Source organism: Canis aureus, chromosome 26 (genome assembly GCF_053574225.1).
Source record: "Canis aureus isolate CA01 chromosome 26, VMU_Caureus_v.1.0, whole genome shotgun sequence".
Classification (NCBI taxonomy): domain Eukaryota; kingdom Metazoa; phylum Chordata; class Mammalia; order Carnivora; family Canidae; genus Canis; species Canis aureus.
In genome coordinates, this window is record NC_135636.1 from 39278660 (window position 1) to 39399684 (window position 121025).

Here is a 121025-nt window from a genome sequence, read left to right on the forward strand (position 1 = left end):
GAAAACTTTGACCAATAACTTGAATATGTTCCTTTCAAGGATTCTTCTGCTTCCCCAATCAAATTCTAGGAAGAAGTTTCGATTCGGGAGTATCTTCTTCCAGGTGTGAGGACTGCTGCTTTTTTACTTCAGTGGAATGGTTTCGTTTCAACCTGGGCCTTGGAGCCACATTTCCATTAGCTGGAACCTGCACTTGGGAGTCCCCAGGGTCAAGTGCCTGGTGAGCCGGACCTTTTCTAAAATCTAACGAGGGCTGCTGAAAAGTGAGACAATGCTGCAGCAGCAGGAAGAGCCTAGAAGCCTCAATCATGCCTTGTGACATAAGGAAAATGAGTCTATCAAAATATATAGCATAATTGCTTCCAGAGGCACACACGGGACAAGTCATCGCGCCAGAGAAAGCCCTATGGGTGTAGGTAGAGGGAACCACATTGCAAAGGTCATGAGACCAGGAGTAAAATAGACCTAGTTTTAAAACTCAATTCAAAAAAAAAATAAATAAATAAAAATTCATTCGCCTTAGCATTCTGCAAACGAGGTCTTTAAATGTGCTCCAACAGGGGGAGCAATGCAGACCCCACAGCCTGGTTAGAAGGATTGAGCTGAAACGTCTAAAAATCTTTGTAACAATGATAGCAGGGGATACTTATCCAGGACATACTATATTTTCTGCTTGATCTTTGGATCATTTTACTTCGGAATAACCTTTGTGAGGCAAATATGGTCTTTATGCTTATTTTACAGGTGAGGAAACAGGATCAGTCTAAGTAACATGCCCAGGGATGCAGTGCTGTTTTGGTGACAGGACCTGATCGGAACCCAAACGTCACGCTCTTAAAACCTAACGCAACGCTGCCACCACCTCCGCTCTGACCCTCCAGTCCCTCACTGAAGTGTCTTGTCCGGGCAGTTCTGCACCCTGGCCATTCCCTTCAACTGCAGCTCGCATCTTTCTCCTACCAAATACTTAGTGTAAAACAGCTAACATAACATAGTGGTATGGATTCCTCATAAAGAGTATTTGTTCCCTTCCCTGCTGCCCTCTAGCACTTCTCAACCTGGCCCGGTAGGCTGCGGATCCAAGTGCATCAGCGAAACTTCCGGAACGATACCTGGCCATGTGGATGCGCAAATCTCTCACCCTCTCAAAGCACCTTCTTCAGGCACACGGGGCTGCAGAGAGTGCCCGCCCTGAGGCCTGCGGCTCAGGGGCCGGCCGGGCTCTCGCTACCCTTCCCCTGGACCAGCGGAAACGCGCTTGGGGCCTCCCTCCCGAGGGATGCGGGGAGCGCGCGTGTCCATCCTCCGCGGACCCCGGCCAGGTCCGCCCCGCCCTTCCCTCCGACGCCCCGAGGGCCCGGAGCCCCCCCCTACACCCCCGGCCAGTCGTTCTCTAACTCGCCAGTCCTTCCTCTAACACCGGCTTCGCTTCCACTTTGCACCAAGTACAGGTGAGCACGGAGCAACTCGAGCGCAACGATAGAGCACCGGGAAGAGCGCATGCGCAGAAGCGGCCTTCCCTGGGCTCCCCAAGGGGCGGTCCGCGCCTTTCCGAACTACATTCCCCATAAGGCCCCGCGGCCCCCACCTCCTGCTGAGGAATTCTTCGAGGAATGTCTGCATGGATTGCACGGTTTGATGGATTGCTATGAATCATTAATATAAGAAGAGGAGTTGCCTGCTAACTTCATCGAAGACTAGAGCTGAGAAGCGAAGATGACAGATTATGAGATTTCCACCCAAATGTTAATGATTCCAAACTCTTTATCTTGCTCCTAAACTTCTCTTATGAACACCATAAGAATAAGTTTATCAAGAAGAAGAAGAAGAAGAAGAAGAAGAAGAAGAAGAAGAAGAAAAGAAGTTTATCTTGTTTTTTCTACTGTTTTTCCCAAGAAGAAGAAGAAAAGAAGAAGAGGAAGAAGAAGAAAAGAAGAAGTTTATCATGTTCTTTCTACTGTTTTTCCGAAGAAGAAGAAGAAAAGAAGAAGAAGAAGAAGAAGAAGAAAAGAAGAGAAGAAGAAAAGAAGAAGAAAAGAAGTTTATCTTGTTCTTTCTACTGTTTTTCAGAAGAAGAAGAAGAAGAAGAAGAAGAAGAAGAAGAAGAAGAAGAAGAAGTTTATTTTGCTCTTTCTACTGTTTTTCCCCATTGAGCTTCAGAAAACACACTGGGGAATAACCCTGTGAACGTTCTAAATGTGAGAAAGCCTTCTTTATATCTAAGATCTCATAGGGGGGAGCATTCAGAAGATTGTAACCAATACAGTAAAGCCTCCACCTGTTTTGGTGGGTCCATCTAAACATGTTGAATGTGTGAAAGCATTGTGAGGCATTCAAACTTTAACTATTCAAGAATTCACGCCAAAAGAAAATCTATCAGTGGGAAGTGTAGTAATTTTAAAAAAGCATGATGTACTCTTTTAAATAAAACAATACACAAACAAATATATAAAGCATAATTTTATCTTTTACATACACATGCTTGGATCAAGTTATGCACATTTAAGTAGATATTTTTTCATTTAAGTAGATATTAATTTAAATATTTATTTATTCATGAGAAACACATAGAGAGAGGCAGAGACATAGGCAGAAGGAGAAGTAGGCTCCCTGTGGAGCCCGATGTGGGGCTTGATGTGGGGCTCAATCCCAGGACCCCAGGATCATGCCCTGAGCCAAAGGCAGACACTCAACCACTGAGCCACCCAGGTATCTCTAAATAGATATTAATTTAGATAAGATTTAGGAACGTGTGCTCCAAAATTAAGAATGTTAATCCATGGGATATGGGATTATTTAGGAGGAAGAGGGACTTTCCCTTGTGCGTGTATATAATTTTTCTATGAATACGTAAAATGGATGATTTTTCCATTTTGTGTATGAAAGATATACAAAATGAAAGGGAAATATGAAGGCATTCTTGGCCTATTAATTTGTCTGTCAAATGTGTGTGTGAGGGTAAAGAGAGGCAATAGAATACACATAGGCATACAAATAGATCCTCACTGAGATAAGCGCTGAACTTGAAAATATTAAATGCTCATCACATAAAGGGAATTTTTATTTTATTTTGATTTTTGATGTTTTGATTTTGATTTATTTTTGATGTTTTATTTTTGATGTTTTTATTTTTGATATTTGAAAATATTAAATGTTCATCACATGTAGGGAATTTTTTTTAACATATAGGGAATTTTTATTTTTGATGTTCTCTTTTTAAAAACTTCCTTAAGGGATCCCTGGGTGGCGCAGCGGTTTGGCGCCTGCCTTTGGCCCAGGGCGCGATCCTGGAGACCCAGGATCGAATCCCACGTCGGGCTCCCGGTGCATGGAGCCTGCTTCTCCCTCTGCCTATGTCTCTGCCTCTCTCTCTCTCTCTCTCTCTCTGTGTGTGTGTGTGACTATCATAAATAAATAAAAAAAAAAAAAAAAAAAAAAACTTCCTTAAGGGATGCCTGGGTGGATCAGTGGTTAACTGTCTGCCTTTGGCTCAGGGCTCACGTTGTGATCCGGGTCCTGGGATCGAGCCCTACATCGGACTCCCCGTGGGGAGCCTGCTTCTCCCTCTGCCTATGTCTCTGCCTCTCTCTCTGTGTTTCTCATGAATAAATAAAGAAAATCTTTTTTAAAAGAGGGGGGATTGTAAATATTGCAAGAAGGAGGAGGAAAACAGGGAAAGTGATGAGAGGGGAATACGGTCTGAGTTCTACAGCTTCTCAGGTCCCCAACTCTGAAGCTCAGTCTGGCCAGCACAGAGCTCAGGGACTGGTCTCCAGAGATGATGAATTAGTCAAGATAGTTGAGGGGGAGGAGGAGTGGAGAAGGAAAAGGGAGCCAAGGGGTGGGGGGGGAAAGCTGAGAGATTGGGAGGGTAGTGAAGGGGGGAGGAAGAAAGTGTGATGGAGGGAGGGAGGCTAGGGAAGAAAGAGGAAGAAAGTAAGTCAAAAAGGAGGCCAGCAAGGCAGATATTGGATAATGCAGTTTCCTCTATGGCCACCAGGTGACAGTATTAGCACGATCAGCTGTCCTTGACCACCAGGATGAACTTTTGTCCGGACACAGGCTCCTTGCTGTTGTTCCCCTGGTCATCTCATCCATGGTAGACATCTGTTGGTTTTCTCGGTCCTCCTCACATCCATACAACCTTTTTCTGATAACATCACTTCAATTTCCCTCGGGGAACTACCACACTTCTATTAAGGCCTGCCACATACACATACATAGGCACACTGCACAACTCCAGAGGATTCATCCGTTTAGATGGCTGAGAAGTACCTGCAGTGCCCAACCTATGCAACTGTCAATGGCAGCCATTGAATGATGGTCCAGTAAGTTGCCTGTCCCACACCTGGCCTAGGTGGAGCTGAGTCATTTTGATATAGATGCCTTGAAGCAACTGAGTTGATTCCTGTCATGTAGATCTCTGGAGTTATCCTGGTCTGGTTCTCTAACTTAATTTAATTTAATTATTTTATTTATTTTAAAGATTTTATTTATTTGAGAGCGAGAGTGTGAGTGTGAAAGAGAAGGAGCAGGGAGAGGGAGAGAGGGAGAAGTAGACTCCCCACTGAGCAGGGAGCCAGGCATGGGGCTCAATCCTGGGATTCTGGGATCATGACCTGGGCTGAAGGTGGATGTTCAGCCAACTGAGCCACCCAGGTGCCCCTGGTTCTGGTTCTTACCAACTCCAACAAATTCCATTTATTTATTTATTTATTTATTTATTTATTTATTTATTATTAATAGTTAAGAGATTTTATTCTAGTAGCTATAATTACAGTGCTCGTTTGTCGAAATGAAAACTGAAAACAAGTATACAAAACAGTTGATTACTAATCGTGTATTGAAAGCAGTAAGAGGGTCCACGACACCAAATGAACCAGTTCTGAGGACTTCCCAAGATAAAGTTGAACAGCTCCAGCTTCGTCAGTGTTTATCAAAATACAAAAGAAAACAGTAGAGGTCATCGTTTCGGTGGCAAATCTGACCCTTGCAGGCTGAGGGAGTGAAAGCATATGTAGACAGGGGCTCCCAGGGCTCCGGGGGCTGAGGCGCTGGGATGACTGGCCTGCCTGCCTGCACTCCTGCTGGTGAGACCCCAGGCGGCCCAGAGCAAGCCAGAGTGCCCCCCACCACCCCCAGGGAGGCCGGAGTCCCTCCAAGGGGCCCACGAGCCGAGATGCAGCCCCCAGCCCATCTCCTGGGCAGCCGTGTAAGCACAAGCACAAACGCTAGGGGATGCAGGATGACCCGAGACAGAGCGATCACAGGGACCCTATCGTGACCATGCAGAATGGACTGTGGCTGGTTCTGGCCCGTCTCACGTTCCCGACGAGAAATGACCCACTGGTGGACTGGACTCTGGCCACCACTGCAGAACCTACACTAGGCATGTTTCTCCCTTCTGTGTGTTCAAGTGTTCTCCTTTTCTTGTATTGGTAATGATTTTAAAAATGCACTGAGTTTGGGTTAAAAACCAACCACCAAAATGGATCTCAACATAGATTTAATGCCCAGAGGAGGCATGCCAGGCTGGTCTGACACAGCAACTCCTGGAGGCCCCATGTGCCTAAATCCCTTCTCAGTATTGAACAGTGGGTTAATTCTCTTTGTACAATAAAAAAAAAAAAAAAGCTGAATAATATTGCATAGGAGTACCAGAAACTGCCTCGTTGGGAACACAAACTATTTACATTAAATAAAAACCCGGCTGCAGGCTGCACCTGCACATTTACAGCGTGGTGAAGCACACTGTGACCGACCATGGAGACAGCTTCTGGCACTCACACCACATGAGAGCAAAGTAGGGTGGAAGGAGGGAATGAGGGGAGGGGGGCGCGGCTCACTTCTGGTTCCAGAGCTGATTAGACAGCCAGTCCAGTCCCTCACAGAGCCCAACCCCGCTGGTGGCACAGGTGGCCTGAATGTACCAGTTCCTGTGGCGCAGGGAGTGCAGCCCCAGCTTGTCTGTGATCTGAGCAGCATTTGTGGCGTTCGGGAGGTCCTGCTTGTTGGCAAACACCAGCAGGACGGCATCCCTGAGCTCATTCTCCGCCAGCATCCTCATGAGCTCCTCACAGGCCTCGTTCACAGGCTCTCGGTCATTGCTTCAACCACAGATGAGACCTTGTGTATTCTGGAAGTAGTGGCGCCACAGAGGCTGGATCTTGCCCTGGCTGCCCACGTCCCACCCGGTGAGGCTGATGTTCTTGTACTCCACGGTCTCCACGTTGAAGCCACGGTCTCCACGTTGAATGGTGGTCATGATCTCACCCAGCTTTAGTTTGTACAGGATGGTGGTCTTCCCCACAGCATCCAAGCCCACCATGAGAATGTGCATTTCTTTTTTGCCAAAAAGGCCCTTGAAGAGGTTTGCAAAGGTATTTCCCATGCTGTAGGCTGGTGGAAGCAACACTGGCCAGAGAAACTCTTGGCAGCCGTGGCGAGGCTACTCAAATTCCTTTTTAATGTAGCTATTGAGAGACACTTTGTGTTGCCAACATAGAACCCCAATAAGTCACAATCCCCACCTCAAGCCTTTCTCAAACTGGAAGCCAAATCGCAGCAAATGGTCTTGAGTACTTAAATTAAAGTTAGTCTTTATTCATTATCCATCCTTTATTCTACCCAACAATTATTTCTGGATACCTGCTATGTGCCAGGCACTGTTCTAGGCTCTGGGAAACAAGAGTGAAAAAGCCAGACACGGTCCCTGCCTTCATGGGATCTGCCTTTCAGAATCTGGTGAGGAAGACCACAGTATTTATTAGCTACAACTAGCTATAGCATTTCAAATAGCATAGAATTCCAAATTGTAAAGAGCTCTGTGAGGGCAAAGAATGGAATGCTATGTGGAAGATATTTTTAAGTAGATAGTATTTTTTCTAGGCTTACTAAGTGCAAACACTTTTTATGGCTCCTAACGATGAGCAGAACAATGCTGCAGCCTAAATCCGACTGTACATCCCATTTTACAGATTCGAAAAACAAAACTTACATTACAAAGAAAGGTAGTATTATTAATAATTTATAAATATAAATAGGGTTTTTGCCAGGACCCGGGACTTGAAATACTAAAACTGGGGCAGTCCTGGGCAAACACAGACAAATTGTCATTCTAATAAATAACTAGGCTTAGGTCACACTTAGGGTAGTGGTGGGGTGAATATTGACTCCAGATCTAGTTTGATCCCAAAGCTCACGTACACAGTGACCACTCCATGGGCGTCCTCGAATGTGAACAGTCTGTGGAGAAATGGAGGCAAGCAGGAGATGCTGAAGGCAGGTCAGCAAGAGGTGGAGGCAATGGTCCAGCAAGAGATGGGAGTGGAGATGAAAGGAGGCTTTCAGTCATCAATAACTATTTAGATATGAAGGAAGAAGGGGGCAAAAGTGGGATGACTCAAGAGTTTTGGCTGAGGAATGGAGTGGAAGTTATCTGGGGTGGGGAGGGAGGATGATGATTCAGATTGGCCACAGTGGGTTTATCATCCAGGTAGAAATGCTAGTACACAACTGGAGGGGAATCGCAGCATTAGGGAATCTTTGTGGCTTAGCTTGTTAGAGACCAGAGATGAGCTTGAGATTAAAGCCTCAGATCAGCCAGGCTTTCTGGTTGCAATCAACAGACATTGACCCAGACTAGCATAAGCGAAAATGGGTTTTTTTAATGAGGTTGGGAGACTCCTGCAACCAAGGTAGAATATAGGTGGGAATTGGAGCAGACTGGGTAGCAGGAATCAAATACATCCTGTGGGGATGCCACTGCCACCACTGCCCCCAGACAGCGGAGGTCATGCTGCTGTGGTTGCTCCCACTGCCAGTGAAAAATGGATACCACCGTTGCTATCACTAGCGTGAATAAAATACTCCCCTCTCCCCTCTCCCCGCCTCATACATTTGTATCAGTTGCTGAAGATTCAAATCCTGGGCATCTGATTAGCTGAACCCAAGTCACATGGCCTACGCCCCAGGTGCCAGGGGAAAGGAAAGCAAGTGTCTGGCTTTTCAGGTGTCCTTGGTGGGAGAAGGTAACCTGCCTTCTAGAAGATTTACACATGGGTGATGTCCCATGTGTAGAAAGGATGTTCAGAAGTCAAGGAACCAAAATGAATGAATGATAATAAAATGTCTAATACAACTTCTGCAGCTGTCATATGCACCTAGGCCATTGTATATATGATGCTCAAAGAAAAGTCCTGCAATGTACAGAGTTGTCCAAAAGTGGCCCTCCCAAAGTTCTCAAGGGTTGCCTGGGCATTAAGCCAGCTGGGTTATGAAGGGGAAGTGTCTCCTTCTTAGTTTCCATGAGATCAGGGGCCCTTTCCTCAGCACAAGAGACTGTACCTTTCCATGGTTCCCAGTGTCCCTAAAGGTAGGTTCAGTCCCCAGACGACTCCTGAGAACCATGGTCACCCCCAATCCCTTCTGCTTGGTATCCAGGCAGTTTGTTGCTTCCCTTCATTGATGAGGCTGCTTTCACATGATCCCCATAAGAAGGGAGAGTAGTAGGTGTGGGAACCCTCCCCTGGAACACAGCCTACACTATGAGTCCAGTAAATCACCTGTGCCCTCATTCCTTTCCGTGGGAAAATGGTGGGATGGGGAACCTGCACATTTTCTTTTCTCTCCGACCCTCAAAGAACTTTACTACCTACACAATAAATCTTACCTTAACCTGTTCCATGAGAATGTCTCTGAATTTCTACTGAGCCCAACAAGTGGAGACCCCACAGGGGTCTCCCTAACAGTGGTCTCTTGCCCTAACAATGCTTTGCCAAGATCCTAGGGTGGGTGGGGCTACCCAGAAAACCCCCTGTCTGTCCCACCTCATTTCTCTCTCTGCCCTGTCTCCCTACCTGTCAATGCTACCTTGTTCTAGATCCTTTGGTACCTTAAATCCTTTTTAGAGGGAAAGCTTTTAAGAACTTGCCATCCACATTGAAGTTTCAGGGACTCAGTTAACTCCTTCTCCCAAGGAAATGTGCATATCCAGGAAAGACAATGCTTAACAAACTTCAAATAAACACCAACAGAGGGTGGGTGGGGGGATTTTTTTTAGGAGGGGGATGTTTCAGATTCCCTTCAATGAAAACATGGAGACCCTGCCTCTAGGTAAGGCTGGTTCCAGCAGTCATTTTATATTCCTCCTTCCCTGCACTATGAGGTTTGGTGGTCCTAGAAACCTGGATTCAGGCGACAGGTCCAGAGGGCTCAGGCCCTGTTTAGACAAGGCAGGTGTCTCCAGCACCCACCTGGCTGCCTCCCCAGGCACATCAGCCAGGATTCCAGTGCCATGCTGGACGTGTTCTCACTTCCCTCCCCTATTAGACTGGGAGCTCCTAAGAACAGGAGCCCAGTTGGCATCATCTCTGTAGTATCTGTACTGCCCAGCAGGCTTGCCCTGTATGTAGCAGCATCTCAATAAAGTCATATGTCACTATGCAGAGGGAGGCAGCATTTGATGTTTATTCTGCAGGATTTAAAATAAAAGGTTCCCTGAATTTTCATGAAGAGTGTGCACAGATTCCCAAGAGACCCTGATGCTAGCTCCTACCCTACTCAATCTGCAAATGTTCATCCACCAGGCTGCCATTAGGCCATAGAGTGCTTTTGTGTAAATTATAAAGAGGTGCCTCCCTCTCAGATTGTATACTTATTAAATCTGGAAATTGTTTTACTAAATATACAAATCTCGACTGTGATGTGAATGGTGACCCCCCTAGGGCTGTGTGCAGTGCACAACCTGTGCACCTGTACCAAACAGTCCTGGGCACTACTCCCTCCTCCACCACTCCCCCCTCAGTAGAGATGAAGTAGTGAGTCTTGCCCTCAGGTGCCAGGATCTCCTTCCTGTCTGGACATCATGCTCCCTGGTTGCTTCTAGGAGCTCAATCTGATCTGGGAGGAGTCTTTGATGACACTGTAGTACACAGAGGCGGCCTCCTGAGGCGGGAGCTGGGGTGGGGCCCGCCGACACTGAAATAGTCCGTGGAAGGCCTCCCGGAAGCGCTGGGACATCAGGGCGTAGATGACCGGGTTGACCGCGCTGTTCAGGTAGACGCAAAGGCGGCAGAAGAGAAGGAAGCCAAGGTTGAGGTAAGGCGGGCTCAGAAAGGAATTCACCACCACTAGGGTGCGGTAGGGCAGCCAGAGCAGAGCAAAAACCAGCACCACCACAGCCAGCATCTTGGTGACCTGCCAGGTAAGACAGGAAAAAGGGGACGCGTGGGTGCCGAATGCAGAGGGAGAATCCGAGGTCCGGGCCTCTCTGTGGGCTTGCAAGAGGAGGAAGCCAACAGAGCACAGGCCTTCGCCAAAGGTGCCCTCAAGCATGTCCCCGCTCCCCTTCAACCCCATTCCCAGCTAGAAAGCTGCTGTGCATCCTCCCAGGCCTTGCTCAACTCATTTTCCCGGGGTACAGAGGGAGGGACACCCCCATCCCACCTCCTACCCCCACCCACCCCCCAGCCACCTCCAAAGCCCTTGGACAGGCCATCATTCTTGCTGGCAGCAAATTCACGAATCCACTGCCTCATCACAGGAAGACTTGAGGATTGAAGCAGTGAATGATGGTGAGGAACGCAGAACAGTGCCAAGCCGGCCCTAAATGCCCCACATGGGCTGCCGCTAACAGGACCTCTGCGACTACTACTGCAAGTGCTCGGAGCTCAGAGCCAGGCACAACGGGGTTAGGATCCTGGTTGCACCACTAACCAGCTGTTTAGCTTGGATGCACCTCTCAACTTCTCCCCCAACATCCCTGGCCACCCACTTGCTCACCTGTGCTGCTGTCATTGCACCCCACCCCCAATTCGATCTCCAGACTCTTCCTCCCGTCTTCTCTGGACAGCCAGTCTTGCCCCAGCCCCCTTCCCTCCCATCCCTCCCCTCCTCCCACTTCATCCTAGGCCAGCACTTCCCTAACGGCTAAGACTAAAGCCTCCTAGAGGTGGTACACACTGGAAGGTGTTTCAAAAGATGCTTCGTTTTTAAGTTCCAGAATGAAAAGCCCACAAGGGGCATCGGTCAATGGGAGACAGAGACATCACTAATACGGAGGACAGCAGCACACTCAGGCTGCTGGAGTCCTGGGTGACTCCTTTGGAGACCAGATCTAGGGTGGCAAAAGTGCACTTGCTAGAGCTTGCATTGAGACAACTTGCCCATCAAGGAGGAAGCTAGCCTGGAATGTTCCTGTGTAAGATTGCTTCCCAGAGTCCAGGACTTTATTTTTTTTATTTTATTTTTTTTTTTTTGAGTCCAGGACTTTAGTGCTAGAAGTGATCTCTCCAAAGAGGCCTGACCCTGACTACATCAATAAACTTCAGTGCTGTAATATTCTCCAGGCACCAGAAATCTCAGGAATTCCCTAGTCAGTCTTGACTCCTGATTTTATCAAATTCAGATTTAATTCTACTCCATTTTAAGTAACTTTGGGTGATAAATACTGGATACCAGTGTGTGGGCTGTGGAGCCAGTTTGCCTGGGTTCAAATCTTGGCTCTGCTCTTACCAGTCCTGTAACCTGGGGTAGCCCCTCTGTGACTCAGTTTCCTCATCTGTCAAACAGAGATGGTAGCAGTACATAGATCACGGAGTTATTAGAAAAACTCAATATGCTAACTTTTGTAAAAGACTTGGGCCAGTGCCTGGCACATAGAAAATCCCCAATAATTGTTAACTATTATTAGTAGCAGTAATATTCTCTACCTTGCTCTCCTAGACATGCGGCTTTCATTCAATGCCTCTTCCCTGTTGCTGTTGTACACGGCATTCTGCAAGGGCTCTCTTGGACATCAAAGAATGCTTAGTCCTTAGACTGCCCACTGTCAAAAAGACACTGATGCTCCAACAAAACAGTAATAATAGGTACCCTATACTGAACACTTACTATGTGCCAGATTCATAATATTCACTATCATCCACTGAGGTAGAGGGCACTATAGTTATAATGACTTTACTGAGTTGAAAATCAAGGTTCAGAGAGGTGAGGTGACCTACCCAAGGCCACACAGCAAGACATTAACAAAGCTGGAGGCTGGATAGATCCAGGTCTGGAATACAATTTTCACCAGCAGAAGTTGCACCCAAAACATAGGCCAGGTGGGAGCTTGAACCCAGCCCTTTTAGACTGAGCAGGAAAGTGGTAAACAGAGAAGTAAATAAGTAGTGGTTGGGAAGGAGGGACATTTGTCTGGAGCCTAAGGTGGTGTGGGGCCTACAGCCAGAGTTAATGCTCCGCACCTGCTCAGCCTACGTCCTGCCCCCTTTCCTCTAAGAACCATTCTTGAGCTAACATGCCTGCAAGCAGGGGCTGTTTGAGGCGGCTGGAAGGGCCCCCCAACAGTGCACCCACCCCGGGAGGCAGGGAGATGGCACAGATGGTCCTCACGCCCAGGGCTCAGGAGTGACTCAGCAGGGGCTAGGTGTCCTCCCCCCTCCCCCGCCAGCTGAGGGTGTGGGTGGAAGGCTGAAGATAAAGACCAGTTGGGTTTGGGGAGCTCTCCTCCCACCTGTATTCCTTGAATACCCTTGGGAAGCCACACTGCCTGCTGGAGTGTGGGTGGAGGATATAAGGAGTCTGGACACTTGGGTTCTCGTCCCACTTCCCTCCATGTGTCACCTTCTCACTCCCTTTGTCCACTCTGAGCCTATTTCTTTATCCATGAAAATAGGTGTTCAACCTCCCAAAAGAGTAATGTCAGGAATGTCAGGCACACAGTAAGTGCTCTGTAAGTGCTGGGTCTCTCCTGACCTCACCACAACCCATCCCCCCCTAGGCTGACTGGCTCTGGAGTCCATGCTGGCAGCTTTAGTGTCAGATGTGGTAAGGACTTGAGAAAGTCACTTCTCCTCTCTGGGTCTTAGTCTCCCCATCATTAGGAGAATACCACCATGGGTGTAGCACTGGTTGGGAAAGTTTAATAATAACCAATCTTAGGGGACCTGGATGGCTCAGTGGTTGAGCACCTCCCTTCTACAGGTGGTGATCCTGGGATCCTGGGATGGAGTTCTGCATCAGGCTCCCTACAGGGAACCTGCTTCTCCCTCTGCCTATGTCTCTCTCTCTCTCTCTCCCTCTCTCTCTGTGTCTCTCATTAATAAATAAATAATCTTTAAAAAATAACCAATCTTAATTGAATATTTAGTTTGTGACATGCTTCACATGGGCTAAAGGCTTCCCATGGGTAATCCCATTTCTCAGGACACTCCAATGTGGAAGGTGCTGTCATTATCCCATATGACAGAAGAGGAAACTGAGGCTCAGAAAGACAGAAGTGATAGCTCCAAAATCAAGCCTACTAAATGGCACGACAGGGCTTGACACTGAGGAGTTTGACTCCAAAAGGGCCCAAGCTTCCATCCATCCATCTGCTGGCTCTGCACAGGGATCCCAAGGAAGACCGAGGTCCCCACCTGCTTCCGGGAGCTGAGGGCACCTCTCTTGCCTCTGGAGGAGAAGCGCTGGTGGCCAGCAAGGTGGCCCTGGGGCGCAGAGCCGGAGTGCCCTGGGTCCTCAGGAGACAGCGGCCCCACAAAGAGGACGCGCGCTATGAGCACGTAGAACACGGTGGCCAGGCCCAGGGGCAGCGCATAGAAGAGCGCGAAGTCCAGGAAATAGATGGGCAGGTAGAGGGAGCGCGACACGCGGTAGCCGCACTGCACCTGCACGCCGTCGGCGTACGCGGTCTCGCGTGTGTCCACCAGGAAGAGCCAGAGCACGCAGTAGGCGCCGGTGCCCAGCCACACGGATGCCGCGATGCGCTTGGCCCGCGCCACGGTGCACAGAGTTTGGGCGCGCAGCGGGTGGCAGATGGCGAGGTAGCGCTCCACCGTGAACGCGGTGATGGAGCCCGTGGACGCGTTGATGCCCACGTACTGCAGGTAGGTGATGCCCAGGCAGCCCGCGTGGCCGAAGACCCAAACCCGGGCGGACGCCGCCTCGGCCACGGTGGGGACTCCGGCCGCCAGGAGCACCAGCAGGTCCGCGGCGGCCAGGCTCACCAGGTAACAGTTGGTGGGTGTGACCATGTGGCGGCTCCGGAGCACCACCAGCACCACCATGGCGTTGCCCGCCACGCCCATGGCGCAGACGAAGGGCACGAGGGTCAAGGTCACCGCTTGTACAGCCAGCGGGGACCGCGGCATGGTGCCCAGGCCCGACGCGTTGGCGCGCTGGGGGTGCTCGGTGTGGTTCTCCATGCGCTCGGGGCCGCACTGCACGGCGAAGGCGAGCTGGGGCGAGCTGGGGCGAGCTGGGGCGATTACCCGGCCGGGCGGCCGCACCAGTGCCCTCGGGGGTCTGGAGACGCTCGCTCTCGCTCTCGGGGCGGGAGGTGGGGTGCCGGCCGCTGCCTCCTGCGGAACAGGTTTCTCCAGCTCCGGGCAGGGTCCCACTGTCCCCCGCAGGGCGCTGGGGACTCCCAGGAATCGGGACCAGGAGCCGGTTTCCAAGACGCCTCTGAAGCGCGCAATCTTCCCGGGGCCGCGGTTCCCCGCAGGGGCGCGTTGCGGGCTGCTGGCGGGGCGCTCCCGGAGCGCACTGGGCGCCCAGAGGCCGCCCCCGACAGACCTGCTGCTGGAGCCGGCGTCAGGTCTTACCTCCGCTCCGTAGGCTCGGGGCGCTCGGGACTCCGATCTGGGGTGTCCGCTGCAGGAGGCACGGGGCGTGGGGCCGGGTCTCCGCCTCGCTAGTCTCCTTGCTCCGCTTTCCGCGACCAGAGTTCGTTTCCTCGGCCGGAGTTCGCGTGGTCTCTCCTCTGATACCGCTTGGCTGATTCTGGTTGACCCGGTGCAGCGCGCGTTCTTTGCCACGGGCTCCTGGCACCGCACCCCGGGCCCTTGGGGTCGAGTGGGGGATGCAGGGTGCGGGGTGGGGGGAACGCATGCCAAGGGCGGCCGTGGTATGGGGCGCCCTGCTCGCAGGCCTCTTTCCCCAGTCTATGGGGGCGGCTCCGCGGGGCCGTGGGGGAGGAGTCGGCCCCTCGCAGGCTCCTGGACTCAATCCAGAAATCCTATCTTGTTTTACTGGCAGAAACCTCAGCCCTGCTGTTGGCGAGGCCCAGAGCTGCGGAGAAAGGGAGGGTATTTGCCCATCTAGACTTGGGTCGGTCCTGTCTCCTAAACTCGCACCTCCTTGTTACTTTTTCCTTTTCTCCTGCTAACCTTTCCCAGTTTTCCTTTCTTCCTCCTGCAGAAGATCTGGAAATTCTTGGCAGGTGTGCCCCGCCTCCAGAAGGATCTCTCCCATCTCAAAGACCCTGCCGTTCACAGGGCACAAGCCAGTTAGGCATCTTTAGCTTTGTGTTTGCCTCGGAGAAGGAGAAGACGCATCATGGTAGTTGAAGAAAGGAAAAAACTTTTTTCTCCACTTAGAGAAAGCTTCCTGAAGGTGGGACCCACTGAGCTTCATAAAAAGCATAAAGGCTGCTTTCCAGGGACTCCAACTCTGTACCTGCATAGAGTAGAAGCTGTACAATCGTTTGCTGCTTGCGGTCAGTTATGCTCTCTAAAAATTATTTCTTCATCTGTGAGATGGGATAATAATGATGGAACTCATCTCGGAGTGTCCTTGGAAGGCTTACACGAGGGACATAGGAAAAATCCATGCAAAGTGCTTAGCTATGCTCGGCCTTGGCAAGGGGTTAATGTTTATCCCTCCCTCCCCTCATGTATGACCCCAAACTCTGATAAATGGATAAGAAATGCATGATGGGGAACTTGGTAGGGTAGTATCTTGGGGGCACAGCCAGGGTTCAGGACATCCCCCGTTGTCAGCCTTTGTAATGAATGATGACAGCGTATATGAAGCACCTGCTATTGCCTGGTGATATTCTGAGTGCTTTACATGTATTTATTCATTCTGTGCTCACAACATCCAAAGGGGAAGTTATTTCCAGATCCCCCACTTTACAGACAAAGAAACTGAGGTCTAGAGCAGTTAAATTTCTCGCTCAAAGATACATGGGTTAGTAGGGTGGGGAGGGGGACTACTAGCATTTTAGCTCAGTATTGTGTCCATGGAGTCCTCATTCGTATACCCCACACACACATACTATGCTACTTCTCTGCCCTATACTCTTCTCTGGGATCTTCAGCAATAACAATAGCAAAGCATCCTACTCAGAGCCAAACACCATGCTGTGTTTATTATCTTTATTTCCCCCAGCCCTGGCGAGGCAGGTACTGTCAGTCCCATTTTATAGGTGAGGAAACGGAGGTCCAGAGAGGAATGATTTCCAATGTCATGAGTCAGGGGCCAGGCAGGAAGCAGAACCCCAACACTCTCTGTGTCCCCACCCCAACCCCAGCCATCCCTTACTCAGCTCTTTCCAAGGTATCAAATGCCAGTTAAGCCCAGGGTTCCTCCTCCCCAGTCCAGAGGGTGGCAGTCCTCCCTGAGTGTGGTCCAGAGCAATCCTTTTAGCCATATTAAATGCAAGTGGCTCCTTGGGCTTCTTTCCCTCTAAGCTTGCCGGCTCAGCTCTCTCTCCTGCCTAATTGAGCTGTTCAGTTGCCAGCAGCAAAGGGCAGTACTTGGCAATGAGCTAAGTACATCTCAAGTGGCATTCTCTATTTTCCCAGGCCCTCACTCATCTCGTCTTCCTCATTTAGCAAAGACATCTTAGTAATGGCACTGGTTGCTAAAACCTCCACCCTGTTGTTAAAACCAAACATTTGGGAATTATTTATCTCTCCCTCACTGCTGACATCCAATACTTAAGGAAGTCCCTCAATTCTACCTCCAAAATATACATCAAATTAATGCACCTTTCACCACCATGTCCTGAACTAGCACTTTCCTCCATCCAGATCCTCTTGATAGGACAACTGTGATTGTTTCCCAGTGGGTCTTTAGCTATGTTCTTGCTCCTAACTCAACAGCTCATTCTTCATGCAGTACCAAGTAATCTCTTTTAAAAAAGTAAGCCACTCAATGGCATCCTTTTGCACTTAAAAGGAATCCAAACCCTTTCCACAAGGGCATTCCCTAGAATGCCCTGCATGATGTGGCCCCTCCCCACCTCTCCCTCTTACTCATGATGCCTCAGCCAGAGCCTCCATCTATCTGGCTTACACGGTGCGATGGTTGGATAGTGTCCCCCCAGAGTTCACATCTACCCCAAACCCCAGAAAGTGACCTTATTTGGAAATAGGGTCTTCGCATGTATAATTAATTAAGATGAGGTCATCCTGGATTAGAGTGGCCGAAAATTCAATGTCTGGTGTCTTCATAAGAGAAAGGAGAGGGAGATTCAGACAGAGGAGACATTCACGTGGAAAAAGCCATGCAAAGACAGAGGCAGAGGTTGGAATGCTACAGTTATAAGCCAATGAAGAAGTTGGGAGAGGCGAGGCCTTGAGCCTTCCCTTGAGCCTCAGAAGAGCATGGCCTTGCTGACACGTAGGCTGTAAACTTCCAGCCTCCAGAAACTGTGAGAGAATAAACTTGTGTAAAGCTATTGCACATGGCAAGCACCTGCCTGCTTTGGAGCCTTTGTACTTTGTACACAATTTCCTTATCTCAGTGCCCAGCCCAGGTGACCCCAATTGTGGGCATGTGATTCCTGAAACATTCGTTCTTGGATGCTTGTTTTGGGGATGCTTCTTCTCGGTACCAGACACTACAAGAAGTCCAAGCCACATAAGCAGCCACATAGAGGCACTTCGATCAACAGTCCAGATGCGATGTCCCAGCTCAGACATCACACGGGGCAGTGAGGAAGCTCCCAGATTCCAGCCCCCAATCATTTGAATCACTCCCAGCTGGAATCCCAAGACATCACAGAGGAAGGCAAGCCATCTCCACTGTCCCATTCAACGTCCTAACACAATCCATGAGCATTAAGACATGGGTTGTTGCTTTATGTCACCAAGTTCAGGGTAGTCATTACATAACAATAGATAATAGCGGACTCATGTGAATCAGACTGTCAGCAATTGTCAGGAAGCAAAGTCTATCAAAGTGGGAAGCGAAACCCATTCAATAATTTAACCCATGTTCACCGATTTTGTTGTAGGGACTGATTTGGGTCGTCAGAATGAATAGCCAGGTCTGTGAATTAGGCAGAGGGAGCATGACGATTCCCATTTGACAGGTGAATAAACTGAGGTAGAGTGACAAAGAGAGCTGAAGTGATCTACGGTGCCCCATGGACAGCAAGGGATAAAGTAGGCATGGGAACCATATCTGTGCAGTACTAAGCCCTCCGCCAGACCCTGTCCCATGGAAGGCATTTCAGCTAGGAGGCAGCTGTGAACACAGAAGACTTGGTGCCTCGCCTCCCAGCACTTACGGTCCAGTAAGGGCAGCGAACAAATAGATCATTATACGTGCCGTAAGAGTTTTGGAGGTGTTACAGCAGTGTGTATTGGAGAGCCGTACGTCGTCTGCGGTGAGGGCGGGGTAGAGAATTCAGGGGATGCCTCCCCAAGAAAGTGATATGTCAGCAGAGCTGCTGGAATGGTCATCCTGTTGGCTCATTATGAATTCCCAAACAATTGACTTAAGCTACCAGTTTTCTTTTTTGCCCAGTACCCACAAAAAATACATTTCAGATAGCACCCCTGGACACACACACAGCCAAAACAAGGTCTACAAAATTATGCTTATGCTCACTAAGAGCGAATGTATGCTGGTTTTTTTTCTCTATTCTATTGTTTTTTTGTTTTTTGTTTTTAAAGAAATACTGGTTACAATCTGTTAATTTGGTTCCTGATCTACAGTGGTGACCCACCGTTTGAAAAACATCTTGCCCAGCATTCACAATCCCAACCCCTTTACCCGTGATATGGCTGGAATAGGCAAGTGACTAATTCTAGTTAATGAGTCATGAATGGCTGTTGCCGGGGGGCTTCTGGGAAGGTTATATTCTTATATAACCAGTCCTAGAGGGAGAGGAAGAGAGGGAAAGAGACAGAGAGATCCTACATGCACATGACCCTGAATGAGTGCCTCCTGAAAGTTTGTGCTCTAGCTGCTTTCTTGCCTCATCTGCCCCGCGACCTAGGGTGGAAGAGGTGGGGAGCACAGATCCATGCCACTCTCAGGGAAGGGCTTCCAGGTGAAGTCTGCTCCCCACACCTCAGGTGAAGCTCCAGAGGGAGCAGGTTGGGTGACTTGGGCCCCAGGTGCCTGGGACCTGGTGCTGGATGCCCACCTCCATAGCTGCCTCCTGAGGTGTCATTCAGGGGTACACCGAAGCCCTCTGTAGCCAGATGGTAGCAATGCTGTCCCCAGGAGGACACTCTTTCCCTCTCCTGGTTCTCACTGCATGAGGAAGCCCCCCTGAGGACTGGCCATGGGTCCATGGGCATTCAGTTTCACAGACGGCTTCCACCCCCTTGACTTCCTTCAGATGGAGAGTGAAGAGACCAAGTCTCAGAGAGGTGATAAGAGGTGCCACCAAGCCACCCAGTCCTCAGTGAGAGAGCTGAGATTTGAATGCAGCTCTGGATGGCTCAAAGTAACATTGGCATGCTATAGAGATTATTCCCATTTCTCCTTCCCCTTCTTCCTGGAGTAGCATCTGGAGAATGCAAGTGTATAGACAGCGTCTTCTACAAGGTTCTTCCCAGCTGAAGTCAGAATGTCTCTTGCTCTTTGAAAGTCAAAGGCTTCACCTGGCTTCTCCTGCTTCACAGCAGCAGATTGTGTTTTCCAAGGGTATTCCAGGGATATGTCCCAAGTGATCTTTGGAAACATGACCTTAAAAGAGAAAGAAAGAAAGAAAGAAAGAAAGAAAGAAAGAAAGAAAGAAAGAAAGAAAGAAAGACCTTGCCACTCCCAGTCAAGAGGTGGGCTCCCTTGAGTCTGGGTGGGTTCTGTGATTCTTTTGGTGGAAGTGATGCTGCCCAGTTCCAGGGACAGCCCCTAACTGTCCTGGCAGCTTCTGCTTCCCACCTCTCAGAATCCCAAGGTGCTGGTAAGATGGGCTGTTCTGTCCAAACCACATAATGAGCACTGTGGCCACAGACACTGAGTGGAGGGGCCAGTCAAGCCTTCAAACGACCCCAGCCCGTCCCTCTCCACCTGTACCAGTACAAGAGACTGCATGCAAGAACCACCCGGCTGAGCCCAGTCAACTCACAGAACTGTGTGAGATAGTAGTAAATCTTTGTTTCCGGTCCCTAAATTTGGGGGCGGTTTCCTCCCCAGCAATAGATAATCAAGAACACCCACCCTACAACAAGGTGAGTGTAATAGAAGAGATTAGAACTCAGGGACTCTCGTCTTGCAATTTAGACATATTTTGTTTTGGAGCCAGCAAGTGCTAGAGTGGGGATTGGAACTCAGGACTTGAACTCCTTTCCAGGGTCATATTGGCATTTCCAGGTGGGCAGCAGGGAATGTGGCCTTTTCCATACTTGGAAGCTTCCTCTTCCGGCGCTCATCCCCCAGGCTGGGCCTGTGGCAGCCAGCAGAGGGCGTTCGATACCGCCAAGTTTCCAAGGCCTTTGACAGCCCTGACCCCGGGGTCAAGGGAAGTTAGCACTCCTCTTTCCCCATCTCTCTTCTTTGAAGTTGTGGAATCTTCCTTGGGTAGGAGAAAGGCCAACATTAATATTTATGACTCAGGGAAAATCCGATAATCCTCTCTGAACTTCAGGTTTCTCATCTGTAAAATGGCCATAATAATGATCCTTTTGCCTGCCTCAGAGAGCTCTTGGGATAGAAGGGGGGAGCAGCACCACCACACAGAGGTTCCAGCCATGTGTTTTTCAATCTCTAGACCAAAGAGTAAAAGGATCCCAAGGCCAAATGTGGGATTGTCAACAGGGCTGGAATTAATCTTCAGTTTTTTCTGTCCTTTTAGACCTGGCACCCAACAGGTAATCTGGTGATGGATTCCAGAAAAGAGCCACGGCCTCAGAGAAATGGTCTAACGACCTCTCCATCCTCTTTTCTGTCCCTCAAAAATATCAAATTTGTCCCTTCCTCAGTGCCTTTGCACTTGTAATTTCTCTGGCCTGGAATGTTCCTTCTCTTTCTCTTTGTATGCTTGGCTCCTGCTCATCCTTCAGGTCTCAAATCAAATCACATCTCCTCAGAGAGATCTCCCGTGACCACCCCATCTCTACATGAAATTATCTTGTTTATTCATTAACTCATTTTTAGAATGTCAGCTCCATGAGCAGCTCATATGTCCCTTTCACCACTGTACAGACCAGAGCCTAGCACAGGGCTTGGCATGTAGTACGTGCTCAATAAATACTGGTTGAGTACGTGAATGAAATGTTGAAAACCAAGTACGTGTAAAAATGGAGCTAGATGCTTCTTACCATGCTTCTCTCACATGGAAAGTTCTGTTATCCCCATTGAAAGGCAAAGAAAAATGAGGTTGAGGGAGGCTTAGTGATTTGTTTAGTGTCACACAGCTACAAAGTGGTGGAATCAGAATGGAAACCTAGATTTTCCTGACCTCCAGTTGTCTGTTCTTTCCAGTATATCTGGAGGAGAAGATGCTGTCCCCCCCACTTGTATCCCCTCCACACTAGGACTTCCCATACAGGTGGCTGGTGTCTCACTGTGAACACCTGTGACAGTTCCTGAAGGAGTTTCCCCTCAGCCCAAGAATAAGGCAGGCTGGAGGCGCCGAGGCAAGGAGCAGCCCTCAGCCCGTGAGAGCTGACAGCAGAGGATAAATACCCAGACTTCCTCAGGGTGAGGGTGGAGGGGACTCTGAGGCACGTTCTTCACCAACTTCCAGAAGTTCCACAGCAACGATAATCTGTTTACTGATGCACCCGAATCAGCTTCTTTCCCTGTCTTCTCTAGCTTCTCCACATCCCTACTGGTGCTCCCTAGGATCACCTCCCAAGTAAATCATACTTAAAACCTTATCTCAGGCTTGGCTTCTTCCCAGCAGGATTGCTGTGTAACAAATTGCCACAAATGAAGTGGCTTAAAACAACACACATTTCTTATCTCACAGTTTTTGTGGAGCAGGAGTCTGGATATGGAGCCTCTGGGTCCTCTGCTTCAGTGTCTCTGAAGTTCAGGGCTGCGGTCAAGGTATGGGCCGTGGCTGTAGCCTCACCTGAAGACCCAAGGCTCTTCTCACTTAGAAGGCTGTTGTCAGAATTGAGGCCCTTGGGCTGAAGACCTCAGTTCCAAGCTGGCTATTGCCAGAGGGGACCTTCAGATCCTTCTCTGTGGGCCTCTCCAGCATGGCAGCTTGCTTTATCAAAGCATGCAAGCCGAGAAGATGGCAAGATAGTGAGCCCACTAGCAAGATGGATGTCGCAGTCTTGGGAAACCTGATCACAGAAATGATACCCCACCATTTGTACCATATTCTCTTAGCTGGAAGCAAGTTCAAGGGGAAGAATCACACAAGGGTATGAATTCCACAATGTGAGGTCATTGGGGGACCATCTTGGATGTCTGTCTGTCATACCAGCTAACATGCACCTAAAAAGCTACAACCTCATAGATAAGTTAATAAGTAAGTTCCCATGTAATTTGGAAAGTTCTACATCTAGTCAAGGAAGCTCTCTGATGTACACAAGGAGGGACAGCCAAGGATGTCCATTGCAGCGTTGTTTACAATAACAAAAGTTGGAAACTACCTAAACATCAACCAAAGGGAAATGCTAAACAACTCATGACATATCAATGCCATCCAATAATTAGAAAGAATGAGGTAGAGCGGAGATGTACTGCTGAGTGTAAAGACAGGCTGTAGAACTACACATATCACATCGTGCCATCGAGAACGACACACAACGGTATGCATTCCTATGTTCTATCTGCATATACCTACACGTGTAGAAAAATATCCGAATGGTACCCACCCAACTGGTAATGGCGGTTGTGCCTGTGGGGTAGGGAGACAGAAATGTGTGTGGTGGTCAAAGGAGACGTCATCACTCTTATTTGTTAAGGTCATAGGTTCTGAAAGCCAGACCACCTGGATTAAAGTTCTGACTCTGTAGCTTATTAGCTGTATGACTTTGGGCAAAACACTTAACCTCTCTGAACCTCAATTTATTCGCCTCTAAAAGGAGAAGAATAATACCACCATCTATTTAGTTTTAAGATGGTATACATAAAGCTTTTTACAGAGTTTTGGACATATCTAATGGTGTGCTAGAGCCAGCCCCCACCAGCTCCCGAGACCAATTGTGGGCATCTCAGTCCCACTCCCAGCACACCCCCAGTGCATCATAAGCACCCAACAAACACCAGCTATTATTATCTGTACTGCTCTAATTTTCATAAGGACAAGGATTCACGTGTTACTTGTGCAATTTAAAAAAACGTGTGGGTGAGTCACTGCCTATACAACCCACAAGGCAGCTTTGTGGGAAAGGAAGCTGGGATGGAACTGGGTTTCGGGTGAGGTCAAAGATGGCCCTCAGGGATGAGCACAAACACCTTCGAGGAGGGGGTGAAGTGCCTGGAGTGTGGCTCAGGTCTGAGCAGCTGGTGACTCACACTGCACTGGCTGTGTAAGTTGAAACACTTGACTGGGAATATATCTCTTCCTGCTTTGTATCTTTCCCTTTGGCCACTTATTTGGCCCAAAGCAAGCTGCTTCCAGTACCTAACCATTCCTTTCTGCAAGCCCCAAATCTTCAGGAAGGAGCAGAGAAAGGAGAGCGCACAATCCTACCTCCAGATACCTGGCCATTGAACTGATTTTTACTGAGTGTTTATTCTGTACCAGGCACTGCCTCAGGAACTGGAAATAGCAGGGAGGACCAGACACATAGTCTGGAGTTTACATTCTTGCGAGGATGATATGAAACACACGGCAGGTAACAAAGAGCTAAATCTATGAATACATACGCAAGCTAATATCAAATAAAGGATACTGATAAGGGTGTTTATAGAGGTGAGAAAACAATTTGATATGATAGATCAGGGGTCAGCAAACATTTTAGTTAAAGATCCAGAAGGTCAATATTTCAGATTTTTGTGGGCCACGCAGTCCCTGTCTCCACTACTCAAATCTGCCATGAGAACAGAAGCAGCCAGAAACAATACTTAAACTAATGGGTGTGGCAGTGTTCCAGTACAATCCTGTTCACAAAACCAGCCAGCAGGCCAGATTTGGCTCACAGATTGTAGCTTGTCCACTCCTGTGATGGAGTGAAACTGGCTGGGATGGGACAATATTAGGTGGAGTGGTCAGGGAAGGCTTCTCTGAGAAGGTGACGTTTGAGCTAATCCCCGAAGGATGCAAAGAAGCTTCTCCATGCCAAGACTTGAAGGAAGTGTGTTCCAGGATGTGGGAACAGCAAGCGCATTGCCCCGAGGTGCAAACCACCCTAGTGTGTCTGAGGAGTTTGAGCCCATGCAGCCGGGTAGAGTAAGAGAGGGAGAGGTTGGCTTGAGCAGGGCTTTGTGACCCAGGCCACATCATCAGTCAGGGTCCTGGCAGGAAAGAGATGATAGTCTTAAATGGGAAAGGAAAGAGAGTTTAATGAAGGGACAGAGGTGGGAACTTGGTAAAAGGAAGGATGGTGAGGCTCTCAGAGACCAGCACCTGTGGAAGCCGTACCCTTCCAGAACCCAGGGGCATCTATGCCACCATGAGGGGCCGCCCAGCCAGAGAGGAGCTGTGGCTGCCAGTGATGGAATCTGGCATCTGCCAAGTAGCCCAGAGGGCCGCAGGAACACCAAACCCAACATCTCTCTCCTCTCCTGCTTTGGATCACCTGCTAGCATCTCCCACTGGCCAAGCCCAATTAGAAGTCATCGGCCAGAGGGGCCAGGGTGATTCAATGCACGGAGGTACAAATTTCTGGAATAGAAAAGGGCAGAGAATGATCTAGAGGGAACAGAGAATACCAAGCCCACAGAGGAGAGAACTGGGGTTTTCCTAGAATTTTTTTTTTTTTAAGATTTTATTTATTTATTCATGAGAGACACAGAGAGAGAGGTAGAGACACAGGCAGAGGGAGAAGCAGGCACCTTGCAGGGAGCCCGATGAAAGGGGGTCCCAGGACCCTCTTACCAGGGTCCTTACCTCTTACCCAGGCTGGCAGGCCCAGGCGTTGGGAGCAGGAAGGAGTCCCCGGGGGCAGCCGCTGGCCTCCGTGCCTGTCGATCCCAGGACTCCAGGATCACGCCCTGGACCAAAGGGAGGCACTAAACCACTTAGCCACCCAGGGATCCCCCTTTTCCTAGAATTTCAATGAGGATGCAGTTGCCAGATAAAATATGGGTTACTCAGTCCCATTTGAATTTCAGATAAGCTACAAATACAGGTTTGGTATCAGTATGTTTAGGAATAAGAATGCCCCAAGAAGGTACTTATACTAAAGCCATATTTGTTATTTATCTGAAATTCAAATGGAACCGGGTGTCGTGTATTTATATTTGCTCAACCCTGGCAACCCCGGATGAAATCCCCAAAGGAATTTGAAACAAAAAGTGTTAACATACCTTAATTTAGGATTTAATAAATACCTTGTTTATAAAATCAAGAAAATTTTAGATCGCTAAATCTAAGGAGGATTCGGGGGACATATAAATAAGTTGTAGGAGCGTTTAGAGGCATTCGCCATGTGAAGTTTCCGTCTACCAGGGAAAGCAGTGGATACAGAGGAGAGCCTTGGTTGACCCCCCAACTGGCTGGGAGGAACCTCGAGCTGTCTCCACACTTTCTGGTCTTCACTGTGCAGAGGGTTTTACTGCTTCTTGAAGTCTTTTATGCCCAATATCGAATTCCTTCTCTCCCACATCCCCAGGTGGAAAGTAGGTCACATGGGTTATTATTATGCAGTCGTGGAAACTGAGGCTCAGAGAGGTGAAGCAATCTACCCAAGGTCACACAGCAGGGCAGCAGGAGGACCAAGGTCTGTGCGGCTCCCAGGCGCCTCCCCTCGGCCCTCGCACCCTCTGTTCTTCGCAGCATCCAGCACGCGTAGGCCTGGCTATCCGTGCTGGGTGGGTGCTGGCAGGCCTGGCAGGCCCGGGGGTCGGGAGCAGGAGGGGGGCCCCGGGGGCGGCCGCTGGCCTCCGTGCCCGTCGTATCTGCGCTGGAGCCGGGCATGAAGGTGGCGGACCCTCCTGGCCTCCTGGGCCGAGAAGAAGGAAGCGGCGATGGTGTGCCGCAGGCGCCGGGCGTAGGTCTCCAGCAGGACCGTGGCACAAGCCGCCAGCTGCAGGGCCCCGGCCACCAGGGGGGCGGCGGTGCGGGGGCGCCGGGCGGGCAGCAGCGGGCAGCCCGGGGAGGTGAAGCGGAGCTCCCACTGCAAGGAGTTGTGAGTGGAGAGGAAGGGGCTCTCCGGAGGGGGCTGGTTGAAGAGGAAGGGGACGAAGCCCAGGACCGTGTACATGGCCTTCAAAGAGGAATAAAAAGCGCATCAACAGACACCCAGCCATTCCTGGACACCCACCACTTGGCGGCGGCTTGCCCTCCTCTGCAAGATGGGCCCAGAAGTAACACAGCCTCCTGCCTGGGGACTGAGGAGCATCAGATGATGAGATCAGGAGTCTGAAGCAGGCTTTCTGACCAACAAAAAGCGCTGTACAAATGCTATCTTTATTACTAGGTTCTGAACGGAATGCTTTAGAGAAAACAAATGGGTACTATGGGCATTTATTCTTTGCTAAGCCCTTCGTGAATACTTTAGATGTCTTTTCCAACAAATACTCATGATCCTATGAGGTTGAGTCCAGAATGAGCCTCTCTGAAGAGATGGGAAGCCTGAGGTCACATAATGAGGTTGCCAACCCAGGGGGTCAGTCCCAGCCAAGGCGGGTCCCAACATCCTAAGAATTAGGCTCTACATTTCCCTTGCGGTATGTTGGAGCAGGTGTAGGAAGGCAGTGAGGTCAGAGGTTAACCATTTGACTCTGGAGTCAGACTTTTTGAATTGGATCCTGGTTCTGCCCAGGGCTGACTTCTCTGCTGGGCTCAGTGCAGGGGGCTAACGGAGGTATTTTATTCTCATTCTCTCTCTCTCTTTTTTTTTTTTTTTAAGATTTTATTGATTTATTCATGAGAGACACACAGAGAGAGAGAGAGGCAGAGACAAAGGCAGAGGGAGAAGCAGGCTCCATGCAGGGAGCCCGACGTGGGACTTGATCCGGAGACTCCAGGATCAGGCCCTGGGCCGAAGGCAGGCGCTAAATCGCTAAGCCACCCAGGGATCCCCTTATTCTCTTTTAACATCAGAATAATTCACCAGGTACTTATACAGATGACCACATGTTAAGACTCACAATAACCAAGCAGGGTGAGGAGGATTGATCCAGCTTGTACAAGTGAGGAAAATGAAGCTTGGACACCTTGCCACTCAGGAAAAGAGTAACTTGCGGGGGGGGGGGGAGGGGGTCCAATTATTTTCAAGTCGTTGGGTATCTATATCCTCATCTGCCCCAGGAGTGAGGATTGAACCCACTGTTTTGGGCTGGGGTGGAAATCAAAGGAGTCTCTCTGCAAATGCCCCAGGGTCCCATAGCTTTTCTAAGGGCTGGGACCTGAAGGCTAATGAAATTCAATTGCAAATCAAGTGGTTAACACACCCCGCCTCTTCCTACCAGGAAGCCACTCCAGTCCCCTCTTCCCGTCACCGCACTTACATCGTACTTGACCGTGAGCGTGATGGGCACTGTGGGCAGCTTCTGGGCCCAGTCCACGGCGGCCTGAGCCAGGAGAAAGGCCACGTGGTCTGTGGCCACCGTCACAGCTGTGGCCATCAGGAGCAGGGTGAGCAGCCCCAGCCTCAGGAGACAACACAGCAGCTCCCCCGGGGACAGCTTCGGCCGGGCTGCCCAGAGCAGCCAGGCTGGCGGGGAGGCCACCAGGTGCATGGCCTGGGCCTCTTGCAGCTGCCAAAGCAGCTGCCGTGTGGCGTAGATATTGTCAAACTGCAGGTCAGTCAGGTAGCGATGGAGGTACCGGCCCGAGTCCACCAGGAGGCCCAGCGTAAAGAGCCCTGTGACCACCTGCTGGGCCCCGAGCACTGCCCCCTGGGCCAGGGACTCCAGGCCAGAGAAGTCCTCCAGCACCTGCTGAGTGGCCCTGAGCACGTGGAGCCGGAACGCAGAACCGTTGCCCGGGGCCTGCAGCGTCAAGGCCCGGCTGCCCGCTTGGCCGGTGGGGCCCAGGGCCCTGGACGCCGCGTGCAGCTGCTGAGTGGTGTTGAGCAGACTTTCCAGGGAGCCCTCTGTGACACATCTCAGCACCTGCCCGGCCGCGCCCACGTTGGCCAAGACGTTGGGCACCACGGCGGCACCCAGGGTGGCAGCACTCCAGGACAGGAGCAGGCGGCGGCCCTGCTCCGTGCCCAGGCTGGGGACGCTGAGTGCGAACAGACAGCGGGCGGGGGGCACCGAGCCCAGCACCAGGAAGACCAGGAGGCCACACACAGTGGCCACCGTGGCTGAGGGTCCCGGGGGATAAAGCAGCGAGGACACCAGCCAGTGGCGCGTCAGACCGGCAGCGGCGACAGCCAGGGAACCGCACAGGAGGAGCTGGGTCAGCAGCTGGCTGCAGCTGGTTGGGACAGGCTGAGAGAAGGCGACCCAGGCAGCTTGCAGTGGGCCAAGGGCCTTGGAGAGCCCTAGCTGCCAGAAACTCCACCTGCACCAAGGACACAGGGGAGGGGGGCACTCTCAGGAGGATGAGGGGTTGGATGTCAACCCAATGCCCCTGATCCTTGAAACCTTCCATTGCTGACAGGCTCCCCCCCTTTGGCCACAGTGTTGGGCAGTCTTCCCCTGTGGGCCAATTCCAGCAACTCACCCCAAACCCACAGGACCCCAGCTGACCCCTAGTCAGAGCTGCCCTAGGATTATCCTCACTGGACTTGTCGGGGAAGAGTCCAGATCCTGGGGATGTGAGGATGGATGCCTGGGCTGCCTGCGTCCATACTTCCAGTTTTGCCGGGACACCTCGCCCTGGGGAATGAAAGAGTCGTGGAGAGAGAAGCACAGATGAGAGAGAAGAAGAAAGAGACAAAAATGGGGAGAGAGAGAGAGATACAGTTTCACTTGAATTCACCATCTTGGTTAGCTTGGACCAACCAAGGACAACTCTTGGACATTCCTTCGGGGTCTCTTCTACTATTCAGTAGCTTTTCTACTCTGTTATCCTTGTATTTATGAAACAACCACTTTAGGCTCAGCACTGGAGAAACAGGGATGAATGGAACAGACAAGAGTCCCTGCCCTCCTAGAGCCTGTATTAAAGAATGATGGCAGAGGAATTAGTGAGAAGAGGTTGGGTTCTGGGTATGTTCTATTGGAGAAGCCAACACAACTGGCAGTCTGATTGGCTGTGGGAGTGAGAGGAAGAGGGAGGTTAGGGATGACAATGGGGTTTGGTGCCTGAGGAACTGAGAACACCCAGGTGTCGTCCAAGATGGGAAATAAGTGACCTGTAAAGTCATTGATTTACACATGATACTTAAAGCCATGTGGCAGGAGGAGACTCCTCAGGAGCATGTGTTGGCAGCTGGGGGGTCAAGAAAGAGGCTGAGGAACTAGGTGATGTGGTGCTGGGGAACCAAGCGAGTCAAGTGTTCCAAGAAGAGGGGAGTGACCACATATGTCAAGTGCTGCGGATCAGTCAGTAAGGCTGAGCACTGAGCAATGGCCTTTGGATTTAGCCACGTGGAGGTCCCTGGTGAGTGCCCAAAAGGGTAGTAGCTTGGTGGCATCTTGGGCCAAAACCTGACTAACTAGAGGGAGCCCAGAAGAGACCAGAAGAAGTAGGACGTGAGACACGAGCACGCCGAGGCCTGTTTGCAGGAAAGGTGTGCAGAAAGGTGCCAAAGCTGATGGTGGGAATGGGACCAAGATGTGAGAGACTCTAACAGGTTTGCAGATGGCCGAGCCAATCAAGAGGGGGGTGTGGATGAAGCGGAGGCCCTCTGGAGCGATCTTTTCTGCAGTGATGGTGGTGGGGACAGCCCTGGGTAAGGTTGACAGCACAAAGGCTGGGACGGGTGACAGGTAGAGGATGGGCGCCGATCTCTCAGTTCCTCTGACACACAACAGAGCAGTGGTTAAGGGCCTGGGTTCAAATCCCCACTTCACCATCCACCACCATCCGTGTGACTTTGGTTGAGTTTCTTTTCTCCTCCTCCTCCTCCTCCTCCTCCTCCTCCTCCTCCTCCTCCTCCTCCTTCCTTCTCCTCCTCCTCCTCCTCCTCCTCCTCTTCTTCTTCTTCTTCTTCTTCTTCTTCTTCTTCTTCTTCTTCCTCCTTCTTCTTCTTTTTAGATTATTTATTTGTGAGAGACACAGAGGGGGGGGGAAACATAGGCAGAGGGATAACCTGTTTGGATCCTGATGTGGGACTCGATCCTAGGACCCCAGGATCACACCCTGAGCCAAAGGCAGAGGCTCAATCACTGAGCCACCCAAGTGCCCTTGGTCCAAGGGCCTAGAATACTGTCTGGCATAGAGCCGGTGCTCCCTAAATATTTGTCGTATGATTGCTTCTATCTGCCCAGGGTGGCAGGAAAGCCAGGTCAGCGTTGATGGAAGGCACGCTGGAGGAGGCAGCAGGAGCTCGAAGAGGAAAGAGAGGGTGGAAGAGTCAACGAATCAGAGAAATGCTACACAAGCCGGCAGCACTAAGGACCCACTTGCAGTGCTCACCAGTGGAAGATGATGAATTATGGCCTTTCTGGCCCCTCCCGCCAGGGCATTTTAATTTAGGACTAAGCCTCCTCCTATTGTGTGATGAGTATTCAGAACGTGGTAACTGTTGAAAAAATAGCGAATAATGCAGATGGTATGGGAAGGGAAGCCAGCTCTAAGTCGTTCTGGAGGCCAAGGCCCGAGGGAGTGTTGGGAATGATGAGGAAAGCACTTGCCATCTGTCCAGAGCCCCACCCCACCCCCCCAGCCCAGCAGGACAGCAGGCCCTGGGCGTGCATTTTCTCATTTATTTCTTTCAGCTCCCTGTAGACATTGTTACTATGCTCCTTGACAGATATGGAAACTGAGGCTCAAAGAGGTGGAGTTCACCCAAGGTCCCACAGCCAGGGAATGCCAGAGCTTGAGACCTAAGCTCATACCCATCGTGCCTGAGCACTGACTGTTTCCTCACCTGTAGTCCCAGTGTCCAGGGTCCCCAGACCTACCCGGTCCTGGCAAGGTACTCAGCTGTCTCCCAGAGGGCCCTCATGCTTCCTGAATAGCCGTGGGTCCAGATCAGGGCAGGCAAGGCTGAGGCGGTGGCAGCAGGTGGAGAGGAAGCGGGAGGAATTATATTCTCTAGAACTCAGAACTCGGGAACTCCTGTTGCTTCTGCTTTTTGGTTTTTAATTAAGCCCTCCTGGTCGCTTGGGCCCACCTCCCAGGGGGTTGGGCAAGCTTCCTCCTCCTCTTCCTGGAGGCAGGGGTGGGTGGAAGGTGTGGGAGGAAGGAGCCTATTCCCAGCAGTTATCTGTGATCCTTATAGCAGGAAGGTAAAACTGCTCCCATTTCACAGAGGAAGGAACTGAGGCTCATTAGTGGTAGTGCCAGGACTAGAAGTCGGCTGGGCTTCCCCTTGCTCGGAGAGGAGCCTGATTCCCAGCTCCGAGTGGGGGGAACCCGCTTTCCTGCTACTCTGGGAGACAATTGGACCTCTGCCGAGACTCTTTCAAGCATAGTGGCTCTGGTCTCCTCTCCAGCTGGCTTTCTGTCTTTAGCCTGATGCGGACCTGGCTTCTAATCACAGCTCTGTCCCTCCTTCTCTGTGTGACCTTGAGCAGATGAGCCCATCAGTTTCCTCCTCTTAAAAGAGAGGAAGGATGAAAAAAAATAAAATAAAAGAGGAAGGATGATAACAATTAACATTTATTGATCACGGGCTAAGTATCAGGCACTTCTCAAGAGTTCTATTTGAATTCCCTAAATCCTGGGGGCACCCCGGGGGGCTCAGTGGTTGAGCATCTGCCTTGGGCTCAGGCCATGATCCCAGGATCTTGGGATTAGGTCCTGTATTGGGCTCCCTGCAGGGAGCCTGCTTCTCCCTCTGCCTGTCTCTGTCTCGCTCTGTGTCTCTCATGAATAAATAAATAAAATCTTAAAAAAAAAAAAAAAGAATTCCCGGGAAGCCTGCGTGGTTCAGCAGCTGGGTGGCTGTCTTAGGCTCAGGTAGTGATTCCGGGATCCGGGATTAAGTCCTGCATTGGGCTCCTGCGAAGAGTCTGCTTCTCCCTCTGCCTATGTCTCTGTCTCTGTCTCTCTCTGTCTCTCATGAATAAGTAAATAAATCTTTAAAAAAATTAAGAAATAAAAGAAAAAATGAATCCCCTGAATCCTTATTTCCAACAACCCTTTGTGGTAGGTATTGTTATTTCCATTCCTCAGTTCAGAAAACCGAGACCCAGAGAACTAAGTCCTTTAACCAAGCCACTCAGCTAGTAAGAGGTAGAGCCATCATTTATAGCCAATGGTCCTGCTCCAGAGTCTACTGTCAGCCACTGTGCTCTACTGGTGTGGAGGGAAGTGTTCACAAGACTCCTGCTACCTTCAGATGCATCTAGCACTGAAAACAGTAGTCACTTAATAAGTGCGAGGTCCCTGCGTGCGCACTCAGGTGCAGTCATTGCCTGGCAGGTACACTTCTGGGCTGGTTGGAAAGCCAACCCCCATCTGGAAGCAGACACCTTGCCCCCCGCATGTCTGTGCTCTATCACTGCCAGTAGGCTGCCTCGTTGGGAAGCCTTCCTCTGTGCCCCCAGGTCTCCACCCTGTAGGATGTGCCAGTAAGGAAGGACACACCTAGGTGGTGTTCCAGACTCCCCATCCTTTTCCCTTGTAAGGACGTGTTGCTTGGGTCACTTGCTCAGGCCTGAAGGAGGGTATTCTATGGCCCAGTTAGAGGAAGTGACATTCTCATGGTCACACAATTGAATGGGACACCTGTGGCCCTTGGAGGGCCTGACCCCCTACCCAGATCACAAGCCCCTCCAGGAAACCAGGCCAGGTACCAAGTCTGCAGAGAACTGAGGACCCCAAGTAGATGGGGAGCAGGAAACCCCAGCACCAGCAGGGGCAAGCCAGCCAAGGTAAGAAGCAAAGCAGACCAGATGGAAACAGTGTGAACTGCCGGGAGGGCATAGGCCTTTTCAGAAAGAACAGCTTCAACTCTGCTCCAGTTGAGGGGTGAAGTCCTTTGAAAAGAGGTCCAATATTATTAGATTTTCCAATTTTTCCAAAGATGCCAGTCATTCCCATTTTTATGTAAAAGTCTCCAAGTTTTTAAAGCCAGCATTAAAAAAAAAAAAAAAAAAAAAAAAGGACTATTGTTTAGGCCCATCTTAACAGGTCTGTGGGCCAAAGCCAGCATGAGGGCCGCCTACTAACAACCCCTGCAGGAAGCCTCAGAAGGGCTGGTGCAGGGAGCTGTCTTTGTCTAGCTGTCCCTCTGAACTGCAGGGGCTCTGGGCTGGGGATAGTAGATCTGTATTTGAACGCCAACTTTGTCACTTACTGTGCTGTGTGACCTTGGACAAGACACTGTCCTGAGAACTTGTACGGACTCTGCTCTCATGGGAATGCTAGTACCTACTTCTCAGGATTGTTTGATTCTATGGAGTAACGTATGTAGAGTTCCCAGTAAATAGATAAATGCTCCTGCCCTACTTTCTCCAACCTGGGCTGACAGCTCTGCCTAAGTGAGCCCCATGTCTCTCGGACCTGATTATACAGGCTTTTGTGATGCCCGCTGGGCCAGAATCCCTGGCCAGGGTCCCCAACGCATGGGGAACTTCAGGGCTTTGTGCCCGTCAGAGGGGAGTGCTCCTGGCAGACACCAGCATTTGCCCGGTTTCTGGACTGACACCAGGTAGCTATTGTTTAAGGACCATTTTGGTTATTTCCTGAAGGCCTCGGTGAATGTGTAAGACTTAGGGGTTTGGTGGCAGAGGGAAGGAAGGGGCAAAAGATATTTTTGACTTCTCTCAGCACATGTAGGCAGTCACTTCTGCCTACATAAAGCTGGCCTGGCTCCAAATCCCACAGCATCCGGAAGGGTCTTCTGAATCATCCAAAATAGAATCAGCGTTGTTGAGGGGAATTTCTGGGTGAAGGATTCAGAACCATAAGACAGAATAGGAAGAGGAAGTGGTAAGCCTTCAGATCTAGAATCAGCATCAGAGGTCCATAGAACATTGGAGTCACTGCATTGTTGGGACACCTGTGGGCATGGAATATTGCCACCACCCACTCAGTCTGAGAATACGGACAGGTGGCTAAAATCTTACCTAATAGCCAATGCTATCCAATAGAAACAGAGCGCGAGCCGCGTGTATAATTAAACATTTTCTAGTAGCCGCATAAAAAAGTGAAATTTATTTTAATAACATTTTTATTCAACTTTTATTTTAATTTTTTAAAATTTTATTTATTTATTCACGAGAGCCAGAGAGAGCCAGAGACATAGGCAGAGGGAGAAGCAGGCTCCCTGTGGGGAACCTGATGTGGGCCTCAATCCCAGGACCCCGGGATTACAATCTGACCCGAAGGCAGACGTTCAACCACTGAGCCACTCGAGTGCCCCACAAATCTAGGTTTTAAGGTGAGGTTTTCTGAATTTAAAAATATTAGCAGTCAGTTAATAATTTAAAACTCATGAAAGGCGGCCAAAAAAACCTGACTGTGGGCTGGATGCAGACCTGGGGACCACTAAATTATAAATTCTGATTTGGTCTAAACCTTCCCTGCCGTGTTTTCTCAGTTTGCCCCTCCAGACCAGTCTCCACTCTTCTCCTCCCCACCCTAAGCCCAGGGGTTAGACCTGGATGGGCTGCATCAAGGGACTCTCCTGCATTTTGGCTTCTGTGGGAGCGACGGTTACTTAGCTTTCTGTGTCAACATGGCTGGGCCGCAGCATCCAGCTCTTTGGTCAAACATTATTCTGGAAGTTCCTGTGAAGGTGTCTTTGGATGAGATGTACATTTAGATTAATGGAGTTTGAGTAAATCAGATTGCTGCCTCATAATGTGGTGGGCCTCATCCAATCAGGTGAAGGTCTGAATAGACCAAAAGACTGACTTCCCCTGAGCAAGAGGGAGCTCTGCTAACAGATTGCCTTTGGACTCTTTCCTGGGAATACATATATTCTCTATCCTGTTGGTTCTGTTTCTCTGGAGAACCCTGACCCATACAGTTGGGTTTGGTCGTGGGGAGTGCCAGCAGGCCTGCAGAGGGAAGGTGTAGAGAAATATCCAGGGCAGCGCCCCCCTTTCAGAGTCATCAAGTGTTGAATGTGTCCCAGGAATAGAGGTGCCAGCCCCACTTAGGCCTCTGTCCCTCAGAACTTTTGCTGGGAGGTTCACCCTCCCACTATTGAGGACTTTCACTTTCCCTCCTGGTTTTCCTCACCCTCTGCCCACACCTTGGAACTAGGTTCCAAGCTTCGTTACTAGGCTGTCCTCAAATTAGTTAGTCCCTGTGCTTACTATTTCCTTTGGAGACCGTGCCTATGACATCTTACCTCTCAGATCAAGAAACCAAAGTCCAAAACATAAAGGACCTGCTTAACGTCACACGGCATGGGAAGACCAGGAGTCCCAAGTGGCCACTGAACCCCCACTCAGTGGCTTTTATTCATCTTGGTTTTCATTTACCATCACTGGTTCCATTCCTGTCCACCTGCCTGTACTTTGATATATGCGCCAGAATATGTATGTGTGTGTCCGAACCTTCCACCGACCTGTTGCTCATCACTTCTGTGTATTGTGGTGTTTTCCAGAGTGTGTTCCCGTGTTTCACTTAAATGCCACCCCCCCTGGAGGTCACCTAGATGGCATCCAGCTCCTGGGTACCCCTGGCAACAGTGGCCTGAATATCTTCCTACATCGTCTCCATAGTGACCGTGGGACAATTTTGCTGGGATGTGAACCCAGAAGTTGGAAAAGTGGGCCACCGGGCATGCAGGTTATAAATTCCCCTAATTACTTCCATGCTGCTTGCCAGCCTGGCTGTAGAAGGTCGTAGTCTCCCCAGGAGTACAGGAGGGGGTCAGTTCTCTCCCGTTCCACCATCACTTATTGTCCTCTTGCCTCACTGCTGCTGGTCAGATCAGCGTGTTGTTGGTGGAACTTGCGTTTAGCTGAGTTCCCTTGAACCAGGCCAACTTTGGACTTGAGTTGACCAATAGAATGTGGCGGAGTTGAATTCCCAGACTCCCAAGGCCAGTCCTTAAGGGGCCACATAGCTTTTGCTTTTGCCTTCTGAGAAGCCCACTGTCAGGTTCAGAAGTCTGGCCTAGACTCCTCAGAGGCTTCACAGTCATCGTGTTCATTCAAGCTCCAGCTAAGCTCCCAGCTGCGTGGCCCTGGCCACATCACGTAGAGCAGAGACAAAACCATCCCTGCAGAGCCCGGTCTATATGCAGAAACATGGGATGCCTGGATGGTTCAGTGGATAAAATGTCTGATTTCAGCTCAGGTCATGATCTCAAGGTCATGAGATGGAGATCCGTGTTGGGCTCTGCGCTGGATGTGGAGTCTGCTTCAGACTCTCTCTCTCCCTCTCCCTCTGCACCCCTCCCCCTCCAGCTCATAGTCTCTCTCTCAAAAAAAAAAAAAAAAAAAAAAAAAAAGGCAGAAACTAAAGCCAATAAGTTGCTGTGTTCTAGGGCCTTTTGGGGTGGTTTGTTATGTAGCCACAGACTGAAATAGGTATTTTGCCTTGTGTTTGTTCTTTCTGACTTCTGGATGTTCCTCTTGTATTCCAGAGATGAGTCTCACGTATGTTTCCAATGATCCTGTGCCACCCCTGCCACCCACCTCTCTCCCATGCTGCCATAAGCACATGGCTGACTCCTCTGGGTCTCAGTCCAGTGCCACCTCCTCAGAAAAGTCCTCCCTGACCACCCTGGCTGAAGTCTCTGCTGAGTCAGTTTCATTGTCCAGTTTCATCTTCTTCTTAGCCCATATCCTGACCCAGAGTCATTTATTGATTAGTTTACCGGCTCACTGCCTGTCTCCTCAGCTAGAAGGTAAGTTCCACGTGGATGGAGACAGTGAATGGGCACATAACCAGGTTTTAAGTAAATGTTGTTGACTGAATAAGTGGAAGAAGGCATGAGCAAAGAAATTAATAGGACAGACCCCAGATCAGAGGGCAACATTACTTTCTCATAAATTCTGGTATAGATCCACTGGTCAAATATTTACCGAGCACCTGCTATGTATCAGAAACCATTCCAGGTACCAGAGTTAGGGCCCTCGACAAAATAAAGTTCGTGTTCTGGTAAGTTGGTATTCTAGAGGGAGACAAAGTTAATAAACAAGAAAATACATAATACAGTGGCCTGACTAAATACTAAGAAGAAAAATACAGGGCAGCCCCGGTGGTGCAGCTGTTTAGCGCCATCTGCAGCCCAGGGCCTGATCCTGGAGACCCGGGATCGAGTCCCACGTCAGGCTCCTGCATGGAGCCTGCTTCTCCCTCCTCCAGTGTCTCTGCCTCTCTCTCTCTCTCTCTCTCTGTCTATCATAAATAAATAAATAAATCTTAAAAAAAAAAAAAAAGAAGAAGAAGAAGAAAAATACAGCAGAGTGAGTAGATGGAGAGTGAGGAGGGCAAGATTTTACACCACATGGTCCGGGAAGCTTCTCTGGGGAGGTAACATCTGAGCAGAGACCTGAATAAAGTGAGGAAACAAGCACATATTTGGAAGTGAAGTATTCTTGCCAATGGGAACAGCATGTGCAAAGGCCCAGAGGCAGGACAGTATAGGCACGTGGCTAGAGCGGAGAGGAGAGAGCGGTAAGGAAGTGAAGTCGGGGAAGTCAATTCCATGGAATCTCTAGCTCAGGCATTCAGGGCTTTAAAGTTCTCTTATGTTCAGAAAGCAAATAAGCTGTAGGCCCAGTGTTGATTACCATTCTTTATTTTATAGTGTTTTCAATCAGAAGGATTTGAAATCACGATTCATCTGGTTACAAGTCCCTCAGGTTTCTCTGTGAATGGACTTCTTTGTCCCCTGTTTTCCAGAAGGACAACTCCCAACCCCCACGGGCTGTAACTGTGACTGAATACTAAGGTAGTCATATGGGAAGAGGTGGAGCCCAGCCTCCATCTCGGGGGACCTCTCCTGTCTCTTCCCTGCTGCTCCCAGGGAAGCATCCATGACTCACTTGTGCCGTACCGGGGACCAAGGATGAGTTCAGTCTCTGGGTGCCACCGTCCCAGCCCATGCTGCTCGGGGAACTTCATCCCTCAGAGATGTAGGAAGGGGGTGGGGCGACAGGAGGCTTCCGGACCTCCTGCTGGCACCTTTTCTGGTGCCAGGCTAATGGTGGGCCGTTCATTGCACTTCTGGGAGTGCCCGCTGGGCCTCATACTGTGCTGTTCACTGGGGCTGCCCAGCTGCTTCTGCTGAAAACAGGGAGGGATCAAATCTTCTAGCACAGCCCCCTACCAGCCACTAGCTCAGGGGAAGTCTCAGTTGGCCCCCTCTGTAGAAGGTGGCTATGATATTTTCCCTGCCTGAGAAATTTTATCCTGGCCTTTTATGAGGCCCCAATTTATCTTCCGACTTTTTTTTCCCCTTATTCCTGAAAAATGGTGGCCTTTGCTAATTAAACATGCTTACCCCGTGGGGATGGGTAGGGAGGTAAAGACTGGCTTCTGGAACAGGTAGCAGCTGGCAGCCACAACGGCCCCTGTGGGCCACATGTAGGAGAGTCCTCCCTGTTGGGACCTTGGGTCACTTGTAAGACAGTGGGGCCGGGGCTTGGCCTGACCCCAGAATTATGGTCAAACTAAATCAGATTAAACAGGAAAATCTTAAAGGGCTCGGGTAGAGATGTTGGCTGGGGTTTCTAGAACTCCCCTGGTGTGCTCAGCACCCAGAAGAGCAGCAAGGAGGATTTGCACAGCCTCCATGTCCTCAGGAAGTCATCGATCCCTTCCCTGTTTCCAGGGATTGAAAATAACCCTGGCTGCTGGGTATCAGCAGGGGTAATATTCAAACAACGGGCACAGAATGGGCATCAACCAAGCAAAACCTACACTGGCTGTGAACAGCTGGAAAAACCATACTGGAACATTGCAGCCCCAAAAGCCTCTCTGAGGAAGGTGGTATCTAAGGGCACGATGATCTCTCCAGAGTGTAACCTCAAGTAGGCCATGGGGGATGTTAGCTGTGTCCAAAGGAATTGATAGCCCCCCCATTCCAACCGTTTAAGACAAATGCCATTCTGGATTAGCTTCCTATTGATGAAATTGGGTTCTCTTGCATCCTAGCCATAAAACAGCTCAGAGACAAAGGAGCTTGTTTCCCTGGCAGCAGATCTGGGAGATATCTGGGCCCTGACCTCCATGAAAGAGAAGGAGAGGATGTCCTAGATGATGAGCCTGTGGGCCCAAGTGGACCACGGGAGGTCACCCTTGCTTCCTGCATACTGGATCACAGAAAAGAACTGCTTGATCGTCCCATAGAGTCCTAGCAGCAGGTGATGGCAAAAGCCTTCTGGGAGGGCCCAGCCCAAAGAGAGTCCCGGGAGTGGGACTCAAAGGGTCCGAAAGGTGTTGTTGGCCAAGGCGGATGGCAGAGCTGTGATGTTGGCTGAGTGGATGTCGGCCCAGTCCGGGAAGGTGCCCAGCTGGAAGATGCTCTGTGCCCAAGTGTTCATGGCTAAGCTGAGCAGCAGGACGCCCATCAGGTTCATTGGGAGGCCTGTCCGCACCTGAAAGGGAGCCCAGACGAAGGGAGGGGTCAGCTCAGGGCCCATCCTACAGATGGGAAAACGCATGCCCAGAGTCAGGAAAGCATTCATTCAAGATCTCCGTGCCAGGACACGAATCCAGGCTGGCGGAGGCTCAAGACCCTTCCATCTTTACACTACCCTAGGCTGCCTCTCAAAGACCTGCAAATGCCTCTCCGCTCGCTCCCAACCCTGTCCACCAGGTGGTTTCTAGGTGCCAGGGTCTGTGCCATGGAGTTGTCATGGGGATGTGTCATTCAACCCATCCCTAGGACACCCTCGAAGGGTCATTATTACTTACTTCCACTTTACGGAAGATGAAAACGAGGCTCAGAGAAGTTGCTTACCCCCATCACACAGCTTGAACATAATCTGGTTTGATCCATAACACACATGCACGCTCACACTCACACACACGCTCATACACACACCTATCCACGCTACTTGTCTACTTAAGGTTATATGTATTTGTTGTGAGAATTGGTCTCATGGAAATTTCAACCTTTTTAAGTAGCTAGAATAGGTCTGTCCGTTTGCTTCCTGCCCCCCCCGCCCCCCTCTCCGGCTAACCAATTGTGCCATTCAGTCCAACCTTGGGCTGAAAATCCCAGTTTTGCATCTGGGTTTCCCCATTGGTCTACTTTAGCATCGCAAACTGCACAGTGAGAAAAGTCACTCTCTTTTCAATCCCTTTTTTGGATCACTCACAGAGACAGTCTCCCTTAGGTGCTATCATGCCCTTAACACTTCTCTCTCTTCCTTGCCGATTGCCCTCTGAACCTCTTGAACAGGGGTCCAGAACCTTCTCCAGGCCACCGTTATCAGGGCGAAGGTAATCATTTTGCCTTTTTTTTTTTGGTCTTTGCATTAATTTTTCGACTTACCTCCTATGGCGTACAATACCAGTTTTCCTTGTACAGATACGTCAGAAACTCATCTCTTTAAATACTCTTATTTAAGTACTTTTAAAATGTCAGTAGATGTAGGAAAATTGTTAAGTCCAAATGGCCACGGATGGCTCATGGAAAGGGCATCAGTCGTGGAAGGGAGCATGCCGTCCTGCCTCTGCTCTGGGGTGGGGATGGGGGTTCTCCAAGCCCTGGTAGCTTTGGAGGATTGGAAGGGGACTGGCCAAATCTTTGGGGTGGCTGGGAGGAGGGCTGGGCTCCCGGGGGCCTGGCTCCGAATGCCTGGTGAGTCCCACATTGGTCACTTCAGTTACCAATGTCATCGCTCTCAGGAGCGGGCCCGCAGGTGGGCACGCGGGCTCCGGACTGGCTGGCAGCGGGCGACTCTGAAACACCTGCCCCTGCTCCCCGCCCGCCCCCCTGCCCCGTGACCTCCAGCTTCCTCCTGTTCTCAGGACAGGCGTTATGTCTGCATCTCCGGCCTCTTGCTTCCTCCCTAAGCGGCCACCCTGCCCCACACCCACCACCAGCCCCCAACAATCCAATCCACCCCGCCTCTGCTGTTTTTCTGCTCTGCCCCATTTACTCATGTTCCCTACTTTGCCTCTGAATAAGCCCAAGATGTTCCCACTTCAAGGGGGAAGCATGAAGTTAATCATTCTCAGAGTTCTGTCCTCAGCCCCAAACACCTGACCACCCCTAAGATGAGCCAGATCCTAACATGTTCCAGGACATCGGCTTCGAATGAACCCCGGCTGACGCTGGCATCAGTCCCCCCACCTTCAGTGATTTATGCAAGAGCATCTAGTGTTCACCTGACTCCTTTGAACGGACCCTGCCGTGGATTGCTAAAGGAACACGGACGTTCCCTTTTCCAATGTAAACCCCGCCTTCCCTTCCCAGTTTATCCTGGCCGGAGTCTCTGCACCTGGAGATTCTGGACCAGGAATTGGTTTAAGCACATCCTCCTCCTCTGTGATGCCAGCTTAGGATTTGCATTCCCTGAGTGCCCCGGGCAGCCAGTGGAGGGGAAGTGGCAGCGAGGCAGGAGGAGGGAGGGAGAGGTGGGTTCAGCAGGGGATGGAGGGGAGAGAGAAGACACTGGTGGGTCTCCCCCCGCTGCCGCTGCCACCCTGGTTTCTGCCTCGCCCCCAGGGTGCAGCCTGCTGCCTGCCTCTCCTGAAGATTCCAGGCACGGAGCAGTTGGCTGACCCAGTAAGAAAAAGAAAGCAGTGCCCGGAGAGAGGAGGAAGTCCCTGTTCCCTGAGGCAGACTCTGGAAAGTCATCACTAAGGCAGTGTTTCCTGAAATTGTCTGAGCATAAGAATCGTCCCAGAGTATTTACTAAAACTAAAATGGATATTCCTGGTCCCATTCCAATTCTCTCTCTCTTTTAAGATTTTTTAAAATTTATTTATTCATGAGGGACACAGAGAGAGGTAGAGATATAGGCAGATGGATAAGCAGACTCCCTATGGGGAGCCTGATGTGGGACTTGATCCCAGGACCCCAGGATCATGACCTGAGCCAAAGGCAGACAGTCAGCCACGAAGCCACCCAGGTGCCCCTCCAATTGATTTAGTTAGAAACTGGGTGGGGGGCTGGTGAAGCAGGAGCAGGGGTCCTGCCCAGATGTCTGGCCCAGCACCTGCCGTCCACCCCACCCATGGCCTCTGCTAGGACGTGCCCCCACTCACCATGTCTTTCACCAGCAAGTGTCCAGAGGCGAAGGCAATGGAGTTGGGGGGCGTCGAGACCGGGAGCATGAAGGCGTAGGAGCAGCCGACTGTGCCAGGAACCATTAAGTAGAGCGGGTGCACTCTCAGGCGGATGGCCTGGTCCGGACGCCACGACAGGGAAACAGAGAGAGGCCACAGTGACAGATGGAGGTGGTTGCAGGCCACAACAACAGACAGAGACAGAAAGAGACGCGATGACAGAGACGTGTAGACAGAGATTGGCAGAGGGGCGGAGAACAACCGCAGCCGACCAGAAGACAGGTTTAGAGGCACAGAGAGACATGCAGATCCACAGGCGAAAGCAGAGACAGACAAGAAGAGAACCAAAATCAAGGGACACACAGAGAAGACATTCCCAAGGTTAGTGACATTCCCCAGGGCCACATTGCATGTTCACCTGCAAGGATGGGCCGGGGAGATTCATCTAGGACACACCTTCTCCAGCCTGCGAGAGCATCTTCATACCTGGAGGACTTGCTAAAACACAGCCTGCCGGCCCCGCTTCACCCAGGGTTCTGACCCAGCAGGTCTGGGGCGGCCCCGAGAGCCCGCCTTCCTAACAAGCTCCCAGCTGATGCTGGTGCAGAGAGCCACGGCCCCGAAAACCAAGTCACCTTCCTGGTCCTTCCCTCACCAAACGGTCCCCACAGCCCGTCCCTGGGCACCTTTCGTTGGGGTCTCACTAGATTTTGGAGACACAGAGAGCTCGAGGTAGCATCTCTTAATAAACATTTCCGAATTTTTAAGACTGCGTGAATCAAACGTGTCTGTGTGTTGGCCTTGGGTTCGTCACCTCTCCCAAATAACGGCTTCATCTACAATTCATGTTGGCCTCCACTCTACTAGTGTGTTTAAGATAGGATATTTTTGGCTCCTCTAGGGAATTTTTATGACCTAAAGCATATACATCTTCTCAGAAAGTGCTAAATTCACCCCCTTACATCTAAAACGTTTTAGTGTTGGTGATAAGCAACATTTAGAACCCTGTGTCATTCCCTAGTGTCCTCTCCAGTAAGAGTTGCCTCAACAGACCCGGCTGGGTCCACACTTCCCCTACCCCGTCACCCCTCAGGGACCCCATCTTGCTCAATCGTTGGCTCCCTCAGATCCCCGGAGAAGGGTGTGATTAAGTCATATCATAGTTGGCAAGGTTTGGGGACCCCCCATCCCAGACTACTGGTGGGGATGTAAAATGGTGTGCCCACTTTGGAGGACTATTTTCCTACATGGAGCAAAATTATAAATGCACGTGCTCTTCAGTTCTGGGATCTCAGCTGGGCATGTATGTAGATGGAATCAAAGGTGCACAGCCACGGAAAGGTGCAGGCAGCGTTGCTGGATCACAGCAAAGGCTGGACGCAGCCTACGTGTCCCTCGTAGAGATCTTAAATAGACCCACTGCTATCCACTCATAACAATATCCTCTAGTCCCTGGAAAAGGGTAAATTCATCTCTGTGTGCTAACACAGTGTGATCTCCATTACAAATTCATGCAAAAATAAGCCAGCTAAAACCCAAACCAAAGTGGCTCAGATAAGTGTGCCCGCCATATCACCGTTGGCATACAAAGCACGTAGTTGCAACACTGGCTTAATGTGACCAATTCTGGATTCTACTGAGATGATCATGTGGCTTGGTCTTCTTTAATCTATTTAAATATAGGACAATGCTGATCGGTCCCAGTGTTGATCTGTTTTGAAATTCCTCCTACAACCTCTATTTGAGCGTGATATATTCGTGATCCTGGATTTATTTTGCTATTTGCATCTTTGTTTACCTGTGAGATTGAGTTGTGACTTTTTCTCCCCTCCCTTTGCTGTCCTTCTTTGCTTTTGGTTTCTGGGTTCTGCTAACCTTATTCCTGGATTGAATGGCTTTCTCCATCTTTCTCTGAAATCGTGTGAGTGAGGTGGGAGCTAGCTGTTATTTGAAGGTTTGCTAGTTCTCACCTCACCGACCCTCTGAGGACTGGCTGGTGATTTTTAGGGTGGTGGTTCTCAACTGCGGATGATTTTGTCCCCCTCCCTGCCCAGGGGATATTTGGCAATGTCTGCAGACATTTTTGAATTAGGGTGGTGCTACTGGCATCTAGTGGATATTGGCCAGGGATGCTGATGACTGTCCTGCAATGTACAGGACAGCCCCTCCACACAACAGACAATTGTCCCAAAATGCCAACAGTGCTGAGAAACTCTTCTTTAGAGGGAACTTAGAACTTTGCCCACCATTATAATTTCTTCTGTGGCTATTTGTCTACTCAAATTTTCTACTTTGTCTTAATCTGCATTTGAAAATTTATATTTTCCTAGAAAAGTCTCCAAAGGAAGGAAATTTGGTGCACTTTGAAAATGTTTACTCTGCATTCTTTCATAAAGAAAAAAAAAATAGTATTTTTTTTTTTTTTTTTAAATTGGGGTCTGACACTTTCACGCCTTTCGGAAGAGGGCAAAGGCACCTGTAGCCCCTGGTGCTCCTTGGGGTAGGGGAGAGATTTCTGAAGTACCCTTCACCTCCTGCCCCAGGACTCTCACCAGCTCTGCCAGGACAGGCAGGAAGATGATGATAGTGGCTGTGTTGCTGGCAAACTCGGTGAAGAAGGCGATGACAACAGTGATGAGCAGCACAGCCAGCACGGGTGGCACGTTCTCCAGGGGGTGCAGTTGGCCACCGATCCAGGCTGACAGCCCCGACTCCTATGGGGGTGAGGGGGGCATCTGGTCATACCCCCCACCCAGCGCCAGCCATGCTCCACAAGGGCTGGGGCTAGGAAGGAGGTTAGGATGGATCACATTATGACAGCAGTGACAACTATGCTTCTTCACAGACAGGGAGACTGGGGTTCAGAGAGGGTAAGTGACAGGTCCAAGGCCACACATTTGAGCTGACTGGCATCAGCTTCTCTGCTTGTTGAACTACAGTCTACTCCAACTCTGTAGGCCCAGGACCCAAACCCCTGGATCCCCAGATAATCCATTTGCTCTAAGAGCACCCCTAAGCTCCAACTTGAGTGGGAGAGGGTAACTGGACCCTCTGTGGATCATGATTAATTGTAAAATATTAACACAATTTTGTATACAAAATATTCATTGTTAATCTTATCATTACATAATAATATATACAAGATATACTATATATCATCTGTAAAACAAATATCAAGGAGCACCTGGGTGGCTCAGTGGTGGAGCGTCTGCTTTCGGCTCAGGGCATGATCCCAGAGTCCTGGGATCGAGTCCCACATCGGGGTCCCTGCAGGGAGCCTGCTTCTCCCTCTCCCTATGTCTCTGCCTCTCTCTCTCTCTGTGTCTCTCATGAACAAATGAATAAAATCTTTAAAAAACAAAACAAAACAACATGTATCAGATATACATTAAATACAACACTATCATCATGATTATCAATAATAAAGATATTTGTGAGTAATGCTAAGGTTGATTATTACAATGATAACACAATATTGTATTATAAGAATCATCATTGCTGAGGCTTTACAGGTTGCTTGGCACTTGCATGAATTACCTCCTCAAGCTCTCTCAGCCTTCCCTATGTTACAGAGGAAGACACTGAGCCTGGCAAAGTTTTCTGACTTGCCTGCAATCCCCAAAAGTAATAACTTGAGATGTATTTCACACTCAGGGCCACATGCTTCCTTTTCTTCTTCTTTTTTTAAGATTGTATTTATTTATTTGAGAGAGGATGAGCAAGCATGGGCAGGGGAGGGGCAGAGGGAGAAGCAGACTCCCTGCTGAGTGCAGAGCCTGCTGTGGGGCTCCAGCCCAGGACTCCGGGATCGTGACCTGAACTGAAGACAGACGCTTAACTGACTGAGCCACCCAGGCACCGCCCCGGTGCCATGTACTTCTGTAAGCAAACACAGTCCTGCAAAGTTCCCTGTCACTTGGGCACCGTCCTCTGGACACAGCAGTTTGCCCCCCTTAATGTAGGGCAATGCCCAGAGGTGCTGACAGCCCTCCAGGACAGAGAAAGGACAGGTTAGATGGTCCCCTCTCTGGCTCCAGACTCCACCCCCACATCAGTGGTGAATTATCTCTCTGCTCTCTCTACTGACTTCTCCAGGAGTTACTCTACCGAGGAGTATTTAAATAATCACCTGTATCCTTATTATCTTATTTAATCCCCGTAAGAACTCTGTGAGGTTATATAATTACCTCCATTTTGTGGCTGAAGAAACTGAGGCACAAACTAGTGATGATTCACCTAAGTGAAAAGTGAAATGACTTGCCCTAGGATTGCAATCTTGAATTTAGAATCCGGCTCTTACTTCATTAGGCTGCCTCTCCAAAAAGATGATAATACTGATCACCACCACCATCATCATCACCATCATCGCCACCACCATCACCACCATCATCAACACCACCATCATCACCATCATCACACATCATCATCACCTCCATCCTCATTGAGGTGACTCTCCAGCAGGAAATGAGGGATGGGAAGGATATAAGTGTTTCTACTTGCTACAGCATTTGCTCCCTTCTCACTTACTCTCAAGTTCCTATAACCCCAATGTATTTGTAGGTAAGTTTATTTTGTTGGAGATTAAATGAGATACACATGAAGGTGCCAGAAGAAGACCAACTTTTTAATTCATGAGATAATAAAACTATAATAATAACGAAAGTAAGGGGGTTGAAGGTGGTCCTGGTTTTAGCACCTGGTATGTATCAGCTCTGTGCTGGGCACTTTCCACACCTCATGTCATCAACCCTCAAAACAGCCAATCTCATGGGTCATGGCCAACAAATATTTATAGAGCATGTTATGTACCAGGACTCTTCTAGATGCCAGAATAGCAGTGAGTAAGACAAATATGACCCTTGCCCTTGTGGATCTTACATTCCAGTAAGAGAGACATCAATAAGCAAACAAATGAGCAGGATAATCTGGGGGAATGAAACAGGAAGGAAATAGTAGGGTGGCTATAGGGAAAGTGGCTGCAGGGGAGGTTGCTTTAGATCTGCCAGGAAGGGCCCCTGAGTCCCCGTGGGACTGACCAGAAGGGCCAGGACTCAAGATCTTGGGGAAGAGCATTAGGCAGAAAGAAAGCAGATGCCAAGGCCCAGGGGTGCAAATAAGTCTAGTGTGGCTGACATTAAGGGGCCAGGGGGATTGGAAGGGAGCCAACAAGGAGAGAGAGGTAAGAGCTGACACCAGGGAAGCAGGCAGGGGCCAGGCCATGCTGGGCCCTGTGTGTAGACCAAGGAAGACTTCAGACTAGAGTCTAAATATATGGGGCATCAGGGGCAGTTTTACAGCAAGAGAAAGTGTACCGAGGACACTAAGCAGGTTTAAGTGAGTTGCCCAAGCTCGGAGCAAGAACTGGGATCTCCTTCCAGCCCTTCCGAGTCCACGCAGCCAGGCTCACCCTGGACCCCATCCAAGGACCTGGCCTGGTGAGGGCACTGGGCAGGGGCCAAGAAGCAGGATGTGCCATGAGTGCTCTGGTCCCTCCTGGGGCCGGCTGTGCTGGCCTGGGCAGGGGACGGTACCAGCAGGGGTGGGGGAAGGGGGCAGCTGAGACACAAAGCGCTTGTTGAACAAAACCCCAGCGGCTGCCCAGGGCTGGGCCAGAAGCCAACCTGGCCTCCCAGCGTGCTCAGTGGTCCTGCAGCCCAGCCCCCACTGAGAGTTCCCACCACATCCTGAACTCTCCGAGAAGCCTCTGGGGTACTGGACCATCTCCTCTACCCCCTGTCTCAGGGTCAGGCCAGGTTCATACCATCCCGATAAATGGCACCACTGCCCCCGAGTTGCTCAGGCAAGCACCTCCGTGTCACCCCTGAATCTGATTCCCCCTCTTCCCTCACATTCAGTTGTAATAACCAACCCTGTCGGTTATATTCTAAGTTCTCCAGATGCATCGGCTCGTTTAATCATTGTAACCAGTCTATGACACGGCACCATTATTATTCCCATTTTACAGATGAGGAAACCGAACCGCACAGCTAAGAGGAACAAGACCCACAACTCCTGCTCAGGCAGTCTGGCTCAACAGCCTCTGCTTTGCATTGCATGGCCTCTTCAGGACCTGGGTAACAGGGCACTTCCTTTGGGAAGCCTTCCCTGATACATCCCTCCGTAGGAGGCAGTAGTTGGAAAAGTCAGACAGGAGCCCAAATCCCACCAGGCTCTGCTACCTATGAGCTGTGTTACCTAGGATCAGTCAACCTTTCTGGACCTCGGGATTCCTAAAATGGAGATGAAGAAGAGTACTTTTGCTCAGCCATCCTTTTGCTTCTTTTGAAGTCTATACTATTGTGTCTGTATGTGTTATTTGTTGGGGGAAAATGAGTAAAACAAAAATATACGTCATAAAAAGGAGTCGTTGTGTAGAGAACTTGAATGTGCCACCTTGATCACCTTCAGGGAAGGCCTTGTGGCTGCCCCGGCATAACGGTTGAGCAGACCCCGGAGGCTGGCTTGCCCCAGCTCAGGGAGCACGAGCAGCAGCCAGCCTTCACTGTCAGCCCCTGAGGGCCTGTCTCAGACCTGAGAGTCATCTGCCCAAGGTCACACTCGCTCCTGGCACAGCTCACATACACACACTGATGCAGGGATGCCAGGGTAGGGCCTGGCCATCTCACATCTCAGACCAATCGGGACATCTCTGAAGGGCCAGCTGGGCTCCGTGCTCCCTGTGGGGTTGGTGGAGGTGTCATGGGCTCTGCTTATGGTCATGCTTCCCCTACCCTCATCCTCTCCTGCTTCCCCTCCCTCCAGAGAGGGGAGCCTCGGGCACAGTTGAACCCCTTCTCCCTTATCTCTGCATCTCTGAGCCTGCTCCCCAGAAGTGGGACCCCAAAAGCCACGGGATGAGGATTTAGAGAGAATGCACACAGAGTTCTCTGTGCTTCCTATTTGCTGTGTATCACACCAGCTATTGTGTTCTCTAATTACTTCCAAAACCCCCAAAGGGTAGGAACTTTGATCCAATTCATAGATGATATAACTGGCGCCCAGAAGGGTTTAGAAACTTGCCCCAAGTGCCCCAGCAAGGAGTGGTGGACCAGGGATTTGAATCCTGATACTCGATTCTCAAGCCTGAGCTTCTTACTAGTATACACTTTATGGATGTCTTTTACCATATCGCTGTTGGGAACTGAAAATTAAAATTGAATTAAAGAAAGTTATCTGAGAAGCAGTTTCAGTTTTCCTTCACCTTAATTTCAGATTGACCCTCAATTGGTTGTGTTCTTAAATGCCTTGGCTTGCAAGGAGAGATTTAGGGTGGGGTGGGGCCCAGCATCGTGTGCTGGAGGTTCAGATCCCAGCTCCAACAATCTCCTGGCTGCACAGAGGTATGCACGCTATTTAGCCTCGGGTTACCTCCGTTCCCTCATCTTTGAAGTGGGGGCAGCAATCACATCTACTTCAGCGCTGTTTATGAAGACTAACCGAGTCCCTATTTGCAAAGCGCTTCACGCAAGGCGTGCACTTGGGAAGTTCTTGAAAATGAACCATTAAGGGGCACCTGGGTGGCCCAGTCTGTTAAGCATCTGCCTTCGGCTCAGGTCATGATCCCGGGGTCCTGGGATTGAGCCCCACATCGGGCTTCCTGCTCAGCGGGGAGTCTGCTTCTCCTTCTGCCCCTCCCCCCACTCATGTTTTCTCTCTCGCTCTACAGTCTCTCTCAAATAAATAAATACAATCTTTTAAAAAGGAAAGGAAAGGAAAGGAGAGGAGAGGAGAGGAGAGGAGAGGAGAGGAAAGGAAAGGAAAGGAAAGGAAAGGAAAGGAAAGGAAAGGAAAGGAAAGGAAAGGAAAGGAGAGGAGAGGAGAGGAGAGGAGAGGAGAGGAGAGGAGAGGAGAGGAGAGGAAACGAGAGGAAAGGAGAGGAAAGAAAGGAAAGGAAAGGAAAGGAAAGGAAAGGAAAGGAAAGGAAAGGAAAGGAAAGGAAAGGAAAGGAAAGGAAAGGAAAAGAAAGGAAAGGAAAGGAAAGGAAAGGAGAAAAGAAAATAAAAGAAAATAAAAGAAATAAAAAAGAAAAGAAAAGAAAAGAAAAGAAAAAAAGAAAGAAAAGAAAAGAAAAGAAAAGAAAGAAAAGAAAAGAAAGAAAAGAAAAGAAAAGAAAAGAAAAGAAAAGAAAAGAAAAGAAAAGAAAAGAAAAGAAAAGAAAAGAAAAGAAAAGGAAAGGAGCTGTTAGGAGGCTGGACTCTGAAAGCAGACTGGCTGGAGTTTGGAACCCCAGCTCCTGAGCAGAGTTCCATTATGTGACCTCAAGAGAGTTGCTTAACTTCTCTATGCCTCGGTTTCCCCACCCATAAAATGGAAATACAAATATTACCCAGCCCCTAGGGTCAGCCTGAGAGTTTGAAGAGATAACCCGGAGGCCGCACCTCCTCTGAGCAAGGCCGGCTGACTCCGCACCTGCACAGCAATGGGAGCCAGTGTTTCCTGAGAGTCTGTGCTCCCCTCCCCTCGCTCTAGCCACAGCCCTGCCTCTGAGCCCACAGAGCCCTCTAGAACAACATTCATAATAACACTAGCCAATTAACATTAGGAATCTCTAACACTTACATCATAGTGGTTAAGAGCATGGGCCGCAGCACCAAACTCGCTGGATTCTAATCCTGAATCCACAGCACTGACCTTGGGCAACTCACTTTACTTCTCTGTGCCTCAGTTTCTCAATCTGTAGAATGGGGATTGTAATGGCACCTCTTCCATAGCTGGTTGGGAAGTTTAAGTGGGTTCATGTGTGTAAAGCGTGAGGCATGGTGCCCGGCCCAGGGGGAGCACCATGTGGTGGGATTCCTCTGTGCTCAACGGAACCCCTGGAGCCAGGCTAGTAGGAGCCAGGATAGTAGGATGGATAGAAGCCCCGAGCTCATCTTGAGCTCCTTGAGAGTCGGGATCAGGCCTCACTCCTCTTTTTTTCTCCGCAGCACCAGGCCCTGGGTATGGGGCCGTGACACAGGAGCCAAGATTATCCCGATCTGGCAAAGGAGGAATGTGCCGGTGTAGCCTGTGCGCTCTGACCCGGAGCAGCTGGGCCAGGGCCCTGCGCCCACCCCCAGGCCTGCAGCCCGCTCGCTGCTCTTACCTCACAGCCTTTGGCCATGGCAAAGCCCCCGCCCAGGAGGAGGATGACGTTCCAGGGCACGGTGTCCTGGGCCTTTTTCCACGTCAGCAAGGGCTCTGTCTCTGCGTTGGAAGCTGAGTGGAGAAAAGACGCTTAGCCTGAAGACGGGACATGGGTCCCCTGTGACACACACTCGGGACACTCAGCCTGTGGAAGGGTCACCGGGGGATCCCTGGGTGGCTCAGCGGTTTAGTGCCACCTTCGGCCCAGGGCGTGATCCTGGAGTCCCGGGATCAAGTCCCACGTCAGGCTCCCTGCGTGGAGCTTGCTTCTCCCTCTGCCTGTGTCTCTGCCTCTCAATCTGTGTCTCTCATGAATAAATAAATGAAATCTTAAAAAAAAAAAAAAAGGAAGGGTCACTGGCCCCCGCAGCCCCATCTTTGCGGGGACACTTGATAGGAGGGAGTCTCCAGGAAGCCACAATCTGGCTCCAGTTTTTGATTTTGGAGCTTTAAGGGAAAAAGCCCCACGAGCATCATGAGGGGCCTCTGTTCTCTGCAGAACGAAAATAATTGTCATGGTTCCCACAGCGTGAGAACCTCCTAGAACCTGGACCCCCACATGTCCGTACAGGACCTCCTTTCAATTTCCCAAAACCCCTTTTGGGGCAGTGCTGCCTTCATCCTCATTTACAAGAGAAAAGGCTCTCTTTGTCACTGACCATGTGCAGGAAAAAAGTGGAAGGAAATTGGGGGAAAAGAGAAGCTAAGAGTATCTTTGGTTTATGGAATTCTGGGAGGATTTTTATTTCCTCAAAAGCAGCAGTGTCTGCATGCAGTGGTTAGAATGGGGACCAGCAAACTTCTGTAAAGGGTTAGGGAGCAGATACTTCAGGCTTTGCAAGCCTCTGCTGAACCAGGCTGCCACCAGAGCAGCCACAGGCAAGATACAGGTGAGCGGGGCAGTGGCGTTTCCAGGAAACCCTACTTAAAAAGGGGTGTGTGTTTGGCCACTCCCGTGTCGGGAGTCTAGGTCTTGAGACAGACCCTCCGGGGTGTTGGCTCACTGCACGCCCTTGAACGTGACCTTGCCTGCCTAAGCCTCCATTTCCTTGGCTGACACATGGCACAGAAACAGTCCCTGGAGGGCCCTTGTGAACACTGACGAGGCAATGACGGAGCAGCTGATCTAGAGGGACGGTCCCGTCTAGTTCACATCTGAATCCCTGCGTCACTGCCTGGCACCTGGTGTGCACTCGGAAACGCTTGTCTGCTAATGTGATGTGATATGCATAGCCCAGTGTCCGGTGCAGAGTGAACACTCTTGAAATGGAACTGTCCCTGCAGGCAGCCACCAGGGAGGTGGGGAGGACAGGTCTGGCCCATGGTGGCAGTTCCCTACTTCTTAGGACAATTCCTTAAATTTTTTTTTTTTTAAGATTTTATTTATTTATTCATGAGAGACACACAGAGAGAGGCAGAGACACAGGCAGAGGGAGAAGCAGGCTCCCTGCAGGGAGCCCGACGCGGGACTCGATCCCAGGTCTCCAGGATCAGGTCCTGGGCCAAAGGCAGTGCTAAACCGCTGAGCCACCTGGGCTGCCCGACAATTCCTGGTCACATAACTGTTGATGTTTTGTTTCTCCAGCTTTTTCCAAATTTCGAATTCTAAAATCAAAGCTGGAGATGTTGGGTGGCTCGGTCTGCTGCCTTTAGGCAATGAAGTATTATTTCATTAAAGAGGCAGACAAGGCCTGAAAAAGCAAAGGGACTTGCCCCACCTAGGAGGTAAGGGTCAGAGAGGGTGGGAGAGGCCCTGTCATCACGCAGATTGAATGAGGGACATGGAAAGCACTCGTGAGGCCACCTGTCCCACGAGAGGCACTCCACCTTCGCTCTGATTGTTTTCACTATGTTCCCATCCAACCATGCCCTCGCTGCTGTTTCTTAAAAGCACAGCCTCTAACTATGTGAATCTCACACTTCCAGCCCCACTGTATTCGAGTGAGCTGTCTGGAGCAGTGGCCGAAGGCACAGGCTCTGAAGCTGAACTAGATTTGAACCCCAGCTCTGCCCTTTGGCTGTGTGATTTGAGCTGCTGACTCTCTGAGCCTCAGTGTCCCCATCTGCAAAAGGGAGCAATCATGCCTCCTTGAAGACCCACTGGGGAGAAGAAACGGGTCCATGTGAGCAAAGGATTCAGCTCTGGGTGTGGCCCAGAGCAAGTCCTTGGTCATTCATTTCACAAATATATATTGAGGACCTACCATGTATTAAGCACTCCTCTAGGCACTTGGGGATTCAGAAGTGGCCAAGACAGAGAAAATCCCTCCCCTTAGAGAACTTACATTTCCAGGAAGGGAGGCAGATGAGAAACCAATAAATATCTCATGTCAGGAAATTTAATGTGTTATGAAGGAAAGAAAATAGGGTCGCGGGGTGGAGAGTGACAAGGGAGGGATGCTCTTCTGGGCAGTGCAGTCAGGGATGGAAGGCTTCTCTGGGGAAGTGTCATTTGGCCACGGTCTAAGCAAAGTGATGGGAGTGAGCCATGCAATATCTGGGGAAAGACTTGGAGGACAGAGAGGAAATGGAAGTCACCAGTGTCATCATCATCATCCACGGGCACAGTGCCCAGCACATAGTAGGCACTGCGTCGATACTTGCTGAGTGACCACAAAGGGACAGAAATGCAAGTGTAACTCCAACCCAGGCAAGGATGGAAGACAGTGGGTATAGTAAGAAAATCAAGGTTGTCCTGGACGCCTGGGTTCTACCCCCTGTCTCTGTTTAGCTAGCTGTGTGACCTTGATCGAGTCACTTTCCATGGAAACCGGCCGCTCCCAGGCTCCATGTGAGTCCTGAGGGCTGAGCACTAGAGCGCATCATTTCAAGGCTGTGCGAGCCCACTGGTGGCCAAAGCACAGGCGGTGTTCGTGGAGGGCCCCCTCTCTCCTTCCACTGGAGGCAACACCTGAAACTCCAGCCCGAAGAACCTTCTGCCGAAGTGGCATGCTGTGCCCCACAGACGGGCCAGACCCAACTCCTGGATGGGCTTTAACGCTCCTGTTCTGGGTCCACACCGTGTTTTCAATTCGAGTTAGTTGCCAATGTTTAAAATCAGGGAGATTGCATAAAGTGTTTTGCTTGTCTTGATAAATCAGGAAACCTGGCAAGATTAGTCCTGCTGTCCCGCATGGTGACACTCGGTGGAAACTGAGTCACAGCCGCCCTTTTATTTAAAGGGCATTGTCTTGCCAGTTCTCCACGGACCCCACAGCACCCTGACCCTGAAGTGAAGGGTCTTGCCACACACGAGCAGCCTTTGCTGCTCTTTTCCTCATATTGACGCTCTTCTCTGTTTCAAAAACTCTAAAGGAAAGCTGGGTGGGGGCGAGGCAGTGCAGGTGGTGGGTGTCATGAAGCACATCTTCCTGCCCCCAGTCGCTGCACCCAAAGCCATTACCTCCCTGTGGGCATCTGAGTTTGCAAGCTTTGTTCTATCAAACCACTAAAGCAAGAGGTGAAGAGTGTCCAAGGGACATGTTCGTCCTCTAAGTGGGAAGACAAGGCCCAGACAACCAAGGAACTTACTCAGGGCCACCCAGCAACTTAGTACCAGGGCTGGGCACCAGACGTCCTCGTCACAGGCCCTCACCGCAGCCTCGGCTGAGGAGGAGCTCTGAGCCTTCTGAGCCCACCCACAGGTGACAGAGCCGCGGATGGGACCTGACCAGGGCAGCCAGTCCACATGAGGGCTACGAGGCGGCCTGGTGGGAGAGCTGGCCAAATAAAAACAAGGCCGACCAAGCAGATTCTTACTCTCAGAGGTATGCATGGCAAGTGGAGCGACAGCAGGTGCACAGAAGTGAAGCTAAAAGTGAAAGGACATTAAAAAAAATAAAAGTGAAAGGACAGAGAGAAAGGGAGGCCTTGTGCTACGGGGGAGGGGGGGATGAGCAAGTGGATGCCAGGAGAACGTGGGCATCGTGACAGACGAGACATGGGAAGGGAACCCAGGTTCTAAAAAAAGCAGGAACTATACAGAAGCAGAAGCTATAAAGAGACCCAGAAGCAGTAGAAACCGGGGAGAGGCCAGGACGTGGTCTTCGGGGAGCATGATGAAGCCAGCTGGGAGGAAGACGGAGGAGCAGAGACGAAGCCTGCCCGGTTGCCCAATCTTTACCCACAGCCCGAGGCTCCCTGGACCCAGTGTTCCCTCGGCTGCAATAACTATTTCCGGGGCCCTGCGAAATCATCTACCTACTGATCCCCACGCCCAGACCTCCTCCTCCTCCTCTGAAGCTGGAGCTAACCTGCCCTAGACTCTAGATGATGAACCTATTTCTGACTCTGGGTGCAGAGCTCATCCCACTGCCCCAGATGGAGCAGCCACTGTCACAGGTGGTAGGTGACAGCACCTTGTCTGGCAGACACACCTGCTGGGGACTCAGTGGGGGCACAGGCTGGCCATCTGAAGGCCAGCTTGCAGAGGTTTTGGTTTGGGGGGCTCAGTGGTCCTTTTAAACTGACCTGGAACGCTGCTAGGCTGTTGTGCCTCAGTCCCCACCACTTCCTATATCTAGCTTGAGATTTGTACGTCTGGTCCCTTAGGCGACGGAGTCAGAGTCCCAACTCCTGCCTTGGGCCCTGGTGTGGTGTGGGTTTTCTGTAAAAGAGTCAGAAAGTAAGTATTTTTTTGTATGGGTTTTGTGAGCCAAGAGGCAAAATCGAGGCTTTTGTGTAGATTCTTATGTCACTGAAGAAAATAAATGTCCACAAATTTCTTACTGAAGAAATAAACTTTATTTGTGGACACTGAAATCTGAATTTCGTGTAATGTTCATGTCATGAAATATTTTTCTTCTGATTCTTTTCAACTATTAAAAAATGTAAAAGCTAGTCTTTCCTCACAGGCTGTACAAAGCAGCCATCTGGATTGGCCAACTGTAGCTAACTCCTACCCTGGCCTGTCACCTCTGGCAGCCCCAAGCGCCCAGACTAGCTAACGCCTTGGACAGAGAAGAGGGAAGAAGTGGGACCACATAGTTAGTACAGTGGGGTTCAGGTCCCCGGCAGGGGCCCCGCCTCGAGGTCACTGATTACCATGTTCAGTCACAGTTCTCGCTGAGCCCACTGAGACCCCAGCCTTGACACCTTACCTTTTAAGTCAAACCACCACTTGAAAGAGGGCCTTTGGGATGGGAAGAAGAACAAGATGGTGACAATGGCCACTCCGGTGACAGCATCAGAAAGAAACCTACAATGACAAGGCCCCAAAGCATGTGACCCTCGGGCATCTCAGCAGGCTGCCAGTTTGGCAGATTTGCAAATGAGGATTTGTGGGAAGGGGGCATTGTTGGGGGCCACTCAGCACTGATACAACAGCCCCCTGGGATGCTGGAGCCCTCTCTCTATCCAGACTCCCTGAGGTGCTTTGAGGCTGCCTGTGACAAACAAAGGCTCATCCTCCTAGGAAGAGAGACTTGACCAAAGAGGGAAGAATCTAGGCATCTCCAAATATGGGATCTATGGAACTCCTGCCAATCACCATAACCAGGGCTTCTCTAAGAGCTTGTACGGATTTGCTCAGCTTCTGATTGCATCCCTCCTGGGATGGGCAGCCTAGTCCACAGATGCAGCCCCTTCACACCAGCAGAATGAAGATGGAAGCAGGCTCACGGCCCCACAAAATCTAATTACTGCCTTTGAAGGATCCACTGCGCATCTTATGGAGACATTAAGCTCACAGAAGTCCCAGAAACATCCCTCTGGGGCAGGCAGCTTTGATCTCAGATGAGAAATCTGAGGCTTAGCTCGCAGAAGCAACTTGCTCAAGGCCACACCATGGTCCATGCAGGAGACCGCCATTGAACCCAGATTTGTCTGGCTCCAGGCCCAATGAAGCATAGAGCCCCATGTCAACAAAAGCCCTTTCAGCCCACACATTTGAGAAGAAGAGTATTCCAATCACCAAGAAACTGGAAAAGATAGTCAACATCACTGTATCAGAGAAATAGAAGCCCACTGCTAATGGAGCATCACTCGTCTGCTAACAACAGGCAAAAGTTGAAAGGGTAACGATAATACCTAATGGACAGGTTGGAAAACATACACTGGTGGTGTGAAAATAAACTGATTTAACCTGCTGGAGGGCAGCTGGCAACATATTTCAATATTTTACATGTGAATACCCCTTGATCCAGGTGTTATACTTCTAGGAATTGATCCTCAGGAGAACTGGCCTCCGATATACAGATTAGGTGCAGGGATATTCATTATGGATAAAAGGGGAAAATAATGGAAGATTTTTAGTACAGACATGTGTAAATAAATTGTGTATGATAATGTATATGTAACAGTGTATCTATAATGAAATACCCTGCATCTGTTTTTTTTAAAGATAGATCAATCTTTACGCATTGACCTAAAAGTACAACCAAGATATTTTGTAAATAAAAAGACAGTTTTATTTGCAGTATTAGACACGATCCAAAAGGAATTGTTTAAATAGATTAAGATACTCTCATTCTATAGAATACTATGGAGGGTTTATTTATTTTTATTTATTTTGTTTTTTGTTTTTTATTTTTTTATTTTTATTTTTTTACTATGGAGGGTTTAAAAAGAGTGAAGTAGGTCAGAAATAGCAAGTTGCTTGTGATGATGTATTTGTACTTGCTAGTTTTTTGTAACATGTGTACACATGTCTGTGTGTGTATATCCTATATGTTAGACACCAAACTCTTAATTTGATAATTTCTTCATTTACTTTTACTTTTTCAATTCAGCATTGTTTGAATTTTTTATAAGGAGTGTGCATAACATATAGTTGAACAAAAAAGAAAATGGCAGATCACAAATAAAATGTCTACAGTAATCACATTTCTTTAAAAAAAATCTTCTGTTTAGATAGGTTTCTTTTTAACTAGTTTGCATGTATTTTTACAATTAGCTTTATTGAAATATATTTAACATGTAATAAAATGCACCCATTTAAAGGACATAGCTTAAATTTTGGCTAATGTATACTGTCCTGTAACCAACCACCAATGGGATTAAGATATAGAACAGTTCCTGGATAGGCATTTTTAACTCAGAATTGGAGACTGAGTTTCTAGGTGACTTTTGCTTTCTTTGTATTGTTGGAATGTTTACAACACCTACTTTTCATTTGAAAAAAAAATACAGTATCTACATTTTGGAAAATAAGACAATAGTAGTAAGAGCCACTTCTCTTGGCTCTGTGAAATGACATTGCTTCTTCCTCATAATAACTCACATGAGATCAGAACCTTATTCACCCATTTACCTGGGGTTGTTTGAGGCTCCAAGAGTCCCCTGTGTAGAACTGCTCTATCCAATAGGGCAGCCAGTGGCCACATGTGGCTAGTAGACACTTGAATTCTGGCATGACCAAACTTAGATGTGTTACCTTATAAAAACACACACCAGACTTTGAAGATTTAGTATGAACAAAAATAAAATATCTTGATAATTCTTTATATAGATTCCATGTTGAAATAATATATTGGGTTAAATGAAATATATTACTAAAATTAAGCTCATTGTTTCTTTTGACTTTTTAAATGTGGCCACTAAAACTGGGAAATTATGTATGTGGCTGACATTATATTTCTATCAGATGGTGCTGATGGAAATCATCAGATCTCACTGAAACCAGAGGACATATGTCCTATCTAATTCTGTTCTGACACACCAGAATCTGATGTGGTGGCTCACTCACTCATCTAAAAATGCTTCCCAATCTTAGCCTTTGCTCATTTGTTGCACGGGGTTTTCTACTTACCTCACTGCCTGCTTCTTCCAGGTCTCTCCTCTACCCAGCCCCTAAATGTTGGGGGTCCTCAGAGTCTTCTACACTCTCCCTTTACTCTTCCCTAGCTGATCCCATTAGTTCCTATGGATTTAAATTTCAAATTTATGGGATGACTCCTGGATTTATACCTGCAACTCAATACCTCCTTTGAGCTCCGGGCTTGTGGTTCCAGCTGCCGGTTGCAGTATTTGAAAGACATATTTGACTTGACAAGTCTAACCCAAGTCCAAAATCAAATTGTTGATAAGCTGCCCACTGTCTCCTAAAGAAGGTTCTTCTCCAACTAACCACCACCCATGCAGGTGCTCCTTCCCTCACGTCCCCAAATCCTATTGGGCAGCAAGAGCTATCATTTCTAACTTCCAAACAGATCTTGATGGTTGCCTGTCCAGTGCTACCATTTTTATCATGCCGGCAAGACCCAGTGAGCATCTTCTGTAAAGGGGCGCACAGTAAGGCACGCACAGTAAAGGGGCACACTCTTGACTTTGCAGGCCATGTGGTCTTTGTCCTGACTCCACTTTAATGTTGCAATATGAAAGCAGCTGTGAGCAATACCTAAATGAGCTGGTGTGGCTGAGTTCCAATGAAACTTTATTCATAGACACTGACCTTTGACTTTCATATAATTTCTATGCATCGTGAATATTTGTCTTTTGATTTTTACCCATTTAAAAATGGAAAAGCCATCCGAATACAAGTGGTGGGCCAGAGTTGGCCCATGAGCCTTAGTTTGCCAGCCCTGTCCTAGATGACAGAGGGTCATCTAGATGGTGTTAAAGCTCTTACCTCTTTTCCCCTATCCATCCCCTAGCAAGTAGAGCTAATCCTTTATTGAGTTCATTCCTTGTGCCATTCTAATCACTTGACATGAGCTACCTCATTGATCCTTGGAACAATCCAATAAGAATTGTACTTTGATAATTCCACTTTACAGATAAGAAAACAGAGGCACAGAGCCTCCCTCACAGAAAAGTTTCCCCCCCCCCAAAAAAGAAAAGTTTTCCTCATCCAAGAAGACTCTCCAGGACCTGGCTCTTGCCTGCCCTTTCTGTGATGTCTTGCTGATTTTCCTCCCTTCCCACCGAGCCTTGGTCACATGGGGCTTCCTTCAGTTCCTCAAATTAAGTTCCTGCCCTCTGGCTCTCAGTAGACATTCCCAACATGCCTCCAGTGCTTATTTCTACTGGGAACTTTGCTTCCTCCCAGAACTAGCCACAGTCAATGCCCACGCCTCATTCCTTTATAATATAGTCCTCTTGCTCTTTCTTTCTTTGTGCTCATTGCAATCTGCAGGGGTTTGCTGTTGAACTATTTGCTTTTGTCTGCATCCCCAGCATCTAGCACAATATGTAGCACACAACAGGTGCTCCATAAATGCTGACTGATTGAACAAACTCATGAGTCAATGAATGAATGATGTGCTCAGGGTACCACCATTTACAAGCTGCAGAGCTGGCATTTGAACTTAGTTTTGCCTGACTCCAAAGGCAAAGCTCCTGACACATGAGAACCCAAAATGTTTTATCATCAGAACCTAAATTTTTTAGAGGGTAAAAGTTTATAGTCACAGGGGACCAAGGATATACGCCTAGCCCAGCCCTTTCCCCTCACCCCCAGCTACACTGTCTCTCCAGCTCTTGGTGGCCCATCCCAGAATCTTCCCTGTTGGGGCTCCACCCTCAAGTTCCCCAAGTCTCACCCAGGGGTGAAGAAACTGGCCCAGCCAGGGATGAACTTCGGATCCCGGGAGAAGAGGAGGATGGCGAACATGCAGAAAAGGGTGAACACAGCCTGTTCGGCAAACCTGTGGCACAGATAAGGCAGGCGCTATGCTGATGGCAGGCTTTGGGCGGACCACCGCGTGGGGAGGTCTGAGGCAGGTGCCTGCTGGCTGTGACCTGGCCCCTGGCCCTGCCTCTGAGAAGCTGCGAGAAGTAATCTACTCCTCAGAGTGAGGGGAAGGGTATCCTGAGAAGTAATCCACTCCCCAGAGTGAGGGGAAGGGTATCCTGGGGTGTAAGGGGATTCCTGCAAGGGGCTCCCACACTCCCCCAAGCTCCTACCTGAGCATCAGTCACCACCTTCCCCCCAGGTTATTTATATCATTCCCACCAGGAATTTCCCAAGGTCCTAAGGAGAATCACTAGAGAGAAAGGAAAAGCAAAGTAGAGGCAGAGTCAGAAAAAAAGGAAATAGAAACAGAGGGAGGCGAAAGAGAGAGGAACAGTCATACATGCAGGGGAAGATGGATGTGCAGAGGAAGATGATGGATGTGCAGAGGGCAGACACAGACAATCTTCAAAAGTCGGAGTAAACATCTACCCAAAGTGGCCATTCCACGGACTGGGGAGCAGGGCCCAGAGAAGGTTAGTGCTTTGCCCGAGGCTACACAGCAGTTCGTGGCAGGGCCAGCTCCTGGGCGCAGACCTCCTAACTCCTAGGTATTCTCACTGAATGGAAAATGTGCTCTGAGAAAGGTCCCAGGAGGTTGTGTTGGGGATCCTGCGTGCCAGGAGGGAAACAGCGCCCAAGCTGGACAGGTGGCAGGTCCCCACCCCAGGTACACCCTGAGGGGCTTCCTGGGCCAGGACAAGAGGCTGACTGGCTAAGCCACCCTCTTACCCTCCATCTTCAGGCTGCCAGGCCATCGTCTTGATTCCCCTGGAACTCAGCCCCCAGGGATCCAGAGGTCGGGGTGGGAGGTGGCTCTCCTGAAAGTCTACGCTGGGCTCCCCCCCACTACCAGGAACCCCGGTACCACGCACTTGATGGGCCCCAGGTTCTGGAATTCCTCCCGAATCACAGCTCGAGCCCTGTCTTCTGCAACACTTTTGATCTCAGATTTCTTCTTCCTCCAGCCCCTGAAATGGAGTAGGGAGATTAGGAGCAGCCACTGCAAATGTGAATAACCCCTCGACTCCCCACCACTCCCTGGCCAAGCCTCATTTTCTCTGTTCTGGAGATGAACAGCCTGCTGCTGAGTGGCCTCCCTCCCTGTGTCTTCCCTTTCTAAAGTCTGTTCTCCCCACTGATAGCCTCATTGCCCTTGTAAAAATGTGGATCTGCTCATAGGACTCCCAGGCTTACAGTTCTTCAGGGAGTCAAAAGGACACGTGAATAAAACCAACGGAACAAAGTCAGAAGTCCAGAAATAGGCTGGGGATTTAGTCTATGGTCAAGTTGGTATCTCAGACTGGTGTGGAAAAGATGGTCAGTGGTGGTGACATACAGATCAATGGGATGGAATTGGGAGTCCACATATAAACCCATACTTCCATGCTCAACTGGGTTTTGGTAAGAGTACCAAGACCATTCAACCAGGCAAGAAAAGTCTTTTCACATATGATGCTAGGGCAACTGGATAGCTACGTGCAAAAGGATGAACGTGGACCCCCACCTCAAGCCATATAAAAAAGTTTTAAACTCAAAATGGATAAGACCTAAATATAAGGGCTCGATGTATAAAAATTTTTTTTCTTTTTCTTTTTTTATATAAAATTCTTAGAAGAAGATATGGGGCTAAATTTTTCTGGTTCTGGATTAGGCAACATTTCTTGATATAATAATGCTAAAAGCTCAAGCAACCAAAGTAGATAAATTGGACTTTGTCAAATTTTAAAACTTTTGTGTGACAATAAATAGCACTGGAAAACTGGGTGGCCACCTGAAACAAAGAAATGAAGTTGGATCCAAACCTCACATTGCACCCTAAGGATAAACTCTAAACAGGGCAGCCCTGGTGGCTCAGTGGGTTTGGCACCACCTCCAGCACAGGGCGTGATCCCGGAGACCCGGGATCGAGTCCCACGTCAGGCTCCCTACATGAAGCCTGCTTCTCCCTCTGCCTGTGTCTCTGCCTCTCTCTCTCTCTGTGTCTCTATGAATAAATAAATAAAATGTGTTTTTTTTTAAAGGATAAACTCTAAACAGGTAAAAGATTTCAGTGTAAAAATCAAAAAGCAAGCAAAAAACTAGATTAAAACATGAGATTATTTTTTTACAACTCCTGTAATGGGAAAATCTGGTACTGAAAATTCAGAAGTCACAATGAGAAAGATTGAGAAATTCAGCTATAAAAATTTTCTAGGGACACCTGGGTGCTTCAGTTGGTTGGGTGTCTGCCTTCTGTTCAGGTCATGATCTCAGGGTTCTGGAATTGAGCCTTGCATCAGGCTCCCTGCTCAGCAGGGAGTCTGCTTCTCTTTCTCCTTCTGCCTCTTTCCTGGCTTGTGCATTCTTGCTCTCTCTCACACTCACTCTCTCTCTCTCTCTCAAATAAACAAAATCTTTAAAAAAAGTTTTTTTTTCTTTTTTTGAGAGATTTTCGTATTCATTAGAGACACAGAGATAGAGGCAGAGACATAGGCAGAGGGAGAAGCAGATCCTTGTAGGGAGTCGGATGTGGGACTAGATCCCCAGACCCCAGGATCATGCCCTGAGCCAAAGGGAGATACTCAACCGCTGAGGCACTCAGATGTCCCTTAAAATTTTTTTTTTCTAAGAAATTCTTCATGGAAAAAGCACCATAAGCAAAGTAAAAAACAAATCAGGAAAAAATATTTGCAACTTATGTTGCAGAATAAACACTAATATTTCAATATATAAAGAGTGCTAGAAATCAAGAAGATCAGGACCAATAATCCATTTGAAAAAATATACAGAGGATATAAACACACAGTTTAATAAGCCACAAGAAAGAAAATACCAGTGGCCCTAATGAAGATTGGAAAACTTTTCATGTTGCCCTCCAATATGAAAAGTTACTCAAAAAAAAAAAAAAAAAAGAAAAGAAAAGAAAAGTTACTCAAGTGACTCTTAATAAAATGAATGCAAATTGTTTTTCTCTTATCAGATTGGCAAAAATCCACTGCTGCATGGAAGCAGATACTCTCATCCATCATAAACAGGAGAACAAATTCATATTTGTACAAATTCGTAGGAGAACCATCCATCATAAATAGGAGAACAAATTCTCCAAATTCTATGGATAATGACTTGATAATATCTATTAAAAGGAAGATGTGTTTATAATGAGACTCCAAAGTCTCACCTATGGAAATTTACTTTAGAAAAATACGCGCTAATATACAAAATCGTATCTGTATTGGGAGACTAGTCACCAGAAAATATACTACATCTGCTTCTATTTATTTACAGAAACTCTGGAGGATTACCCAAGAAACCAATAAAAGTAGCTGCCTGTTTTGGGGGAAGTATTGGGTGAATGGGTAAATGAAGACATGGTTGGGAAGAAGAATTCTCACTGCCTATCTCTATGCATCGTTTTGATTTTTGAACCATGTGTATGTGTTGCTTATCCAAATTAAAACAACAACAACAAATGAATGTATTTTTAAAAAATCCTCACTATGGCTCTTTTGTATGAAGATCAAACCTCCACAAGCCTCTCAATGATCCAGCCCAGGGTTTCTCCACCTTGGAACTAATTAATATATTGGGGCGGGATCTTTCTTTGTTGTGGGGTGGGATGATTCCTTGCTGCAGGAGGCTGACTTGTGTTTTGTAGATCCTGTAGAATTGCAGAATGTCTACTCACTAGACGCCAGTAGTACTTCCTTAGCAGTGACAACCAAAATGTCGGTAGATACTGCCGAATGTCCCTTGGTGAAGGAGTTTGGGGTGGGGGTTTGGGGTTCATTTCCAGGTGAAAACTTCTGCCTTGTTCCCTGACCTCATCTCCCACAGGTCTCCCTCACCCCCTCAACTCAGTCACTTTAACCTTTCAGTTCCAAAACATCCCTCACTACCTGCAGCCTCAGGGCCTTTGCACTCACTGTTCTGTCTGCTTGGAATGTTCTTCCTCATGCCCACATATCCTTTCCTTCCTTTACCGAATTAGGTCTATTCATTCTTCATGTCCCTTCCCCAAAGAAGCTCTCCTGACCTCCCAGTGAGGAGAGAGTCCTCCAGGGCATATCTTCACCTCTCACTGTCTTTTCCTTCACGGCACTTCCGACTGGCATTCCTGCTACACTTGGCTGTTCCCTGTCTGTCTTCCCCACGTTGAGTGCAAGCTCCCCAAGGGCAGGGATGTTTCTGCCTCGCCCACTGCTACATGCTCGACACCCGGAACAGTGGTAGGCACACAGGAGGTGCTCAGTAGATATTTGCTGAGTGAAGATGGTGTCATGACATTGGCCTGAAACTTCTCTGTCACCCAGAAACACGTCTGCCACTGAACTTCCCTCTACCTGCGTTTCGTCCATCCTCTCGTGGCTGAGTTCTGCAGATGCCTGCTAGATTGAAACAGGTAGACTGGACAAACAGGCTCTATTTCTGGCTCGCTCCTGGACACTTTGTACGTCCTCCCTCATTCAGACTTGACTTTAGCTGAAGCTAACTTTTAGCCCCAATCTAAAGTGAAGACATTAAACCTCGGGGGGGTTACCAAATTGCTCGAGGTCACATGGAAGCGTGATTTGAATTCTGATCCATCTGAGTCCAAGGTCAGAACTTGCTTCTCTGAGCTAACTTGGGTCTTGAATCCCGAGTTTCTGCTCTGAGGATTTCTGGAAGGCATCTGAGTCAAAGAACACCGTGATCAGAGCCTTCCTATTCTCAAACATCTTCACATCCCTTTGATCTAGAGTAGCATCTACTGGTTCCATTTAACAGATGGACAAATGAAGGCCCAGAGAGATGAGGGGATGGAGTCGGAGAATGACTCCACGACATACCTGCTACCCTCAGCCCTGAACTGTGTAATTCCTACATTAGGATGCCCCAAACTCCAGGCATCCGTAGCCTGCCTTCACAAATGTTCCCATAACCACATACCACCTGGGCTCACATTTGCTTAATATTTTCCTCCAAATAGATTCATCATTTTAGATTCTTCATTTTAATGAACGAAATGTATGTAACCAGAAAACTTTCTATCGCTCCCATAAATGGAAAACAAGAATCATTTGTCATAAAAAAAAAGTAATCGTAAAAATAAATACATGATAGCAAAGCGATTATTACACTCTGCCTAGACACCATTGCTGGCTTAGGTCTCTGGAACTGACGCTTGCTCTTTGTTTGAAAAGCTGATTTGGAAATGTTAGAGAGGTATTACAGTTTCCCCACCACCCAACTGAGACTCGTTCCATTCTATGAGAGTTGATAAAGGATTCTTTTTCTCACAATACGAGCTGATGTTATTTAATACCTTGTCCTCACGCCACCCCAAATTATCTCCTGTATCAGGGCCCCATAAAATGGGAGAGAGTGCTCCTCTTTCTCCTCCCATAAGAGTGTTTATCATACTTAAAGGACAGGGCTGTCTGTAATTACCAATGATGGGTGGTCTGGGTGTAGCAGGCAGGTCACATCACCCACAATCCTCACATCCCTGGGAGGTGAGGTCTACTATAGTCACCACATAAGAAAAGAACATGAGGGTGCCTGGGTGGCTTAGTGGTTGAGCACCTGCCTTTGGCTCAGGCGTGATCCCTGGGTCCTGGGATCAAGTGCCACATCAGACTCCCTGCAAGGAGCCTGCTTCTCCCTCTGCCTATGTCTCTGCCTCTCTCATGAATAAATAAATAAATAAAATCTTAAAAAAAAATAAGGGAACATTAAATTGCAGTGACGATCCTCCATTTCCGTAGGAGGAAACTCGACTTGAGAAGACCACTCTCTACCCAACGAGAAGGAACCTGGAACTCCAGCTGGGCTCAGCGCTTGAAGTAAGCTTGAAGGGTACCTCAGGGTCATTCCTCCATACAGGAAGGAGATCCACAGCCAGCCCACCAACAGGAACAGCACCATGAGGGGGAAGGCGAAAATGAACCAGGAGCCGAAATTCACCACATCGCACTGTGGGAAGAAACTGGGGAAAGGGGAGCGATGAGAGCCAGCCCAGGCCAGCCAGGCCGATGTATAGCGCATACATACAGGTGGCTATTTCCGAGCTAGAACACCGAAGTTTATATATAGAAACTAGAATATGCTTAATATTAACAGTGGATTGAAGGTATTTCAATTTTTTTCCTGACATTTTCTGAGTGTTCTGTAACGTACCTATATAATCAGAGTAAAGTAACAAAATGTATTTGGGGAGCAAAGGCCAAGGGGGTTGCCCAGGGTAGCTCTTTTCCCACCTCCCCACGCTCCTGGCTAGAGAATCAGAACCCCCTGTTACTTGGCATTCATTTTAAATCCCCCCCCTTCTAGACCAGAAGGTCCAAGCTTATGCAATTAAATGTTGCATGTGATTCACATGTGATTTGCATGTGATTTGTTCAAAATCCTTCACATTTGATATTTTTACTTATACCTCCAGCATTTTTTCCTTAATTTCTTTTCAAGCTGGAACAAAGTTCTGCTCACATCAGGGTGGGCAGGCAACCTGAAAACCCTCTGGCAGCAACTGCTCCCCTGCTCTGTCCATTCCTTCCTATGTCCCAACTCGGTATCTGCCCCAGGAGGCCCCAGAGCCCACATCTTTCCTGACCAACCCTGGGGATGTGCTCCAGCTTTGTCCTCTAGGCCGAATGGCCCTTTGCTGGCACTTCTCACTGAGGACACTAAAAAGCCAACCCAGATTGTCTCCACGTCTCAAGCAGGAGGCCCATCTTGGCTTCCGGTTTTTCAATCCTTAAGCAAAAAACACAAAGCACAGCCAGACCTTGCTCAAAGATGAAAAGACACCAAAGGTGTGCTGTGGGCTTAAGTCAATCGGGGCAATAGTGATGCCTGGCCCCCATCCACACCTCCTGAATCAGAATCTCTGCAACTGAGGCCCAGGCATATTTTTTTCACCCTCCAGGCTAACTCTAATATGCACCCCTGGCTGAGAATCACTGGCTTCTATCATCAAGTCTGAAAATCAAAAAGATTTTAGAACGTGAGAATATGGTGGAAAATTAAGGTTTTAAAATTGGCTCAGGAGGTACCACATGGGTGTACTTAGAATTTCTCATGAAAATCACTTGATTAAAAGTGATAACGAACCTGCTTTCAGGAAGTCCAGCCTTCCCTCATCATCCTAGGAAGTCCTTGATTCTTTGGTTGATTACCGGGATAAAGAAGTTGGCCAGAGCCTGGGGCCATGTTGCATATTAAATACTTCTGTTGTGTTTGTTTGCCAAATGCTTACGTTTATATTCATGTGGATTAAGTGAACACATGATGCATCTCCACTGCAGGGGAATCTTAGAATCCCCACTTCTCAAAATCCTGGAATCTGAAAATCTTAGGAACAGAATCTTTTTTTTTTTAAATAAATTTATTTTTTATTGGTGTTCAATTTGCCAACATATAGAATAACACCCAGTGCTCATCCCATCAAGTGCCCCCCTCAGTGCCCATCACCCAGTCAGTCACACACCCCCCCCACCCCCCGCCCACCTCCCCTTCCACCACCCCTAGTTCATTTCCCAGAGTTAGGAGTCTCTCATGTTCTGTTAGGAACAGAATCTTGAAATACTGGAATTGTTTACATCTGCAAATGAAGAGGCTTGGGATAATAGAGTTGATGACTCATGCCATCTGAGAATCCTTCTCTTTTATTCTCCTGCCCTGACAGCCAGCCATCCAGCTACTATTTGAACCGCTTCAGTGCTGGGGAAACATAGCTCCTGGCCTGTGCACCTGGTTGCGAAGCTTCTTCTGGGACCTTACAGCCACATCATGTCGTTTCTTTGCTGCCAGCTTTCCACTGATGCCCCAATCTCACTGTCAGGAAAAGCTGGGGTCCTAACAACTTACCTTATCTCCTCCCACAATTCCCTTTGCCTCTTGAACCCCAGCCTCATCGGTTTTGTGTGCCTCACCTTTGAACAGGCTAGTCCCTGTCTGGAATGCTCTTCCCTCCTATGCTCACATAGCTCCTAGGTCTCAGATGTCACCCTGTTAGAGAGGTGGCACATTCCTGACCAGTCTATATAAAACAGCACCCACTCCTGTCCCTTCCACACCCTCATCCCCACTTTATTTTATTTCATAGCTTATTGCACCGACATATTATATATCCATTTCCCATTTCCTTTATTGCTTGTCTCTCCCACCCAAATGGAACTTCCCTAGGGCTGGGACTTTGCTGAGTCTGTCCACTGCTGGGTCCCCAGAAGTCTGGCCAATAGAAGGCATTCAGTAAGGATTTCCCCAATGTTGAGATGGAGAGGGAGAGAGGCGGGAGGAGCAAGAACTCGAGTGCCAGCCAGGGCACACTTGCCTTTACCTTTTGAGCTGGCCAAGCAGGATGAGGTTGGGGGCCGTGCCCGTGAGGGTCGCAGTGCCCCCAATGCTGGCCGAGTAGGGGATGGAGATGAGGAAGCCCTTCCAGATGTTCCTGCGGTATTCCTCCTCCTTCTTGCAGTCTGCCAGAAGGTCCAATGGAGCCTCAGCCTCAGGACAGTCTTTGCTTTAAACAAACCCAAAGAGAAGCCATTCAGAACACAATCAGAATTCCTGGCCTCCTGGGGAAACAAACCAGTCGGGTTGGGAAAAAGAAGTGGTCTTCCTTGAAGGCAGGTCAGCAGGGCATCAAAAGCCTCTAAAGATGTGCAAACTTTCAGCTCAGGTAGTCTAAGAATTTATCCTAAAGAAGTAACTGGGCAGGTGCCTCAGGTGTGGGTATAAGAGACTATCCAGAAATAGTCTAGAATAGTATTCACTTAATTGTTTTAATCTATCTTTGAGAGTGAGATGTGGGGTATATTTTTATTTTTGCTTAAAAGTATTCTTTTAAATTGTGCAATTATAAAATTTTTGTAAGTGGCACTAACTATACTAGAACAACCTACATCTCCATCCAGAAGGGATTGGCTCAATAAAAATGATTGTCTTTCGGAATGGGATGTCAGCATAGTTATTAAAAAACAAGATCTAGGTGGATGTTTATTAAGATGAAAGATGTCTATTATGTAAAGGGGAAAAGGGTCAGTGACTGCACCACTTAATTTTTTTATTTTTAAAATTTTCACATATTGGGGCGCCTGGGTGGCTCAGTCGGTTAAACATCTGTCTTTTGCTCAGGTCATGATCCCAGGGTCCTAGATTGAGCCCTGCACTGGGCTCTCCGTTCAGTGGGGAGTCTGCTTCTCCCTCTGCCCCTTCCACCACTTGTTCTCTCTCCCTCTCGCTTTTTCTCAAATAAATAAATAAATAAATAAATAAATAAAATCTTTTAAAAATTCACATTTTTTGAATATATGAGTATTAAGAAAAATTCAGAATAGAGTTTTTTGGTACCTTTTTAGGGGGTGGAAATAGTGGATTCCCCCCCCCCCCTTTTTTTTCTTTCTTTGTATTTTCTGGTGCGGTGAAAAGAGTATGGGGAAAGAAGGAAATTAAAAATTGTTAATTATATAATTAAAAGATATTAATGTTGCTGTAAATTTATTGAGGTGAAAAGTACATTCCATTAAGTGAGACAGCAGGTTTGAGAAGACCAGATACAACATGATGAATGTTTTTATTTTAAAAATGCACTTAGGTACATAGAGAGGTATCGAGAAATAGTCTAGAATAGTATTCACTTAACTGTTTTTAATCAGTCTTTGAGAGTGAGATGTAAGGTACATTTTTCTTTTTGCTTAAAAGTATTCTTCTAAATTGTTCAATTATAAAATTTTTGTAAGTGAATGAAATCAAGAATTGTTCCTGTACAACAAATCATTTTTTAAAAAGAATTAAAGATACTTCAAATATTTTCTGGCTGTAATTACTACATGAGAGGCCCCTTATCAGGAAGGCAATTGGGATATGATTTGGGGTCTAAAAGGATGACAAGGACTGGAGACTAATATTACAGCCCGACTTCTCAGGGTGAAGATTCTGGCAGGAACTGTGGGCTCCCCCAGACCTGGGCACCCAACCAGACTGAGCCTCATGGTGAGAATGGGAGAGCAGAAGGGACCCTAGGGCTCCTCTAGTGCAAGTCTCTCTTTGTTCAGTTGGGGAAACTGAGGCCCAGAGAGAGGACTTTTATTCCAATGAATATAGAGTCTCCATCCAATGGATAAGGTTTTCATTCAGTGGACATGGAGTTCTAGAGAATGAGAAGTGGGCCTTTTCCAATAGACTCAGCACAAGCTCTGTGTGGGCAGATGGTCCAAAGAGATTCCTAGGTTGAGTGGTAGGGAGTGGCTGGGCCAATCACAGAAACCATATCTCAAAGCTGGACTCAAAGCCCCCAGGTATAGTGCCAGGAAGGAGCAGAGACCATGGAATAAGACCATCAGACATAAGATCATGTCCCTCCTCTGCTAAAAGCCTCCACTGGCTCCCCCGTCATTGAAAATCAAGGCTACGTCATTGGACAATGAGGTCCCTCACGCTCTGTCCCTCTACCAACACCCCTCAGCACAGAAGCAGTATCTCTGACCCTGATTCCTACCATCCACTCACCCAACTCCAGCCGTACTGGTTTCCTGGCTGCTTTGGACTCTCAAGACCTTTGCACCTGCTGTCCCCTGTGCTGAGAACACTCTTCCCACAGATCATCCCCTAGCTCCTCACCTCCTACAGGTGTTTGCTTAAGCGGAACCTTCTTAGAGAGGCCTTTCCTGAATACTCATTTTAACACTGCCTTTTCACACCCCACAGGCACCCTCCCTAGCTTTCTTTCTTGCTTTGTTCTCCTGCAAAGCTCTCAGGACCATCTGACATACTGTGACTTTTACTTATGTGTTTGTTTCTTGTTGCTGGGACGTAAACTCCACAAGGGCTGGATTTTTGTCTGTTGCTGCATCCCTGGCAGTTCCTGGCTCATGGTAAGGTATCTATATTTGCTGAGTGAATTAAACAGACCTGACTGATGTCCAGCGATGCCTTGAGCAAGTGACTTTACTTCCTGCTGTTTCATCAATGACCCAAGATAACGATGCCCTGAATAACAAGCATTGCCATCCATGCATGTAAGGGCCAGCATGATCGATGCTTGATCAACATTGTCTCATTTAATCTCAAAATAACTCTCTAAGGTGGGTTCCACTATCATGTCCAGTGGGTGAAACTAACAGAGGCTCAGAGAGGTTAAGTGTCCTGTCCAAATCACACAGCCGGTAAGCAGCAGAGCCAGGTTCAAAGTCAGGTCTGCAGGGCTCCCGACCTCAAGATCTTAACCACGCTGCCAAATGCAAAGGACACCAGCCACTATGTGTGCCATCAATGTGAAGATGCTTCCTAAGTCACGCAAATGTGAAGGACTGTGATTGTCTCTTAGGACACTTTTGTCTTGAGAGCCTCTTGATGCCTGTCTGCATCCCTCTCCTCCTTGACTGTCAGGCAGTCTTTGTGCTCCTACTCCTCTGGACCCTCCTTTCAGATGCTCCACCTCATCAGAAGGACTTAATGTGCTATCCTGCCCTTTCTATCCATATCTGCATTTTGTAAGGACGTTGGGTGTGTCCATGCCTCAGCCAAAGGGATGGATGGTAGAAACCTGGGCATTAGGTCATTTGGAGAAAAATCTGGGGATGGGGGGAGGATTGCTTGTAGCATTAAATTCTTGTTCATCATCTCCTTGAACCAAGCACTGGCTCCTCCATCAATTGTACCAGGAACTCACTCTTCTGTGCTGGCAAGAAACTGCATCTCCGTGGGCACGGGGTGTAGGCCATTCCTCCGCACAGCAGCTAGGGAAAGAGCATGATGTCTTTAGTAACGTAATGAATGGATAGGAGTGCTCCTATTCTCCTGTAGCGAACGGGAAGGGCTTCTCAGGTTTCTCTCCTATACTATTAGTTGTTTTTTTTAAAGGCACTCAAAATTCCATCCTCTTGTCTCATGAATCTCTATTTGGAGATGGCCTAGGCCAGTGGGCAGGGATTAAGTGGCAAGTCCTCTGGACTAAACTCACCTGAGCTGCAATTGCCAAAGGGATATTTGGGAAAGATTAGCTATAAATAATAGATCAACAATGGGCTGGGTGACCCCGCTGTCATTCATTCATTCATTCATTCATTCATTCAGTATTTGTTGAGCACCTACTATGTGCTATTGGCTATGAGTTTGCAGTACACAGTGAATAATATAGAACAAGTTCCCTGCTCCCATGAAGGCTATATTCTAGAAGGGGAGACAGGCAATAAGTGAATAAAGGATAGACATCTCAGGTAGTGATGGAGGAGAGGAAAGTGGGTGATGTGATGGAGAGTGATCGCAGAGTGGGGAGGGGAGCAGGTGGGCTCAGTCAGGTCAACTGAGAAGACACCATGAGCTGATAGCAGCTGATCTGAGACCTCAAGGTCTCAAGAAGAAGCCAGTCTGTGAGCTGTAGGAAGAGGGTTTTGGCAACAGGAGCAGCAAGTGCAAAGGCCCCAGGGTGAGAGTATATCTGGTGTTGAGTAGAAGGGAGAGCCATAGGGCTAGAGGGGCATGAGGAAAGAGCAGATGGCAGGAGGTAGGGTGAGATGAGGGAAGGGGGAGAGATGAGGAGGCCAAGAGGTAGGCTCAGTCATGCAGAGGTCTTGGGGCTCATAGTAAGGACTTTGGCTTCTACTCCAAATCAGATGTGAGCAGAGCCAGGGGAGTGTTTGAACAGAGGAGAATAGAGTCAGGACAGAATCTGACTTCCTTTTAAAAATATCCCTTGCCTGATAGGTCAGTTTCCCCAAAAGCCATCAATAACATTTTGGAGACAAGAAAGATTGAGAGGACTAAAATTTTTTTGCAGCTGAAACCATCAGAACAAAAAATCCGATCCCTGAGCATTGAGAGTGTGACTCATAGCTGAACACATGGGTTCTGGGTTCAAATCATGAATCCATCACTTACTATGTAACCTTACATCAGTGGTTCCCAGCTGGGGCCAATTCTGCCTCCAAGAGACACTGGGTGATGTCTGGAGTCATTTTGGGTTGTCATAACTGGAAGGTGGGGTGGAGGTGGGAGTCTGTTACTGGCATTCAGTGGGAAGAGGCCAGGAATGTTGCTAAACATCCTACTATGCACAAGTCAGCCCCCACAGCAAAGAATCATACCACCCAAAATGTCATAGTGCTGGAGTTGAGCAAACTGGGTTTAGATAAATCCCTTAATCTCACTGTACCTCAGTTCTTTAATCCATAAAATGGAAGTGATAATTCTCCTAGGGTTGTCAAGAGGATTAAAGAGTTGATCCATTTGCTATACGCTGAATACTTGCATCCCCACCCACCCAAAATTCATATGTTGAAACCTAATCCCCAATGTAACAGTGTTGTGAGGTGTGGACTTTGGGAGGTGATTATGTCAGAAGTGAAGACCCCTCATGAATGGGATTCATCCCCTTATAAAAGATGCCCCACAGTGTAGCCTTACCCCTTCCACTATGTGTAGACACAGTGAGAAGATGGCCACTCATGAAATGAGAAACAGTCCCTCACCAGACAACAAATTTGCTGGCACCTGGATCTTGGACTTCCCAGCCTCCAGAACTATGAAAAATAAATGTCCAATCTATGGCATTTTCGTTATAGCAGACTGGACTAAGACACCCTTTAAAGCAGGGGCTGACTCTGGAAAACTGTGTGGAGGTTCCTCAAAGAGTTAAAAATAGACCTGCCCTATGACCCAGCAATTGCACTGCTGGGGATTTACCCCAAAGATACAGATGCAGTGAAACGCCGGGACACCTGCACCCCGATGTTTCTAGCAGCAATGTCCACAATAGCCAAACTGTGGAAGGAGCCTCGGTGTCCATCGAAAGATGAATGGATAAAGAAGACGTGGTTTATGTATACAATGGAATATTCCTCAGCCATTAGAAACGACAAATACCCACTATTTGCTTCGACATGGATGGAAATGGAGGGTATTATGCTGAGCGAAATAAGTCAATCAGAGAAGGACCAACATTATATGGTCTCATTCATTTGGGGAATATAAAAAATAGTGAAAGGGAATAAAGGGGAAAGGAGAAAAAATAAGTGGGAAATATCAGAAAGGGAGACAGAACATGAGAGACTCCTAACTCTGGGAAATGAACAAGGGGTGGTAGAAGGGGAGGTGGGGGTGACTGGGTGACGGGCACTGAGGGGGGCACTTGATGAGATGAGCACTGGGTGTTATTCTGTATGTTGGTAAATTGAACACCAATAAAAAATAAATTTATATATATATATAAAAAAAGCAGGGGGTGGCAAATTTCTCCTGTAAAAGACCAGATAGTAAATATCCTAGTCTTTGGGGGTCATATGGTCTCTGTCATATTCAACTCTGCCGTGAAAGCTGCCATAGACCATACATAAATGAATACATGTGGCTACACCTTTATTTTTGGACACTGCAATTTGAATTTCATATAATTTTCACATGTCACAAAATCTTCTTTTGACTTATTCAACCATTTAAAAATATAAAAACTATGTTTAGCTCACAGGTCGCACAAACAACAGGCAGCAGACTAGATTCGGTGGGCCAAAGTTTGCCAGATGACAACTGAACAAATTTAACAGGAATCTGAACACTAGCAAGGATTTAGTGGATGTGGGTTACTCTTGAGAAAGAAGAAAGCAGTCCTTGACGTCCGGAAGTGGTCTGACCCAGGTATACGCTGTGTTGTCCTCGTGTTGGACCTAAATAATCTTAGACATCCCCAACATCGGCCAGAGTTGCTCTCTGACACTGACAAAGGGAGACAGAGCAAAGGCATTTCATAATCTTGCCTTAGCCCAGAGCCACTGGACACCCACAAAATGCCAAACATCCCCCTTTTCTTGCCAATTGAATGGCCGTTACTTCTCCACTCATAGAATCACCTGTGATTTCTGACATCGTTCAATCTTGAGCAAGGTTCCTTAGACCCCCACAAATGTCTCAGCCAAAGTCCAAAGCCCATGAGAGGTCCTTTCTAGCATCTCTGACTGAGTGATCCTGGCTGCTGGGGGCATGTGCTCTCTCTCACGGCCCACCTGTTCAACGGCAGGTGTTTGCTTGGGACGGAGGGTCTGGACTCCAGGCTCAGCTCTTTCCTGTCACAGCAGGTGGCTTGAGGAGGCCGTCCCCTCCCCTCTCCACTCTGGGCTTCTCCTTCCCCGTCGGTTGGTACCCAGAGGGAGCAGGAGCCATGGTGGCCCATTGCCATCTTACTGAGGCTGGTCCTGCTGACCACCTGCAGAGAGGTCTGAAGGCTAACGGCGGATCAGCTCACCCGGGGTCAGGGGGACTAGGGCCCCAGGCCTCTCATCATGGGAACAAATGTCCACATCCAATGCATGAGGCCAGAGGCCAGGGCAGTGAAGCAGGAAGTGAGAGCAGCTATTAATGAGACACTGGGGCTGGTGGGCAAAGTCGCTCTCCAGGGAAGGCCAAACAGGAAGAACCTGGACCCAATCACCCCCAGTCCCAACTCACCTCCAGCCACCTCTGCACCCTTCCCACTCAGGTTGGGACCACAGCCGTCACACAGCATCAGACCTCAGTAGAGCTTGCCGGCATCTCAGGCATTAAACCCAAGGTGGCTCTGGGCATCCTTGGATGAATGGGAGAATATTCTAGAAGTGTCCCTCCTGGCCTCACCCTAGGAATTCTGGCTTAGTGGCTTGAGAGTGGAGCTTGGGCCTTGGTATTTTTGAAAAGCTCTGCAATTGATGGTTTTTTCAGCCAGGGTTGAAAACCCTCATGTCACGTGATAGGTGGGCAGCTGCAGCCTCCAGAGGCTGCCCCTGCAAGAGGGGCCAGTTTGCCACAGACAGTCCCCACCTGGCCCCTGTCACTCATCCATGGGGTCTGGTTGCCACCAGCACCCGAGCTGGAGAGCCCCAACATGAGGCTGTCCGCACTATGGCCCGGGCAGAGGAGAGCTGTGCGTGCACAACAGCAAACCGCAGTCATCAGTAGCATACACCATCCGGAAGGAGGAGTTTTGCGTCTTTATACGAGTAAGACGGAAAGATTTTATGCCAGGAATCATTTTTCTAATAATTATGATGATAGTAAACCCAATGAAGATAAAGTTGAAAAAACAGGAAAACCGAGACACTGAATGTTCTTAACCATTTACCCAGGATCTGCCCCTCGGCTCCCTGTGACCGCAGTGACCCAAGTGATCACGCAGAAGAAATGGGCCAGTGGGGCAAAGTCTCCAAGACGGCTGGCTGGTTAGGAGCTGGGAGCTTACGGGAGGTCTTGCTGAGATAATACGAGTCCCTGAGGGGCACTGAGGACTTTCACGCTTGTAATCTGGCAGTTGCCTCCCGACAGCCTGGGAGAGCTAGGCTGGGGTTACTACCTTCTTCTTTACATCTGGGGAAACTGAGGCCCAGAGAGGGGGCTACAGTCTGGATCAAGATGACCCAGTGGGTCAGCGGCAAAGTCAGGCTTATTCCCAGGACTACTGATCCTGCACCTCTTGAATCTCCCTCCACCTCCCAGGGCTCCTACCTGGCTCTCAGCGGGTCTGACCTGGCCCTGCTAACTCTAGTCCAGCCTCCCCGGGGTGAATGACATGTTCTTGAAGTTCAGGACACTCAGGAAATAGTTCTTGTATCTAATTAGGGTAAAGAGCACCCAGGGAAGGTCAAAGCACCCCCCCAAAGGTAGGGAAGGTTGACATCCATGAACTCATTCAGAACTTAGAACAACCTGGACAGGAAGTAGTGAGACCTCATTTTATTATTATTTTTTAAGATTTATTTATTTGAGAGAGAGAGAGAGAGAGAGAGAGAATGTGTGGCCAGGTTCACAGGAGCCAGGGGAGAGGGGTGGCGGGCAGAGGGAGAGAAACTCAAGCAGACTCCCCGCTGAGTGCAGAGCCGAACAACTTGGGGCTAGATCTCACACCCATGAGATCATGACCTGAACTGAAACCAAGAGTCAGAGGCTCAATCAACTGAGTCATCCAGGTGCCCTCTACCCTCCACACCCCCACCCCACCATTTTATATCGGAAGATGCTGAGCTTTAGAACAGCATTCCTAATCCATTCATTCATTTATTCATTAGTTTCACACATTTATTGAACACCTACTATGTGCCAAACAGTGTTCTGGGTGAACAAGACTCCACCAGTGGAGGTTGTTCATGGCAATGAGAAGACTTGACACAAGTCCCCATGGAGCTCAGAGTCCACGGAGGAGACAGGTTACATACAAATAAATCCCTCTTGACCAGGCCTTGAAGGAAACATAAAGGTGCTCCAAGGTATAGGATCTTATCACCAGCTCCTCCCTAATCCCAGAAAGCTTACAATGGCTTTTATACAACTGCCACATATTAACTACATCCTGTGTGTCAGGCTCTCCTGTCTCATGGAAGCTTCACAGCAATATGTACGAAGTGGGGAGTGTTGTTCTCATTTCACAGATGAGGAAAGCGTCTCAGAAAGAGACCGCCCTTTGCCAAACTGCTTCTGGCCTCGTGAGTGAAGAGTGAAGCAGGAGGGCAATGCTTAATCCAGCCTAAAAGATGGCTTTGGGAATGATGCTGTCTTGAAAGGTGGCAAGTTGGCCTTCTTTGGGCAGAGAAAAGGACGGAGATGGTGATGGAGTTTAGATTCAAAAATCAGACGGACCCCCTGGCTGAGGGACACTGGGCAAGTACTCCACCCATTTGAGCACCAGTTTCCTCCTCTGTAACATGGGCATGATGACAGGGCCACCCCTGCAGGGCTGTGGTAGGGGGTCTAATGAGAATGCACGTAGGGTGCTGGAGAAGCCACCACCTCCATGACCCCTCAGTCCCTCAGGCAGGATGGGGAGCCAAGCTGGGAAGAGAAACTGAATGGAAACATCAGGGCTGCCCTCCAAGATTAAGGATGCACCCCTCTCCCTCCCCGGGTCTTGTCCAGCAAGTTTTGCCCTGCCCCAGGCTCTGTCCCGTTCTGACGTGATGCTTACAAGCACAGGTTCTAGATCCAGGCAGAGATCAGCAACTAACTCCACTGCCTCGGGGAAATAATTTTGCCTCCCCAAGTCTCAGTGTCCTCATCTGTAAAATGGGGATCATTTACCTACTTCCTAGCACATTTCATTATGAAGATGAAATGAGCCAATGGGTATGAAAAATATAGCACACGTCTGGCGTATGAAGGGTCTTCAGGGACTGAGAGCTCACGCTGTCATCACTGTTGTTGCTGTGGGTGTCCCTCGTGGACCTAGAGCCCCCAGGAGCCTCCCCAGCCCTGGCCTGGCCCACTGACAGTCTCTACCCCCCTCCACGGGTCTTCACGTCCTGCCGTCACGACAGAGCACACATACTGTGTGAAAGGGCACATCTCTTTGCCCTGGAATTAGCCTTGTTTTAGGTCTTAGGGCTGATCATTAATCAGTCCGTGCTCTCTGATCCCACCGCTTGCGAAAGCAGGTGTCTGCCCCAGCTTCCCAGGCTCTCTTAACCTCCTGACATCTTGCAGCATTTGGGAGAAGACTCTGGATTTCAATTTGCACCCAACACTGTGTGTGACCCTAGGCAAGTCCTTTCCTCTTCCTGGGTCTCAGATTTTCCATCTTTATAACGAGGGACATGGCTTTCAAACCTTTTTTTCTTTTTTGGCCCCTAGACTTTTTGAAAATAAAGAACAGAGCAAAACAAAACAAAACAAAAACAACTCTTGAAAATGAGGCAGAATGGCAGAGATTAAGTCACCTTGGATTCAAAATCCCATAGCCATGGAGCCACCCAGGTATTTTGAATGCCTCTCTCCCCTGCTCATGCTTGTGCGCTCTCTCTGCCTCTCTCTCTCTCTTTACTTTATTTATTCATGAGAGACACACACACACAGAGAGGCAGAGACACAGGCAGAGGGAGAAGCAGGCTCCATGCAGGGAGCCCAATGTGGGACTCGATCCCAGGACCCCAGGATCACGCCCTGAGCCAAAGGCAGATGCTCAACCACTGAGCCCCCCAGGAGGCATTCTCTCTCTCTGTCTCAAGTAAATAAATAAAATCTTTAAAAAAAAAAAAAAAGAAAAAAGAAAACACACAAAAAGCAAAATACCGGAGCCACTGTTTTGAAACTGTGACCTTGGAGGCTACTTTATCCTCCTTTTTTTTTTTTTAAATTTCTTCCCCAGTTTCCAATCTTCTAAATGAGGTCAATGCAGGCTTCACCTCCTGTAGACATAAAGCGCTGCGAAGAGCCCCAAGGCTCAGTAAACATCTGTAATTGTTTCCCTGGAAGCCCAGGGTTTAAACTAGGTAAAGTGGAGAAGCTGGGGTAGAAATGGGAGAAGGACCAAAGTCTTCACCACCTGTCACCACTCAGGGTGATGATGACACAGTTCTCTGGAAGCCTTGAGACTTGGGGGGAAACAGTCTGAAAACGAAGGAAGCAAATTCTGGCCTATGGGCTGAATCTGGCCCACAGCCTACTGACTCAGAATGGTTTTTACATTTTTAAATGGCTGGAGAAAGCCAGTAGAAGCAAATACTTCATGATGTAAAAAAAAAAAAAATTAAGATTTTATTTATTTATTCATGAGAGACACACAGAGAGAGGCAGAGACACAGGCAGGGGGAGAAGCAGGCTCCCTGTGGGAAGCCCGATGTGGGACTCGATCCTGGGACCCCAGGACCATGACCTGAGCTGAAGGCGGATGCTCAACCACTGAGCCACCCAGGTGCCCCTCATGATGTAAAAATTACATAACATTTTAATTTCAGCACCCATAAATAAACTTTCATGGGCACCCAGCCATGCCCACTTATTTCGATCTTGCCTGGGGCTGCCTTTTCTCTGCAAGGGCACAGTTGGAGCAGTGGTGATGGTGTGGCCAGCAAAACCTAAAATATTTTACAGTCTGGTCACTTACAGAAAAAGTTTTCTGACCCCTGGTATAGAACATCTCTTCCCTTCCATGTGGAAGGCTTTGACCTTCAGAGGCTCTGTTACTTTACCAACAATGTGATTAATTCTGTTCATACACTTTACCTCTCTGAACCTCACCAGTCAAGTACTTATAATGATCATTTCTAACTTGCAGGGCTGATGTGAAAATAAGACAAGCAAGACCCCTTACTGCCTGATAGGCAAATACCCATACCGCAGTGAATGAGATGAACTTAGATGGTACATGGATCAATATTTAGATTTTTAACATATATATTAATTCTAACACGCATTCAAAAAAAAAAAAAAAAACCCCATAACTAGCACTCAAAGCCCACGGTTTCATGAATCATGCTTGTTGTGTTATTTGGGATAAATGATCCAGAGTTCCTGGGCTGATCTGCCATCTATCCTACAACCTGTGCCTGGTCCTCACATCATATGCATGTTCCAGGCAGCAGGAGTAAAGGGCAGGAAAGGCGGGACCCAGGAGCTGCATGGACTGTTCCCACTCAATACTGGGGATAAACTAGAAATTTCTGCCCACGTTTGAATCAATTTAAAGCTTCCTTTTAAAATACATTTATGTAAATAGGGGTGTCTGGGTGGCTGAAGTTGGTTAAGCGTCCAACTCTTGGTTTCAGTTCAGGTCGTGATCTCAGGGTTGTGAGATCGAGCCCTGCCCAGGCTCCACGTTGAACATAGAGCCTGCTTGGGATTCTCTCTCTCCCTCTGCCCCTCCCCATGCCTGCACACTGGTGCTCTCTCTCTCAAACATACATATATAAATAATATACATTTATGTAAATAAAAAGAAAGACTTTTTTAAAGCAGACCATGTGGCAGCCACTGCCACCATGAGGGAAAGACCAAGGGAATCACAGAGATGCCAGTGAAAAGTTCTGATATCTTCGTGCCTCTGAATCAATCCTGAAATTGCCTTTCTCTGACTTCTTGATGTGTGAGGAAAACGAACCCTTATCTTTCAAGCCACCTGCAGACAGACCTTCTTCTGCCTGCATTCCCACCAACACAGCTGGTTCCACGGGTAAGAGGGCACACTCTGGAGCCAGACTGCCCGGGTGCAAAATTGAGCTCAGTTATTGATGTGCTGTGTGACTTGGGGAAGTGACTTCCCCTCTCTGAGCCCTTGCTCAGTCATCTAAGAATGCAGCGGCTACTTATATTTTGTTTTGTTTAGAACAGTTTCTGAGGTTCAAGTGAAAAATCCTTCAGTAGGTGGCACGTTCTCACTCTTTGTTGTAGGACGCCCCTTTTTTGTTCTTTCTTTTCTTTTCTTTTTCTTTTCTTTTCTTTTCTTTTCTTTCTTTCTTCCTTCCTTCCTTCCTTCCTTCCTTCCTTCCTTCCTTCCTTCCTTCCTTCCTTCCTTCCTTTCTTTTTCTTCCTTCCTTCCTTCCTTCCTTCCTTCCTTCCTTCCTTCCTTCCTTCCTTCCTTCCTTTCTTTCTTTCTTTCTTTCTTTCTTTCTTTCTTTCTTTCTTTCTTTCTTTCTTTCTTCCATCTCTTGGATTCCCATTTCCCACTCCCAACCTTCCCAGAGCAACCATGCAGATGGGTTTAACCATAGCTTTTCATTTGCTGGTGTTCTTGCAAAATGGTCACTTGTGTGAATTTTTAATTTACATAATGGTATTGTCTTCTAGATCTCACCCTGGTTTCTTTTTCCAATCATGACTATGTTTTGTGAGATCCATTTCTATAACTACGTTCCTCTGATTCTTTGCTCCTACAGCTGCATGGTGCTCAATGGAACACACTTGACCTTTCCCCTCTACTGGTGGTCATGCTCATGTGGCTACTTAACTCATCACACCACAGAGAATGCTGCAGTGAACACTGTCACACCTGTCTCCTCGTGGACCTCTGTCAGAACTCCTTTGGCATTTGTATCCAGGAGCCAAACTGCTAGGTGACAGGGTATCTGCACTTTTTTTAAGGGTATGTGCACATTTAATTCGATTGAATATCTGCAGAATTCCCTTAAGAAAGGCTGACCTAGTACACACGTTCTCTGGAAGAACACAAGGGTTCCCATGGCCCCATTCTTGCCAACACGGGGCATTATCCAGCTTTCGTATCTTTGCTGATCTCACTGAAGTAAATCACATTGCATTTCAATTTGCATTTCTCTAGGTATTAATGGTTTTGAGCAACTCTTCAAATGCTCTAAAGCCAGGTTTAAGTATTGTATCTACTTCATAGATTTTTTAAAAGATTTTATTTATTTATTCATGAGAGAGAGACACACAGAGAGAAAGACACAGAGACACAGGCAGAGGGAGAATCAGGCTCCATGCAGGGAGCCTGACATGGGACTCAATCCTGGGCCTCCAGGATCATACCCCAGGCTGAAGGCAGCACTAAACTGCTGAGCAACCCGGGCTGCCCTAGATAGATGGTTTTGAGAAGTAGAAGAGATACTGTAGGCAAAGCGTTGACCTCATTACTCAGTGCACAGTAAGCACTCAATAAATGAAAATCTTTTAAAAACCAAGGTATCAAGTTTTGACTTAGCTAATTCTCAGTTTTTATTATTATTTAAACACTTGGCACATAGTAGATGCTCAATAAGTGCATTCGCTTCACCCTCCTCTGCACCCTTTGGATGTCCTGCTCCAACTCCTCCACATTGGTGGGGCCGCCCCAGTCCCTTTCCACAGCCTCACCTGTGTTCTCGTCACTCTGCCAGCTGAGGTCTTTCTGAGCCTCCTTCTGGCTGAAGAGACTTTTCAGGATGGCACTGGCGATGGGCAGCATCATGGCGGTGGAGGCAGTATTGCTCAGCCACATGGACAGGAAGGAGGTGGTCACCATCATCCCCAGGATGAGCCTGGGAACAGAGGGCATTAAAGGCACACCCAGAACGGGGGCCCAAGAGATTCTCTGGTTCTATTTTGCCGACCCTGAGGAATCCAGCCCACTAGTTTTACAGATGGAAAGTTAAGGACCAGAGAAGACAAGCCAGTGACCAAGTAGGGACCAGATTCACTTACCAGCCTTATTTCAGGTCTAAGGAAACTGATTCCACACATTTAAGTGAGCTGGCCACAAGCACCCAAGGTAAAAGAATCCAAAGACACGCCAACCCTGAAATTTTCTCTCCCTTGACCCCCCAGTCCTTGATGGCTTCCATTACAGAATAAAGTTGCCTTGGTTTGGCACCAAGACAGTCCACCATATCCCTCCAAACCATCTTCCCAGCCTCTTCTCCCACTTCCCCTCCCACTCCTACCAGGCACCTTCTTAGACTCCCCTGATCTCACCAACACACCCCAATAGGCCCCAATCTCTTGCCTGCCTGCCATTGCTTGGCTCCTCCTAGCAGCAAGAATCCAAATTCCATGATCTTTTTCCTTTACATTGAATTGTTAACCTACCTGGAATTTATCTAAATGGATAAGATGAAGTAAGATCTAAGTAGATTATCTTTTTCAAAGAATAAGCCAATTATTCCAACCCTCACCATTTACTGAATAATCCTTTCCTTTCCCATGAATTTAGATTTCTTCCAGAATATGTATCCAGCATTTAAAAATCTATTTCTGGACTAGTGTCATGCTGTTTTCATTGTTCTAACTTTATCATATGTTTGAATAACAGCCCCGCCCAGTCTTCAAGGTCAAACATAACCTGCTCCATGAAGTAGTCTACCCCTTACCTCTCCTGTGTGCTCCCACATCACATGTGCCCCTAAGGTTGGAATTCCGCTTTGCATTGGAATCAGTTCTATGGATAGTGTCTCTCCCACAGGACTCACAGTCCCTCCATGAGGAAACACAGCTACAGAACCTAGCAAAGGGCTTGACATAGAGCAGATACTAGACACTTAGGAGTTATCTAGAACCTTCTTCTCCCTAATCACTACTATCATCGATTTTATCAACCCAAGAACTCTCAAAGCTATTTATCCTGTTCATCTCCACTCCCACCGTTCAAGTCCAGGCTGTCACCATTGCTTGTCTGGACACCCAGAACAGTCTCCTAACCAGGCTGTATTGGGTGTGTCACTCCTAATCTGCTCTCCACCTAGCAGCCTAGAGGAATTTTTTTTTTTTTTAATGCAAATCTGGTCATGTCATTCCCCAACTTAGAACCTTTAAATGCACAGATTCATAACCAGCAAGGATGTGGATGTGATTCAGGATGGAAATGAGGAGAAAAATGCATCTTTATTTTACTTAACCTCTAAGGGAAATTAAGCATTTCCTTTGGTGATAAACAAAGGCAACAAAGTTCAATAGTATTAGAAGTGCCTGGGACTAAAAAAATAAAAAATAAAAAATAAAAAATAAAAAAAAAAGAAGTGCCTGGGACTCCGTTGCAATTAAGATCACAGATATTTTCAGATCATTTTATAATAGATGCAAATATCTTAGAATTTCACTGACACTCAAAACAGTCTTAAAACTGTGGCTGTTATTAGGCACTGAATCTAGTCACTGGATCTTACCATTTACTGTAAAGGAGTACAAATGGTACTATATCACAAATTTATCTGTTTTTAAAATTTTATTTGGATAACTGCATTTTGTTGTGGCTGTTGTTTTAAATCCTGTGTGTTATGTGCTTTATACATTTAAAAACATTATTCTAGTAACGGATCCTTAGGTTGCAACAAATTGTAAAGGAAAAAAAAAACCACCAAAGGAACAGTGAAACCCGATTTTAAAGGCCATTTAATCTTCTTAGAATAAAAGTTCAAATCCTAGCCAGGAAGCGGAGGCCCTGCAGGAATGGCCCCTGCCTCCCTATCTCTCCGGGCCATCTTGCCTCCTACTCCCCACCTGCTTGGGCTATTAAACAGCAAAATGGGATGATAATGGCCAGGATTTATTGCACTTTACAGGTCTAAGTTATTATACTTTCATTTTAGAGGCAAAGAGAGAGAAGTTAAGTCGTTTCCCAGAGCAGGAAAGGTGGGTTTCAGACCCAGCAGTCTGGGAGTCACACTGCTAAGATGGATCTCTCTAAAGCAACTAGACACTAATCCCTGGGGACAAGGCCTGTGATAAGTATTTCAATTGGCTCCCCAGGTGATTCTTATGCGCTTTTGAGAACAGCCTAAAAGCCTGGCACTGGTCTGGCACACAGAAAGGGCTCACAAAATATCCAGGGAATGAATGAGTAAATGGAAGGTGGGATATGATGAGCTTGTTGGCCTGGGTGACCAGACCAGGAAGAGTGAGTTTGGGCTCCAAGAGATGCGGTCCCTCTGCCTCCCCACCTTTGGACTGGACCCATTACCTGGTCTTACCTGGCTGGCTGGACCCCAGCGAGCATTAGGATCTTGAGGGCGATTCTCCGGTGCAGGTTCCACTCCTCAATGGCACTGGCCATGATCAGCCCACTGAGGAAGAGGAAGTTGGTGTCCAGGAAGTACTGGGGGCAGACTTTGTTGGAGGGCAGGATGCCCAAGAAGGGGAAGAGGATGATGGGCAGCAGGGCTGTCACCGAGAGGGGCAGGGCTTCCGTGCACCAGTACACCGCCATGAGCAGGATGACAAACAGGCAGCGGCCTTCCTGCGGGGAGGGTGGGGGTGAGATGCAGCTCAGAAGGGTCAGTGGAGCCCTGAGTGGTAGGGGGAGAAGAGATCCTGGGGTAGCACCCATCAAGGTGTGTTCCACAGGGAAGCTATGGAGAGGATGAGCACCCAAAGTTTTGACCTTGAGCAGTTAGCATCACCTATCTAAGCCTCATTTTGCGCAACTATACAATGGGAAGGCAATATCTGTAGATTTTATAAGACTGTTTGAGGATTAAATGAAATATTCCATTGGGTTAGAAGTAGACCCCAAGATGAGCATGAGTGTGAAAATAGTTTACTTGAGGGAGGATCCCAGAAAGTTCTGGAAGGACGACAACAGAGAAGTGAAACAGAAGGAAGCCAATACAGACAGTGTATTAATGAGAAGAACACCCCTGTGGCCAGTTGGGGCTCAATCCTGATGGGGGCCCCTGAGAGAGAGTGTAGATCATGCTTCAGGGTTGTCCTTCCGGGAGACAAGGGAGGTGGCTTTTTACCTGCCAACTCCTGGCCATCACTGGTTGAAGGCTGCTCCTGAGAGCATTAATTCCCCCAAAATTCTTGCCTGCCCTGCATAGAGTGAGAGAACACACCAGTACAGAGCATCTCAGGTTCAGTAGGAGGCCCCTGGCACGTGCAGAATGGTGAGTGCCAATGGAGACGTGGAGAGAGCACCAGTAGCAGTTACCACATCCATGCACAGCACTTACACAATGCCCAACACAGAGCTCACACTCTGTTAACAGTAATAATAATAAGCAATATTTGTGGGGCTCTAAAGTACTGGGAACTGTTTAATCCTCACAAAATCCCAGAGGAGTAAGTACCCCCATTTTATGTAGCAGAAAGCTAAGATGCAAGGAGGTCACTAGCAAGACAATGATTGTGCAGAACATGTCAATCTGCATCCAGAGCCATCGCTCTTAATCAAGTACCCCCCAACTGTTATTAGCTCAATACTAGAACCTATGACAATTTGAAGGGCAACATTGAAGATTCAGAACAAAATAGCTCAGTGGTTGCCAGGGGTTGGGCAGGAGGTGCATGTATTGGGGAAGGGGGGCTGCAAAGGAGTTCAAAGAAACATTTTAGGGTGATGGAAATGTTCTAGAAACAAGAGTGTCGTAATGACAATGCCTTCACTTCTGAAACATCAGCGTCTCATAAGATCCATCGTCAATAGTGTCTTATGGTTATTCACATGGTCACTATTTGAATAAAATTTCTTACTGTCCTGACCTTGCTTTCTTATGGTCTTTCAAGGCAATGACCTTGCATGTTCCAGGAAACACAGACTATTTCTTGAATTTGATGCTGTCTGGTACCATTTTATGCTTCTTACTTCTTACTCACAGTAGGTTTGGTTGACTTTATTCAGTGTCCACAAGAAATTGAACTGAATTCCATCCTAACAGAACATGGCATCGGCTACATGCAGACACTAGGACTAGTTAATCCATTTACCAGATGGGCAAGGGCAGGATCCGAGGAACTGACGGCTTTGGCAGCAATCCAAGCAAAGATTACCAGTGCCTAGGGTCTGGGAGAGTGGTAGAGGTAGTGAGAAGTGGTCAAATTCAGGGTGTATTTCCAAAATACAGGCTTCCAAAAGCCTGACAGCTTTGCTGAGGATCTGCTGGGTTGTGTAAGGGAGAGAGGGCAACCAGGAGGAATTCTAGTTGTTGGCCTCAGCAGGGGGAAGAAGGATGTAGTCACTTACGAAGCAGGGAAGACTGTGGGATACATCCATACCCATTTGCATACCTTGAGAAAATGCATCCTGTTTTCTCAAGAACCTGGCTGGAGTTGAGACCAGGAAAATGAGTGAGACATAGAGACTCCCTTGAGCCAGCAAATCTGACCATGCCAATTATAGAACGATTCTCGGTGGCTAGTTGTTCTCAAACTTGAGTGATCCTCGCAGACTCAGTCTACCAAGTCTCCCTCAAGCAGAGGTTTGCTGCTAAGTGTTTAACAGCTGGCTCTCTGAAAAGCTCTGTATGTGTGTATATGTGTGTGTGTGTAGAAATTTTTGATTACTATTCAGCGTGGTTAGGAAGTCACTCATGTCATTGACCCATGAATTCAGTTCTACTACGAATGTCAGTTTATCTTTTTATTTATGCTAGTGATTAAGACAAGAAGGAAACAATGAAGTATGTCAGAAATTCACTTGTTCACCAATGATGGGAGTGACTTCTGTACTGAATCAAATGATAGTTTTCAAATACTGGCAGATACTTCTTCATTTTGGGGGGTGTGTGCATAATGTGTCCACTGTTGACGCAACATATTTTAAGTTTAATCTGCACTAGTAACATTTTCCATCACTTTCTTAAATCTAGACAAGCAAAGGGCTCCTGGGTGGCTCAGTTGGTTAAGTGTCTGACTCTTGATTTTTGCTCAGGTCATGATCTCAGGGTTGTGAGATTGAGCCCCACATTGGGCTGGCGGTGGGCATGGAGGCTGCTTAAAATTCTCTCTCTCCCTCTGCTCTCCCTTGCCCCCCCCCCTCAAAAAAATAAATAAATAAAAGTCTAGACAAGCAACAATAAACTAAGCCCTATTTGCAGTGTTTGCCAACTTCTATGGTATAAATACCTCCACGTGGTTGATTTCAAGCTATCAAGTGAGCACTGAATGAGATAGGCAGAATCACACCACTACATAGTACTTCCTCCATCCATACTGAGATAAATAACGCAGATACAGATACTCTCAAGATCTTAGATACTAGTAAAATAATCAGGAAATGGTGAGCTTTGAGTATCTATTACCTTTGTGTTAATATATTGAATCACAAGTTTGTATGATTTCATTTTAAATATCTATGTTCACGACTGGCTAGCAAAATTTATGAAAACTTGACAATCAGATCTGAGAGCTAGGACACATGCTCCAGGACACTGTTGCAGGCTTTCAAGCAGAACATCTGTGCAAATCGCTACCAAGAAATCTGAGTCACGTTCTGTTGCAAACTGGACATTCTTCAACCCATGCTTGGTATCATGTTCCATAATGCAACTATTTTTTTAAAAATAAACTACTATTTTCTGTCAAGTCTTACTGCTGGCTCAGGAAGACATGCCACAGCTATCTTATTTTTTATATACCACCTGACAGACCGACAGGTATCCTGGCTTAGAAGACATATGTCTACCTTAGCTCAGGCTTCTATAACCAAATCCCATGGGCTTAGTGGCTGAAACAACAGACATTTACTTCTTATGGTCCTGGAAGCTGGAAAATCTAAGATCAAGGTGTCAGCACATTTGGGTTCTGGTGACAGCTCTCTTCCAGGCTTATAGATCCCATCTCCTTATTATGTCCTCACCTGGTCCTTACTTGGTGTGTGCACACAGAAAGCTCTCTTTCTCCAAAGGCTATAATCCCATTACAGGGTCCCATTCTCATAAACTGATCTAATCTTATAGTTTCAAAAGGACAATATAGGGGTTATATGAATGACTTTCTACCATTAACTTTGATAACCTAGAAGAAATAGAAAAACTTCGAAAAATATAACTTATTCAACTATTAGAAAACGAAAAAGCCAAATGTTTCAGTATCTATTAAAGGGGCAAAATCAAGCATCAAAAACCTTCCTAAAAAAAAAAAAAAAAAAAAACCTTCAAAAAAAGGCCTGCTGGCTTCAGTGGTAATTCTACCAAACATTTAAGGAATAAAAAAATACACATCTGGGCAGCCCCAGTGGCGCAGCGGTTTAACGCCACCTGCGGCCTAGGGTGTGATCCTGGAGACCCTGGATCGAGTCCCACATCAGGCTCCCTGCATAGAGCGTGCTTCTTCCTCTGCCTGTGTCTCTGCCTCTCTCTCCTCTGTGTCTTTAATGAATAAATAAATAAAATCTTAAAAAAAATACACATCTTACATAAGCTCTTCCAAAGAATAGAGAAACGAGATACAATTCATTTTATGAGGTCAGGGTAACCCTGCTACTCTCTTACCCTGACGAGGGCATTGAAAAGAGTAATGCTTGAGCATGATGGGACTTGCAAAGCCATCTGGGAAACCAGTTTCCTTGTCTCTCCTGCCTCTCATCACCATGCAAAAGAATTATGGAGACGATGACAACCAAAAACACCAACATTTTCATGTATTAACTCATTCAATGATGGGTACTAATACTATCCTCTACTTCATCCACATTATAGGGGAAGATCGTCCCCTACTAAAAACACTTTAGAGCAACTGCAGGAGAGAAAAATAAATGTGACTTTTCAAAAACTTGCTTTAGAGCGATAATTCACATACAATCAAGTATATCCATTGCTAAGTATCCAGTTTGAGGTTTAACAAGTGTACATACCCACAACCCATCCCAATCAAGATAGGGAATGTTTTTGTTACCCTACAAAGTTTCCTTTTGCCCTTTCTCGGTCAATCCTCATGCCCCTTTGAAAACACTGCTGATTTTTTTTTTTTTTTAAGATTTATTTATTCACAAGAGACACAGAGAGACAGAGAGGCAGAGACACAGGCAAAAGGAGAAGCAGGCTCCATGCAGGGAGCCCAACGTGGGACTCAATCCCGGGTCTCCAGGATTAGGCCCTGGGCCGAAGGTGGCACTAAACCACTGGGCCACCCAGTCTGCCCTGTAATTTCCATCACTGGAAGCTGGAAGCTGGTATTGCCTGTCCCTGGACTTAAATGGAATCGCACAGGATGTACTTTTGTACTTTTTGCTCGGTACAAAGTCTACGAGATTCATCCACGTGGTTGTGGGTATCAGCGGTCCATTCTTTGTTACTGTTGGGTAGTATTCCACTGTGTGACTATACCACCGTTGGTTTGTACCTCCTTCTGCTGATGGACATTTGGATTGTTTCCAGTTTGGAGCAATATGAGTAAAGCTGCTGTGGACATACAAATGCATCTGCTTTGGGGGTGACATCCTATGCATCCTTTTGTTCAGGGTACATATATGACACATTATGTAATGGGGGCAGGAGTGAGGGGTTACTGATAAATTCTGGCTCTAAGGGGTTGCCTTTCAAAGGCTCCGAGTCCCAGGCCTGTTTTCTCCCCCTTCCTCTTCTTCCCTCCCGCTCTCTCTCTGTTTCACTCTCTCTTATCTCTACTCACTCCCACTCCCACTCCTCCCTCCCTTGGTGCTCTCACCAAGATGTCAACACCAGTCCTTTGCGGAGGAACAGATAACAGCACATGTCGGCTGGGGAGGTGACCCAAGGAGAGTGGCAGGAATTGGGAAGTTGATCCTTGGCCAGAATGGGGGCTTTGCCAGTAAGTGGGTCAAGAGTGTGTTTCATTACCTCGCAGGTTAGTTAGGGCTTGGAGCAGGGCCGAGGTGACCCCAAATAACTTCCCTGCCCTAGCTGGGCTTCCTGTGGGCAAATGGATTCAGAATTGCCAGTTGGATGCCAGACATCTGGTGGGGAATTAATACATACCCCTGCTCCCCACACCCCCCGCCCCCATCCCTGTCAGGCTTGGAGGACAGCACTGACTCTGAGAGCAAAAATCTCCCAGGAGTCTTGGGGGCAAGGCCTGGAGAGCGGGCGCCCATACACACTGAGTGGTGGGCTCTCAGAGATCGGGCAGGCCGAACCAGTTCCCACCTCCAGGTCTTTGCAGCTGCTGTCGTCCCCTCTGCCGGGGCCCCTCCACCCCCATCTCCGTCCAGCTGGCTCCTGCTGGTTGTCTGGCCCTCATCTCAAAGGTCACCTCTTCAGGGAGCCCCTCTCTGGCCACACTATCGATTGTGGTCAGCTTTCCATTGTCTGGCCTTGTTCTTGTCAAGCACTTCCCAATCGCTGAAGTACTTCTCTTTTGTTGCCTTATTCCCCCCTTTCATCCACCAGACCATGAGCTCCATACAAACATGACCCTTGTCTTTATTTGTTCACCTCTGTCTCCGGGGCCTCAATGGATATTGGCGGGATGAATGAATACATGATCTAAATCAGGCAGCACAAACACAAGGGCAGGGGACAGCTTAAGGAGTGAAGTGGGTTGGCAGAAGAAAAAAAAAATCCCATCGTTTTCTTGAGTCTGATTTGCACCTCTGGCAGTGCCGCTGTTTTAGTAGCAGGGAGACGGCTCTCACTTGACAGTAAATCACAGCTGGCACTAGGCCTCAGCGTCAGGAGTGCAATAGGGAGGAGTGGGGACTGTGGCAAATGGGGGTGGGTATAGGTTCCTCGAAGAATAACCACTGCTGCCCAGCTTCTGGTTGTTGTCATGAGAACAGGAACCCCATGATGCCAGATCTCCTGATTCTTCAAAAAAAGCTAGAAACCATGCTTTTATGTGAAATCTCAGAGTTTTAAAAAGATTTGCTTCTTAAGAGGAAAGTACAGGCAAAAAAAACAAAAACAAAAACAAAACCCACATCTGCAAGCAGTATCAAACCCATGGTCACCGCGTTTTGATCTCCGGTCTAAATGGTTTTAATTGGTATAACATTCCAGTAAAGTGCTCACACACACACAATTCCGAATCTAATGTCAAGTTGTTCACAGAACAAGAGGGATTATGGGAGGCTATATTAAAAAATCTCTGCTCCACTTTAAAATTCCTATCTTATATGCATAGAAACTCAGGTCTGGTGAGGAGCAGTGATCTCTTGAGGACCATGCAGAGCACCAGAGCAGAGGTCACCGCACCCAGGCCTGGTTACCACTTAAATGGTGGGCCAGGGAATGGGGTCCAGGCAGATCCACGATTTTACTCCAGCCCACAGCACCTCTGTGCCCGCTCTGCCTCTTCACCTCCACCACCCCCTCCTCCCCTTTCATGAACTCAGACCAGCCACTTGGACGCATGGAAGTTCGGCCTGCAAACAGAGACTTCCTTTGATCCCTCAAAGGCAGATTACGGTAGAAGCATCGAGTCACATGATCCCAGGGCCTTGTTCCTTTGAATTTTAACTTCTGGAGTTGAGGTTGGGGCAGGTGTCTGATCCTGCAGAAATTCATTTTCTGGGTCATCTCCAAGTCAGCAATTTGCCCCTTTGCCGCTTTGCTCTGCCCAGAGGCTCCGCTTCAGGAGATGGAATCTTGCTGAGGTGGCCCAGGATAGATGGAATCATGGCTTCTAGTGAAATAGCTCTTGGCGACCCGGCCCCTCCCCTGTGCCTTTAGAAGCTGGCACCGCTCGGCTGAATCCTCCAGGAGTGGATGAGCCTGAAGCAGGCCGCAGCCTGGGGAGACAGGTGCCGGCAGCTCTTGCCGATCCTGATTATCAAGGTCGACACAGCAGCCAGATTTTGGATGAACCTGATGTGGAGGGGGTTGGGGGATGCTGAAATGGAAGGGAAAAGAATGCCAAGGAAATCTCCAGAGCTGGGCCGTCCACACACAGAGCTTCTGCCCACACCTGGCTATAGATGTTTGAATTCATTAAAATTGAATGAAATTTGGGATTCCAGTTTCTCGGTCCCGGGAGCCACAGTAGCTCAGTAGCTCAGTAGCTACTTGAGACTAGCATCCACCACTCTGAATAGAGCAGATAAGAACATTTCCATCATCAGAAAATTCTGGTGGACAGAGTTGCTCATTTGGCCTGAGGCCCAGGAAGTCTGGGTGTGGTGGTTCTGCTACAGAATCCGAAGGCCACTGAACCCCCTAAGCGTGAGTTCCTTCACTTGCCGACCGAGAAGAATATGGTACATCCCAGGGGACCCCATTAGACTGAGTGTGCGCGAGAGCACTTGCAATATGTACTTGACCGGCAGGCTGCTGGTCTTAGGAGTGAGATTACGAATACACTTCTATTTCTTCATTATATGCCTTACTTTCCAAATTTCAACCACAAATATGGTATTTTCTTAGAGAAGACATTCTCTGAATACACCAGTAATATATCTGTAAAACTCTGGGGTTGCACTTTCTTTCTCCGAGGATTACTAGATATTTCATTGTTAGTGGAAATTTGAGGCCAGCCTGATTTCTTCCTCCGTATAGCTCACCTGAAGTTTTTGCCTTGATATCCATAAGATTTTTTATTTAAACCCGCCAGTCCATTAATGCACCATGAAATAAATAAATAAACTATATATATCAGTGTTGATGAGACTCTAGAAGTTTTTTTTTCTGGGACACAGAAAATCCGCATATGTTTTACTTTCGTCTTAGGGAAGTTTTCCGCTATTAAAGATTCTAATACAGATGGTCCCCAACTTTCGACGGTTCAACTTCTGTTTTTTCTGCGTGAGGATGGCATGCAAAGCAACACACACACGGCAGAAACCATACTTTGAATTTTGATCTTTTCTCTGGCCAGCAATAATCAGTGATGCCCTCTCATGCTCTTAACAGATGCTGGGCAGCAGCCACGGGCACGCAATCCCAAAGGGCAACCACCCATGCACCTGCCACCATCATGCACCCATGCAACCATTCTGCTTTCCATTTCAACACTCAGCATTACATGACTCTGCCCAACTATAGGCTAACGTAGTGTTCCAAGCACTGTTTAGGGCAGAAGAGGCTGGGCTGGGATGTTCGGTAGTTTAGGTGTAGCAAATGCATTGGTGACCTGCGATATTTCCAACTTACAATCAGTTTGTCGGGATGTAACCCTGCTGGAAGTGGAAGAAGAGCTGCACTGTTTTCTGTTCTATTTCTTTATTTCGAGCAATGCCAATTATGCATTAGTTGGATTTCCTTTGTATACCACACTGGTCATTTCCTCTCCTCCTTTCTTACTTTTTTTTCCCCACTTCATCTTGCTCTATCTTCTTCAGCCTGCATATCATGTCCCTGAGTATGTTTTTATTTTATATTTTGTATTTTTTTTCTGACTATGTGTTTAACCTGTCTCCATCTTGCTGTTTCTAATATGGCTTTTATAAAAGAGCAGCTGTATTTTCTCTTCCTCTCCTTCCAGAACCCTGCTTTCTTCACGTCCTTCTATTTTTCACTGCCTCTCCTTTGACCCTTTTATTTCACGTCTTGAGATTTATATGAGGAAGGCCATGATTTCTTTAATTTTTTTTCATATTTCACAGAGAAGTGTCTGTTCCACAGTTTCTCCTCCTTGATAATGCAGCTCTTCCAGTATTCATTCTTTACTTTGTATTTGATATTCTCTGTTATCTTATTTCTCATACTGCCTTCCTGCAGGTCCCATGCTGGCTCCTCATCACAGAACAGGGCAGGGGGCCATTCTTCTCAGGTGAGTTCTTTGTGAAAGGTGAGTGTGAGGAGAGGGGCTGGAGGGAAAGCTGAGGCAGCAGGGGGTCTATGCATTGGCAGCGCTGATCTTCCCAGAACCCTGTCTCACCAGCACTGCCTGAAATATGTCTCCACTCTAAGCAAGAATATCATAGTTCTTTGGTGTCTCTTTGAGCTTTACATCACTTAAAAAAAAAAAAAAAAGATTTTATTTATTCATGAGACACACAGAGATAGACGCAGAGACATAGGCAGAGGAGAAGCAGGCTCTATCCCAGGACCCTGGGATCAGGACCTGAGTCAAAGGCAGACCCTCAACCACTGAGCCACCAGGCGTCCTGAGCTTTACAACTCTTTGACTAAGAAAGTGAGAACCACTGCAGCCACACAGTGGGGCGCTATCGATCCTTTCTCTTCCGCCTGCCACCTGAACATCCCGCTTTGTGCCCAGGATCTTCAAGCCTCCTCATCCAGTTCATCTGAACTCTGTATTGTCACATGTGTCTTGGGGACACTGCCTTCCCCACTGTGCATGCCTCAGGCTTTGCCAGCATTCATAAAGGGCTCAGAAGGTTTGAAAAATACTTCAGAAGTCTGGACGCTGCCCAGGAACTGCTGAGGCTCGAGTCACTCCCGGCCTCCTGCAATGTGGCCCAAACCCCACCGCCAGCGTCCGCCTGTCTTCACACCCTGGGGATGGCACTGCGATCTGGCGTCTTTCCTCAGGATGGCGGGTTCCTCTCTCTCTGCTGCTCTGTTGCTGCTTTCAGACTGCTTCAAAAAGGTGAATGGAACAGAAAAGTCTGGATCCCAGCAACTTGAACCAAAAGTGCCTTCCACCTAGGGCTTTGGTCATCAGAAAGGGTTGTCCTGCCTTTTTGCTTATTTATATTTATACGCGCAGGAGAAGTAGCACAGGCTCTGGAATCAGGCAAGCCTGAGTTAGAACTGCAGTACTTCCATACTCTGGCTGTGTGATCCGGGTATTCAACTGGCCTCAGCCTCAGTTTCCTTATCTGCTGTAGGCACGTAATAATAGCACCTACTTTGGAGAGTGATTTCTATTTACACCTGGAGAGAATAAGATAACCACTGACCCAGTGAAAGTTATGCGAAAGCACTCAATAAATATGAGCTGTTGTTATGTTTTCTTTGTTCTTAGTAATCATGGAGTCATGGTGTTACTACATTCTTAATAACACAAATTTAATTCCTTGCAATTAGGCTTCGGAAATGCTGTTCTTAATTCTTAAAAAAAAAAAAAATCTTAAAATATCAGAGAATGGGCCTGAGATCATTTAATTCAGTGGTTCTCAACAGGGAGTAATTTTGTCCTCTGGAGGACATTTGTCTGGGGACATTTAGGGTTGTCATGATGGGGAGGGTGCTTCTGGTGTCTAGTGGGTAGAGGCTTGGATGCTGCTAAACACCGGCCAATGCATAGCACAGCCCCCCAAGAGAGGATTATTTGTTTTTGTTTTCAGTACTGTCAATGTCATTAGTGTCAGGGTTGACACGCCCTGGTCTACACTTCCCCCAGTACAATGATCATCCAGAGAAGGAGAGTGTCTTGCCTGAGGTCACACAGCGAGTACAAGGGAAGGACTTACCTTACCTTGTTTCATTGAAAGACTGCTGCCTTGAGCTTTACCAGGCAGGGGATTTGGGAGCAGGGCTGGAAGGGGTGAGGCAAGTGCCCCATCTGACAGCAAGCCCAGCTTAAACGTTGCTCCCTGGGTGCCTCACCAGGCTTACGCTGGTCCCTGCCCTGGGTGGGAGCAAGAACGGGGGCCACAGGGTTGGTCAGGACAGTCCCTGACCCTGACCTCGTCATGCCAAGCTAGCCTCGGCATTTCTTACAGGAAGCCTTATAATCCCCCCACCAAGGAAATCTCAGCTTCTTGGGTTTAGCCAATCCATTACTACAGGGATTAAAGTCTGCAGACAAAATACGAAGAGATGAAGTGGGGGAGAAAGAAAAAAATGCCATGTCAGGTGGTTAATTTTTGAGCTGGGGAATGATTTTCCAGGCAGACACAAGGCCATTTTTTTCCATTGCCCCCAAGCTTGCCCTCCCGCTTGCCCCGGCAAATGTTCTCTGAGGCCAGGGCAGGAGCGGTGCAGAAACCACCCCCCCGCCACCACCATCCCTCCTGTGCCCCATCTCCCTACTGAACTGCGGCAGGCGTTTTTGTCAGGACACTGAGCCATGGCCAGGCTCCCAGCGGGCACCAGAGGTGGCTCCCTGCCAGGCAGAGAGCGGCTTGGCCAGCCCATCAGGGAGTAGGACTGAGGCCAGCAGCCCCCGGTGGTGCCCTCCAGCTAAAGGCCCATTCCCTAGGGGGGCGCAGGGCGGACTGTGGGAAGCCCCAAACTCTAGAAAGGCAGAAGCGATGCCTTAAACCGCTCAGTATTCTCTCATGACCCCCAGCTCAGTGCCTGTGCAGTGAACAGAACCCTTGCAGCCACTGGGGGCTAGAAGCTTCGTAGCTCAGACACTAGCTACTGGTGTGAGTGACCTCAAGCAGGCCACCTCCCCACTCAGAGCCTCAGTGTGCACACAGATAACATGAGAGCAATGGCATCACAGTCACCAGGGTGGTCCGGCACCTGGAGGATGACCAGCCCCCAAGAGGCAGGAACGGTTGGGATCAGCAGAAGCAGCAGCACACAGGGAGTTAGGACACAGTGGTGGAAATCTGGGCCTGGCCCCAAAAAGCAGAGGACCCTAGGAGTCATGCTCTTGGCATCCCGAGCCAGAGTGCCTGGGTTCACATCCTGCCTTGACTGCCTCCTGGAGTAGGTGACATAGCTCTATGCCTCAGTCCCCTCATCTGTAAAATGGGGATGATGATAATGATAAGAATTTCAACTCCCGGAGTTATTGTTACAGGGATTGAGTAAGTTAATGTAGATAACGTGCTGGGAGCCACACCTGGCACCAAGTCAACGCTTCACAAAATGTGAACCACTGCTGACAAGCTCTGTTTCCCTGAGCTCATTTCTTGCCCCTGTTGCTTTTCTGTTACTTTCCTACCCTTGGAAACTAGAAATTTCCTCCCAAGGATCTGCGAGGTACTTCAGGTCTGCCAAGTAAGGATGAAGGCAGTGATTCTGGGTGACACACAGACATGGATCCCAAAGGGAAGAGAGTTTGGAGCACACACACACCACTGGCCCCCCAGGGAAAGGGAAAGGGCCTGGTCAAGCAAAACAAGAGAGAACCCAAGAAACAGAGTTGCATCTAGGCCTGTGGCCTCCACTTGCAAAGGGGGAGTTAACCAAAGCAGGCGAGGCCCAGGGGTGCAAGGCTGCCAGGAATCGCATAGTTCTGGGGGTGAAGCCTGGTCTAGCACTCAACCAGCTGCAAGCTCTGGACAGAAAGGTGTCCCTTCTGGGCCTCTGGGTCCTCATCAGTACATCAGGAGGCATGTTACGCCATCCTCAGAAAACTGGGAGAGAGATCAAAGGGAGTGTGGCCGTGGCCCTTCTGTGAAAGCCCCACAGACTGGGGGCACGTCCCCTCTCTCCTCTCTTCTCCCTTCCACTCCCCACCCAGTCTCTCCAGCGACTCTCGCTCATTGGCTCAGAGCGATACCACAGCTGTGGCATGGAGCACTGTTACCGGGCCAGGGAGGTTCCCAGGGATTCCCTTGTTCAATCCTACACACAGCCCCATGAGGCAGCTACAACTGCCGTCCCCAGCCTGCCGTGGCTCAGAGAGCTTGGGTGACTGGCCCAAGGTCACACTGCCTCAGTATGAGCCCTAGATGAGGACTATAAAGCTACCATCTACTGAGGGCTTCTCCTGGCAGCTGCCGAGCACGCCCTTGCCATGCATTAACTCACTTGCTCAGCACACGAGCCCGTTTGGAAATGAGAAAATAGGCACCGAGAGGTACCCCCACTTTTTGATTCATGGGTGCGCTTCTAGGCAGAGATGGAGTGGGACTCCCTCCATGTGGTCTGAGCCCAGGGCCCTGGACCAGGCCCAGCAAGGAAAATAGCAGTGACAGTAACAGCCAGCGCTTACTCTGCGCGGGTGCTGGGCTGAGCTCCTTTACATGTATTGTGACTTTTGTTCCATACACATTCTGGTATTAAAGAAAACAAAAGGACACTCAACAGAAAAGTACTTTATAAGCCCTGTCTCATCCTCTCTGGGTCTGTTCAGCCTTGAGGATACGCAGAGCTGAGGTTAGTGTGCCCATTTTCCAGGAGGAGACTGAGGCTTAGAAGGTTAAGCCGGAAACAAGCCCAGGGTGATCCAGAAGGAAACAGTGGCGGCAGCCCAGAAGTCTGGTCTGGTTTCCCACCAGGGCTCTCCTCTCCTGTGCCTGAAAACAGCCGAGGAAGCAGTTAAGACCCACCTGTGTCCATCTGGGCCCAAAACTCAAGGGGGGAAAGAGGAAAAAGTGTGTGTGGGGGGACTCGCCTCGGGAGACCTCCGAGGCCAGCCCCCTCACCCTCCTACCATTCCTCTGGACTGGATTGGTTAGACCCCTGGACTCATTAGCAGATGTTCTAACAAGTTCAAGTTCTTGAAGACATTCATTAAAAGTGTTCCTGGGGCAGCTCACACATTACGGCTGTCCAAGCTTCACTAATCATTTATTAGTGGGGGGGGGGGAGCCCCATGGGACTCGGGAGGCCCCAGCGGCCGGGCTCAGCCCAAGGGGGATAGAGCACATTGTTCTGAAAAAAGAAAGCCACCCACAGTGTGACCTTGGGCAGTTCCTTCCCCTCTCTGGGCCTCAGTGTCCCCATCTGTCCAGAGGGCCCTTCAGTTCCCAACGTGGGGTAGGGGTACACTTAAAGCCCCCCTCAGGGCTTCCCTACCCGCCCTGCTTCTCAAGAGCCCCTCCCCACGTCTTTGGAGGCCTGTACTAACAGGAGCCCTTTCTCTGGCCAAAAGTGAAATCTGGCTTGAAGGCAAGAGGAGGATGTGACTCTAAATCCCAGCTATGCCCTGGTACTTAGTGTCTCCATGTTCAGGGGGCCAAGGGCCTGTCTCCTGGGAAGGGTTGTCTTGAGGCCCAGGAAGATCATTTGATGAACACCTGTCATGCTCTTACCTCAGTGCCCTTGCACCTCCGTCCCTTGCTCTTCCTTTATATGTGCTCAGCTTTGTTCAAATATCATCTCCATCAGTATTTGTTCAAATATTCCCTCCTCAATGAAACCTTCCTGACTCTACAATTGCACTACCTCCATTGTCAACTCCCCGCTCCCCTTCCCTGATTTTATTCTTATCACCATCTGCCATACCATAGATCTTATTTTTCTGGTTTCTTTTTTTCAATGTCTCCCTCCCTAGAATGTCAGTTCCATAAGTACAAAGACTTGCAACTATATGGTTCACTGCCATGTTCCTCTGGAATAGTAGCTGGCACTGAGTAGGTGCTCAATTAATAGTTTTTGACCGAATGTATTAATCACTTGGGGACAGTGCCTGGCATACAGGAAATAGTCATTTTATTCCACATTCCTTCTGGACATATTTATTAAGCACCTACTGTGCGCCAGGTGTTTGTTGGAAGGTACATTGGTGAATGAACAAGGTAGACGGGATCCCTGCTTGTAATTTACTATTTGCAGAGCACTTTACTGTTTTCTTTAAAATATATATTTTATTTGTCTGAGAGAGAGAGTGCAGAGAGAGAGAGAGAGAATGAGTAAGGGTGAAAGGGAGAGGGAGAAGCACATTCCTCACTGAGCAGGGAACCCAATGAGGGGCTCCATCCCAGGACCCTGAGATCACAACCTGAGCCAAAGGCAGCCACCTAACCAACTAAGCCACCCAGGGGCCCTGAGGCACTTTACTGTTAACAAAATCTTAGCTTTCCTGGATCCTCACGATGGCCACATGAGGTAGGCAGGCCCATTAGACAGATGAGGAAACTGAGTCTGGCACATGCTTTGGTCACTCGTGGAGCAAGTTCTTGGCCACACCAGCGGGCAACCCGGGTCAGCTGAGGCCATATCCTGTGCGCCCACTACTTTGCACTAGGAGTCTGTCCTGCTCCTAACACTTTCAATTCTCTACTATTTCCCATCATTCCACTCATACTCTGGTCAGGCAGGCCCTGCTCCAGGCATCCTGGGAGCCCCAGTGGCACACATGGGGAGTTGGAGGAAGCTGGCCCCTGCTGCAGAGGCCTGACCTATGGAGTTTCCAAGCCCCTTTTGACAACGACCCTCTGTTGCCCACAATCCCTCCCTTCTCAGGCTTCTGGGGTTCCAGACTTCAGACTAAGAAAAAGAGGTTTCTCTCTGATAAGCTCTATCTCATTGAATCTCTGCAGCCCCTAGGAAAAGCTTATTCTGTTTTATAAGGGAGGAAACAGAGGCTCAGAAGACCCAAGAACCCACACAGTGAGTGCGGGGAGGAGGCCAAGAGGACCCAGGAGTAAGCCTCATACTCTGTAAAGCACTTCCAGAGCCTGGATCCCCAAGCTCATTTGTAATGCAAATATTACTACCACTAGTAGTAAAATAACACTAATAGCAACTATTGACCTAGTACCTCTTATGGGCCAGGCACAGCCCCAAGTATTCAAGGTATATGAGCCAACACCCTTACGAGGTAGGTCCTATCAGTCCTCATTTTACAGAGGGGGAACTGAGGCACAGAGAGGCTAAGTCGCTTGCCCACGGTCATACAGCCAGGAAGAGAGGGAGCAAGAGGACTCCCGGAAGTTTGGTGTCATGTCAGTGTTCACACTTTCACGACACTGCCCCTCTCCCCCAGAAAGTGGTTCTGGGAAGGACACGCCAGCCCAGGGATTCCAGGCAGACCCCTCTCCTAAAGGAAAAAAGCCAAGGTCTGGAGGAATCTAGGTCCCCAGAAGAAAAAAGGTGGGGAGCAGGAAATGGAAACAGGCCCCCTAGGTGGGCGTCAGGTTAGCAGAGGTGAGAAGTGCCTTCAGAACAGGTCTCAAGCCCCTGGTCCCCCAGCAAGAGGAGGGAGATGACCCTGGAGCAGGGTGCAGCCCCAGGCCTCTGCCGGGCTCCCTGGCCTGGACACCCCATGTTCTCGGCCCAGATGTCAGCGCCCCTCAGATACACTTGCCAGCCAAGTGCCAACACGTCTAGGTTTGGGGTTCAGCTGTAAAACGCCCTGCTCAGCACCCACACACACACACACACCCCTCACCGAGGTTTTGCTAAGTTCCAGGCCTTTCAAAGAGAAGGGGCCACAGAGGCGGCGGGGAGAGCAGTGTGTCAGGAGAGGAAGGTGCAAGTGCGAAAGTATGGGGACAAGTAGCTGTGAGTGGCAGAGAACAAGGGCCTCTCTTGTTTCTCCCAACGGACCAGTGTGTCGCCCGCTGAGAGCCCTGGGGCAGAGGGGACGAGGGGTCAGCTCCACCCAGCACAGCCAGGAGCAGGCTGGGCGGCAGGGGTATTTCCAAATCCTCCCCACCAGTGAGGCCTCTGCAGCCAGGCTGTGGCCCACAGGCAAGCACAGACCCCCAAGGCCTGCTTCCTTTTTCTTTTGTTTTTTTTTTTTTTAATTTTATTTTATTTATGTATTTGAGAGAGAAAGAGAGAGAGAGAGAGCAAGTCAGGAGAGAGGCAGAGGGAGAAGCAGCGGGGAGCCCCATGCAGGACTCGATCCCAAGTCCCTGGGATCATGACCTGAGCCGAAGGCAGCCGCTCAACCACTGAGCCACCCAGGCACCCTCGGCCTGAGTACTGGACAGAAAATGGGATTTGACTGTGCCTGCCTCACAGGCCGGCTGGGGGATCAAAACAATGAACACACAGAAGGCGAGCTTCTGGAGCACCACACCACGGAAGTTCGGGGCCTGAGGTCGCTGTAGCAGGGGCGTCCCGTGCTGTGGGATGTTTAGCCCCATGCCTGGCCTCTACCCACTCAATGCCAGTCACACCTCCATCATGTCGTGACAACCAGTAATGTCTCCAGACTCTGCCAATTGTCTCCTGTGGAGCAAAATGCTTGAGACTCACTGATTTAAAGCAGTTCCCAGAACCTGGAACGTAGTAGGTGGTTTGCCCATGAAATCAGGTCAAATTTGTTGAGACCTTTACAAACATTATTGGTTATGACACTATCAGGTTATAGGTGAGGCACAGAGAGGTTAAGTAACTGGCCTAAGGTTACACAGCATATTAAAAAGCCAGGATTTGAACCCAAGCAGCCAAATCCAAGCTCCCATCCATCATGTATGACCACCCCATGTTAGTTCCTGTCTTCAGAGAGCATCCTGAGACTTCCAAACTCCTACTCGGGCCAGGATGACATCTCTGTCTTCTGGAAAACTCTTCCTGATGTCCCTGACAGCAGGCGGCACAATCACTTCCTTTCCCCTTTGCCTCCACCCAACCAGGCAAGAGTGTGGGCCTTCAACAAGGTAGGCCAAGGGTCAAATGCCAGCCCCACTACTCATTCAGTGACTGTGAGGTGCTGGGCAAGTGGCCTCACTTCTCAGCCTTGACCTTTCCATCTATAAAATGTGTCCATCACCCCTGCATCACAGGTCGTGGCTAAGAGCACAGATTCCAGAGCTAGAATGCCAGGGTCTGCAGCTTCCAAGCCTTGGGAGTGTAGACAAGTGGCTAAATCATTCTGTGCCTCAGTTCTCCCATCTGTGAATGTGGGCAAGAGCAGCACTTGCCCCACAGAGCCGTGGTGAGCATAATGAGCTAGCAAGCATATGCTGAGTGCTTTGAATTGGGCCTGGCACTTAATAAGTACTGGAGAGGTGCTGGCTACGACTCTTAGGAGCCTCCTGGGGCACGGATAAGGCATGTGGCCCAGGCCATCAACAAGCTTGAATTCACTTCCTGCAGCCTCCCAGGGACCCCAGCACATTCCTGTAACAGAGCTTATACGGTTGAAATCAAATCCCCATCTTGGCCCAGACTGCTGATAAGGACCTACGCAGGAGAGTAGAGCAAAGGGACAGGCGGGCCAAGAGAGCCCCCGGGCTGGCCAGCAGGGGCCTGTGGTCCCCTCAGCCCTCTTCCCACTTCTTTATCAGCTGGGGATCACTGTTCCGTTCTGTGTGTTGGTGCTTCCCTCTACCCAACAACACAGGCTCATCCCCATTGGTTGCCTCTCGCCCTGTAGGTTTCAGGGACAAGGAGCAGAGCCAAGAGCCTGGTACCCCCATAATGCAGATAAATAGCAACAGCCAGGCTCCTTTCCTGAGCACCTACTCTGTGTCAGATGTTTTGAAGTCTTCCCAGCAAGTAGGCTTTGATATGCCCACTTTGCAGATGAGAAAATTGAGGCTCAGAGGAGGGAAGTAACCTGGCAGGAGGTGCTTTGAACTGTGTCCTGGTGTGTCTCTCCCCTGATGCATCTCAGCGGGAAAGAACAGCTCAGGAACACGGGTGTGACTTGTTCCAGGCCCCTGTCAGGTCTGGCTCTGCTAAGGTGTTGATTCTGTCTTCAAGGTTGGGCAAGGGTGAGGGGGGGGAGGGGAAAGGGAGGGAGGGCAGAAAGTCCTGCTCATCAGTCCAGAGGGCACTGTCCTGTTGCGTCTGGTCGGGAAACGATCTTGCTCCCTGCTGCATCCCCAGGAATCACATCGGCCTGTTTACACACCTGGCAGGAGCTCCAGGAAAGTGGAAAGTTGGCCGGGCCTCAGAGGAGCAGCTCCGAGGCCAAGGGGGCCATGTGGGCAAAGGGTCAGACCCTGCCGGAGAGCGTGCAGGGGCAGGGATGAGGGTTCTGGGACCACCTGGCTGGGAGCAGCTGGGAAGGTCCCTCAGGCCCTCTCTGGGCCTCGGTCTTTCCAACTTTAGAAAGGAGAGCCAGAATGCTGCCTCTAGCTCAGGTCTTCCACAAATGCCACAGTCTGGAGTTTCTGAAAATTCATGTCTTCTGAAATCAAGGCCACCTGGGTTCAAATCCAAGTTAAATCATTCACTGGTCTCCTGAGTACCTACTACATGTCTGGTGCTGTCCCAGGCACGGGGGATGCTGTGGGGAACAAAACAAGCTGTGCCCTTCCATTGCCCACTGCCTACTTTTGAAGGCAGACAGTGAGCAAATAATGACCATAATTCAGACTGTGATGAATTCCACGAAGGAAATAAAACAGGAGGGTGTAGAGAGTGACCGGTGGGGTAAGGAGGACAAGTATTCTTGAGGAGGGGTAATCCGGGAGGACTCCTCAGAAGAGGTGCTTGTTAGGGCTAAGACTTGAATGACCAGAAAGATCCAACTGTGGCAGATCAGCAGCAAGAGCAACCCAGGCAGAGAAAACAGCAAGTGCAAAGGCCCCGAGGCAGGAACAAGCTTGGTGGGTTTGAAGAACCAAAAGAAGGCCTACGAGGCTAGATCACAGTGCGAGAAGAGAAGACTATGGAAGACCGAATCAAGTGTGTGTTCTAGTTTCTGAATTTGACGCTCTGATATCTTGGGACCTTGATAACTCTGAAAGGTCAGCCCCTCCCAGGGCTAGCTAGTTCCTCGTGATAGTAAATAACTCAGGTGTTTTTCAGATGCAAACCTGCCCAATCCAAAGCCCACACCCGCAACCACCTCTCTTATTTGGCTCTCTCTGTCTCCAGGCCATGATCCACCCACCGGCCTTAATCACTGAGGGTCAGGTACCAGACACCTAGGGGACAGCCTGCGCCCCAGAGCCCATTGAAGTGATTTGCACCAGCCAATCCTCAGCTGCTTACCCTGACTTGCCCATTCCTTAAATGCATAATAAACTGCCAGATAGTGATAAGGTAAGGCAGGGAAGAGAATGGAGGATTTTTTGTTGTTGTTGTTGGTCAGGGAAAGCCTTTGAGGAGGGTCATCTTTGAGCGGAGATGAAGTGAGAAAGCAAGCCTTGCAGACATCTGGGGAAAGAGCAGTTCAGACAGAGGCAACTTGCAAGTGCAAAGGCCCTGGGGGTGAGGACAATTTTGAGATATGTAAGAAAGAGGCAAGGTTAATGTGGTAGCAGAGGGAGCAAAGAGGCCAGAGCTCCTAGTAAGTGATCAACGAATATTTGCTGTTTATATTCTCTGATGAGGGCCAACTGTGATCTGCACAGAAGTAAGGGAGCTTGACCTGGATTCCCCTCACCCCTCACCTAGAAGTTAGGCTCAGAGATTAAATATTGCTAGTTAACACATGATAGCCAGAAGCCTAAGATGGGGATCAGTGGACAAAGACAGGGCGGAAGGTGCTCCCCCTCCACCCTGCCACTCCTTCACTGTGACGCCTCAGGCAACCCACTTGCTTCTCTGGACCGCAGTTACCTCTTGGTGGCAGTTGAGCTAGTATGAGCCCCAAATTCTGAACCGCAGTGACAGGGGCTGTAATAGCAGCAGCTGACATTTACCGAGAGCTTACTACAAGCCAGCACTCAAGCATGAACGCATTTCAGTAGGATTAGACCCCATCTCCATACGAATAAACTGAGGCTCAGGACTGACCATGTCAACTAGCTCATTCCACCAAACACCACAAGCGTCTCTCCTTCCCCCACAGTCAGCATCAAAGATCTCTCCATGGGGGAGGGGGGGCATGTACAGGATAGACCTCAAAAGAAACAAAATGTATGAGCATCTGAGATGGAGTGTTTGCAAATAAACCTATCTTTGATCACAAAACCCCTGCAAGGAAAGGACTATGAAGAAATCCTCTTATCAGACCGGGGACTGCGTCAGAGTCAGAGAGTCAGAGAGCTTCGTGAAGGTTTTCTGCAGATTCTTTACTACTCGGATTCTTTGCTCCTTCTCATTTCTTCCAAAGCCAAGTCTCAGTTTGGTACTAAACTTGTCTTCAACGCCTCTCCTGAGCGTTTGCCTCCCTGGGCAACACAGAAAGGATAGGTCTCAGGCCCTCAGCTTCAAGCGGGCAGCGCGTGTAGCCACAATCGACCAACACTGGATATTTGCTGCATTTCTTCTATTGGTCATTCGTGATCCTGGTTCCCATACGTGGTCTTGATATTAAATTTTCCTTTTAAGTCACTGGATTTAAGTTTTTTGAAAAGGAGGGGTGAAGGGACGCCTGAGTGGCTCAGTGGTTGAGCGTCTACCTTCGGCTCAGGGTGTGATGCTTGGGGTCCTGAGATCAAGTCCCACATCAGGCTCTCCCCGTAGGGGAGCCTGCTTCTCCCTCTGCCCATGTCTCTCTCTCTCTCTCTTTGTGTCTCTCATGAATAAATTTTAAAAAATCTTTAAAAAAGAAAAAAGGAAAGGAGAGGCAGGTAGTAAGGCAGCAATAATGTAAAAAATGGGGGGTAGGCATGATAGGAATATAATTAAGTAAGTAATACTGAGCAGGGGAAGGGGACCTGGCAAAAATGTTGTGGGCAATGATTTGGATGATGGAAACAAAATCGGATCCTAGTCCATTTTGGGGGTTCCCTGTCTGAGCTCTCTGGGTTCAGTGAGATAATACAAGTTTAAAGCACTAGGAAGGTACTGGATCCACAGGGCTGGATCTATGGGGTTTTTCTGGGAAGTCCCTGTTAAGGAAAGACTCAAGGTCTCTAAGAACCCTGGCCATGCTGTCTTCATTTCAAAACCCAGGACCAAGAGAAGTGAACAAAGTAATGTTGAGGAACTGTGTGACTTCAGGAACATTACCTAACTTCTCTGTGCTTTGCTCTCCTCATCTGTAAAAATGGGGATCATCCTTATTCTCTCTTCTTAAGGCTGACGTGAAGAGTAAATAAACAAAATTTGAAAGGTATATAAAACAGTATAGGATAAATGGGGAAAATTTTTTTACAGTTATTATTATAAACTCACACTACATTCAGCACAGCACAGGACAATTTCCAATTTCTTAATTAAGGCTCATAAAGCCCTTGGGGAAACGTGTGAGTCCTCGCTTCGCAAATGAGGGAACAGAGGCTCAGAAATGCAGAGCTGCCCATCTGAGTTTCAGAGCCAAGACCCAAATGCAGGCCTTCTCAGTGCTATGGCCCATGCTCTATCCATCCTTTGACTTCTCTGGGTCTCTGTTGCCCAGGTACGGCTCAGGAGAGGTGAAACAAACCTTGAGCACTGAACTTAAAAGCAGGAAGTTATGGCACAGGTACTATATATGATTTCACGGGACCCAAAAAATAACCAGGGAGCGAGGTGATCTTGTGGCCATGTTATCAAGTAAAGAAACTTGAGCCCAAGGTCACAGAGCAAGTATGTGGAATGAGAATCCAGTTCTGATTCTAAAGAGTCAAGATTGGGAATGAAATGACCATTTTCCTCATCATCCACTTAAATCCCACCCACCTAAGAATTAGGCAAATGCAAAAAAGTGGGCCTCTGACCTTACAGGTGTACTACCATCCTCTAAAAAGATCCACCACCCCAGAACAAGTTGGCTGCTAGCAGCACATTAGGAAAGGAGGCTTTCCTTTTTTTCCTCAGGTAGATCCAGCACTGCACCAGGCAAAATGCACCTGCACCAGGATACACAGTTGGGCAGGTGGAGTGCAGGAAGGTCCAGTCTCTTTTTGCCAACTCAAGGTCCCTTGTGCAGTGCACAGCCTGTGCAACACCCTGTAGCAGTCCTGCCTAGAATATCTCCCCAGTACTTCTTCTTCGAAGCATCCTTAGAGTCACATGTGAGTACCCATTGCAAGAACTCATCTTGGCCACATTGTTAGTCTGGCTACATCTGCATTCTGTGGGTATGGGTGCAAGATGGGAAAGGCGGCAAGATTCCCCTGCAAACACATGTATGGAGCTAGTGCTCACTTGCAAGCTGCTTTAACAGTCTCACCTATCCCCACTAGCTGCCCAAGGCCAGTTCCCAAACTTCCATCTCCCAGGGTGGCCATTCTTGGAAAATGTTGAGGTGATCCTTCCAGCAGCATCCGACTTCCTATGTTTCCAGCACTCTTGTAGCAAGAGCTGGAACCTCCAGTGGCACTGGAAATTGCAATCACTGCATTCCAGAAGTACACCCCACTCCTTTTCATTCCTGTTCTGTTCCAAGCCAGGAGGACATAATGTAAGAATTGTTCCCTGCCCCCATCCCTCCACTTCCATCTGCTCATCAGATTAACTCTGACCTCCCCGCAGACTGGCTCACCAGTCTCCAGGGGACAGGTGCACAAGGGCCAACGCTGTCAACCACACAGACTCCTAGGACATCAGAGCAGCAGTGGTTTGGAGGCATCATCAAGCTGGACAACCAGGACCCAAGATAGGGCAAATGGCAAATGCCCAGGCTTCTCCACTGTTTTTCCTGATCTGACACCTGCAAAGTTTTTGGGAACCCATACGTACAATATCACATGCATGGGTGGTTCTAGAATTTCTGTATGAGAGAGGCTTAGAAGTGACATTGGGGGTTTTTCTAGAATTTCTGTATGAGAGAGGCTTAGAAGTGACAATGGGGGTGGGAGTTGACACTATGGATGCTTGCCTTGAAACTACATTTGCACAGCAAACATAAAGTTTTTGTTAGCCCCCCAGCCCTTGTTTGGTGAGGTTATCACAGGGTTGAAATTGGATAAGATTACCACCGAAATTGTCCGGAACCTGTGTTTGCATAGCACACCCACTCTTTGCTTTAAACGTATGTCCCCGATCAATAAAAACAGCAATGTTCTCTGTTCAATGTTCTCTAAAGATGCCGTGACTCACATTGTACATCAGATTGAGAAACATCAGTGATTATGAGCCAAGAATGAAATAATGATAATTACATACATATTATATGGGGTGAGGCTTTGAGGATACTGAGAAGAGATTTTTGAGGGAGGCTAAGATCCCCCAAGAAGCCAGACCTGTCTCCTGGGAGCAAGCCCTCACTGATCAGCCACTTAAAGAGGGCCACACGCAGGATTCTCCCGCCCCCAGCATCTGTAGGGAACCAGGAGAGGTTCTTATTCAATGATAACGGAGGAAAGAGTATCAAGTGCAATGGTTAGAAGCACACTCCCTGCCTTCTGGCTCTGTCCAGGGTATGTGATCTTGGGCAAGTCACCTAATCTTGCTAACGTCCATTTCCTCACCTGGTCAGTCGGGATGCTCAGAGAGCAGCTGTCTCCCCAGCTCTGTGCACGTTACCTAGGACGATGCCTGAGAAGCTCTTCACGTGGCGCCTGGCACATAGTAAGAGTGAAGCGTCCCACAAATCCTGACTCATCAGCCCCACCACCATCGCAGAAGGCTACTGGCATGTTACTGGGGCACTTGGGGTTCAAGTGGAACCCCACTCGAACTTGTATCATCTCACCCAACCCAGTGAAGTGGATTCACTGTGAAGCTAATGACGCTTAAGATTCAGAGCTTCAACGTGGATGGAACTGGAGGGTATTATGCTGAGTGAAGTAAGTCAGTCAGAGAAGGACAAACATTATATGTTCTCATTCATTTGGGGAATATAAATAATAGTGAAAGGGAACATAAGGGAAGGGAGAAAAAATGCGTGGGAAATATCAGAAAGGGTGACAGAACGTAAAGACTGCTAACTCTGGGAAACGAACTAGGGGTGGTAGAAGGGGAGGAGGGCGGGGGGTGGGAGTGAATGGGTGACGGGCACTGGGGGTTATTCTGTATGTTAGTAAATTGAACACCAATAAAAAATAAATTAAAAAAAAATTCAGAGCCCCTCCCAAGCCCTCCGTGTACTTTTTCTTACAAAGCACCCTTCCAATACTATATACTTCAGGCCCCGTAACACTTGGCTCTGCCCCTGGGTTCAGAGATCTTGCTAGAGGCCAGAGCAGAGAGAAGCCTGCAGAAGCCCCTGCTGGGGAGAAGGATGCTGCGTGCTCTCTTTTCTTCCCTGGGGCTCCACCTGGGACCTCACAGGCCCACCCATCCTTCCACCGGTGATGCTCTACAAAGTGAGGCAACTTCCTCACCCAGCCCTTCACATCAATTCTCAGAAGCCAGCGCCATGACGGCCCCACTTTGCAGACAAGGAAAGCGAGACCCAAAGAAGAAAGGAAGTTGGTCCAAGGTCCTGAGGTCAGCAGCTGCCCCGGAATGGGATGGTTTTTAAAAAGTGACCTCATCTTATTCCGGCATTTGTCGTTTCTCTCTTCAATGTCAAAGAAGTCCAAGAGCCTGGATCATTCCACACCAGAAAGCTTGTTTGTACATTAGACCTGGATCTCTTTGGCACCAGCTGGTATCACCTTCTTATTCCCTGTGCCCAAGGTGGGCTCCCTCCTCCATGCAGCCCTCTCTGAACACCTCGCCCAGCTCCCCTGGTCTCTGCTCATGGTGCTGGGTAATGTACCACTAAATTCCACCCTCTACCTGCTTTTCTTTTTTATGAACATTTAATAACGCATTGAGAGGTAGTGAAGCAACCGCCTGGTGGTAGAAGCCTTGTCCGTGCCCTCCCATAATGCCCCAGATGGGCCAGGCACCGTTGAGGGACCCGATCCGGGCAGGTGAGGCCATCTTCTCCCAGGCCCCACTGCTGTTGACTTACATCGTGACATTCCTGACCTCAATCTGCAGCCTTTGGTGGAGGGATTTACTTTCTCTGAGAGTGCAGAAAGTGCTCAAGTTCTGGGTTCCGGCAAGCCAGGGGCTGGATCCCCACTCAGGCACGTGCTGTGTGATTCTGGGCAAGTCACTTCATCTCTCTGAGCCTCATTTTTTCTTCTCTGGAAAATTGAGCTAAATAACCCTCCCCCCCTGCAGGGCACGGAAAGGCTGAAACAAAACGATGCCCCGCAAGGCAAAGCTTCACTGCCAGGCTCCCCGTGAGGGTTCCTCAAACCCTGGCTCTTCCCATCAGGAAAGGGGCCTGGAGTAAAGCCAGCCCGCGTGCCTGTCGTGGGCACTTGCTGGGCACCAGTTCTAAGAGATTTACATAGATTGCCTCGTCTGCACAACCCTATGGGTCGACGGTCTCATTTCCTCCCTTTTCACATGGGAGTTAAATGACGTTCAGAGAGGTTCAGGGACTTGCCCCGGACCCTACAGCGTGGCACTCCTTCAGGGGACCGTGGTGACTGTCGGGTGAAACGTTGAACACCGCGCGCTCAGCGCATCCTCAGAGCTCATCAGAGGAGAGACTCACTCCCGGGCCAGTGAGGACATCCCGGCGGCTGCGTGGGACGCGGCTCCAGGCGCAGCGGGGAAAGGGTTAGAGGGGCAGGGTACAGGGGGGAGGGCCGGGGGCGCCCGGGAGGAGGAGGCGTTACCTTGGGCGGGAGGGCGAAGACCACCGGCAGCAGCGCGAGCGGCGCCAACAGCAGCACGAGCAGCCGCCGCGCGCTCCACACCTTCTTGGCCACTGTCGCCAGCGCTGCCATCGCGCGATCGCCCGGACTGCCCGCGCCTGGGCCCCGGCGCCGGCTTAAAGCCTGGGGGAGGGTCCGGGGAGGGCCCGGGGAGGGGACTGCGCTCGGGACCCGCCCCCTCCCTGCCCCTCCCGGAGGAAGAGGGTGGGGCCTGCGCCCCTGGGACTCGGGCGGGGGGCAGGGGACGGGGGTGGGGGGGGGCGTGGACTGTCGGGATAGTTAGGGAACTTTAGTCACGGGAACAAGGAATGGACTCCAGCCCTCAAGGCAGCGTGGCCTCGTGTTTAACCTGCGGACACCTGCGGAACCTTCCCTGGCCCCCCTTGCCCGCCCGTGGAAGGGGCGGTAAAGACGATGCGAGGATCAAAGCACTTGTTAGCATCGGGTTCCAGTCCTGACTCTGCACGGTCTAGCTGCGTGGCCTTGAGCGATGGCCCTGGAGCCTCAGTTTATTCATCTGCAAAGTGGGGCTGATGATAATGGCCTCTACCAGACCAGAGGTCTGTTGGGCAGTTTAAATGGGATGATGCACGGCGCCTGGCACCGAGCGAGCGCTCACTGGGAATCTCCACGGCTGTTCGTTTTGTTCTTACTTCCTCCCTGGGGTCGGTTGAGTCACCTGTAGGTAGGAGCCTGGAGGCATCTTTTCCTTCCTCCTGGATAAATGCCCAGGAAGGAGCACAGCTGCTGAGTGATGTGGTAATTGCGTCCTTAGTTTTCAAAGAAACTGCCAAACTTTCTCCAGAGTGTTTGCACCACTTTCCATTTCCATCCGCAGCGAGTCAATGATCTAGTTTGTCCATGTCTTTGTCAGCATTTGGTGTTGTCCCTATTTTTGATTTTAGCCATTCTGATAGAGGTGTGGCAACATCTCACTGTGGCTTTAATATTTAATTTCCTAGTGACTGAGGATATTAAACATTTTTTCATGTGGCTTCTTTGCCATCTGCATATCCTCTTCCGAGAATCATCTTTTCCTGCTGTTTGCTTGCCAGTTGGACTGTTTGTTTTAAGCTACTGAGTTTTGAGAGTAATTTATATATTCTTACATATGTGGTTTGCAAATATTCCTCCCCCCACCCCCAGTTTGTCTTTTCATCTCTTCAACAAAGCATTTCACAGAGCAAACATGGTAAGGGGGTGGCAGGAGATGAAGATCCTTACTAGGCCAGGAAGGACGAAAGTCCCAGCCCCCTCCTCCACTTCCTCTGACACAGCCCTGGGAAGGAAGCTGGGACACACTGTGACAGCCTGGTGAGGTTGGAAGTCAAGGCTCCTCGGGCAGCCTATGTTGGTGGGGGTGAGGTCACAGTTTTTTCCGTGGTGTTCAGCTGGAGTAAAGTCGGATTGTCTGATAGAGGTCTGGCTAGGCTGATCTTTCCCGGTGCTTTGGCTATAGAGTGCAGGTTCTTGTCGGGGCTTTCTGGGAGCTTCTGTGGGCATTTCTGGGTAGCCTGCTTCTTCCAAGTCTAAGATAGAGGAGGCAAAAATAAAACCCAATAGACTTTATCACCGGATTGTTCCTTGGGTCCCAAGGTACTGCCTTTATCTCTCTACTTTGCAGAGTCTTCTTGTTTTATGTGTATTGTACAGGGTTTTTCAGTTGTATTCAGCAGCAAGTAAAGAAAATTATGTCTACTCTGTCTTCTCAGAAGTGGAGGCTCCTCTGTTCTTTTTTATTATTTCCCATGTGGGTCACACTGCCATGATTCCCATAAACCCCTAGGGCAAGTTATTTCCCAATGGACCCTTTGCAGGCTGTGATGAAACTTTCTCCAGTGTCCTTTCAAATTGGGCACCTGACCTTGAGCCAGCCCAATCACCGGCTTCATCAAAGGTTCCAGCCAGGTTAGTGGCAGACGACCTCGGATGGAGGGTGAGGCCCTGCAGGGAGCACTTTGGACATTCGAAGCCTGGGTGTGGGAGGATAGTTCTCCAAACCAGAGAAACTATTCCTGGAGATTTGGGCCAGCTGACATCATAGAAACTGTGGCCCATTCCCCAAAGCCTGAGTGGAGGTAGTTGGGACCAGGATATATTGCACCCAGGGTCCCTGGACTGGCTTCCTTGTTCTGGAAGGAGCTAAGAGATAAAGAGGACAGTATTTAGTATTACGGCAGAGGTTTCAGTCTAGTGGCTCAAATGGAATAATAATAAATAGCAAGCACATATACTGCACTCACTATGTGCCAGGCACTGTTTTCAGAACTTTACATGTTTTAACTCATTTAATCTGTACAATAATCTGTGTGCATTACCCTTCTGAATCTGTCACCCTGCATTAGACAAAGCTACATTCAACTTCTGGCTGTCCCACTTGACTTCTTATGTAACCCTAGACAAAGGCTTTAACCCCAGTGGGCCTGTTTCCTTATCTGAAATGGAAACAAGAGTATGTGGCTCACAGGGATGTTGGAAGAATTAATAAGCAAGGCTGTAACATGGTACTTACACAGAGTAAGCATTCAACAATTGACAACAATTATGATCATTCTGCTTGTGGCAGATTTTATTTTCCCAGGATGGCACCAACATCTATCTTCCATCCTCCATGGGCTTCCCATATGCTCCTCTTAAAACGTGATTGACACTCTTCCCACTGAGAGCTGGAGGTCCATGTTCCCACCTGTTGAAAGTGGGTGGAGGCTTGTGCCACGCCAACCAATAGAACACGGCAGAACTGATGCTATGGGATCTCCAAGGCTGAGCCATAAGGAGGGTACAGCTTCTGCTTGGTTCGCTCAGTCCTGGGATTCCTGTCCTTGAAACCCAGCTACCATATCTGAATGTCAGACTAAACTAGGCACAAAAGCCACAGAGAGAAAGCAAGGCTCTAAACGAGCAGCCAGCAACAACTAACTGGCATATGAGCAAACGAGCCTACAGATAATTTCAGCTCCTAGCCTTCAAGTCTTTCAGCTAATGTCCCAGACATGGTGGAACAGAAACCAGACACCCCCACGCTGCCCTCTCCAAATTTCTGAGCCACATGATCCATGAGCATAACAAATAGTTGTTTCATGTCATTGAGTTTTGGAGCAATTTGTTACATAGCAATAGGTAACTATTAGTATCGGTATTACTTTTCTCACCCAGAGTGAGCAAGTGGGGGCAGAGTAACAGAAGAAGGGATCAAACTCACAGAGGAAGTTGGTGGCAGAGATCACCCAGAACTTGCAGAGGCTGAATCCTCTAAGAAGAGCTTCTTACAGGAAGCAGAATCCACACAACATGAGGCCCCTCGTTGGATGACTTGGACTTTAGCACCCTACAGGAGAAAAGGTGGCTCCCAGGCTGGATCCACTCACTCCCTTTCTTTGTTTTCCCCCCTTTACACTGAGAAAGAAGTAGAATGTGGGAGGGAGTTCTTAAAGAATTTCCACAGTTGATGGATAGTTTGACTACCATTTATTTTCATTCCCTGCTAGGCTTGTCAGTTAGACAGATGAGGAAACTGAGGCTCAGAGAGATTAAGACATTTGCCCAAGGTCACACAGCTAGGGCATGATAGAGCTGAAATTCCTGTGATACACACCACCACTCCCCTACCACATTTTTAGAATTATTATTTTTTAGAAGATTTTATTTATTTATTATAGAGAGGAGTATGTGAGCAGGGGGAGGAGAGGGGGAGAGGACCCCTCACGCAGACTCCTTGCTGAGTGTGGAGCCCAATGTGGGATCAATCTCATGACCCTGAGATCATGACCTGGTCGAAACAAAGAGTCAGATGCTTAACTGACTGAGCCACCCAGGCGCCCCTCCCCCCATTTAATAGGAGCGCGCATACATATTGATTATAGTCACCAGCCCAGGTTTTAAGGGCTTGCTGTGGGTCAAGCACTGTGCTGAGCACTTACATGAATGACCATGCCATGCCTGATGACCTGCCTTCTCCTTGATCGCTGAATGCCTCCCTCTTTGCAACCTTCCTCCTACTCCTTGAACATGCAGAGTACTTGGCATGACAGCTCCCTCTGCCTGGATGTCCCCCTGCGCCCCCTCCCACCATCCCATCTCAACGGTTGCTTCCTTCTCTCAAGTCTCAACTCAAATGTTACCTCTTCAGAGCACCCCCCCCCCCCCCCATCTACTGGAACATAACCTTCCTCAACTCCTCAACTTCGCGTCATACACTCTATAAAATCCCCGGAGTTCTTTCCTTCACTATGTGAGTCATCGTTTGAAGTATTCTCCACTAGATTAAACTCCATGAGAACAAAGAGTCCAAATTACTCCCTGCCACATTCCCAGCACCTGGGACAGTACCTGGAACGTAGCAGAGGTCCAGTAAGTCCTGAAAAATTGAAAATGCCTTAAGTCATTGTACTTTATTATTATGAACATCAACCAAAAGCATGACTCTCATTCATTCACAAGTGTTAACTGAGCATCTACTATATACTGGGTATCATTCTTGGTGCTGGGGCTATAGCAGTGGACAAACAAGATTAAAATCTCTGGTCTCATGGAGCTTTCATTTTATTAGCTCTTTAATAAGATGAATGAATGAAATGTGTCACTTCTCCCATAGTGCTCACTGCTCTGGAGAAAAATAAAGCTGGGAGAGGGGAGAGTGCTCGGGGAGTATTAGTACCAGCTTTCCACTCCCCCTCCACAGAAGGGGAGGACTCAGTGCCCCCCTCCTGCCCCCCTCACTAAGTCACGCACCGCTGTCAGCATTTTTCAGTGGGTCATTTTGGTCAGGCCTCTATAGCTCCAAGAGCAATATTGGCTTTGAATCCAGTCCCAGCAGGTGGGCCTCAGGCTGGGGTTGAGATTAGTTACCCCTTTTAGCTCTCTGGCTGGGTTTGAGGGGAGGGAGCAAGAGGTTCAGCCGTGCAGGGCCTTTCCTCTCTATGGGGGAGGGGGTAGGCCCAGAGTTACCCCCCCCCCCCGTCCCCCTCCCCCACCCCAGCCAGTGGGCTCATCTAACTCTGGGTTCTGGGCCATCCCCTAACCTTCTGTGTCCCGGGCAGGAGAGGAAGGTTTACAAATACGAGAAGGCCTTTGATCTTGATCGGCACCAAACCCCCAGGGTTCTGAATGTTTTTTGTTCCAAGCTGCAGGCCAGGACCATCCTCTGTTTTGCCTCCAGCAGGGAAGACTGTGGGTAGGTGGTGTGTGCGTGTGTGTGCATGTGTGTGTGTGCGTGTGCATGCGTGTGTGTGTGTGTGTGTGTGTGTGTTTGGGGTAGTGGGAGGAAGCCTCATGTGGCTCCATGATTTTCTTTTCCACAAGCAGGCTGTACTGGCATGAGGGAATTCAGCTCAGCAAATTTTACAGAGCACCTACTACCTTCTAGGCACTATTGTAGAAACCGTAGCTGGAGTAGGGGACAAACCAGGCCCCTGCCCACAGGGTAAACATGAAGCAATCAAGCAGATGAATGTGAAAGACAGCAACAGGTGCTCAGGAATGGGATGAAAGTCAGGCTGGGGGGGAAGCCTGGGTGGCTCTGCGGTTTAGCGCCACCTTCGGCCCAGAGCGTGATCCCGGAATCCCGGGATGGAGTCCCATGTCAGCTCCCTGCGTGGAGCCTGCTTCTCCCTCTGCCTGTGTCTCTGCCTCTCTCTCTCTCTCTGCGTTTCTCATGAGTAAATAAATAAAATTAAAAAAAAAATAAGTAAAAGAAAGGCTAGGGAGGGCTGGGAGGGGGTGTCACTTTTATATAGGGTGCTCACTGGAGACCTCTCAAAGTGGCATTTGGCAGAGACCTACAGGAAGTGAGGGAGGCAGCCACATCAAGATCCATAAGGAACAGTGTTGCAGGCAAAGGGAACAGCAAGTACAAAGTCCCTGAAATAGCAGCAGGACTGTCTGTTGGAAGAACGGGGTGACCAAGTAGAGGCAGAGGAACAGAAGGGGCCAAACACACAGAGGAAGCTGCTGGCAGAGATCGGCCAGGTCTTCCAGAGGCTGAATCTCAGTCTAGGGGTCTCACCTTCCAGCCCATGAAGGGAAGGGGCTGGAGTCTGCCTATAATGCTTCTTCACTTTGATCTCAGTAGACAGGCCTGTGCTGCCCAATATGCCAAGCTGACCCAGGAAGGCAGCAAGATGCCAATGAAGAAGTATGACTTTAGGGGACGGGTATCTGTGTTTTGGTTAGGAATTATTTTGGCTTCAAGTGATAGGAAACCTGGCTAAAGCACTTTCAGCTTCAAAGATGCTTACTTATACAAGTCATAAGTCAGGGAAAAGAGGTCTGAGGTGTGACATCACTAAGGATGGACTCACATTTCTGCCCATTCTTTATTCCCTTGTCTTCCTCTCACTGATGCTTTACCCAAAGGGCAGCCTCTGGTCCCTAGACGGCTGCTGAACCTCCAGTTATCACCACTGCACTTAAAGGGAGGAATTGCTGATTGGGGGTGTGTTGGAATCAGGGCATAAAGAGAATTCTCACACCTTTCCTAACTTCTCTGCCCCAGAAGCAACTTCTGCAGATTTGCTTTGTGTCTTATTGGCCAGAAAAAAGTCACATGCTCATCTGTATATCAGGGACCAGGCCGACATTCCCTGAGATGAAGCCATTTTCACCTACTAAATACCTGAACAAATAGAGGCTCTGTCCAAAAGGAATCAAGAGGGTGGCTTTTGGTTGGCAAATGACAGTGCCTGGCATAAGCTCTATCATTTATAAGCTGATGACTGGGCAAGTCACTTAGCATCTCTGAGACTTGGCTTCCTCATCCTTAAAATGGGTACAGTAAATAACTGCTGTTTCTGCCTTCTTAGCATCTACCTGCTGTCCTTCTCAGGAACACTTGGATTTTCTTTAGGGCAGTGGTTCTCAGAACAGCATCACTTGGGAACTTGTTAAAATGCAAATTCTCAGCTCAGGCCCAGAACTTTGGATTCGGAAACACTGGAGTTGGGGCCAGCAGTGTGGGGAAGTGTACCTGTGTATCTTTGGCTTCTAAGTGGAGCAAATGATGCTTTATTATAATTGCCTATTTGTTGTTTGTAAAAATTGTATTAATAGGTCATATGATAATAACAGTTGCTAGTCGTTACAATGTGCCAGACACTGTGGTAGCACTCTACATGCATTATTTCACTGATGCTTGTGCTGGGCATCAACCTGCAGCCCAGGTCCCCAAGACAAGCCTGCTTGCCCCAAATGTAGGAAGTATGGTCAGGAGACAGCCACCAGCTGTCAGCCCTTCAAGGATGGTGTCTCTGCAGAGAATGGCCTCACCCATGTTCATGTCCTTCCAGGGGTGGCCCACCAGTGACTGTGTGATGGGGGATTATGAGGGCCTGTTCATCTCAGCCCAACTTGGGACATCACTGCAGGGCCACTGTAGCCAAAACCTCCCCATGGGGTCAGCTGAGGCCATTGCTGGGTCTGTTTTCTGATCGTACTTCTCCCCCTGCCCTCTCTTGCCCTTCTCTTCCCTTTTTCCTTCCCTTCTGTGAGGGATGACCCTCAAAGGCACACTTTAGTAAACATCCCACCTTCACTGCAGCTCACAGTCTGCTTCCTGGGATTCTGACCCATGACAACGCTCACGGCAGCTCCACGAGGTAGGCACCATCATCAATCCATCTTACAGATGGGGACACTGAGGCTCCAAGAGGTGCGATGAGTGGGTCCCACGTCACACAACTGGTAAGCAAGGAGACATGAGATGAGAAGCCATCAAGTTTCTGATTAGAGTAGCAGCATAGATTGGCTTTACAAGGGTGCCTCTGGTTGTTGAACAGGGGAGAGTATGGAAGGCAGGTCAGAAGCAGGGGGAACAATGGGGACACCGTGGATTGCAGCAGTGTCGAAAGGGGGGGAAGGGGCTCCAGGGTGGAGCTGGGCTCCGTCATCCCTGTAGCTTCTTCAGGGTCCAGCACAGAGCCAGACACAGCCAAGGTGCTCAACAAATACCCAGTGAATGAATGAGTGAAGAGGTGAGGGAGTGAATGACAAAATTAAATCAGGAGAGAACTAGACAGCCCCACGCAGCCCGAGTGATTAGCACAGGGCCTGCCAGAGAGGGATGCTCAGCTGAGGTGCTGAGTGGATAAATGAACCAAGTTCCAAGTAGGGAGAGAGATGGAAAGGAGGGAAGGAGAGGAAGAAGGAGGGGCAGAGGAGGGAGGGGACGAGAGAAGTGGGGGAGGAGGAAGACGGAATGGGAGGGAAGCTTCTTCACACTGACAAGGACAGTAAATGGCGACCTCTGCTGGCAAACAGAGCCACTCCTCTGGGCCCCAGAAAGGGTGGTTGGGTCGTTTGGAGTGGCAGCACTGTGAATT

The 121025-nt window shown here is 48.7% G+C and overlaps 3 protein-coding genes and 1 pseudogene across 4 annotated transcripts; all 4 read right to left on the reverse strand.

The window, feature by feature from the left end:
* Nucleotides 1-5489: 5489 nt before the first annotated feature.
* On the reverse strand, nt 5490-6406 carry LOC144298460 (ADP-ribosylation factor 1 pseudogene; annotated as a pseudogene).
* A 139-nt stretch (nt 6407-6545) lies between these two features.
* Nucleotides 6546-14586, reverse strand: LOC144298459 (thyrotropin-releasing hormone receptor-like). Its single transcript, XM_077873447.1, has 2 exons — nt 13419-14586; nt 6546-10197 (listed from the first exon to the last, which is right to left on the reverse strand). Exons 1-2 carry the CDS (start codon nt 14202-14204, stop codon nt 9883-9885), a joined length of 1101 nt encoding a protein of 366 aa, XP_077729573.1. The 5' UTR covers nt 14205-14586; the 3' UTR covers nt 6546-9882.
* Nucleotides 14587-24912: 10326 nt separating this feature from the next.
* Nucleotides 24913-31214, reverse strand: OCSTAMP (osteoclast stimulatory transmembrane protein). The gene is given in 5 exon segments (XM_077874090.1): nt 24913-25940; nt 25942-26297; nt 27544-28546; nt 28768-28863; nt 31057-31214. Coding segments are annotated over 5 exon segments (1776 nt in total). The 5' UTR covers nt 31101-31214; the 3' UTR covers nt 24913-25663.
* A 6576-nt stretch (nt 31215-37790) lies between these two features.
* Nucleotides 37791-112830, reverse strand: SLC13A3 (solute carrier family 13 member 3). 2 transcript variants are annotated; one of them, XM_077873448.1, is made up of 13 exons: nt 112672-112830; nt 86135-86400; nt 83547-83710; nt 72682-72748; nt 69349-69531; nt 66871-66996; nt 61925-62020; nt 60859-60963; nt 56479-56576; nt 51339-51451; nt 44806-44967; nt 42233-42370; nt 37791-39609 (listed from the first exon to the last, which is right to left on the reverse strand). In XM_077873448.1, exons 1-13 carry the CDS (start codon nt 112780-112782, stop codon nt 39433-39435), a joined length of 1806 nt encoding a protein of 601 aa, XP_077729574.1. In that variant the 5' UTR covers nt 112783-112830; the 3' UTR covers nt 37791-39432. The 2 variants fall into 2 exon arrangements, with proteins under 2 accessions (XP_077729574.1, XP_077729575.1); XM_077873449.1 differs by lacking the exon at nt 112672-112830 and adding an exon at nt 111951-112105.
* Nucleotides 112831-121025: the final 8195 nt, after the last annotated feature.

Excerpts from the sequence above, each read along its gene's own strand:
- LOC144298459 (XM_077873447.1), bottom strand. The coding sequence starts at position 14,204 with ATGGAGAACCACACCGAGCACCCCCAGCGCGCCAACGCGTCGGGCCTG. Across the intron at positions 10,198-13,418 it reads CCCTCAGCTCCCGGAAGCAG|GTCACCAAGATGCTGGCTGT; the intron begins GTGGGGACCTCG and ends CTTACCTGGCAG.
- SLC13A3 (XM_077873448.1), bottom strand. The coding sequence starts at position 112,782 with ATGGCAGCGCTGGCGACAGTGGCCAAGAAGGTGTGGAGCGCGCGGCGG. Across the intron at positions 69,532-72,681 it reads TTTCTTGCCAGCACAGAAGA|CAAAGACTGTCCTGAGGCTG; the intron begins GTGAGTTCCTGG and ends GTTTGTTTAAAG. Across the intron at positions 42,371-44,805 it reads TGCCTGTCCTGGCAGAGCTG|GCCATCCGCCTGAGAGTGCA; the intron begins GTGAGAGTCCTG and ends CGTCCGGACCAG.